The 144179-nt window shown below is 37.4% G+C and overlaps 6 protein-coding genes across 9 annotated transcripts; 5 read left to right on the top strand and 1 right to left on the bottom strand.

Annotated features, from left to right (window-relative positions):
- The first annotated feature begins 54205 nt into the window (after positions 1-54205).
- Positions 54206-55808, top strand: LOC145136101 (uncharacterized). Its single transcript, XM_079070293.1, has 3 exons — positions 54206-54364; positions 54976-55487; positions 55622-55808. Exons 1-3 carry the CDS (start codon positions 54300-54302, stop codon positions 55693-55695), a joined length of 651 nt encoding a protein of 216 aa, XP_078926419.1. The 5' UTR covers positions 54206-54299; the 3' UTR covers positions 55696-55808.
- Positions 55809-58316: 2508 nt separating this feature from the next.
- On the top strand, positions 58317-107428 carry LOC145136874 (protein AUXIN SIGNALING F-BOX 2-like). 4 transcript variants are annotated; one of them, XM_079070987.1, is made up of 3 exons: positions 58317-58876; positions 59023-60338; positions 107410-107428. In XM_079070987.1, the coding sequence occupies exons 1-2, from the start codon at positions 58425-58427 to the stop codon at positions 60317-60319; spliced, it is 1749 nt and encodes a 582-aa protein (XP_078927113.1). In that variant the 5' UTR covers positions 58317-58424; the 3' UTR covers positions 60320-60338; positions 107410-107428. The 4 variants fall into 4 exon arrangements, with proteins under 4 accessions (XP_078927113.1, XP_078927115.1, XP_078927114.1 ...); XM_079070989.1 differs by lacking the exon at positions 107410-107428 and adding an exon at positions 90924-90942; XM_079070988.1 differs by lacking the exon at positions 107410-107428 and adding an exon at positions 69265-69382.
- Positions 106748-109078, top strand: LOC145139559 (protein FAR1-RELATED SEQUENCE 5-like). Its single transcript, XM_079073344.1, has 6 exons — positions 106748-106901; positions 107410-108206; positions 108303-108315; positions 108377-108571; positions 108667-108701; positions 108755-109078. Exons 1-6 carry the CDS (start codon positions 106748-106750, stop codon positions 109076-109078), a joined length of 1518 nt encoding a protein of 505 aa, XP_078929470.1.
- Positions 109079-109514: 436 nt separating this feature from the next.
- Positions 109515-110093, top strand: LOC145139558 (uncharacterized). The gene has a single exon (XM_079073343.1). It carries the CDS (start codon positions 109515-109517, stop codon positions 110091-110093), a length of 579 nt encoding a protein of 192 aa, XP_078929469.1.
- Positions 110094-120791: 10698 nt separating this feature from the next.
- Positions 120792-124693, top strand: LOC145138570 (O-fucosyltransferase 19-like). Its single transcript, XM_079072635.1, has 8 exons — positions 120792-121555; positions 122343-122415; positions 122513-122583; positions 122680-122768; positions 122854-122986; positions 123074-123306; positions 123594-124070; positions 124281-124693. Exons 1-8 carry the CDS (start codon positions 121013-121015, stop codon positions 124534-124536), a joined length of 1875 nt encoding a protein of 624 aa, XP_078928761.1. The 5' UTR covers positions 120792-121012; the 3' UTR covers positions 124537-124693.
- A 5751-nt stretch (positions 124694-130444) lies between these two features.
- LOC145140824 (tubulin beta-1 chain-like) lies at positions 130445-132501 on the bottom strand. The gene is made up of 3 exons (XM_079074201.1): positions 132004-132501; positions 131417-131686; positions 130445-131330 (listed from the first exon to the last, which is right to left on the bottom strand). The coding sequence occupies exons 1-3, from the start codon at positions 132395-132397 to the stop codon at positions 130648-130650; spliced, it is 1347 nt and encodes a 448-aa protein (XP_078930327.1). The 5' UTR covers positions 132398-132501; the 3' UTR covers positions 130445-130647.
- Positions 132502-144179: the final 11678 nt, after the last annotated feature.

Here is a 144179-nt window from a genome sequence, read left to right as displayed (position 1 = left end):
TGGAGAAATCGATAATGAAGAAGGAAGAAGAACTGAAGTCTGAAGAGTGAAGAACAGCAGCGATATAACGACTCAACAGAAGAGTGGAAGAATGGATTGGAGAAGGCCTAGAATCGAGTCCGAGAATGGAGAAAAAGAAAGGAAGTTTAATCGCCGTACTCGTCACTTGAAGAATCGATCAACATGCGTGATTTTTTGGAAACTTAGGAGCTGGACTTGAAATTAAATGGGGCCCCTTACAATTGGGGGCCCTAAGCCCTGCCTTTACTCACTAAAGCATAAGGCCGGCCCTAATAGGGTCGGGGTTATTTGTGGTTGAAAGATGGGTTGGTGGTTCGTTGATGATGATGGCGTTTTTCGGCGCTTCCCCTCCTCCTGATTCATTGTTTTGTGAAGTTCGAAGAACAAGTAAAAAAACTGATAACCAGGTGTAATCAAAGGTGAAATTTGATCAATGACAATTAGTAAAAAATTGGGGATGGTGATTCGTGAAGGTTGTTGGTTCGGTGGTTATATTCAATAGATTATGGTGGGTTGACTCTTTCATCTCTCAAGTCTCGTCTTTCTCTGTGTATATGCTTATGTATGTTGAGAATAAATCCATTTGGTTCAAATTTTGGGTTCAATAATTTGATTTTGTTCCTGTGTCAAATGGATTTGTTCTCATATATGTCACTGTATTTTGTTCATGTGTATTTGTGTTCATTAACCTAAATTTAAAACCATTTCAAACAGAATTTCAAAGTTGGTTTATAGAAATGTTTGTGATTAGTGGTGGTGGTGGAGGGATAGGGTGAGGAGGGACCCTTTATTGAGAGATGGCGTGGGGTAGGGTGGTAAGTATTTGTTTTTTTTTTTTTTTTTTTTTTTTTTTTTTTCTTTCAATATCTGCAATAAGAAGAAAATAGAAAAAGAAAATAAAAATGCTAAATAAGTCTTTTTACATGGATTATAGACCAACCACAATAGAAATTAAAATCGTAATGAACTTTTATGAGACCGAAAAAAATTAACAATCAACCTTAATATTCCTGAAAACTACATGGGCATTTAAAGATTACTATTTGTATTACATTACAAACCTTTAAGATTTGCCATCCCAAACGCAATGGAATAAACTCATACATGAAACCAATTTCACAACCACTGTTTTTTAAGTAACGTCGCTGTGAAGTCCATTCAATTCTATAGACTTAGCATATGTTATGTTATGTTAATGTTAATAATTCTTGAAGATCTGGCCATATGTAACGAGTTATTAAAGATTTGTTCTATAGATTTAAGGCAAGTACACTTAATAGCATATACACAATGTAAGCCTATGATATTTATTAGTCTTGGTGGATTCGATTGGGGATTCCTATCTCAAAACAAAGAAAAATTAAATTTCACATACATTGAACATGTAGAAATAATTAATATTAAATGAAATATGTTAAAGTTAATATCATAACATATTCGCATGGATAAAAATAAACATGGTCACATCCACGATCCTTAAAAGACGAGCATGGAGGTTGAGCATGTTGCCCATGCTTATAAACGGATAACAATAACCGTGACATGTTCATGGCACAAACCTTACTTCACATATGGAGTCTCACTACAAGCCCACAAGGGTTTTAATTAAACATAATATTATTTTATTTGTATTACTTTAAAAAGCTTCTAACTTTTTAGGAGATTTTCATATTATATTTGATAAACGTTTAGGTATTTTGACAAAACTAAATGAAAGCCCATAGCTAGATGATGTAACAAAACTAAATGAAAGCCCGTAGCTAGATGATGTAATTTTTATTTATCTAGAAGTTCTTGAAAATATTAGTTGTAAAATTTTGAAATGTGTAAAAATATATAAATTTCAAACCTAAAATTTCGATTATCAGCTTTTTATTTAAATTAAAAGTTATAACCTCGTGTTGTCCACATAATTTTTTCTTTTAAGATTTTTCTTAAAAGCTAAAAGTCTAAAAAGATCATTGGGTAGAAGATATTACTAATATCAATTGTGGTTTGTCGGTTATATATATATATATATATATATATATATATATATATAAAAAGATCATTGTTAGAGATATTCTGGGTAGAAGATATTACTAATATCAATTGTGGTTTGTCGGTTATATATATATATATATATATATATATATATATATATATATATATATATATATATATATATATATATATATATATATATAGGAGTGGTATCAAATGAGAACACCTAAAAGGTTGAGAACTCGAGAACGGATCTGGACCATCTAAATATTCAGATGTGAGACTATTATCAAACGGGTCATTTATGTAAATTCTAGAAACAATTGGTATTAAAGTGTAACTTGTAAAGGTCATAAGGCTATAATGGTAAATTGCAATTTAACTCATTCCTATAATTTCTCAATCTCTCTCCTAATATCGTTCAAATTACTTCCCCCCTCTCCACCTCTCTCTCGTTCTCTCTCTACATACCTAGGGTTCAATCTATTAACCGCCTCATCGTCTGCATTCTACAATTTCTTCTTCTCACAGCCTCCCTCCATCACACCATCCCTCTCGCAGCCCCAATCAGACCATCTCAAGCCGCCAACTCAAGGCTTTATGGTTTAGTCGGCTTCTCTGGTCTTGCATTGATTCTGCTCTAGCCGCCGATTACATACCATGATCTTTTCCTCCCTCAGCCATCGTTTTTCGCAGTCCTATTCGGACCATCGCACCATGGTGGTGTGTGTATCACCCCAACCCATTTAATCACAGTGATAGAATGTTCCTTTCTCCCAACGACAAATCTGAAAAGAATTGAGGAACTAGGGTTCTTTGTGACTCGCCATTCGTCAAATTCTCCCTACACCCAAGGGCCGCTGACTATCATACCTATTCCGCCGTCTTTCCCGTCACCGGTATGCACACATCCTATTTTCTTCATTTTTAATTCTGTAAATTTGGAAGGCCCACCTGACTTTGTGTCATTGATTTTAGTTAACATCTATTTTTACAATATGAATATCATAGGATTGATTACTAAGTTAATCGATTGTGTATTTTGAATTGATGCATTTTGTTTTGGGTGTTGTGAATTAAGAAAAGCGGAATCAACATGTTTGTCTTTTGGTGCTTCTCTTGGTTCTCAGTTTTTTAAAATTAGGTAGATGTTCATAAAAAACCAAAAATCTCTTTTCTTATATTAACTTTATTTTGATACATTTCATTCAATTTTTCCACGATTGACCTCTTTTTTTGAAGTATTATTATTAAAATTTGGTTTTGGAATTATTGTTAGTGTTTGTTTTTCTTTTACTAATCTTAGATTTAGTACGATGACAGGGAATATGGTTATATAATCATAGATGATTAAAACATGGATTATAATTTGGAATAATGTATGGCAAGTGATTTATTTATAATCTTATTCACTAATGATTAAAATGACCGGAAATACATTAGGTTTGTGGTTTTGCAATTGTATTTTAGTATAATCATTTTTGTTTGGGTATTAATTTGTTGTTTTTTTTGACTTATTCACTATGTAACGGGACGAACGAAGTGCAACGAACGTGATGAATTTTCATGGTTTAGATGGGCACTTGGGATCTCTATTTTCATATTTCTTATTGCGATTTTTTTTCTCTTGAGTGTGTTTATAATTTGTGAAGATAATTGTTATATATATGAGTACGAAGTGTTTTAATCATTTATGAATATAATTGCTTTATATATAGTCATTTATGAAGAGTTTCATCATTTATGAATATAGCGTTAGTACTTTATTCATCACATTATTTGTTGTTCTCCAAATATAAATGAAGTGTTTTAATCTTTTACAGTTACAATTGTATTTGATTTTTTGATTTCCGTATTTTGTTTTATTCATTTATGATTACAATTGTATTCATAAGCAACAATATATTTTATTCATGTTTGAATATAATTGTATAAAAATATGATTAAAGAAAAATAATTCAATAAATTGGTAAATTTATATTGTCTACTATTCACTTCTAAATGAGATTTTGTATGAATCAATTGAAAAAAATTGTTTTTTTTTAAATAGTTAGATAAAAAATGTATGAATATTCAAAAGCCATTTTCAAAAAAACCGATAAAAAAAATTTATTAACGAAAAAAGAAAAAAAATGATTAATTCGCTTTTTAGGTAATTACTTTAATGATCGCTAGATTTAAGGAAATCATAATTTAAATTAATATGTTCAAATTTAATTTAAATGAAAAATGTCTAATTTACCCTTATAAAATGATTGGCACAGAAGTGTTCTCGCGTTCTCAACCTTTTAGGTGTTCTCATTTGATCCTTTCCCAATATATATATATATATATATATATATATATATATATATATATATATATATATATATATATATATGTGTGTGTGTGTGTGTGTGTGTGTGTGTGTGTGTGTGTGTGTGTGTGTGTGTGTGGCTAGGTTATAATGTGGATGAATAACTATTGTGCGGACGTGTGGATACTGGTATTGTATGAGAATTAATAAGAAAATAGATTGTTTAGTAATGTGAATACGTTCAACCTCACACAACTATTGTCATTTTCATGCATTCTAAATAATTCTTATTTAATTTTGTTCTCACGCATCGTTTTTCACTCATTTTCATTCTTATAGAATACGACTCAATAAACATTCCGACAAAATGAGATTAAAAAAAAGTGTATAATAACTTTATAGACGATTTAATTAGTGAGAATGTGTGATAATGACAATAGTTATGTAAAATTGAACGTATTCACATTATCAAATAACATATTTTTTTGTCATTCTCATAGAATAGCACCGTTCACACGTCCGCACAATAGATGTCAATCTATATTTCAACCTAGCTCTCTCTCTCTCTCTCTCTCTATATATATATATATATATATATATATATATATATATATATATATATATATATATATATATATATGGGTAAATAGTACAAAAGCCACTAAGTTCACACCAAAATTCTAATTTGACACAGTGTTTATTTTTATCTCAAATTTGACACCGTGTTTTTCAATTTTTTATAATTCTGACCACTTAACCGGTCAACCCGGTTGCATGTTAACGTGGCATGGTAATATGTCGGTTTTTTTATGACTTGGCATTTTGACATGACATTCTGACATGTCAAAACTGAATTTTTTTTCCACAAAAGACATTTAGTTTTCATTTTTTTTTAATTTTGACATTAAGTTTGAATTTTTCTTTCAATTTTGACACAATATATTTTGTTCCAAATGGAACATCATATTTTTCATTTTGTTCAATGTTAGGCCATTTTCATGCACACGATCGTCCGAGAGTCACTTTAATTACTAAGGGACGTTGGCTTTAACTAGTGATTGTATATTCGTCTAAATTATCTTCATGCATACTAAAAGCAAATTAATAAACAAATTACACCATATTGCCATAATATATAATTATTTACCAAGTTTATATATATATATATATATATATATATATATATAATCTATTTATTTTTTAAAACATTTGATTTGAAATTGACTTATCTAATTATCCGTTAATGTAATTAAAATTTTATAAGTTAATAAGATTAAGGTTTTGCATAATAGGATTTAGGCTATGTTAAGCATGGATAAACTAGTTTAGTTTTTACTTTATTGTAATTTGGAGTTTTGTAATACCACAAAAGTATATTTTCATAGCTCATAAACTAAATTTTTGATAATCTACTTAAGATAGTTTATTGATAAAGTAAACTATAAATTAAAAGCTATTTTTTTAGCTAGCGTTAAACACATCTTTATATTTATTTATAGATAACTGATAAATTAAGGTTAATATTTTAGAACTTGTATTTTTTTTATAGATAAAAATAAGGATTAAATGATTAATCATGCATAGATTAATATATGCTAATTTATACAAATATTAATTAATTTAATATAATCTATATTGATATGCATTGTTTAATTTAATAAAATATGCAATATTAATTGTAACCGGTTCCTTGTCACTAGTTAAAGCGAACGGTCCCGTGGTAATTAAAGCGCCCCCGAACCATTGTATTCTCGAAAATGGTCAACATTGAACAAATTGGAAAATATGATGTTCGATTTAAGAAAAAAATAGAGTGTCAAAATAAAAATAAATAAAAACTTAGTGTCAAAACTGAAAGAAAAAAAAAGATTAAAATTTAGTGTCATAATTGAAACAAATGAAAACTTAATGTCTTTTGTGGAAAAAAGTTCAATCTTAACACGTCAGCAGCATGCCATGTCAGAATGACACGTCATCAAAAATTGACATGTCATAATACCACATTAGCAGACAACCTATTTTACCAGTCAAATGACCAGAATTGAAAAACACGGTGTCAAATTTAAGACAAAAATAAATATAATGTCAAATTAGAATTTTGGTATAAACTTAGTGAGTTTTGTGATATATATATATATATATATATATATATATATATATATATATATATATATATATATATATATATATATAGGAGTAGGATCAAATGAAAACACAAAAAAGGTTGAGAACGCGAGAACAAAGTATATTCATTTGTGATTCCATGTATTCATTTGTGGAGGATTGATAAATTTTTATGCCTTTAATTTCAATTGAAGAGAAAAAACATATTCATGTTGATTGTGCGTAAAAATTTATCATTTCTCTACAAATGAATACATGGAATCACAAATGAATATACTTGTTCTCGCGTTCTCAACCTTTTAGGTGTTCTCATTTGATAATTTCCCTATATATATATATATATATATATATATATATATATATATATATATATATATATATATTCTATGGAAAATAAATAACTAGAGCATCAAGTTAGGAACCAACAACACATGTTCTTTCTTTATTCATACGTAATCTATTTTAGAAGTAATTTAAATTACAAAAGCCGTCCTTATAATTTTCTTAAATTTACGTATTTAGCCCTTTAAATCCTTAAATAAACTACCCCATATCCCAAACCCTACCCCCACCAAGATCCAACCTGTACCATGCTCCCTGTTATCCTCTGTCACATCAACATCATCGTCCTCATAAACCTCCCTCTGTGAACATCACTATTGCCGGAAGCCACTGAATACCGCCTAAAACCACCAGCAGACGGCACCAAAAACCAGCACGCGTTATAAATTATGAATTTAAAGCCGTAAATTTGCAACATCAACCATCAATCTATAATACAGATCGTCCTCAGACGCCTCCAAAAACCTCCAGAACCCATTGATCTAAGCTCCAGAGTCACCGACATTCGCAGTGGTTCAGACAAATTCAAGATTTCAGATTTCAGATATAGTAAAAGTGGTTATTCTTTGGGGGTTAATTTAAGTTGAGTAAGGACTCGTTCATCGTCAGGATTTAGGAGCCTTACAAAGGTTGGCTTCGGTTGCATTTTGGAAGGTTGTTGTATGCCCGGGGTTGCTTACTCAGTCTGCATCGGGGTTATGATTTATTTGCTCAAGCTGTCTGGCGTGCCTGGGATGGCAAGGAATGATTTTGAGGATGAAATCTAATTTAAGTGGGGGTAGAGTTGTAACACCTGATTCAAACTACTTTTTAGTTTAGACCCTGGGTGTGTTAATGTTTTGCTGATTTGGTCCCTAGGGGGCAGAATTGCCAACTTCAGGAAAGTTGGAGTACGTTGGGCATACTAGTGCATTTTGGATCGTGCATCTAGTCCACATATGTTAGGCGTACATAGAGTACGCATGGCATACGTGTGGATTATGAAACCCTAATTTCTAGGGTATTGCACCTTATTTAAGCCTTATGATAGCCTCATTTGGTCATGTTTAGATAGCCTCCACCTTCCCTTGTCTTGAAATTGAAACCCTAGTGAGTTCCTGAGAGTTTTGAGCCATAAGGAGTGTTTGTTGGTGCTTTGTGAAGGAGAGGAAAAAGTTGACCATTTGGAGTTGTGCTTAGAGCTTGAGGATCCGAGATTAGCTCATCATTTGCTAGACTTTTGAGGTAAAAAGCACACAACTTGCTAATTTATGATGCTAGATCTAATTATTTTGCTATTTTGTGCTTTTTGAGTCCTTGGAGTGATTGATGAGCTTCTTGATTCACTCTAGAAGTGATTGATGATAGATCTAGGTTTCTTTTAGTCCCTTGGTCCATAAAAATGCAAGCTTTGAGGTGTTTATGGACTCATGCATGTGTTAAGACCCTTTGTTAAGTTCTTTTGAGCTATAGAACCCCATGAAGCCATGCATGCAAGTAAAGTTATTAACTTTATGTGATAAGCCACCTTAAGGAAGACAGATTTGAGAGTTGGGTTGAAGTCTTAACCGAATAAGAGCTTAATGACGAAAGTTGGTCAACTTGGGTGTACGTTGGGAGTACAAGCTGGTACGTTGCACGTACAAGCCCCATAGCATGTACGCTAAGCGTACGAGCTGAGTTCGCCCTGCGTACTCAGCAGTGGGCTTCACAGTTTTGAGCTTTTTGGTTTTGGGCCCATGTTGGACCTTAGGAGTCTGGGGCTTTGTTGGGCCATCATAATTCTATTTTTGGGCTGATGCTATTTTACTAGACTTTTTTGGTTGAAGGCCCATGAAGGGATTTGGGCCCAATTTGGAAGATTGGGCCATATTTGGACTTTGGGTGATTATTTTGAAATTTGGGCCTTTTGGATAGTTGGCTTGGACCAAGTTAGGTAAAGGGTAAATAGGTCTTTTACCCTAGTTTTGGGCTGATGCTATTTTACTAGACTTTTTTGGTTGAAGGCCCATGAAGGGATTTGAGCCCAATTTGGAAGATTGGGCCATATTTGGACTTTGGGTGATTATTTTGAAATTTGGGCCTTTTGGATAGTTGGCTTGGACCAAGTTAGGTAAAGGGTAAATAGGTCTTTTACCCTAGTTTGGACTCTTAGTGTGAATCGCGATCCAGTTATTAATTAGATGTTATTTTTTGTTGATAACACAGAGATTTTAGCAGACCAACAACCAGAGATTTATCTGCGTGATTTAACAATCTGAGGTGAGTCTTGCTCACCATGGTTAGCAGGTCGAAGGCACCAATGCCGACCCATGGTTTATTATGATAGGGTGCTAGATATATGTGTGACACTTGCATGTGTATGTGTTTGTATGCTCAGTGGGCGGGGCCCGATGGTTATTCCATATGCTGCTACCTTTGTTATACTTATATGTTTGCATGCTGGGTGGGGCCCGTTATGTGAGTTAAGGCGAGGCCCGTTATACTTAGTGGGCGGGGCCCGTTATGAGAGTTAGGGTGAGGCCCGTTATACTCAGTGTGCGGGGCCCGTTACACTCATTTGGAGGGGCCCATTACATGTTTGATATGTATGGTATATGGTATTCTGAGGAATTCACTAAGATTTGTGCTTACAGTTTTCAGTTTATGTTTCAGGTACTTCTGTTGCTAAAAGGAAGAGTTTGTGGTGATTGCAGTGCACACACACGATATTGTTCCGTATTTTCTTGATTACTCTGATGTTCTATGATGTATTGACACAATTGTTCCACTTAAGATTTACGATGATGTTTTGGGATACTACTTTTATTAATTTAAAAATACAATTTTTTGGTCTTATTTTTGGGACGTCACATGTCTAAAAATCACATGAATTTCAAAATTGTAGATTTAATCTAAACATAAAAAAACTAAGATTTTCAACAAAAACTGGAGCAAAATAACAAAATCACATTTTTAAAGTCAATTATATATACAAAGTCCAACATTAAAATATATACATAATAATGCATATTTACTTAAATACCTCAAAATATAATAACCAAAAAACTTTCACACGGAAATTTATTGTTGTGAATCATTCTTCCATTAGACTCATATGTATAAAAATACAATTTATGATTTAATGGTGTACACTTTTAATCTATAAATAATCATTAGTTGGGGGTTGGAAAAGTTTAGAATTTGTAGTGAAAGTGGACATGATCACAACACTAAAATCACCACCATTTCTATAATATGTGATTTCGACCCTATAGTATAGGGTATCACAAAATTAGATTTGGTATAATCCATGAATGACAATTTAGAATTAACGGCACTTCTAAATTTGAAAATTGGAAAGTACCTTGCTGTTTTGTGTTTAACGAGATAGAGAATTGCTTATGATCAATTTCGTGTACATGAAAGTTCAACCTTTTTTCCTGGAACATTCACATTCAATTTATATAAGGAAGAAAAGTGGTTAAAATCGGTTACACCCAAAATCAGCACAAAAAAGGGTAGTAATTAGACATAATCGATGCCTACATCATCATGATGTCATCAGCAGGTTTTGGTGGGAAAATACATGGTCGGACTATTACCTGAGGGCGTTGCCCCATGGAACCCTGAACCCAGGGGAGCTACCCCCCCCCCCCCCCCTGAACCCCATATTCCCGAGTTTACATTTATCACTCCGAGTGTGCACCCCACACTTCTAGTCTTAGTGGGTAAATATAACTCAACTTATCTCAATATTAATAATAACTGCAATAACTATGTTGATAACACTAATGTCACCAACATTCCTCCCCATTATAGTGTAATCCTCAATTAACTAAAAGCAAACACAAAACCAAACTCATGCATAAATGAAAATATATTGAAGATTGAATTTTTATTTTAGTATAATACGCATTTCAAATACTCGAGAACTAGGATGTCCTAAGGATTGAACCCTTCAACTCATTTGAGTACCTAAAGATACTATACACATAAGTTGAACACAAAATCTAATGTTTCATACTTGACACTATTGTCTTATCCATTCACGAGTGCATAAAAGCTTAGCCCAAGCTTATCATGCACCTATTTATGCACTTTTTCAAAAGAACTATTAAGAACTTAATCAACCTACTTTAACTCTACATGTTATAAGCACATACCTTGGGATGTAAGTGATGGGTTTACTAGGCATCTATACACGAAATTTAGGCAACGAAAGCATTCAATATAAACCCTAAGTATACATGCACCCTAGATCTAGGTTTTACTATTATCACAATGTACTTTCAAAATTAGGAATATCACTTAAAGAGATGGATTGATTCACTAACCTTTCAAGTATAATTGTATATACACTTGTGTATCCTTTAAGTTCTTGAGTTCCTTTCTTGCTTATGGAAGATCTAGCACCCAAAGTAGGAATGCCTCTAATGGCTCACATCCAAAATACTAAATCCCTAGAAACTTATATATATATATATATATATATATATATATATATATATATATATATATATATATATATATATATATATATATATAGAGAGAGAGAGAGAGAGAGAGAGAGAAAGAGAGAGGAAAATCCAAAATTCTCAACCTTATGGGCGATAGGATCGGTTTTCTAAGGCATAGTGGGGTTTTTAAATAGTTATGGTATTCAACAGACAAACCTTATTTAAATCAATTAAATAATCAAATTTAATATTGATTCAATTATTTACCCTTACCAGCTATCTGAATGATTCTGGAAGCCCTCCAGAACAGTCCACTCGTGTGGACCATCTAGAATGTTCCTTTTTCTCAACTATTGAACAATTACCATTCAGACCATGTATTTTTAAATAAACCCAAATTAATTATAATTAATTTTAACTAGTTTCTAATTAATTTATTAACCTATAATAAAATAATAAACTATTTATCTCACTATCTTAATTTTGTTTCTTGTTATTTTAGCTCTTTTTTTGAAAATGAACTTCCTTAATGAGGATATCGAGCTAGTTTCCACGCACCGACTAATCCCCCACTGTAAACATGAGGCAATGTCTCATTCCCTAGAGTCACTTCAGATGAACCTCCATGGCCACAGGGGCTGAGTAGTGTCATGATTTGAACATGGGTCAATAGGTTATCCACTATATCTTCCACATGCTTTTTAACAAGTCACCACAACCCAATAAGGCCTTTGTTATTATTCCAAAAGTTATACCAATTAGTTATGACATTGAAAACTTATTTTCAACCTCCCATGATACGTTGTGATTTTTACCAGAATTTTTTTTCTTTTTAAAACATTTATTTAATAGAATACATTAGCGGAAGACTAGTTTTTAAATCAATACAGTTTCAAACCACAACGTTACTTCAAAAATTCAAACATAATTCCAAATAATTTAAAATGTAAACAAAAGTACTTTAAAGTAAATAATCAAAAACGTGTACAAGAGTGATATCGTTAATATAAATCTACTACCCATAAGAACCCCTCTCACCAAGGTCAATATTCTAAACTGCCTGCATTAATCATAAGGCACAAAAGAGAAAAGATACAAGTGTCATCCCTTGCTGAGTGAGTTCATAAAGTTGCACACAAAACATACAAACCCTAAATGGGTCAATCATTCATTTTATGATGAAGCATAAAAATGATAGACAAATAAAAGATAGCAAACAACCGCATAATATTGTTAACCAGTCATATATTCCACCGCATACATGCATAAATGTTCAACCGCAATTCTACCACATAAAATATATGATCAACCAAATACCATATAAATAACCGAATAGCATGTAAACAGTCACATTTCACATATAGGTAACCTTTACTTGTTCAACCTTTTATTAATAACCAACCTCTTGTTACATATTCAACCTTTTAATATACAACCAACATTTTGTTATGTATTTAACCTTTTAATATGCAACCAACATTTTGTTATTTATTCAACCTCTTATTATATGTATCCAACCGATTGATAGAAAATTGTCCCTTAGTGCTACCTAACCCAAGAGAAACATCTCGTTCACTACTTATGTGCACGGTCAGCCGAATTCTCTAAGTGACTCATGACTTCCACCCAAAACACCAACCCCGTCACTTGTTCAACCTTTTATTAATAACCAACCTCTTGTTACATATTCAACCTTTTAATATACAACCAACATTTTTGTTATGTATTCAACCTTTTAATATGCAACTAACCTTTTGTTATTTATTCAACCTCTTATTATATCTATCCAACCGGTTGATAGAAAAGTGTCATCTAGTGCTACCTAACCCAAGAGAAACACCCCATTCACTACTTGTGTACACGGCCAGCCGAATGCTCTAAGTGGCTCATGACTTCCACCCGAAACACCAACCCCCTGACTCCACTTTCGCTACTCCGACTTTGAAAAGTACAAGTACCCCACGGCGCCGTTCAGGAATCCGGTACAAACAGTGCCAATTCTACCGCAACACCTCCCGACTCCCACGTGATGTTTGCGCTGGCCGCGAACGAGGGACCAACATCACTACAGCCCACGAAAACCGAAGTGCCCGCAAACCACGTGTCACACAGTCATCTAGAAAGACTGTAACACCAGCAAAAATTAGGTCAAAAATAAATTGTTCAGTAACCATAATTGGGATGTACTAGATGGTAGATATTGTAACAAGGTTTTCAGAAATATAAAGAACACTAAAATCCGGGTTATAACGAAGAAGTTATGACCGATCGAAGATCCGCGACAATACCGGTAAAACACTGTTAAGCATAAAATACGAAATTTCAATAAAATACTTTTTAGCCTTAAGTATCTAAATGAAAGTCGTAGATATCATTAAACTGTAAACGTACATAAAAAGAACGCCCAAATCTGACTTCGTATGAGGAAGTTATGATTTTTCGAAGTTTCGGATATAGCGGTAGACAACTAAAAACTCGAAATAGAGATCGAACGATTTTTATCCAATACAACCTAAACGATAATCGAAGGTCTCTTCAATAGTAGTACAACGGTAAAAAGACAGACGAAAACGGACATCGGATGAAGAAGTTATGGATTTTTAACGGATTTTCTCGGTCCCGGCCCGTTAAAAATATACTATTAAAAATAAAATCAAAATTAGCCGATGAAGTCTAAACGAGAGCGGTAGAGTATATTCTCACATTCACGTGCATATAAAGAACGTCAAAAACGGAGCTCGTACGCGAAAGTTACGCATTTTACAAGATCGGGGCACAAAATCCGAGGCAGGTCTGAGGGAACGCCATGCGTTCCCCCAGGGAACGCCCCGCGTTCGGGGCCCAGAGCCAGTCCCATCCGTCTGTCAAGTCAGAAGTTCGTAAGCCGTGACGCACGTGGGAACACCCTGCGTTCCCATAGGGAACGCCCTGCGTTCGTGGTGCCTCCCTGCACTATAAAAGGGAGGCTAGGGTACCGGGTTTGGTTGATTTTCTCTCCACTCTTTCACCATCAAACACCTCTCTAAGCCCCTCTAAGCTACCTGGAAGCCCCGGTATTACCGCTAGCTCACGACGCAAGTCCCGACACCCCCGAGATTCCCGAGAAATCGACTTTTTCCAGTTGAAGTGCTACACGAACAAAGAATCGTTTTCACCAACTCACCACTTCTATCAGGTGAGTTCACACCCCTATAACTACGTTTTAAAATACCTTTTTAAATGCTTTCAAGGGGGGAATACAAGTAAACACACGACTAAAATTGTGTGAAACGTCAATCTTTGATATACTTTTCATACTGTTGTTTTAACTATCTTATGAAGTTATCATCATGCAAAATGTCTCACTACACAACTTTACACTCTTGGGAAAACAACATGCTTTATAAATGAAATATGTTTTGTTTATAAGTTTGCATATTATATCATATCAAGAGTAAACATTTCAACTATAACATTTTGTATTCACAAGAACATATCAATCTCTATTATGCCTTTGTTAATATCGTTGAAAAGGATAATCATTTCAGAAATAAACTCATTCATTTTAATACGGGACTTAATTGAGAATCCGTGAGACATTCATCTTCACTATACCTTTTAAAGGTATCGCTATAAGTCATGTTTATAACCAGAATCTCCCGTCCGGAGAACGTGACAAGTGTGTATAGATCTATACGGGACTAATGATCCCACATCCTGACTGTTAGCTACAGTCCTTTGGGTGACAAGTGTCATCTCATTTCGACGCCTGAAGAACGTCGCTACAGGCAAAATATGATAGTATGGTTATGAAAACTCACTGGATAGACAATTATTATGGTATTATGTTTTCACGGGAAAAGTAACTTTTACAGTTCTTTTCACATAAAAATACATTCTTCTTATAGTTTTGTTTTATAAATAAGACTATACATCATTCTTTTGAGCATGTCACAGTTGCTTACAGGTTACGGTCTTGGTCATTTGAGACTGCATTTCACATTTAGGAAAATAAGGGTTTTTCCTGTTTCAAATACATATGGTTTATACAACGATCTTTCATACTCATTTCATACATTTATAAGAAAATATCGGATTTTCTTGGGAAACATACACGAACTTTCGAATGGCATACATTTTCTCAAAACACTACTTATGAACTCACCAACTTAATTGTTGACACTTTTTCTTGAAATAACTTGTATTCTCAGGAAACCGCTAAGCCAGGTTTGCAACAACTTTTGGGGATTAACGCTCTGGCGTTAATGACATCTTTTGAAGCATGATTTGTATTTAACTTTTGAGCATGTAATAGTTACAATCATGTAAACTTTTTGAAATATATAATATGGTGGTGTGTACTTTCCTTACTATGCAATTGTTATGATACTGAATATGACGTCCTCCGCCCCCGAGTGTTTCCGCCGTTCAGGTTTGGGGGTGTGACCGAAAACTAACAACCTTTGTGGCTATAGCTCTTCCTATAGGTGCTCTTTCAACCTAGTAGGCACCCTTAATGACCTGAATAAGGTTTTAGGCAAAGATCATGAACTACCCAAACCCTTTATGCATAACCCCACAATGTCATTTATACATTAAGTAAAGCATGTAATTCATACAATATAAGTGTGTATTAAAACATGTGTTATATTCATAACCAAGACATCAAATAACTTTCATAAATCATTCTTTCAAGCAACTTAAACTAGCATGTCATATACATAAAGTTCATCAAAGTTTAAGCAACATAGTAATTAGGTCATAACATGGCATTAGCACAAAAAATATATTAGCATCACAAATATCATATCATCATCAAGTACAAGTATTGACATGAACATCCTAAAGTGAATCAAATCACCATCTACGGATTGCACGTTTCAATCATGCAACCGTAGTGAGTTTGAACTATGAACTCACCTTTAGCCTTGGTGAAATCCTCCTTCTATTCCAAGTCTTGAACTTACTTGAAGTTCTCAATGCTCCACCTAAACACCACACATAACATTCAATTAACAAATAAAGTATATGTTTCAAAAATACAACTTTATTCTAACTTTTATATTATTATTTTTTTTATAATTTCCCAGCCCGACCCCCGTTCAGTGTTTTAAGCATTAAACGGAATCTATAGCTCTAATTGGTATGACATCGGACTTTCTGGAAACTAGAATCGATTTCCTAGAACTTCATGAGATTGGAGCATCATCCAATTCTGCCTAGATTAGCAGCTATTTCTCTCGCAAGATGGGGAAAAGTTATTGTGCAGAATTCCAACATTCACCAAAAATCATCATATGCTTTAAGACTTTAGGTAAAGGATTATAGTCACTCAATTTTACACACAAAAGGATTGAATGATAGTATTAAGACATCAATTGTGTACTTTATGAAAATATCAAACAGATGACACAAAAATGTTGAGAGTAGAATGCCTAAACATATAGACGAACGTTTAGAACAAAGTTCCAGATTTTGACTAGTAACAGCCATCTGTTCAAAGCCAATTTAACACCACTTAACCTGTAAAATTTTTTACTTTATTCAATATTCAGTTAGTTTATACTGCACAGGTCCAACCGATTTTTCTACAATTTTCTAAGAATTTTACAAGAGAGCATGTCCGTGCAACTAATTTTCCGACCAGTCAGTGAAAAAGAAAATTTTCACCTTGGTTAGGGACAATATCAGGTCCTATGAAAAATCATGCACAAACAAGACTCAAAATGAAAACTTTGAGAGTTTACGAATCATCAATCTGACTTTTGATGATTTTTCTAGATTTTTTTCAAAACAGGAACAAATTGGTAATTATTCAAAATTTCCCAGCAATGCATTTTAAGGACTTTTTTTGACAACTTAACCTATTAAGTCACCACCCAAATCGACCACATGGCTGAAAAACAGATTTAAAACAGTAGCAATATAACATGGGAGTAAAAAGTTAGTTTCACCCTCCAACCATGGTCCAAAGTACATTGTCTTTAAAGGAAAGACGAAATACATTGTTGAGAAGAGAAATACCAACTTAGGTTTGGACTTCTCCTAACAATTAACCATATATGAAGACACTTGAAAAACTATTTTGAAACCCTTTTGGAGAGTTCAAAACATAGTCTCTCACCAAAAATACTCACTTGAATATAAGAGGAAATCAATGTGAGCTCTTGACTTCAACATGGAAATTATGACATCAATCTTTAAGCACTTCCTAAATATGATCAAGAACACTCTTGTGGGTGATTCCAATAAACTTTTGACATCAAGAATTGTCAAGAACACCCAAGATGATTGGACAACAAAACACTAGACTTGATAGAAGGAAGGATTTGGACATAACTTTTGCCCATTCTTAAAGATTGGAGGTTGAATCGAACAAGAAATTATAAAAAAAAACATACCAAGAGAGAAAATTGATCAATCCTTCTTCCTCAAGGTTGCTTCCCATGAAATTGCTCCTCCCTCCTTGATAACCCTTGCCTAAAATCGCCCCTTCCTCCAAGAATTAGGGTTTATGGCCGAATTCTCCTTCTTCTTTCTCTTTGGGTGCCAACGATCTCAACTTGACCGTTTTTTATTCCTTTTGTGAGACATAACTCAAACAACAAACGTTTTTTTTTTCTTCTTGCTAGTCGACAAAATCAGAAGCCCAAGTATCAAGTACTAGCTTCTTTTCATTCACACATATAGGACTAGCAAGAAACAGACGTGAAGAAAAAAGAAGCGTTCCATTGACATGTAGGTTACAATCTGAATTTTACTAATGGTCCCTCAATTTTCGGCTCTAAACCCCTTTCCATTCCAACCCTAGGTAAGTTAACATAAATAGTTTCCTTATATGACACTTCAGTCCCTCAACATCATATTTACCCATTAAGTGAATTATTTTTACCCTAATAATTCGATAAATCAATTTCATTAAGTTACACACCTTTTAATTTTGATTAATTTTTTTTAAATAACATCATTTTTATTTAATTTATTTCATTATGTAACCTTAAAATCGAATTAATCATATGAAAATAAATATTCGTCTAACGGAAGCTAACATCTTTAACGAAAACAAATTCGGGTCGTTACATCCCACTTGGAAAAGTCATCAAATACTATTGATCGAATAATCTTCGAATAACCTACAAAGCGTGTCGACCGCAGCAACTGCTGAATTTTGATCTTAAAAAAAGTCAACCCTTAGATAAGTGATCAATTATTCCTTTGTTTGTATAAGATATCATTGTGAACTAAGGCATGGATAATGAATCAAACTAACAATTCAACACTTAGTTTCTCAGTTTCGGATTTATAATGATCAAATCAGATTACTAATTAAACACATCAATTCAGTTCGGGCTATGCCTAACACTTTATTATCATTGTCAAATCACCGAGGGGCCCACGATATTGATTTTCCCATTGAGGGAAAAAATGAACAAATAAACTTCGACTACTTAGCTTTTGTCTACTCATTAAATCATGCGTAGAGTTATCCATTATGGCCACCAGTTATAGATAGCGTTAGAGTAAGACTAATACACAACCAAATTGTATCTAAAGAACTCAAATGTCTCTCTGTTTTAAGAATAAAAGATATTATTGTGTCAGAATCGTGATTGAATCCATGAAGTAATCTCTCTAAGTGTGGGTTTCTCGAATACTTAAATCTCTATTCAGCACTCATGAATATTAGTCACAATCTCCATGTTATGTCTAGTTTCTACAAGCAATCTACTAACACTTCACGGAAATCTTAATTCAATACTTACTCCCAAGAGTTTGATTAATTGTGCAGTTTAAGTAAATCAACATTCAAGAAGTGGCGTGACATCCCTATTTTCCAGAACCGAACAAACTTTTCTTTATGCTTTGAAAATCATAATATCTTTTGTTTGCGGAAACCAGCACAATAAAACATTTTGTAGAAACTGTTTCGTTTTATTAAAATATCTTGAGTAAAGATGTTTCAAAATACAAAACCCTAAGGATGTCATAATCAATATAGTACATAAGTTACAACATAACAACCTAACGGTCCTAAACTCTATAATAGGCTTATCTTTTAATCACTTTACATCCTGATCAAGTTTCATCAACTTAAACCATGTTACCTATGATGCATATAGTTTGAGTGGGTTAGGTTTTGGGGAAACCTAGTGAGATACATAGGGTTTTTAATCCCATAATGTTTTAATTAAGTCATATATCTCATAAACCTGCAAAACCAACTGTTATCAAACAACACAACCCAAATATCTATAAGACATTATAACCTTAGTTACCTATCTCATCGATCCTAACATACGGATTCTATAAAACTGACCTTATAAGATATATATTGATGGATCACTGTAAGCAACGAGTTGACTATGCAGCTTCGTGAAGTCCTTGGTAGTATGCGTTAGTCAATAAAGACAACCACATAGGGATAGAGTACATCGAATGAACACAAAGTGCATTAACACCTACAGACTATAAGTTTGCTAGCGTATTCCACAAGATTGGGTTTAGTCAGTGGTTGTCATCCTACTTCGGCAAATGACTGGTCATCTAGGCACCTAATGGTATCCTAATATAGACATATCATTTTTGATTGTCTAAAAAGGAGGGGGATACTAATATGTACTCTTGTACGTCACCTGTACCCCACCGGTCATCACTGTCATCGAACAGACTTCTATCCTCCATTTCAATCTCACACATACCCTTAATAAGATGCTACCCAATATCCAAACTTAATTGAACTAAGCATCCCCTTTAGGTTTTAGGGTATAATTAAACAAGAATACAATACTCGTAATCAATATAATATCCTGTCTATTTAATCTCTCTACACTATCGGGTACAACTAACATTCTTTTAACTTAACTCGAACTAAGCATCCTTTACAAGTCTTATTGCATCACTACTCAAAGACTATAATACTTTTAATCAACATCTAAAACCGTTTTCCTGTTTATGCCATACTATCGCCATACAATATAAAATTATACTATTATCCAACTTAATTGGATCTAAGCATCCATTATACATCTTAGTTTAGACACTAGACTAGACTACAATCCATGTAATCAACATCCAATACCAACTTTGTTTAGACAACACTATCCTATTTTAGTGTATATATTTAACACAGAGTACTAGGTATTTAACTTACATTAATCTTTTTAGTAATAATACATCTATTAAGATTATCATGTAATACTATCATATATACACCTTAACACATATATAACTATATCTGGTTCGCTTAGTGCATGTCATTAAATATACATTTAACACATATTCTAGATAATAAGCATTTAATTTACGTATAAGCTTGCAACATATATTTAAAACTTTAAATAAATACTTGTATTAAATCATGTTCTTGAAAGTCACTATGCACTCACATGACTGGGTGGAAGATCCACAGGAAAGCTAGCTTATTGGCTAATACTTCAGCTTATCCCTTATAAACAACCTCAGTATGAGTATAATGTATCAATATTCACATAGTGTATGTCATTAAATATACATTTAACACATATTCTAGATAATAAGAATTTAATTTACGTATAAACTTTCAACATATATTTAAAACATTTAATAAATACTTTTATTAAGTCATGTTCTTGAAAGTCATTATGCACTCACATGACTGGGGTGGAAGATCCACTAAGAAAGCTAGCTTATTGGCTAATACTTCAGCTTATCCCTTATAAACAACCTCAGCATGAGTATAACTATGTATCAGTATTCGTTCGTATTTGTAAGGCTATATTAACTATTTCCCGGATTTATCAATAATCCCAAAAGAATATTGACTTGTATCTGATAAGGAATAACCATGTAAAATCATATCAAAGGTAGGATCCATTTGGTATACAAAGTATACTGTTTGGAAAATCCACTTTAAACACCTTATAAGATATAGCCTAGACATCTGATGGGTTTTGAGCATTCTAACACTCCTATGGTGTACATGCAACCCTGGAAACCTTGGATCTATGTTTTCTCTAATATACATGCAAATTTGATTTTTCCAAGGTTTACTTCCTAACTAACATATCATGGGGTATATGTAATATAAAAACTAGTAGGAATACATACCTTTATTGTTGCTTGGATTCCTTGAAGACTTTGTGAGCCTAGCACCCCAAATGTGATGCCTCAAATGCTTCACACAACACCACAACACTTAGAATAACCTTGAGAGAACACACTCTTGCTATTTTCGGCTAGCCCTTTTTCTAATGCTTCTAGTGGCCTAAAATGCTCAATGAGGGGTTCCTTTTATAGTGTGTCATAAGTAGGGTTACACCATGTAAACCCTAATTGACATGGCTTTTCATTTCCCATGATCCATGGGTTTATTATGCCCATGGAGTATCCATGGAGCACCACATGGGTCATAGCCCAATTCCATAAACCATGGATCATTAGCCCACTATATAAAAATGGATAAACTACACAATCCACCCCATATATTTAATTAGTCTCATTTTGGTCACTAAATTAATTCCAAATTAATTCTAGACCAATACTAATTAAATAATAATATTAATATATTAGAACTTATAATATATTAATAACCTTTAAGTGTCCTTTCTCTCATTATGGTCTTCCTAAGTATTGCAATGCCATGCAACCCAAATGGACCATGCCGGGTCGGGTCAAGTACATACCAAATATTGTTATGGACTTAGACACTATATCCAACAGTCTCCAACTTGGATAAGTCTAGTAACTATATTTGCAAATATGACTTCAGAACCTGACTAGCAATCGTAGCTCTTTCAAAGTCTCTCGGAACTGAGATGATGATGATACGCCATTTAAGATAAGTGATCATATAATCCTCTGTTCTCAAGATATCAGCCGGACAAATACATGGAACATAGTCTTGCTTTTTGTCCAACATTTGTTTCTCGATTTGCGATTTGTTTCGACATAGAAATAAATTGAACACATCAATTAGGTTCTGACCGGGCCCGGTACATGGGTCAAAACCAAATCATCGAGGGGCCCAGATATCGCTTATAATCCTAAAAGGAACAGATAAACTTCGACTCATATGCTTGTACTAACTACTTGTTGAATTATGCACAAAAGCACGTTTTATAACATCGAGTTACTAATGCGTTTTCGTACAATCAATGTATAACCAACTCATACTCAACAACTCATATCTCTAGGTTTGAAGAGTTATATGATATTACTGTCTCACGATCACTCAAGATAAATTCCATGAAGTGATACAAGTGAGCGTGGGTTGATTCCAATACTCAGAACTTATGAGCACTCTTGAATGTTGCAGCAACCATTGCTATGTCTAATGAACCTTAGACAATCTACAAACCCAATTCATGACAGTCTTGATTCATATTTACTTCCAACATATGACCGACTGTGGAGAATTTGAATAATATATACACGCATATATATGATTATTCTGGAAGTCAAAACATGCAAAACTGAAACAATAGTAAACGATCAACATAAGATAGTAACACTTTACTCATAAATAAACAACAACTTCTATTTAATCATCAAATGTCAATTACATTTTACAAGTTTCAGAAAACTATCTAATTATTAAAACTAATATCATCCTTCAGCCCGATGCGTCTCGCATGCTGCAAATGCTTAAACCTAGTCAGTCCCTTCGTGAGGGGATCTGTTGGGTTCTCATCTGATGATACCCTCTTTGCCACGAGGAGTCCTTCTTCTATTCGATTTCTTATGAAATGGTATTTTCTGTCAATGTGTCTGGATCTACCGTGATCCCTTGGTTCCTTAGCTAAGGCAACCGCACTTTCGCTGTCATAGAAAATTTCCATCGGCTCCTTTATAGCTGGTACAACTCCAAGGTATCCAATGAAGTTCTTTAGCCATATAGCCTCCTTTGCTGCCTCGCTTGCTGCAATGTACTCTGATTCGCAAGTTGAATCAGCTAATGTCTCCTGCTTGGAACTTTTCCAAGTAATAGCTCCTCCATTTAGAGTAAAGACCCAGCCTGACTGAGAGCGGAAATTATCCCTATCAGTCTGAAAGCTAGCATCGCTATACCCTACCACTCTCAAGTCATCACTGCCACCAAGGGTAAGGACCCAGTCCTTAGTCCTCCGCAGATACTTGAGAATGTTCTTTACCGCAGTCTAGTGAGCCTTGCCAGGATTCTCTTGATATCTACTGACCATGCTCAAAGCAAAGGCCACATCAGGGCGAGTACAAGTCATAACATCCATGATCGAGCCCACAGCAGAAGCATATGGTACATGACTCATCTCTGCTATCTCAGCATCTGTACTCGGACTCTGAGTCTTACTCAGTTTGGCGTTACTCTGGATCGGTAAGTCCCCTTTCTTGGAATCTTGCATGCTAAACCTCTTCAGCACCTTATCCAAGTAAGTACTCTGACTAAGTCCAATTAGTATCTTACTCCTGTCTCTCAATATCCTTATCCCTAGGATATAGGTAGCTTCCCCAAGGTCCTTCATAGCGAAACACTTCCCAAGCCAGGACTTAATCTCCTGCAAGGTTGGGATGTCATTTCCTATGAGTAGTATGTCATCCACATACAACACCAAAAAGCTAACTATGCTCCCACTAGCCCTAACATATACACAGGACTCATCCTCACTCCTCGAAAAGCCAAACTCTTTGACTTTCTCATCGAAGCAAAGATTCCATCTGTGAGATGCTTGTTTCAATCCATAAATGGATTTCTCAATCTTACACACCCTATTAGGGTACTTTGCATTGACAAAACCCTCTGGCTGAGCCATGTAAACATCCTCAGCCAACTTTCCATTAAGGAAAGCGGTTTTGACATTTGCCAAATTTCATAATCATGAAATGCAGCAATGGCTAGCATAACCCTAATAGACTTAATCTTTGCCACTGGTGAGAAGGTCTCATCATAGTCAACTCCCGGAGTTTGAGTAAAGCCCTTCGCAACCAGTCGCGCCTTATAGGTGTGTACCTTTCCATCCTTGTCGGTCTTCTTTTTGAAGATCAATTTGCACCCAACTGTCTTACGACCTGGTACATTGTAAACCAATTTCCAAACTTAATTGTCATACATGGACTGAATCTCGCTGTCCATAGCCTCCTTCCATTTAGCAGACTCAGGGCCTGTCATGGCTTCCCTGTAATTGTTAGGTTCATCCAAATCTATCAGTGTAATATCACTGATAAATGTATCACCTTCAGTAGTGATGTGATAACCATAATAAAAATCAGGTGTGTTCCTCACTCTTGTGGAACGCCTCGGAGGTACAGACTCATCTATCGGCTCAACAGGAGTTTCCTCCTCAGGTTGGTTGATAGTGATTGAGGTTCCTTCACCACTTGACTCTTGAAGCTCTTCAAGGTCAATTTGCCTCCCACTGTTTCCTTGGCTTATAAACTCTCTCTCACGAAAGACTCCTCTTCTTGCTACAAAGACCACATTATCACTGGGTCTGTAGAAGAGGTAACCAAAGGATCTTTTTGGGTAGCCGATGAAAATACACCTCTCACTTTGAGGTTCAAGCTTGTCGTGAGTCTCACGCCTCACGAAAGCTTCACAACCCCAAATCTTGATGTGGTCTAAGTTGGGAACTTTCCCAGTCCACATCTCGTGAGGTGTTTTGGCAACCTTTTTAGTAGGGACTAGATTAAGGATATGGGCGGCTGTCTCTAAGGCATACCCCCAGAATGAGATAGGTAACGAAGCTCGACTCATCATGGAACGAACCATGTCTAACAAGGTTCGATTGCGCCTCTCAGCCACACCATTCAACTGTGGTGTCCTAGGAGGTGTCAATTGTGAGACAATCCCACATTCCTTAAGATAGTCAAGAAACTCTAAACTAAGATACTCTCCCCGATCGGACCGGAGCATCTTGATGTTTCTGCCCAGTTGATTCTCCACTTCCTGCTTAAACTCTTTGAACTTTTCAAAGGTTTCTGACTTATGCTTGATTAAGTAGATATATCCATATCTGCTATAATCATCAGTAAAAGTCACATAATAGCGATTAGCATCCCTTTTGGCAACTTTGAAGGGTCCACACACATCTGTGTGTATGAGGTCTAACAAACCCTCACCCCTTTCACAAGTACCAGTGAAGGGTGACTTTGTCATTTTTCCAAGTAAACAAGACTCGCAACTATCATCTGACTTTAGGTCAAATGATTCTAAAACTCCAGCCTTTTGGAGTTGGCCTATGCGCTTCTTGTTAACATGTCCAAGACGACAATGCCACAAGGATGCTTTATCCAAACTATTTGAAGAATCAATACACAACACATTATTTCCTAGATTATCTATAACATTCACAGCTTCATATACACCATCACAAGGTAGTGCTTTAAAGTAAAATACATCATTGTAATAAACATTAATAGCACCATTATTATTATCAAAATCAAAAGTAAATCCTTGTTTGTACAAGCCATGAAAGGAAATAATATTTCTCGCCATTTCAGACGAGTAACAACATTTATTCAAATCTAACATTAACCCATTATTAAGCAATAAAGAATAAACTCCTATCTTGGTGACAGGTGATGCTTTCCTGTTGCCCATGACTAAGTTTATCTTCCCGTGCTCCACTTGCTCACTTCTTCTTAGGCCCTGCAAATCAGTACAAATGTGAATACCACAACCTGTATCAAGCACCCAAGAGTTAGTTTTTAATGAGTTATTAGACAATATAGTGTAAATACCTGCATGGGTGGGTTTAACTTTCCCATCCTTTACATCCTGCAAGTATTTGGGGCAGCTTCGTTTCCAGTGCCCCTTTTCCTGGCAGTAGAAGCACATTGCTTCCTTTGGGTTTGAAGAAGGAGGAATGGAACCTTTCTTGGTTCCACTTGAAGAGGAGCCATCAAGGGGCTTACCCTTGGTACCCTTCGAAGGGGTCTTCCTCTTCCTCCCCTTCCCCTGCCCAATTGCCAGAACAGGGGCCGCAGTAGGAGTAGAAGTAACAACTGACTTAAGACCACTCTCAGCGGTCCTTAGAAGTCCTTGGAGCTTACTTAATGTGACTTCCTCCTTATTCATATGATAAGTCATACGAAATTGATCATAACTTGGAGGTAAGGAATGGAGAATGATGTCAATCGCCATGTCCTCAGGAAAATCCACATTAAGCTTCAATAACCGGTCCACGAACCTTTGCATTTTCTGCAAGTGACCGGTGAAGGACTCTCCCTCCTTCATCCGAGCTGTTATCATGGAGGATATGATTTCATATCTCTCTTGTTGTGCACTCTGATGGTACCTATCCATCAGGTCTTGGTGCATTTCAAAAGGATAGAAATGTTCATAGGATTTCTGGAGTTCTGCTGTCATAGTTGTCATCATGATACAAGACACCTTAGTGACATCTTTCTCATGGGTAGTGTACTCAGCAATCTCCTCAGGAGTAGCAGTCGACTCATCAATAACCTTAAGCTCCTTATCTAGGACATACTCTTTGCCCTCATAGCGAGTTATCATTCTAATGTTCCTAATCCATTCATTGAAATTAGAACCATCAAAAGTGACTTTCCCACATAAGTTCATTAGGGAAAAGGAGCCTGTAGGGTTTGAGCCAGTAGCATTGTTGGAAGACATCTGAAAGAAAAAGAACAAGTTTTATTAGATAAAGAGTCCTTAATAAGTCACCCAAATGAAATATTAAGGCTAGGACCCAACAACCTACTTATAACTGGAAGAGGGATGCCGTAATCCAGTTATAAAATAGTTGAAGGTAGGTAAATGACGATTTACCAATTTCCACCACCAAAACGAAATAAATTATTATTAGGTTTTATTTGGATTTGAAATTCCTAGATCTTTTGAGATACATTGAACTTTTCAATGGCACGTTTGAATGTCGAATGTGCCCTCTTCAAGTTTGTGACTGGGATGCCGAGGATCACAAACAAGGTGTGAATAACCATGCAAATTGACTTAATACCCTTAACTAAATTTTCTAATCGATGTGTCGGTTAACCACACACGCTACACCGATCTATAATAAAGTCAAGTTACCCTTTGCCACTCTTACTAGTCCTTGTTAGTGTGCCAGTTAACCACACACGCTCCACTAACGACTTGGTAAGGGTACAAAGTGTAATTTCATGGGTTAGCACCAATTTCACATTTTCCTAAAGTAACTAAGATTGGGAATTTTTAAGGTATAGTTACTTTATAATTTCATTATACTTTTAATGAGGATTAAGGTCCCATCCTACCTTTTCGGCTAACGACCCTCCACCAGTCAAGGAAGCGGTGGGTGAGAGTGGACACCCATTAAACTGCCATTTTATAGGCAGTAACCTTATACCCCCCTTATAGACCAGCTTCGTGAATGAGGCCTACTAATGGTAAGACTGACTTATTCTTATACATATATATAATAATTAAACTTTTAATATTATAAAAGTATAAGGGTTGAATTTTAAACTTTTAAAATTCTAAGGTTTAATTTGGAATTAAAGTGTTAAGGTGTAAGACTTTACGAATTCCAAAACTTGAGGGCAAGAATTGAAACTATTCAAGACTTTTCACTTTTGTAACTTATGAGTTTTAATGGTTCATAAAATGAAGACTCTTTATTTTTATGTAACCACTTTTCTTTAATAACATTTTAAAGAACTGACTTTTGGTTATCCATAACATGAGGACAAATTATGGACACCATCATTAGGCATTAAGATCATGAATTAATCAACCATGTAAGTTACAAATAATTTCCTATGATCTTCTAAAACTCATAAGAACAAGCATTCATATCAAACAATTTGTAGAACACATATTAAACTTGAAATTTGATAATAGCCATTGGAAATGGATTAACATAATCATTACAACATTAAAAAACAGATTTAACAAGTCCAAAACAGTTTGGGTAATGATTCCAGCCCATTTCCAGCAACAAAAGTCGAGAAAACTGCCCAGCCCGCTCCTACTCGTCGAGTGCATGATCCTACTCGACGAGTAGGATGAACTTTTCCTTGGACTCGTCGAGTCCCCCCATGGACTCGGCGAGTTCAGACGAACAGTGAGCAAATTTTCGATTTTTCAAGCAGTTTGCATCAACTATACAGAAAACAAGCCTAGGCTCTGATACCACTGATGAGTTTTGAGCATTCTAACACTCCTATGGTGTACATGCAACCCTAGAAACCTTGGATCTATGTTTTCTCTAATATACATGCAAATTTGATTTTTCCAAGGTTTACTTCCTAACTAACATATCATGGGGTATATGTAATATAAAAACTAGTAGGAATACATACCTTTATTGTTGCTTGGATTCCTTGAAGACTTTGTGAGCCTAGCACCCCAAATGTGATGCCTCAAATGCTTCATACAACACCACAACACTTAGAATAACCTTGAGAGAACACATTCTTGCTATTTTCGGCTAGCCCTCTTTCTAATGCTTCTAGTGGCCTAAAATGCTCAATGAGGGGTTCTTTTTATAGTGTGTTATAAGTAGGGTTACACCATGTAAACCCTAATTGACATGGCTTTTCATTTCCCATGATCCATGGGTTTATTATGCCCATGAAGTATCCATGGAGCACCACATGGGTCATAGCCCAATTCCATAAACCATGGATCATTAGCCCACTATATAAAAATGGATAAACTACACAATCCACCCCATATATTTAATTAGTCTCATTTTGGTCACTAAATTAATTCCAAATTAATTGTAGACCAATACTAATTAAATAATAATATTAATATATTAGAACTTATAATATATTAATAACCTTTAAGTGTCCTTTCTCTCATTATGGTCTACCTAGGTATTGCAATGCCATGCAACCCAAATGGACCATGCCGGGTCGGGTCAAGTACATACCAAATATAATTATGGACATAGACACTATACCCAACAACATCACCCTTATAAGTAGATCAATCAATATTTTGACTTAGAATCACTGATAAGTCTTATTTATAGGTTCATAATAATGACTATGTGTAACACCCGGTTTAAGTTACGTATTTAAATTCAAGAAAAACTTCACATTTTACACTGGGACTCGGCGAGTTGGAGGCCCAACTCGTCGAGTAGGATCGGCTGCGGATCGGGGGGGGGGGGGTTAAGTGACCTACTCGACGAGTCGGGAGACCGACTCGGCGAGTAGGAGTTGTTTGAGTGAAACCCTAATTTTGAAGGTTTGCACCCTATTTAAACACTTTATGAGGCCTCCACTCCAACCTCCATCACCTCCAAACCCTGTTCGCAAAACCCTAATCAACCTTTGAGTGTTCTTGAGCTATTTTGTGCCATTCTTTGTGATTTGAAGCTTGAAGAAGGAAGGAAAGACTTGGAGATTCAAGAGGAAGTCAGTAGATCCAGAGGTTTGGTTGCATTTCCATCTTATTTGAGGTAAAAAGCTCCTACCTTGGCTTCTTATTTGTTAGATCTACTTTAGGGCTTGAATCTTGACATCTTTGGGGCATTTCTAAGCCATTTTCGGGTCTTAGAGTGTAATATAGAGAAAGGGCTTCATATCTTGAACCTTGGAGGGTTCTCATGGCATAAAGGTGCCAACTCTATGGCCATGAGAGCCCCATGCATCTTGTAGACCTCATTTTTGGTTCTTTGGAGCTTAAAGACCCATGCATGGATGTAAAGTTTGCGACTTTACGTGTTATATCGACCCTAGGAGGTCAGATCTACCCTCTGGATAAGATGAGTTCAGCAGAAATCGAGTTTATAGACATGGACCTTGGGGGACTCGGCGAGTCGTCTAGGGGGCTCGGCGAGTCGTGTATTGGTTCCCCAACCTATTCTGTTCCTGAGGGATCTGGTTGAGTCTATTAGGGGACTCAACAAGATGGACATAATTATGGACCTGGAAATCATGGGACTCGGCGAGTCCAAGGCAATCTCCGAACTCATGAAGACGGACTCGACGAGTTGTTCATATAACTCGGCGAGTCATAGACTAGACACAATCATATGAGGAAGATGAACCCGCCGAGTTCAAGGATGAACTCGGCGAGTCGGTTGAAGGTGGTCCCGATTTTATGGTTGAATGAGAACTCGTCGAGTTCTTTCTAGACTCGACGAGTTAAGTCGGGGGTTGTATCATTTTGAAAGAATAGGGACTCGACGAGTTGGTGGACCAACTTGGCGAGTCAAGTCAACTGGGGGTTGACTTTGACCACACTTGACTTTGGCTTTGACTTTGACCCAGACTTGAGTTGACCCTTGTTAAGGTGGGTTGTGGGTATGATTTAGTAATCAAGGAGGGTTGTTGTGTAGGGATTGAGGAGTTGAGACGAGAGGATTTACGTACCGAGGATTGTGCAGACACTACGCAACGTCAAGGCGAGTTACCTTCCAGTAGCGGTGGGTCTACGACCACAATGCCGACCCACCAGTAGGAGTTGTATGTTAGATGATTGTCTTTGTGATATTCATCTAAGCTTGCTACTACCTGGTATGTTTATGTGCTAGCATGATATGTTATATGTGATTGCGTGGTAGTGGTAAGGGTGAAATAGTCCCCGGTAGCCGAGCGAAATAGACCGACGGGTAAGTCAAGCACCCCAAAATGGCTTGACCTGGGTAAGTCAAGCACCCCAGAATGGCTTGACCTGGGTAGGTCAGGCACCCGAGAATTGCCTGGCAGTATATGTGTGTTATATTATTGCGTGGTAGTGGTAGGGGTGAAATAGTCCTCAGTAGTCGGGTGAAATAGACCGACAGGTAAGTCAAGCACCCCAGAATGGCTTGACCTGGGTAAGTCAGGCACCCCAAAAATGTCTGACAGTATGTTGTTGTATGACGTGTGGTATGATGGGGGAACTCACTAAGCTTCGTGCTTAGTGTTTTTAGTTTTGTTTCAGGTACCTCTTCAGCAAGGGGGAAAGAGCCAGCGCGGTAGCTGCACATCACACGCACACCAAATTTCCTCATTTTGTGATTCATGGGGTTGTACTCTGATTTTATTACTACTTGATGATAGGATTTTGAGATGTGACTATTATGGTTTTATGGTTTGATGTGCTATCAACGATGTTTTGGGTTAATGTTTTTATAAGTACTTATTTTAAAACAAAAATTTTTGGCTTGAAATTTTGGGATGTTACAAGTTGGTATCAGAGCCCGGGTTTGAGGGATTCGGAGACACCTTCGGGGGTGTCTGGAATCAAACTGGGGATTTAAAAGGTTTTCCACAAGAAAACATTTTGAAAAATTAAAGTAAGAAGTTTTGAGAAAGAACAAGGTATGTGATGTGCGTGACCATCCGAGCTCAAGTAAGTTTTCCCCAAGATACCCATACATGTTATGTTTATTAGAACTGCATGCTAGATTAGGGCTAAGGATCTAGGAAGGATGCCTTTTTCTTGCTATGTGTATATGAGAACTGCATGCTAGAATAGTGCCAGGGATCTAGGAAGATACCTGATATGCCTTATGTATACGCTTACTGAGTTGCATGATAGCCTGGATTGGATAGGCTCGGTTTAGGTTACTTAATGCCCAAATACTGCTTGCTTTGTGCTAATAGGAGTTCTAGCTTTCTTCAGTTAACTAGCAGACAAATACATTACATTACATATTGCGAGGACTAAATAATTTTAGAAGGTTAGGTCTAGCCCTATTTCGCAGCTCTCGTTTGATTCTAACCGTTGTAGGGTAGGACCCCTCAATCGAATAATTATCTTGTCTTAGTAATATGTAATGGTATTCGCGAGTTAGTTAGGTGAAGGTAGCAGGAAATTCTTACGCGGCTGATGGCAGAGAGTAGGTTGGAGAGTTACCCTAGGGTAAGCCTAGGATGAGATTAGCAAGAGTGCAACAGTAGTAATGGGGACTTGGTGAAGTCAAGGCAATCCTTGAGGAAAGTATGGATAGATGTGGAAGGTATTATGGGCCCGTACTACTGAAAGCAGAGGATCCGTACTTGAGTCAAGTAGAACCAAGATAGAACCAGGAAACTTGTAGAGTGCATGAGACCTCCTGAGGTTTATGTATGATTTTGACGATTATGTGTTATGTTTCAGAATGGTGATGATCACACGTTATGGAGGGGAGGTTCAGGATCAGGATCCGGTTCACGATCGGGCTCGGGGGCAGGTTCCGAGCCAGTGGACGAGGGGCTACGCGAGTTCATCGCGTCTGAGATCACAAGAGGTATCCTTGAGTCGACCCCGGTGATTTTCGGGTCGATCAAGGAAGGGATCATTGAGCTGATGGAGGATCGCCTCAAAGCGTTCAGGAGCGACATGGCATCCAGCCAGTCAGGATCACGCACACTGTCCTTCAAGGACTTCAGGGGGAGTGGTGCGCCAGATTTCCATGGGGCTAAGGACCCCATCGTAGCCAGGAGATGGATTGCAGACATTGAGTCTGCACAGTTGACGAGCTTCTGCCCTGAGGGGTCGAAGGTGCGATATGTTGCAGGATGTTTGAGGGACAGGGCTAGAGATTGGTGGGAGTCGGTTGGTGACTCTCTGGGAGCCTCGACAATTGAGGCTATGACTTGGCCAGATTTCGTAGCCCGGTTCAGCGCTGAGTTCGCGCCAGCTGTGGAGCTTCAGCAGCTGGCTAGGGAGTTCCTCGATATGGGTCAGAAGACTGACACAGTGGCGGAGATTGCCGCTCAGTTTCGGGAGAGGGAATTGTTGGTGCCCTAGTATGCAGGAGATGAGGATATGAGGAGGACCCATTACCACGACATGTTGAGAGCTGATATCCGGGAGCATGTCAGTTTCTCAGCATGCCCGACCCTGGATTCTATGATTTCCTGGGCGAGGGAGAGGGAGATTGATTTGGAGCACACCCGGAAGAGGAAGGCAGAAGAAGGACAGACGACTGAGGCTTCGGGGAAGAAGCCCAAAGGAGCAGACACTAGGCTGAAGGGCCAGTCGGGACAGGGCCGTTGCAGAAAATGCGGCAGGGCACATGAGGGAGCTTGTAGATTGGGAGCGTCTAGCTGCTACAAGTGCGGCAGGACGGGGCACTTCAGCAGGGATTGTACCTCCCCTGCACCCACTTTCCAGACATCAGAGTTGCTGTGTTTCCACTGCAACCAGCGAGGCCATAAAAAGGCCAATTTCCCTCAGTTAACAGCAGCAGCAGCGCCAGTGAAGGCGCCAGCTCCAGCGACCCTGCGGATTACGGATGGTCGGCAGGGCAAGACAGAGGCTATAGTGACGAGGAGCCGAGCCTTCCAGTTGACTACTGAGGAGGCACGCGCCGCACCCGATGTGGTGACGGGTATGATTTCTTCTCCTTAGCGTTTACTTTATGTTGCTCATGATATTGATGTGCAATGTGATATGTATTGTTTAGGATCGTTCCATGTGAATGGCATCCCAGTTCAGGTGTTGTTTGATTCGGGTGCTACTCGATCATTTGTATCTCTTGCGCTTAGCAAGAGGTTCCCTCAGTCTTCGGGCATGTTGGATTGCCCCTAGAGGTCGAGATTGCGGACGATCCATCGGTGTGAGCATCAGAGGTTTTCAGGGATTGTGTTTTGAGGTTGTTCGAGGAACGTTATTTGGTAGACTTGGTTCCCATCCCGTTGCTTGGGAACAAGGTGATTATAGGCATGAATTGGTTGAGCCCCAACGGGGCAGTGATCGACTGCGCGCAGCAGTTGGTTCGGGTCAGGACCCCGAGTGGAGGAGAGTTGGTGATTTAGGGCGAGAGGCCACAATACGAACCAGCCATATGTTCAGCAGCGAGGGCTAGACGCTATCTACATCAGGGTTGCACTGGGTATGTCGCCTATGTCATGGATACCCGAGAGGCGGGTAAGGCGACGGTGAGCGATGTATTACCAGAGGAGCTGCCTGGGATACCTCCGGAGCGACAGGTGGAGTTCAGGATCGACCTTAGTCCCTGGTGCAGCTCTGATAGCCAAGGCACCATATCGATGGGGCTCCTCCCGAGATGCAGGAGTTGTCTATGCAGCTGCAGGAGCTGTTAGACAAGGGATTCATCAGGCCGAGTAGCTCGCCTTGGGGAGCCCCAATCCTGTTTGTCAAGAAGAAGGATGGGTCGCATCAGATGTGTATAGATTATCGAGAGCTGAACAGGGTAACAGTGAAGAACCGTTATCCACTCCCGAGGATTGATGATCTCTTTGACCAGCTTTAGGGGGCATCTTGGTTTTCCAAGATTGATTTACGTTCAGGCTACCACCAGATGAGGGTCAGAGAGGAGGATATACAGAAGACTGCTTTCCGGACTTGCTATGGCCACTACGAGTTCATGGTGATGCCCTTCGGGCTCACCAATGCTCCTGCCACGTTCATGGACCTCATGAACCGCGTGTGCAGACCGATGCTGGATCGTTATGTGATAGTTTTCATTGATGACATCTTGGTTTACTCCAAGACGCAGGAGCAGCATGAGGGGCATCTGCGAGAGGTTTTGGATACCCTGAGGAGGGAGAGCTTGTACACCAAGTTCTCCAAATGGGAGTTTTGGTTGTGCGAGGTGCAGTTTCTGGGGCACCTGGTCAACCAGAACGGGATATTGGTCAACCCGGCCAAAGTGGAGGCTGTGATGAGATGGGAAGTTCTGAAGTCTCCATCTGAGATTCGGAGTTTTCTGGGATTAGCCGGCTACTATCGGAGATTCATCCAGGATTTCTCCAATATAGTCGTACCCTTGACCCGGCTGACGAAGAAGGCCGTTGTAATTCGTTGGGGGCCTGAGCAGCATGCCGTATTTGAGATGCTGAGACAGAGATTGTACGAGGCGCCAATCTTAGCCCTGCCTGAGGGCGTAGATGATTTTGTGGTGTATTGCGATGCATCCATCTCGGTTTTAGGCGTGGTTTTGATGCAAAGAGGGCATGTTATCGCCTACGCTTCGAGGCAGCTGAAGCCCCACGAGGCGAATTATCCTATGCATGATTTAGAGTTGGGGGTGATCGTCTTCACCCTCAAGATTTGGCGACACTACCTCTATGGGGTCCGATGTACCATTTACACGGATCACAAGAGTTTGAGGTACCTCATGGATCAGCCGAATCTAAATATGAGGCAGCGTCGGTGGTTAGACGTGGTGAAGGATTACAATTGTGAGATCCTTTACCACCCAGGGAAGGCCAATGTTGTGGCCGATGCGCTTAGCCGCAAGGCAGCGCCGATCAGAGATATTTGCTTGCGAATGAATGTAGTGACTCCACTGTTGGAGCAGATCCGAGAGGCCCAGCAGGAGGCTATGAAGGAGGAACATCGGAAGATCGAGCGTATTGTGGGTCAGGTTTCCTCCTTCGACTACGACAACTGAGGTTTATTGACTCTACACCGCAGGGTGTGGGTTCCATACCACAGGGATGTACGCCAGATTCTGATGGAGGATGTCACACCCCCAAACCAGAATGGCGGAAACATTTGGGGGCGGAGGACTTTAGGTAAGTATCACAACACATGCAATATAGTAATCAAAGTACAAACAACCATTGCATTAATAAGTATAAGTTTTACATAAGTGTTTAAACATTACATATTCAAACACTAAAGTAGGTACAGTAGAAGACAAGAGTCGCGGTACGGTACTAGGTAGTCTTCTCAAAAGCTTCAGGAGTGTACCTGTCTACTGGATTCCTGAGAATACAAGTTATTTGGAAAGAGTAGATCAGCATTTAAGCTGGTGAATTCATAAGTATTTTAGTTCTGTTAAGTATACCCTAAGTTCTTTGAATAAGTTCACTGGTTTCTACAGGAAATCCTATATTTCCTGAGGTGCTAGATTGATAACCTCAATAGTTTCCCTCTGTAATTACTTAGTTTATACTGATTATACATAACACAATATCGAATGGACAGTCAATTGGGTGTATCTGCCCTAAGCCCACAACCAAACAAGGAACAGGAAGTAAGGCGGAAGTCACACATTTCACTGTCAATCGGATATTACTTATGTATAACTATGATGTAATAACTAAGGAATTATAGAATTAACCACTAAAGGTCTTTTATGTTATACTAGTTTACAGAGATTGAGTGACTAAGTTCCATCGGATAAGTAGTTTAATCCATAAACCGTTCTCTTTGTATTACTGTTTTGTATTTGTATTCCTTTATGAAAACTTGAAAATAAGAGTGTGCCTGGCTCCACCAGGTGTTAATGAAAACTGTATTTAACCATTGTATTTTGTATTCTATAAACTGGTACTTTGAAGGTGTACTTTCGTTTATTTGTTTATACACTAACGTATTGTTAATATCTTCTTAATGAGTAGTTATTATAACCATACTATGACGGATGGCCTGAAACAAACGCTTTGTGGGCGTTTAAACTGGTGATAACAATTGTCACTCATCGGCGTGTACGACGGACTGTAGCTAGCAGCCTGAGTGCGGGGTTGTCAATCCCGATATAGATCTACACACACTTGTTTCGATCCCCGGCTGGAGATTCTGGTTATAATGTCAGGACTTTTCCTATGTTGTCTAAAATGAATTAAACAACCTGAATATAGAGTCTCATAAAAATCATATTAAACGTTATATGTATATTAGTTTTGAAAACCCAATCATTCTGAAATAATGATTGACAGTATATTCTTAGTTTTCCAAACATGTATTTGACAAGTGTAAACCCTTGATTTGTTTTGAATCAAAACCCTGATTTCTTGTAAAACCGTGTATTTTAGTATACTTGAATCATGAATTATTACCTCGTGTTTGCTAACTCGGGTACTATGTATAGTACCTTTGCTAATGCAAACCCGGCACAATGTATTATTACCTCGTGTTTGCTAACTCGGGTACTCTGTATAGTACCTTTGCTAATGCAAACCCGGCAGGATGTATTATTACCTCGTGTTTGCTAACTCGGGCACTCTGTATAGTACCTTTGCTAATGCAAACTCGGCATTACCACATGTTTGCTAACCCTGGTACTCTGTATAGTACCTTTGTTAATGCAAACTAGGTATGATGTATCTTTAGTTCTTTAATATGTTGTTCGTATATTAAAGGTATTATACATATCTTGGTATAGTTGAATGAATTTTGGTAATTTCCTTGGGAAGTATACAGTCGTGAATCATACTTGTATATTTAGTTTTGAATCATAAATTATATCTATTATAATTTATATGTTCTATCTGATTAGCATGAATTCTTATGGAATATCACCTTTGCTCAGCCTGATACAAAGGTAATGATACTAAAAGGAGTAACCTTTTAGACTCATATATGTATAATATATATATAATTAAGAAGGAAACGACCTTCGGACAAATAACACAACCTTAATTCCACATCCAAACAAGGAAAAGGATATAAGATAATTCATTAGTCCTAAGCCCTTCAAGTCTTATTTATATATTTATACATATATAAACATGACTTTGGCATTTATATTTTGAAATAACTTATAAAACATTTTTCAAAAAATTTAACATGGCTTTACGTTATTTTGGAAGTATTTGGTAATTCTTAAAAGCATACAAAAACTTTCTGTGTGATTATTATCACACACAGTTATTAACACAATTTAATATTGTGTTAAACTTGTATCCCCCCCCCCCCTAAAAAGCATATAAAACCATTTAAAAAGGTATATTAAAGGGGTATGAACTCAATTTGATAAGCGGTGATTCGGGCAGCGTTTCGTTTCCCAGAAAAGAGTTTGTTTGATGAAAAACCGGCTCAAACCGGGCAGAGTTTCGACAGGAGAGAGGATGAATTCTCGAGAATTCCGGGGCTCCGGGGCTTGCTTCGGGCTTTAGACACGATACTGGGGCCTTGGGGGGTCGTGAGAAAGTCGAGGGGGTTAAAATGTGAATTTTGGGAAGTTTTGGGGTGAAAAAGTCCTCTTAGCCGAGGAGTCTCGCACCCTTTATATAGGGGTGCGAGGGTGCGATCCGTGATGGTGAGTCAGCAGCCACCTGGCGAGGACGAGGAGTCAGCAGGACACGCGTCGGACATACGGAGTGTACACGTGCGAGGCTCGGACCCGGTGGCGAGGCGGTGGCTTCAGTTCGGACAGCTGGAGGCTTCGGACTGGACCGGACTTCGGTCCAATGGGAGAAGGCCACGCATGCGAAGAGTCATCCGAGGAGTGTCTCATGCGAGTGCTGTCCGAAGCTTATTGGACCTCGGCTGCGGTCCACTCAGAAGGTGACACGTGAACTGCGGTCCAACCAGAAGATTACACGTGGAGGTTCACACGTGATGATGACGTGTCCGAAGAGTGACATGCGAAATTTCTCGGTTATCCACAATTTCTCGATTTTTGTGCCAAAAACTTGCGAAATTCATAACTTTCGCACACGAGCTCCGTTTTTGACGTTCTTTATATGCACGCGTAGGTAAAATCATACCCTACGACTTTCGTTTAGACTTTGTCGGCTGGTTTTGACTTTATTTTTAATATTATTATTTTAAACAGACCGGGACGAGAATCCCTTAAAAGTTCATAACTTCTTCATCCGACGTCCGTTTTCGTCTGTCTTTTTACCGTTGTGCTACTTTTGACGGGACCTTCGATTCTCGTTTAAGTTGCGTCGGCTAAATATCGATTGATTTATATTTCGAATTTTTAGCTGCCTACTGCTAAACCGAAACTTCGAAAAATCATAACTTCCTCTCACGAAGTCAGATTTTTACGTTCTTTTTATGAACGTTATCGGTTTAACATATTCTACAACTTTCATTTAGATTGTTAAGGCTAAAAAGCCTTTTATCGAAAATTCACTTTTTACACTGAACAGTGTTTTGCCGGTTTTATCGCGGATTTTCGATTGGTCATAACTTCTTCGTTATAACTCGGATTTCAGTGTTCTTTATGTTTTTGGAAACCTTGTTACAAACTCTACCACTTGGTTCATCCCAATTATGATTATTGATCAATTTATTTTTGACCAAAATTTGACTGGTGTCACAGAGGAGGCGCACAAATCCCGATTTTTCATTCATCTCGGGGCGACGAAGATGTACAGAGATCTTCGTCCTGACTATTGGTGGCCCTGTATGAAGCGGGATGTAGACTGGTATGTCGAGAGATGCCTGACCTGTAGGAAGGTCAAGGCCGAGCACCAGAGGCCTCACAGCAAGACGCAACCGTTGGATATCCCTTTGTGTAAATGGAAAGATATTACTATGGATTTCATCACAAAGCTTCCCAGGACCGCACGGGGAGTGGATTCGATTTGGGTCATCGTGGATCGGTTGACCAAGAGTGCCCATTTCATACCGATCCAGGAGAGCATCTCGGCCGAGAAGCTGGCAGATATCTACATCCGAGAGGTAGTAGCTCGACACGGGGTGCCAGTATCCGTGATTTCCGACAGAGATGTACGGTTCACTTCCAGATTTTGGAAGAAATTCCATGATGAGTTGGGCACTCGTCTGCACTTTAGCACCGCTTTTCACCCGCAGACAGATGGTCAGAGCGAGAGGACCATCCAAACTTTGGAGGATATGCTGCGGGCATGTGTTATAGACTTCGGTGGTAGCTGGGATACCTATCTTCCTTTAGCTGAGTTCTCCTACAACAACAGCTACCACGCGAGTATCGATCGTCCTCCCTTTGAGATGTTGTACGGGAGGAAGTGTAGAACCCCGATATGTTGGGGTGAAGTCGGATAGAGGTTCATGGGTAGCACCGAAGTGGTGCTCAAGAAGACAGAGATGATTCAGCAGGTTAGGAGCAGGCTTCAGACTGCTCAGAGTCGGCAGAAAAGTTATGCCGACAAGCGCCGTTCGGACCTAGAATTCCAGGTTGGGGATATGGTCCTCCTGAAGGTGTCGCTTTGGAAGGGCGTCATCCGATTCAGGAAGCGGGGCAAGTTGGGCCCCAAGTATATTGGACCTTTCAGGGTTGTCACTCGGGTAGGAAAGGTGGTGTATAGGCTGGACCTGCCAGCCGAACTCAGTCAAATTCATAGTACGTTTCACGTTTCCCAGTTACGGAAGTGCCTGGTGGACGACTCGGCAGTGGTACCCTTGGAGGATATTCAGGTAGATGATGAAGGGTTTTGAGCATTCTAACACTCATAATATGTACATGCAACCCTAAATACCTTGGATCTATGTTTTCTCTATTATACATGCAAATATGAACTTTCCAAGGTATTACCTATAACTAGCATACAATTGTCATATACAACACAAGAATCTAGTTAGGATAACATACCTTATCATGGAGCTTGTAGTCTTGGTGTATCTAGCCTTAAGAGCTTAGCCCCAATAGTGTGGAAGCCTCAAGTGGAATCACAACACATCATGAACAAAGGATGAACTTGAGAGAGAATCTTCATGCACCCAAAAACCACCATGAACTCCAAGAATCCTCAAGTAGCGATTTTGGGCAATGAAGTATGTATTTATATGTGGGATTTCTAGGGTCATGGATATAACTTAAATCCATACCCATGGGTCTTATGAACCATGTTTCATGTGGCCCAACTCTTTATGTATCCATACATAAACTTGGTCCAACATGGATCATAAGCCCAACACATATAAATATAACTAATTAACATAATTAGTCCCCATAGATTTATTTAGCCTCTTTTGATCACTAAATTAATTTCCAAATTAATTCTTGATCAATACTAATTAACTCATATGATTTCATATTAATATATTATAACTTATAATATATTAATAAATCATAACATCTTCTCTCAAAAGTCCATCCTAACAAATTGTCCTGATGATATGCAACCCAAATGGACCATGCTACTCTCGGGTCAAGTACATACCAATAATAGTTATGGGCTTAGACATCTAATACAACAGTCTCCCACTTTGATAAGTCTAAAACTATTATTACAAGTATGACTTCATAACCTGAATAGCAATCGTAGCTCTTAAAGCCGTTGTCGAACTCTAAACAAATCAAATGACGCGTCCATTAGATAAGTGATCATATATTCCTCCATTCTAGATATCATATGGACTGAGACATTGATTATAATCATTCTCTCTGTCCATTTTTTGTATCCCGATTTCCGATTTATGACGACCGACTAATTGAACAAATCAAATCAATCCAGGCTTGGCCATGCACTTAGGGGTGTCATCACTAAATCATCGAGGGGTCCACAGATATCGCTTTTATCCTTATGAGGTAAAAGGAATGGATAAACTTCGACTCATATGATTGTACTAACTACTTGTTGAATCATACACAAAGGCACGTTTTATAACAGCAAGTTCTGATGCGTTTTCGTACAATCAGTGTATAACCAACTCATAGTCAACAACTCATATCTCTAGGTTTGAAGAATATAAGATATTATCGTCTCATGATTCACTCGTGATAAAATCCATGAAGTGATTCAAATGAGCGTGGGTTTAATCCAATACTTGAATCTTATTCCAGAAGCACTCATGAACACTGCAGCTAAGTCTAGCCACCTAGAAAAACTACAGACCCATTCATGACAGTCTTGATTCATACCTACTTCCAACGTATGACCGACTGTGGATGTTTGAATACCCTAGTTATTCGGGAAGTCAAAACATGCAAAGTGAAACACAAGAATAATACTAATCCTATATGGCCCCAACACTTTGAGAGTAAATAAAAATACCTTTTATCTAAGCACCATATTGATTACTCATTATTCATGTAATGTTTCGATTTATCAACTTAATACTTGAATTAAAAACAATAGTCATGCCATGCTCCAAGCATGCATACTATGTTTGTTTAAACGATAGTTATGCCATGCACCAAGCATGCACACTATGTTTGTCTATGGTCTTACTTTGTGAAATAGATCAATTGAACATGATTCCAATGATGCTCATATCACAATCCCAATCCTTATTGTAAATGTAAGAATACCAAACTCTTGCCATTTACTGTAATCTGTTAGATTCTAAACTTATATGCAATGATCCTCTTGTAACGACTATGCACAAAAGTCACAAAGACTTGGCAACAGACATTACACAGTATTCCAATGGAGATCAATTCCATGGAAACGAAGTCTCAAATTCAAAGTACATTCCTTTGAACATCCTTCTTGCATTAAGTTTTCTAATCTTACATAGATTTAAAGAATAACTTCCACCTATGGAAATATTTGCATATTCCCATTTTGACTATCACTTCTGAACAAGAGTTACCTCTTTTCAGAATATGTCAATATGGTCCTAGCCCTATACTTCCAACTGTCCATGAGCAACCAATCTTCGGTAAACCTCAGATTGTCCTTGACAATTGCTTAATCATTTTAGTCATATCCAGCTCTATTCCTTTTTCCCTGTTAATGCCCTAGGCATTTGGAAAATTTAGAATGGATGAATATTATAGCACATGTAATCAAACCGATACCTGAAGCATATGGGACACGATTCATGATGTCTCACATAAAGACGTGATACTTGACCAGCCTTTTGCTAAAATATTTTTATTTGTCATATTCTCATAATTTGAACTATGAAGAGGGATGTCGTAATCATAATCAAATTTTAAGAATGCAACATATATAGAATTTCCTTATGTTGAACTATTCCAACATAACATTCATATATATCCTTGACCAAAGTTGATTAAAATCTCAATCTAAGCTTGTAGAATTGGAATGAAGTATAAAATCTTCTCCCTTAATTATAGCAAAACAACTTTTCAAAGCGAATTGAAACTTTTGTTTTCCATAATTAACATTGCTAACTTGCAACACTAAACATAATAATCATGCTCCCACTAGCATATGATTATTATCTTACTAGCATAACACTTATGCTCCCACCAACTTTGACATGTACCCAGAAATCAACTGGACTTCTAGAAATCAATACTTTATTGACTTTCTTACCAAAATTCAGATTTCTGATACGAGATGCTTTGATAAGACTTTATCAAAATCATACACCTTTCCTTAGATAACTCACATGTGAGTCTAAACAATTATGAAGAGGGATGTCGTAGTCATAATGTTTAGACCTTTTTCCATTCTCACAAGTCTATGTTAGTGTGCCGGTTAGCCACACACGCTCCACTAATGACTTTGAGAATGCAAATATCATAATTGATATCTACTTAAAATCTACTTAGTGAAAGCGTTTCCTCACCATCATTTTCATGAATCGGAGAGAAACCTTATGACACTTAGATTTTTATGGTGTATGTGTTCCTATCCATGTGAATTTGTCATAACCATAATCACAAGACAATGTTAGTGACAAATCCAAACTCATATGGACTGAACTTGTTCAATCTTAATTTCTTGCCACTTGGTAGCACAAAGGCCTACCATTGCTTCCAGGTTATTATGCAAACAATTGAGAACTCTTAGAATTCACATGCATAGTTAACCTAAACTGGAATGGACCAGAAACAAGAATGTGTCAACACGATAGGTTACAAACCTCAGTCGTGGGCTAGTGATTAATAATACTCTTGATTAGTTCTTGAAACTGTCTTAAGATCTTTTAAGACTCCCACTGTCCTCTTGACATATAGGATTCTCTTGTCAAGAACCATTCCTTGACAAAAGAAATATTCAAGAGTTAGTGCGGATTCTTAACAAGTTAAACACTTCTCACAATTGGTCTTAGTTGGTCTTTGTTTTATCCAAAACATCACAACTTACCAATTTTAAATGTACAAGAGTAGAAAACATTTTACTCTACATTTGATAAGTGTTTTTAAAACTTTCTTAAGATCATGTCACTCAAGGCTCAATCTTGGAGTATGACTCTAAGACTTGTTTTTGGAACGAAGTATGATTTATCTTTTCATTTGACCATTTCCACAATTCATGATTCCTCTCCTTACCCAAAACAAATGCACTAAGGTGTCCTTAGAGGACCAATTGTGATATGGTTTTATAATCACCAAGATAATCATAAAACAAGATACACAAGTACTCTCCCATCTCTTCAGATTGGAGAAACTTTTATCTTTCTGCCTTATTTGATTCTTCTCATCCGTTCTGCCATACATTGAAACTTTTCCAATGTTTCAGAATTACACTTAAACTTGTAACTATAACCATATTTACTAAACTTTAGCAAATCATAACAAATAATCTTATTAACCTTTGTGGTGGACCTGACCAACGCACAACCTAGTGTACCCCGATCCTTTAGTCCTTCTCTTGACTCACATGTGAACAAGGACTTAGTCTTAATTTCCCAAAGATGAAAATTCTCATTCATCACACAATACAAGTTGCATGATTCCAAGTTTCTATCCAACTGAAACTTGGGTGATGAGAATCTTTCCTTATTTGGTAAATTATGACACTAGCACAAATGAAAGAATCAAATCCATTTTCCAATATTGCTTATCAATGGAAACATATAAACAACAATTTTTCACAAATGCCATTGTAAGGATACTTAAAATAAATAAGTCAAAATTTTCTTTTATTTTTTAAACTTTGCGGAAAAATCTTATCCTTACAATGCAAATACATATGAAAAACATGTTGTTATCTATTCCTAAGCAATATATCATAACTCTTAAGCAACAGCTCGAAATTCTGATCATCGAACCATGCGATCGAAATCCATCTTCGTGATCAGAATCAGCACACTCTTTCTTTAAGTTTCTTTTGATTCTCCAATACATCAAAATGTAATTACATTACATCATGTATTAAGAATCCCCAAATAGAAACTTAATAGGGTTAGATAATGGACTTTACCTAAAGTAGAGTCAAACATATTTTTGACTTTACCATCCTTATGAACTTTTAGGTAAATTTGGGCAGCTTCGCAACCAATGCCCCTTCTTTTGGAAAAAGAAACATATTGACCCTTTGGAAATGGTACACTTGATTGTCTCAGACTTAGCCTTTCTCTTTACCATTGGTCAAATGACTTGACCATGACCAATCCCTTTCCATTGGGAAGAGAAAGCTTTTCTGGACTTCCAATGTCACCATTGTCAATGTCCAAATAGGTTTGGGAAGTAGATCTTCCAGTCTATATTTGCTTTTCCAGTGCTCCAAATCATTGCTGATTTAGCAGCATCAAGCAAATAGGTAAGATCATTAAGGGTCATGTCGTGGTCTGTCATCAGGGAGTGACTGAAGAACCAAGTCAACAGCCAGTTACCTCGAGACTTCGACACCCTACTCTCCCGGCTTGCCAATATGTGACTTAATCTCCACGATGTAAGTACATATAGACTTTGTTTGCCAATAAGGATTGAGTGACTTAGAACCTTTCAAGTCCTGAAACTTTGTGAGATAGGGAGAATTATTGGAGGAGGTGAAGGAAGTATGATTTCTAGTCCCATTAATGCACAACCAAGGGATTGATCTTTCACCTTGATTGCCATTTGGAATATCATCTTCACTAGGAAAGCTTGTTCCTAAAGATTTAGGAAGACCATAGTTGTCTAAACTAGACATTTACGAGGGAGAAACTCAAGTTTAGTTGATTTAATTCCTTAATATAACACCCAATATGAGATATTAAGGCTAGGACCCAACAAACTATTTTATAACTTGGAAGAGGGATGCCGTAATCCAAGCTACAAAATATTTGAAGGTAGGTAAATGACAATTTACCAATTTCCACCATGAAAAACGAAATTGAACATTAAGTTTTAATTGGATTGAAATTCCTAGATCTTTTGAGATACATTGAACTTTCAATGGCATGTTTGAATCTCGATTGTGCCCTCTCAAGTTTATGACTGAGATGCCGAGGATCATAAACAAGGTGTGAATAACCATGCAAATTGACTTGGTACCCTTAATTTTATCACCTAATCGATGTGCCGGTTAACCACACGCGCTCCACCGATCTATGATAAAACTTAATTCACCATTTGCCACACATTGTCAGTCTAATGTTAGTGTGCCGGTTAACCACACACACTCCACTAATGACTTAACAAAGGTACAAAGTGTAATTTCATGGGTTAGCATCATTTTTCATTTTCCTAAGTAACTAAGATTAAGAATTTATAAGTTTTTAGTTACTTAGTATTTATCATTATACTTTTAATGAAAGGAGAATTATAGTCCTTTCCTACCCGCTCGGCTAACGACCCTCCACCAGTCAAGGAAGCGGTGGGTGAGAGTGGACACCCATTAAACTGCCATTTTATAGGCAGTAACCTTATACCCCCCTTAGAGACTGGCTTCGTGAATGAGGCCTACTAATGGTAAGATTAACTTTATCTTATACATATGTATAATCATTAACTTTTAATATTATAATAGTATAAGGTTGAATTTTAAACTTTTAAAATTCTAAGGTTTAATTTGGAATTAAAGTATACATGGGGAGGTAACTTTGCGAATTCCAAAACTTGAGGGCAAGTTTTTGAAACTTTTCAAAACTCTTCAATTTCATAACATATGAGTTTAATATAGGTTTTAAAACTTTTAATGAAGAGACTCTTGAACATCCATAACTTCAGGACAAGTTATGGAGTTCATAAAACTACTTATGAGAAAATGACTCTTCAATTATGTAACCTATGACCTTAAATAAAATCTATAAATGAGACTTTTCATATAATTTGAGGACAAGTTACAAAAACACATATTATGAATAACTTTTCGATCAATTTGGATCAAAACAACTATCACAAACATATCTAGCAATATTCATAAACTTGATTAAACTCATATGAACAAGACAATTCAAATCAAACAATTTTCATGTAATTTAGCCTAACCATTAAACTAATACAAAACATGAAACTTTTGATAATTATCTTTTGAATTGGATTAGAATGATCATTACCACATCAAAAACAGGTTTATAGGTTCAAAAACAGCTTATGGTAATGTTCCTAGTCCAATTCCAGCCAAAAAACTCGAAGGAAAACTATCTGGGACTTCAACTCGTCGATTTCATGCTACAAACCATGAACTCGTCGAGTTTATGGCAAAAACTCGTCGAGTTTTCAGTCTGAACAGATTCGTGGCTTTGGAAAACAAGTTGCATCAAATATAATCAAAAACAGCCCTAGACTCTGATACCACTGAAGGGTTTTGAGCATTCTAACACTCCTAAGGTGTACATGCAACCCTAAATACCTTGGATCTATGTTTTCTCTATTATACATGCAAATATGAACTTTCCAAGGTATTACCTATAACTAGCATACAATTGTCATATACAACACAAGAATCTAGTTAGGATAACATACCTTATCATGGAGCTTGTAGTCTTGGTGTATCTAGCCTTATGAGCTTAGCCCCAATAGTGTGGAAGCCTCAAGTGGAATCACAACACATCATGAACAAAGGATGAACTTGAGAGAGAATCTTCATGCACCCAAAAACCACCATGAACTCCAAGAATCCTCAAGTAGCGATTTTGGGCAATGAAGTATGTATTTATATGTGGGATTTCCAGGGTCATGGATATAACTTAAATCCATACCCATGGGTCTTATGAACCATGGTTCATGTGGCCCAACTCTTTATGTATCCATACATAAACTTGGTCCAACATGGATCATAAGCCCAACACATATAAATATAACTAATTAACATAATTAGTCCCCATAGATTTAATTAGTCTCTTTTGATCACTAAATTAATTTCCAAATTAATTCTTGATCAATACTAATTAACTCATATGATTTCATATTAATATATTATAACTTATAATATATTAAAAAATCATAACATCTTCTCTCAAAAGACCATCCTAACAAATTGTCCTGATGATATGCAACCCAAATGGACCATGCTACTCTCGGGTCAAGTACATACCAATAATAGTTATGGGCTTAGACATCTAATCCAACAGATGACAGCCTAAACTACATCGAGCGGCCAGTGGCAATCCTCGACAGGAAGTCGAAGGATTTGAGGAACAAGAAGGTGGAGCTGGTGAAGGTGTAATGGCATCACCGCAAAGGGTCGGAATGGACTTGGGAGCCAGAGCAAGAGATGAGGGAGCACTACCTCGAGCTTTTTCAAGACTCAGCAGCAGACTTCGAGGACGAAGTCTGAAATAAGTTGGGGAGAGTTGTAACACCCAGTTTCAGGTACGTATTTAAATTCAAGCAAAACTTCACATTTTACACTGGGACTCGGCGAGTTGGAGGCCCAACTCGTCGAGTAGGATCGGCTGCGGATCGGGGGGTTAAGTGACCTACTCGACGAGTCGGGAGACCGACTCGGCGAGTAGGAGCTGTTTGAGTGAAACCCTAAATTTGAGGGTTTGCACCCTATTTAAACACTTTATGAGGCCTCCACCCCAGCCTCCATCACCTCTAAACCCTGTTCACGAAACCCTAATCAACCTTTGCGTGTTCTTGAGCTATTTTGTGCCATTCTTTGTGATTTGAAGCTTGAAGAAGGAAGAAAAGACTTGGAGATTCAAGAGTAAGTCAGTAGATCCAGAGGTTTGGTTGCATTTCCAGCTTGTTTGAGGTAAAAAGCTCCTACCTTGACTTCTTATTTGTTAGATCTCCTTTAGGGTTTGAATCTTGACATCTTTGGGGCATTTCTAAGCCATTTTCGGGTCTTAGAGTGTAATATATAGAAAGGGCTTCAGATCTTGATCCTTGGAGGGTTCTCATATCATAAAGGTGCCAAATCTATGGCCATGAGAGCCCCATGCATCTTGTAGACCTCATTTTTTGTTCTTTGGAGCTTAAAGACCCATGCATGGACGTAAAGTTCGCGACTTTACGTGTTATATCGACCCTAGGAGGTCAGATCTACCCTCTGGATGAGATGAGTTCAGCAGAAATCGAGTTTATAGACATGAACCTTGGGGGACTCGGCGAGTTGTCCATGGGGCTCGGCGAGTCGTGTATTGGTTCCCTTACCTCTTCTGTTCCTGAGGGATCCGGTTGAGTCTAGTAGGGGACTCAACAAGATGGACGTAATTATGGACCTGGAAATCATGGGACTCGGCGGGTGAATGAGCGAACTCGGTGAGTCCAAGGCAATCTCCGAACTCATGAAGACGGACTCGACGAGTTGTTCATATAACTCGGCGATTCATAGACTAGACACAATCATATGAGGAAGATGAACCCGCCGAGTTCATCCTTTGAAGGTGGTCCCGATATTATGGTTGAAGGAGAACTCGTCGAGTTCTTGCTAGACTCGATGAGTTGAGTCGGGGGTTGTATCATTTTGAAAGAATAGGGACTCGACGAGTTGGTGGACCAACTCGGCGAGTCAAGTCAACTGGGGGTTGACTTTGACCACAGTTGACTTTGGCTTTGACTTTGACCCAGACTTGAGTTGACCCTTGTTAAGGAGGGTTGTGGGTACAATTTAGTAATCAAGGAGGGTTGTTGTGTAGGGAATGAGGAGTTGAGACGAGAGGATTTCCGTACCGAGGATTGTGCAGACACTACGCGACGTCGAGGTGAGTAACCTTCCAGTAGCGGTGGGTCTACGGCCACAATGCCGGCCCACCAGTAGGAGTTGTATGTTAGATGATTGTCTTTGTGATATTCATCTAATCTTGCTACTACCTGGTATGTTTATGTGCTAGCATGATATGTTATATGTGATTGTGTGGTAGTGGTAGGGGTGAAATAGTCCCCGGTAGTCGGGTGAAATAGACCGACGGGTAAGTCAAGCACCCCAGAATGGCTTGAGCTGGGTAAGTCAAGCACTCCAGAATGGCTTGACCTGGGTAGGTCAGGCACCCCAGAATTTCCTGGCAGTATATGTGTGTTATATTATTGCGTGGTAGTGGTAGGAGGTGAAATAATCCCCGGTTGTCAGGTGAAATAGACCGACGGGTAAGTCAAGCACCCTAGAATGGCTTGACCTGGGTAAGTCATGCACCCCAAAATTGTCTGACAGTTTGTTGTTGTATGACGTGTGGTATGATGGGGGAACTCACTAAGCTTCGTGCTTAGTGTTTTCAGTTTTGTTTCAGGTACCTCTTCAGCAAGGGGGAAAGAGTCGGCGTGGTAGCTGCACATCACACGCACACCAAATTTCCGCATTTTGTGATTCATGGGGTTGTACTCTGATTTTATTACTACTTGATGACAAGATTTTGAGATGTGACTATTATGGTTTTATGGTTTGATGTGCTATCAACGATGTTTTGGGTAAATGATTTTATAAGTACTTATTTTTTTGGCTTGAAATTTTGGGATGTTACACTATGAATATAAATATAAGTTACCCTTAGAATCATTGGAGAATCGCAATGTTTTGTTTCAATCATTCCGGAATCCTTCAAAATGTCCAAACAATATTTCCTTTGAGACAAACAGATCCCTTTTCGAGTATGAGAGACTTCAATTCCCAAAAAATATTTTAAAGGACCTAGGTCCTTTGTTTGTAATAAAGATGCAAGAAAATCTTTCAGCTTCTTAATCCTAATCGTAGTAGGAAGATCGTCAACATTTGGACCTACATGTGAAGATGGTATCAGATCGGAAGCTAATATAGGTCGTCGTTGCCTACTATACATATGAATTACTGGCGGCCTTGCAGACTCAAATGGCTACTCAGAGTTGGATGACATGGGAGACTCTACAGTCGAGTCAGGAACATGTATAGTCTATACCAACAAATCATCATTATCTCTATCATCACGGGTGTTAGTCATCGAAGAGAAGGGTACTTTCTCTAGAAAACTAACATCTCGTGAAATGATGTAACGATCGAGTGTAGGAGAAAAACACTTATAACTTTCTGAAGGCGATAATATCCAAGGAAAACACACTTGAGGGACTTCGGATCTAGTTTGTTGATCCGAGTTCGAGAATCCAAAACAAAACAACTACAACCAAATATCTTTGGTTCAACAAGGAATAGATGTTTATTAGGAAACAAAACAGAAAATGGAATATCACCACCAAGAACTGCAGATGGAGTACGGTTGATGAGAAAACAGGAAGTAGAGACTACATCAGCCTAAAATGTTTTTGGAATGGTCATCTGAATAATAGTGCTCGAGCTACTTCAAGAAGGTGACGATTTTTTTCGTTCGACAATACCATTTTGGGCAGGTGTATCAACACAAGAAGATTCATGGATAATACCTTGTTAAAGCACGTATGATCGAAAGATTCTAGAGGTGTACTCTTTTGCATTATCACTACGTAAATTTTTCACAAAGACATTAAATTGTGTTTTAATCTCAGCAACAAATGAACAAAAATGGGTGAATACCTCGGAGTGAATTTTCATCAAATACAAGTAACATGGGAATAATCATCCACCAAAGTCAAAAAATACTTAAGCCCGCTTTTAGAAGTAATAGGACAAGGACCCCATACATTAGAGTGAACCAATTCAAATGGGGATACAACCCATTTACTAGTTCTAGGGCTCAAGTGAACACGCTGATGTTTTGCAAATTGACTGGACTCACAGTTTATGGATGATAAATGACTAAATTGGGGATATAATATCTTCAAACTTTGAAGAGATGGGTGACCTAAAGAAGAATGTAATTCAGATGGAGATAATGACATCAATCCTACTCCGGATTTCGGTACCTCGGGTTCAAATATATAAAGTCCACCGGATTCTCGTCCTTTAACAATTATTCGTTTTGTTGAAAGATCTTTAAAGACACAATAATCAGGGAAAAACATGAAACTAAAATTCAATCCACGAGTAACTTTACTGACTGATAGAAAATTAAATGAGAAATTAGGGAGGCTCAACACAGAAGATAATGAAATAGATGGGCCAAGATTAATTGTGACAGATCCTAGAACTTATGGGGTAGAACCATCAGCAATGGTAACGTGGGATCTCGATGTCCGAGTACGGAAATCAAACAGAAGATGATGATTACCTGTCATGTGATCTGAATTACTTGAATCAATGACCCATTTAGAGGCAAAAGATAACAAACATTTAAATTTAAGCATGTCGCATATTCACAAATGAACATGTTCATCTCTAAACATATGTATGTTTCTTTATGAACATACTAATGCTCAAACATTAATATATGTGGTTAGATCGTGTGTGTGTGTATATATATATATATATATATATATATATATATATGTATGTATGTATATATGTATGTATGTGTGCGTGCGAAAATGTGGGCCTAGCCCGCTTGATAGAATTTTTGCCTCTTAGATTGAAGATCTCACGCTTTAATCCAGATGTTGACGAATTGTATTAAATTGATAATACTAACTTCTAACCACTTACTAGTTCTTCAAATATATATATATATATATATATATATATATATATATATATATATATATATATATATATATATATATATATATATATAATTTGTAGGCTAGACCTTGGAATTATGAATTTTGTGGATTATAAATATGGTTTTCTTTGATTTTCTTTTTTATTTTGGATGGTCAAAAACTAAAATGTAAATGCATTTTCTGCTATGAAAATGGTTTTTGCTGATTTTTGCTATAAAAACTTTATTTTTGTATGTGTTTTCGCAAGTAAACCTATATTTTTGCAAATAAAACTTTTAATTCTTGAGAAATCTCCTTTTCTTTATAACAACATTATTTTTATGATTTTAGAGGTATTATGCCAATTTCACATGTGAGACTTGCAAAATTGATAGTTATTTTGAAAAACCCTTAATTTTTTCATAAATACTTTGATAGGTATATATAGGTGTTATCAAAATCTAGCTTATAAACTATAATAATTTATTTTGTGGTTTTACCAAATAGCATATTACAATAAACTTATTTATAAGTTAACTTATTTTTACAAACATAACCTTAACAAACATGGTACTTCGAACTTGGAACGAGCATGAAGAAATTAACGATACTTCTTTATCTTTTGAGTTGTTCTGCCGGATCGGAATAGAATGCGTGGAAGACTATATATTTACATTCTAAATTTAAAGTAGCACTATTTATTTTTCTATTTATAAAGTATGTAAAATAAATTTTAATCAAAGCATTTATTTTATTATATATTCTATAAATAAAAAATAGCAGCAAAAATAAAGTGGATCAAAAACACTCAAATAACTTTTTCCGCTAGTGTGTTAGCTTAACACTTTTTATAAAGGGAAATTGACGTATTATGGTAATTACCTTTTCGTTTTGTTTATATTTGGAAAACTTTCTTTATACACATCTAGATAACGAACTTGTTGGAAATATTTACATATGACCGCTTATAGCAAGTTACATCCGATCATAATAGTCATATGTGATTCAATAAGTTCGTTATCTAGATATGTAAAAAAAAAAGTTACCCAAATGTGAATAAAAATAAAAGATAATTATCTTGATAAGTCAATTTCATTTTTATTAAGGTGATCGATTATAATATTTACAATATTAATAGCTTCATTTAAATTTCTTTAAAACAATATTTATGAGCATTTAAATTGGGTACGACAGGAGTCGTTTTTTGTAGCATAATTATCAAATAACCCTATATATATGAAACAAGAACAATCTTATCGATGTGGATAAAAACTATTTTTATTTTCTGTATTTAAAATTCATATAATACATACAACAAACCTCATTGAAGATGATGTTCTTATTCATGTTATTGGTCTCCATCAGTGATACTTTTAGTCTCTATTACAGTTCTTTGGTTCCCGGCTTGTTTGTTTTTCTCTAACGAATTGAACATGCTTTAAAGTATGTAAATCCTAAGTGTTTCGGTTGACACCTGTTGGTGTAAACAACTAGTGTGACGTGGATGGTGATTGTCACATTTATTGTTGAGCTGGTATGCCAGCGTGTATCCTTAATTTTTGCACGTGTACATAGTATATTTTAAAATTTATATTTAATATCTTAAATAATAAAATTTTATAAAATGACAATGTGTTTTTTTACCGGTCAAATCTAAAGTTTTTTTATACCATTTAGGTTAAATTTTATACCAAATCAAAATTAGAAGGTAAAATAAAAAATAATAATAAGAACTTGCATTATCAAGGTAATTGTTTTTTCATTTTGTTTATATTTGGATAATTTTTTTTTACAAATCTAAATAGCGAACTTATTGGAAGTATTTACATAAGATCATTTTTATTGATTGTAACTTGCTACAACCGATTATAATGGTAATATATGAATAATCCAACAAATTTGTTATCTAAATATGATTTTTTTTATCCAAATATGAATAAACCAAAATTATCCTTATAATGCAATTTCCTTTTTTATAAACCAAATTATAAAGTAAGAAGTAAGAACCCGTGTAATAAACTATTTGAAATAATGCAAAATATCGGAAAGTGTCAGTTACTTGAACAAACATTAGCTTCTTCTTACCATACCACTATTCGAGGATCAATCGGGAGCTGTTCCCTCTATTTTCGGTTGATGGCTTTGCTGCATACCAACATTAAAATGGACGAATCAAACGAAGATCCTTCTGCAATTAACAGGTCAATTAACTTCTACATCTTTAATTCCACTGCATCTCTGATTTATCTTCGTTTTCCATTATAATCAAATTACATAAAAGACGATGCTTGAATGTGTCAACAGCTCTAAAAGTAGCTCATTTATAGATCTCATCTCATGGAGTTCCTCATCGTAACTTTTTGGTTTTTGGTATTTTCACTTCATGACAATCCAAATTTGAGTAATAAAAAAAATTAGGGGAAAACAGTAGCTCAACTGATACTTTGAATATTTTCATTTTCCATCAAGTTTCTCCATTGAATTACTTTGGAAATTTCCTTATTATCTTCTTATTTATCTTTTGAACTTCTCAAGAACTCAAATCGTAGAGTTTTCAACATCAATCTGTGGTCAGATCAAGAAAAATACCGATTTTCAGATCCAGTTTGGAATCTAGCGTTCAATCCGTTTACCGATGAACTGTTAATAACATTTGATGATGGTTTTCGTATGTTTGGAGGTTCACGAGTCAATTTGATGCGCTGGATTTAGTTGTATTCCAGTTGTTTCCTGCTCTTTGTTTTCCATTAACACCATTTTTCATGTCTCCTTCTACCGATAACAAAACTGATAAAACCCTAATTTACGCCAGGAACAAGAGAAAATCACAAAACGAAGATTTCAATCTTCCTGTATCAAAACACACATGTTTAGAGAAGAGCGTTTCTCCATCCAACTTCCAGTCTGACATTAGTCACTCAAGATTCAATCAAACAGAATCAGCAAAAGATAGCAACAATTTCTTTGAAGATGCAGACTCAGTCATGTCCGTATACAATGATTCTGAAAACGAGCTTCCATATCTCAAGATTTCTCCCTACGATCATCATTCTTCCTCTTCTGTTAATTGGAGTGGTAGAGTCTTTGATACTAGTGTCAATTCTGTAGACAGATCAGAGACAAAAAGCTTTGATGAAGCTTCTATGAATCCGGCTTCTTATGATTTTTACATGTCTCAAAATTTTGAGGAAGAAGAATTGGATTGTGGAGAAAATGAAACCAAGCAAATGGAAGATGAAGAAGCACTGGAAGATTTCTTTTGCTCCAATGATGTCATTCCAGATAATTTTGTACTTTCCTCAGGAAGATGGAATGTCAACCAAGGTATTGTTATTGTTCTTAATGTTGACTTTGATCTGTTGTAACTATTCAAACGAAGTATTATACATCTGTGTGTTGTTGTATTTTGTTATATTTTGTGCTATTTACTGATTTAATTTAATGCCCAATGAATGCAGATATTCAACAAGGCACCGAGAAACTGACCATTGACAAAGAGTTTGAGCAGTATTTTTCAATGCTTATGCTATAGCATAGTTCATAAAATAAGAACATGCAAAATGTACATTATTGTTGTATTTTTAAGTCGTTTGTAAAATATTGCGTTCGAAGGTCGGATTTTTGCTTGTGTCATCCTTCTAATTATTTCATAACTATTCCGAAACCAAAATATGTGAAAGGTTTTCGGTCCATTTATTTATCCAATGTGAGGGCATCAGATCACACTACGAAAGTTGGGATAGAAAGTTCGGCCCAAAAGGCCCAAATTTAGGCTCAAAACACTAATAATGGCCTAGTAGAGTTCGGCCCATTATTAAATATTAAGCCCATTCTAATTCTATGCAAAATGAACCTCGATCAATATTTCGGCACCTAGGTTTTGATCCCGTTTGAGGCCTCTTTGCAGTTTGCAGTTTGCACCACCAAACCACAGGGATAAGATAATCACTAAAATGAACATCTTGTAAAAGATTATATAAAATTAAAGAACAATATAAAAAGTTTTTATAACGAGACTTCATTCAAAATACCCACGCGTTTCCTTAATTAGCGGGGAAATGGTCAAATTACAAACATGTAGTAATACAAAATACATGAAAGATGCGAAAAAGAAAATCCTGAGGTAGCATTAAACTTTCTAAAATAGCATCCAAAAATAGGGTCAAACTTTGCACACGTGATAAAATTATGACCTATTTTACATCTATATATATATTTTTCTTGAAAACAAGTTGGTTTGGGACATTTTGCACAAGTATATTTTTTCTTAAAATTATGATCATTTGGGGATAATCTTTATTCTTTACAAATCAAAACCTTACAACTTTTTCAAAAAAATGACTGTTGACCCTTGTTGATTTGAGACCTTTTGGCGAGATTTATAGTTACTGTTTTCTTTTTTTACTTTCTTTTCAATACCTCAAGAACTTGTAGAGGATCAACAGATTCTCCATGACTATGGAGTCATGGAGATGCTGAACAAAAATTTTGAACATGGGTTTCTTGCTATATGTTGGGTTTAGATCGCAATCTACTCTAGTCTCGCTACCAACATTGACAATATACTTGATTTCTTATACACTTTTAGATTGTCCATCATCAAATTCAGTAACATTTGCATTTAAAGCACAATACATAAGAACTTGAAAAAAAAAAAACATGTGTACAGACAATACATCAACACTTGAAATCAACACCATTGTATAGTGACTTGTAGTATAAATGTATTAGAAATGCAAAACCAAAATTAAGCTTGTCATTTTGAGTCACGAAGGGCATATGGAAAGGGTGTTGTGAAATTTTTACAGGGGTATTATGGTCTATCCAGAAGGTCAAGGTATTATTGTTTTTTTTTTTTTCAATTTTATATTAATTAATAGAAACTATTTAAAAAACAGATTTGATCAAATTAGATATTTTAAAACATTAAAACATTAAAATATGATATTTAGAGCTTAGGTTAGATATAAACGATATTTAAACTTTTAATAAGGGTTTGATAAAGGTATATATAAAAAAAATTTGGTAATACTTTCAGAGAAATATGATCCATTTGTTTTGCAAATCAAACTCCAAGTATAGACAAACTTGTGATAAGGTAAGCATACAAAAATTTCTTTGGAAAAGTTTGAAATCTGAAATATATGGTCTTATCATTGACAATGACTTAGATATTATGTAAACAAAAATTTAAATCAAGACATAAATAATAAGTTTGTGATTGTTTAGGTTGAAAACTAAAATCGGTAAAAAAATTGTTATAAAATAAAACTTAAAAACATCATCGACTAAATACATTATTATTTTTCTATTTACATTTATTTTGTAACAAAATGATTTATACGAGAGTCTAAAGGTAAACAGTTAAACTGACTGAACTAATTTTTAAAAATAAAATTGGTTGGTATGATCTATGTTCGTTTTAGACCGATGGTCTCAATAAGGTATCATGAAAAACCGATCATGATTCTGTCTTAAATCGGTTTAAGCATGTCCCACACAGGTCGTTTCTTTAGAAACCAGTAATTTGTCTTATAAATACCTATGGTTCTCAAACTTTTTTTTTTCAACCACAATAATATTTTCTCTCTTATAGAATGTCATTATGTGATATCGTACTATTACGATAACGATTAAGTTTACATATTTTTTTGGTATTCACATTAAAAAAAAGAGAAATTAATTATCCTCGTATCTTTTTTTCCTATTTATCTTCTCTTCCTATCTATATGAAATAATGACAGGTATAACGTTTTAAGACATTTGTTATTATTTCACGTGTAGGAAGATAAATAGGAATAAAAGTAAGAGAATTTTGATTTCTCTTCAAAAATATTATATGATTCTAAAGTTTAATAGTTTTAAATAGTACGGTGATTGGAAAAACCACCAGACCAAGGCTCGATGTACACCTTAAACCAAACCAAGAAAACCAAACCGTTGGTTAGGGACTCATTTTTTAAAAATAAATTGAAAACACGTTATTTTGCCGATTTTTCTAAAAAACTGAAAAAATCTGATTTTTTTTAATAAAATCTCACTTCTAAAAAACTGAAAAAACCTAACCAGTTTTCCTATAAATGGTTTTTTTTTTTTTTTTTTTTTTTTTTTTTTTTTAACATGAACCGGTTTAAACCGGTGTTTGTGCACGATTCCCAATAGAACTGTTTTCATACGATTCCTATTGGAAGTTGCTAGGATTTCTCTCATCGCTGATCGCAAAATTAATCAACAACCGAATCGTAGTCAGTAGTCACAGAGATGACTCATCTGCCGGAAGAAGTAGTAGAAATCATCATCAATAGGCTTACCTCCAATCGCGATCGCAATTCCGCCTCCTTGATCAACAAATTATGGTACAAAGTCGATAGATACAGTCGACGCGTCGTGTATGTCGCCAATTGTTACGCTTTATCTCCTGAAAGAGTCGTCGCGAGGTTTCCAATGCTCCGATCGCTAACTCTGAGAGGCAAACCCAATATTTCCGACTCTAGATTGTTCCCTAGGGATTGGGGCGGCTCCGTCGATCCATGGATTGAAGCCATGTCGAAGAATTGCCGGTCCTTGGAGGAACTCCGGTTGAAAAGGATGGTGATATCTGATCGGAGCCTCGAACTGACCTCAGTTTCTTTTCCCTACTTCAAGTCTCTGATTTTGAGCTCCTGTTGTGGCTTCACCATCACTGGTCTTTCGGCCATCGCTTCCAATTGCTCGTAAGCTACCTTATTACCTTATTCTGGAATCTTCTTGCTTTTTAATTTTAGGTTTTACACCTTTCATGATCCGAAACAAAACAAATGAACTCTGTAGAGATTTGAATTGTGATGAATATGGTTATATACATATATATGTGTTGTAGGATGCTTGAGCAATTGGAAGTGGAAAAGAGTGATGTTACAGATAACAGCGGGGGAGAGTGGCTGAGCAACTTCCCTGAGAGTTTATCTTCCCTCGTGTCCTTGAATATCTCATGCATTAAAGGACTAGTGAATCCCACAGATCTCGTACAACTTGTAGCCAGATCTCCAAATCTCACAAATCTTACATTAAACAAAACAGTGACTGCTGACACCATCCGAAGAATCCTGTTAAAAGCTCCTCAACTGATGCACTTGGGTGTTGGTTCCAACATCCCACACTTGGAGATACAATCTTACATTCAACTATCATCATCATTTCACAAGTGTAAATCAATCCAAAGCCTCACATTCTTCTACCTTGTTCCTCCTATGCTTCTACGAGCTATTTCTCCAATCTGCCCCAATCTTGTTCATGTCAATATGAGATATGCCACAGGAATCCAGAGCTCGGAGCTCATCAATTTCATAAAGAAGTGCCCAAAGCTTCGTCGCCTATGGATTCTAGATTCTATTGGAGATGAAGGTCTTGAGGTTGTATCTTACACCTGTAAAAACCTTGAAGACTTGAGGATATTCCATGGAAGAGCAGAGATCGGTGTAACAGAAGTGGGTTTGACTGCCATATCCGCCGGTTGTCAGCAGCTCAAGTCTCTGACATACTTTTGCAAAAGAATGACAAACGCAACCCTTGTTTCTTTTTCCAAAAACTGCCCAAAAACCACTTGCTTCAGACTAATCATCTCAACCCCAAAACAGCCAGACCACACAACTCAGCAACCACTTGATGATGGTCTTGGGGCTATCGTACATTCATGCAAGAATCTGAGAAAGTTGAGCCTTTCAGGGCTTCTTCTAACAGACCAGGTATTCCTCTACATTGGAATGTATGCAGAAAGATTGGAGGCACTTTCTGTATCAGATGCAGGGGAGAGTGATGCGGGAATGCATTATGTGTTCAATGGATGCAAGAATCTAAGGAAGATGGAGATGATTAATTGCCCTTTTGGTTTTGATTTTGATGATGGTGATGGTGATGGTGTTTGCAGTGGTTTATTTGAGGAGTATGGATCATGTATGAGATCCGTATGGATGTCTTCATGTAGAACCACCCTGGGTGGATGTAAGATGATTGCACAGCGAAGAGAGTCTTTGAATGTTGAGGTTATTAACAAAGAAGGTGACATCGGAGAAGAAGAAGAATATCCAGATGATGATATGAAGGTTGATAAGTTGTATATGTATCAGGCATTGGATGGACCACGTGTTGATTCTCCATCCCACGTATGGACTCTCTGAGGCTAATGTCATAAATAAGGTAACAAACTATTTATTTATTTATTTATTTATTTATTACAAAACATCATTAATTATTATTAAGAAAAAGTTATGAAGGGTATTTTGTGAACAAAGTGTTCTAGGTTAATATCAAGAAGGGTGTGCAAAAGCCAAAAAACTAATTAAATTTGTGTTTTTTTTTATGTATAAATTAACAATAAAACTAGTTTTATCATCTTTTGGTAAATTATTTTAAAAAATAGTGTAGATCTGTAAAACCGTTGGTCAGTGTATAAAACTGGATTAATCAAGCACCTGCATGTTTTTCTGTTTGTCTACTTATTTCGTGATATCAATTCAAAAATGAAAAAATTGAAATGGAGGGTTAAAAAGCCCTTCATATTTGTGCCTTTATGAAGATCTTAGCCCAATTTTAAATAGGGGCTTGACATTATATGTATAGTTTTATGATCCAAAATAGCATATAAATTATATATAAAAAATCAGATCATTAGGGGCACGTGCCCCCCTCTCAATGCCTTGCATCCATCCCTATATACGATGCTAAATTTGTTGAGCTAAGGGGCATTAAAAAAACAAATGGGAGATATTTTTTTGGAACATTTTGACAAATATGATACAACAATAATCCAACTACACTCCTCTATCAACCAGATTGGATCTGAGAGGTAATCTTTCTAACATAAACCGCCACATAAACACATTCACTTCAATAGGAACATATTTATTCCATCTTGTAATAACACCTCCCATCGGAAGACAAACGACATCGGAATCAAGCTCCCAAGACCATCTATCTATATGAGAACCCAAAACAATAGGACTAAGCAAATCCATTAAGCTGTCAAATTGCAAAGTTTCAACCCCTCCCCTAATTGCTCGATGCCAAGTAGGATACCACCCATTCGGAGACCACCAACAAGAGCATTTTGCATTGCACAGTAGACAAAGCATAATGTCTAGGGAATTGGGTTTTAAAAATCAACCCACAACATCATGCATCCTCTCAAAACTTAGAAAGACACTCATCAACAATCACAATAGTCGTCGAATTTTTATCAACAATATTTCTCTCATGCAACTATTAATAGAGCCAATAATTTTGTGCCAAACTCCCCCACCAGTGTCAAGAACCACCCCAAATACGCCCATTCGGGATCATGCAAGTACTCAATGAGCCAATATTTCTATTTAAATGCAAATTGCATATGAAACCAACGTAATCTAAGTTAATTTCTAATGCAGGGACATACTTCAACAAGTATCCTTAAAAACAGAAAACAACTTATTTTTATATTTTTTGTTTATTCGAGTCTCAGGTCATAAAGTTTTTATATATTTTTCATGTTTTATCTTCTCTTTGCTTAAAACATACATCAAATACTTCAAATGTATATTATTTGTATAATAAATAGAAACGTTGATACAAAATAATACTCGATTAATAGCATCCAACTCTATTAAGTAAAACTTCCATAATCTCATCTTTTTGGAGTTTATGATCACATCATACAAATACTATCATGGAAGCAATCATTGATTATAGATAAAAAAAAAAAATAAGTATATATCGACGGAGTTGTACCTCCTCTTTGACAGCTTTCCTCAAGGTATATTTTGCATGCAGATAAGCATTTTCTCAAACTTCATTATAGAAAATGAAAAAAAAAAAAAAAAAAATTAGAAACCCAAAAATTAACATGATTAAGTGCAATCTGACTTCTTTCATTCAAATTTCAAAAGCAATCGAATTGCAAAATCCCCTGAAGGAGAGAAACAATTTGGTAGCATACCTTTGAATTTGAATATTTAGTTATTTTGAATATGTTTATTTGTGGGGAGTTGGGGGCCACACATTACAAGTGATCTTGATATTTCCTGCAAATACGATTTCTATCAAGCTTAAATCATGCAAATAAAGTTTAAAAGGTACATACATACATGATCAATTTCAATCGGACTCTGCTTTATTAATGGTTCTTACAAAGACCCAACAAACTTTGATATTTTTTCGGTCAAGGTCAATTTGAAAATTATCAAACACCAATGAAAACAATCACAATTTCACCACTTATCGTAACATGTAATGGTTAAGGGGTGATTGTTATTCTATGTTTCTTGTTTGGTTGTTTCTTTTAAGAAAGCATAGGTCTCTCGTACATGGTACTTTAACAAAAGTTAAGGAACATGACAATCTTTTTTTTTTCCAAAAACTAAAACCTCAAACCTAAAGCAACATACAACGATCATTGATGATGTACAAAACATTAGAACATTATTGCTCTTGGTTTGACCATTTTATCCCTCTAGCTAAGAAATCTAAAATCTTGAATATATTTCTTGCATTTGATAGAGAGGTTAAAGTCTCTCTGTCTCTCTCTCTCTCTCTCTCTCTCTCTCTCTCTATATATATATATATATATATATATATATATATATATATATATATATATATATATATATATATATATATATATATATATATACTATGAAAGGAAATCAAGATAACGCTACTTAGAAAGAACTATAACCCTATTCTACACATATAAATTCTAACACTCCATCTCAAGCTGGAGTATAGACATTGACATGCCCAGCTTGTTACAAAAATAATTAATTCTACTCTGGGGTAACTCTTTGGTGAACACATCAACTAGTTGACCTCTTGCCTTGACATGGGAAATTGTGATCGTTCCATCTTCTATCTTTTCTCGAGTGAAATGACAATCCATTTTTTGTGCATGGCTCTCTTATGAAATACTTGATTGTTGGTAATATGGAGTCATTGGTTTCAATTGAGGATACCCAGTCTCACAAACTAGATTACGCAACCACATGGGTGTGCAAGTTGTATGTGTCATAACTTTATACTCACTCTGCACTCGAAAAAAGAACTGCATTATGCTTCTTACTCTTCAAAGAAACAATATTTCTGAACCATCCCAAAACCACGGTCCAAATTTTTTTTTTTTAAAATCATTTAAGAAAACCACAATTCATCAACATCATAATAAAATCACAAGTCATGTATCCAAAACACCATATCAAAATACGGTATCAAAACCATGCGTCAAAATATCAGAGTCTAAAACATCTCAGGCTATAAACTGTGGTGTGTGTCATGCAGTCATCCTGAGCTCTTCCCCTTGCTAGTGGAAGTACCTGAAACCAAAACTGAAAATTGTAAGCACGAAGCTTAGTGAGTCTCCCAAACTACCACATACCAGACACATACAACATGCAACAAGGAGATACGGGCCCCGCCCACATTCATGGAGATACGGGCCCCATCCACACTCCGCTAACTAGGAGATACGGGCCCCACCCACACTCTGCTGGCTATGAGATATGGGCCCCGCCCACACTCAGCTACTATGAGATACGGGCCCCGCCCACACTCAGCTACTAAACATACATACAAGTATCACATAGACAACAAGTATAACTAAATCTATCAATCAGTCATATATCCATACTCAAACTAAGCTATGAGATATGGGCCCCGCCCACACTCGGTTAACTGGGAGATACGGGCCTCGCCCACACTCGGCTACTAAACATGCATATACGGGCCGACCTTGGTGCCTTAAACCCATCCTACTGGAGGAAAAATCACCTCGCAAAGCTGACTGTTGAAATCTCGAGTGAGGAATCTCTGACGGTTGCTCCCACTCGAGTCATATATCGCAAAGCTGACTGTTGGTGCCTTAGCCTCAGAGACTCCCCGACTATTATTATCACAATAACACTTAGTCAAAACATGATAATTCTCCTTAGGGTAAAATGACCATTTTAACCCTAGTCAAAGTCAACGCTTTGGTCAAAGTCAACCTTCTGGTTGACCCAACTCGTCGAGTCCTAGAACCTGAAACCGCGATCTAACTCGTCGAGTTCCCAGACTACTCGTAGTCGTGATCTGCCGAATCAACTCGTCGAGTCCCTTCACCGACTCGTCGAGTTCTACCTTAAGCTAAAACGGGACAAACCAACTCAACTCGTCGAGTCCCTCTATGGACTCGCCGAGTTACTCTGTCTGATTGATCCATCTCAATGGATTAAGCTCCTACCCTTCAGATCCAAACTCCATACTTCATCTACACACAGGGAATACACTTTTAAGGGTAAAGTTTCCAACTTTACCCACTATTAGTCCTTCTTAATGGGTTTAGCTCAAACCCTAACTCCCTAGAACGTAGATCTTTGTCCACAAGCCATAATACTCTAACCCACAACACACTATAATAGATCTAGGCCTTGGACATCAGTTAGACATGTAAAGTTCCTAGCTTTCCTTCCATGCATGGCCTTTTAGGGCTAAAAAGGCCATAATAACGTTTTTAAGCTTGCATGGGGCTTCCATGGTCATAAAGTTTGCACCTTGATGCCATGGAACCCCTTCTAGATCCCAGATCTGAAATGTAAGTCACTTGGGACGTCCAAATCCCAAAAACCAAGGTTCTTGAACCAAAACCCTCATAAAAATGGAAATAAGTAGATCTAATGAATGAATGATCAAGTTAGAGACTTAATTACCAGAAAGTGATGAGGATGGAAGGAAATCCCTGGATCTACTATCTTCTCCTTGAACCTTCTAGCTGCTTCTTCTTCTTCTAGCTTCAAGAACACACAAAATCAATCAAGAATGGCTCACACACTCACAAAATGCTCTAGGGTTTTGTGGATTAGGGTTTAGGACTTGGAGGCTGGAAATGAGGCCAAAAGGTGGGGATTAAGATGCTTAAATATGATGCAAAACCCCGAAATTAGGGTTTCACTCTGGCAGACCTACTCGCCGAGTCGAGGGCTCTCGACTCGTTGAGTAGATAGCTGAAAACCCGCGTCCAAGACTCGATTCTACTCGACGAGTCTGGGGCTTCCAACTCGTCGAGTAGCTCTATAAAAATGAATAATTTAGTAAATAAATGCGTACCAGAAACTGAGCGTTATAATTCTCCCCCACTTGTCTTAGACTTCGTCCTCGAAGTCTGCTGTGTCTGGAAACAACCCCGAGTAGTGCTCCCTCATCTCCTCCTCAGGCTCCCAAGTCCACTCAGAACCCTTGTGGTGCTGCCACTGCACCTTCACTAGCTGAACAACCTTGTTCCTCAAGGTTTTCGTCTTGTGATCCAAAATCGCCACCGACCTCTCAATGTAGTTCAGACTATCGTCAATCTGAATATCCTCTAAGGGCACAATCGCTGAATCATCCACTAAGCACTTCCGCAACTGGGAAACATGGAAAGTGCTGTGGATCTGGCTGAGCTCTGCTGGAAGATCTAATCGATACGCCACCTTGCCCACCCGAGCTATAACCCTAAAAGGACCAATGTATCTGGAGCCCAGCTTGCCCCGCTTCCGGAACCGGATGACACCTTTCCAAGGTGACACATTCAGGAGGACCATGTCGTCTACCTGAAACTCCAAAGTCTGAACGCCGCTTGTCGGTGTAGCTCTTCTGCCGACTTTGATCAGTTTGGAGCCTGTTCCGGACCTGCTGAATCCGCTCTGTAGTCTTGAGTACTACCTCAGTACTCCCCATGACTCTCTGGCCGACCTCGCCCCAACAGATTGGGGTCCTACACTTCCTCCCGTAGAGCATCTCAAAGGGAGGTCGGTCTATGTCGGCGTGGTAACTATTTTTATACGAAAACTCCGCTAACGGAAGATACGTATCCCAACTGCCACCGAAATCCAAAATACATGTGCGTAGCATATCCTCGAGAGTCTGTATCGTCCTCACGCTCTGTCCGTCCGTCTGAGGGTGGAAAGAGGTGCTGAAATGGAGACGAGTACCCATCTCGTCGTGAAACCGCTTCCAGAATATGGAAGTGAAATGGACATCCCGGTCTAACACCGCCGAGACAGGCACTCCATGTCGTGCCACTATCTCACGCACGTATATCTCGGCCAACTTCTCGGCCGATATGCTCTCCTGGATCGGGATAAAATGAGCACTCTTGGTCAACCGATCCACGATGACCCATATCGAATCTACTTCACGCACGGTCCTGGGAAGCTTAGTGATGAAATCCTTGGTGATATCCTCCCATTTCCACACGGGAATGTCTAGCGGCTGCATTTTTCGTGGGGCCGCTGGTGCTCGGCCTTGACCTTCCTGCATGCCAAGCACCTTTCTACATACCATGCCACATCCCGCTTCATGCAGGGCCACCAGCAATCAGGGCGAAAATCTTGATACATCTTCGTCGCCCCAGGATGGATGGAGAACCTCGACTTATGGGCCCCATCCATCAGAACCCGTCGTACTCCACCCCAATACGGAACCCAGACCCTCCCATGCAGGGTCAGTAACCCACGGCTGCCTTAATCAAATGAGGCCACCCGACCTACGATCCGCTCGCACTTCTGGCGCTCTTCCTTCAGGCCCTCTACCTGCGCCTCTCTGATCTGCTCGAACAATGGAGTAATCAATGTCATCCTCAGACAGATGTCTCGAATAGGGGCCGCTACCGCCTTGCGGCTCAGGGCGTCGGCCACCACATTGGCCTTGCCCAGGTGGTAAAGGATCTCACAATCGTAGTCCTTCACCACATCTAACCACCGACGCTGCCTCATGTTCAGATTCGGTTGATCTGTAACACCCTGAATCTCAGGTATAAACTATCAGTCGTATATTTCCAATTTTTAGGGAAAATACCGGCAATAGTAAAAAAATGGGGGGTATTTTCAAATTTTAGACATGAAAATGGACATTTCCGGGTATAGACATGCATTCCGCGGAGGTAGCTCCGCGGAATCTACTATAGCTCTGCGGAATGGAAAAATCGTAAATAAATTAGTGTATTAAAAACAACTCAAGATCCATTTCGCGGAGCTACCTCCGAGGAATGAACTCATTCCGCGGAGGTAGCTCCGAGGAATGGATCTTCAGTTTTTTTTTCACATCGATTTTTCGGGGTTTATATTAATTCCCAACTAATTATTTTCAAGAAAAGATTATGATAGTACGATAATCTTTTCTTGAAAATAATTAGTTGGGGAATGAATATAAACCCCGAAGAATCGATGTGAAAAAAAAAAACTGAAGATCCATTCCTCGGAGGTAGCTCCGCGGAATGGATCTTGAGTTTTTTTTTAATACACTGATTTATTTACGATTTTGCCATTCCACAGAGCTACAGTAGATTTCGCGGAGCTCCGCGAAGCTACCTCCGCGAAATCCATGTCTATATCCGGAAATCCAATTTTTTGTGTCTATATTTTGAAAATACCCCCTATTTTTTTACTATTGTCGGTATTTTCCCCAATTTTTAAGGTCGACTCGACGGGTTGGATGCCCTGACTCGTCGAGTAGGCACAGATTGGGCCATGTGTTTAAGTGACCAACTAGGCGAGTTGGAGGACCAACTCGACGAGTTGGAGCTGGAGGATGAAACCCTAAGTTACGGGGTTTTGCACCATATTTAAAGGGTCATTAGCCTCCCTTACAACACCCTTTGAGTCCAGAAACCCTAAATCGCGTTTCTCTCCATATTTGTGTGTTTTAAGCTTGGAAGGTGAATCTTGGTGAGAGGAGCTTGGAGATCAAGAAGCTTTGAGCAAGGAACAATTGAGGGATCTGAAATCTACTCCATTTTTGCATCACTTGAAGGTAACAAGTCGTTACCTTGACTTTCCTCCTTCTAGATCTCTTTATGTTTGAGATTAGCGCGTTTCTAGCTTATATGTGAACCATTTCGGGTATGGGCTAGGATTTGAAGTTGCAACTTCAGATCTGAACTTATCTTGGCCTCTATATCTATAAAGTTTCCAGCTTTAGCAAGTATGAACTATTCCCTTTAAGTTAAACCCCATTTTAAGCTTGGATTTGGTATTCTAAGCCTTTAGAGCCTTGCATGCACGTAAAGTTTGCAACTTTACGTGGTAAGCATGCCTTAGGAATCTAGATCTACCATTTGGAGCTTTGGAATGGCTTAAAATCATCTGGACAAGAAATGGACTTTATGAAATCGACGAATCGGATAAGGGACTCGACGAGTTAGGAAGGGTTTTCCCGTTGTTTGGTTTCTGCATGGACTCGGCGAGTCAGCAGAGGACTCGACGAGTCAGTTAGGGTTTTCCCCGACTTCTGGACACGCATAGACTCGACGAGTTGGTCGGAAACTTGGCGAGTCAATGAGGGTTTTTATGACCTTCTGAACTCTTAAGGAACTCGACGAGTTGCTAGCTGCAATCGACGAGTTGAGTCAACATGGACTGTTGACTTTGACTTGGACCAAGGGTTGACCAGTTTGACCTCTGGGGGTATTTTAGTAAATTGGAAATTTATGGGAGTGCTCTCATGCCAAATATAGGTGGTGGAGTTCGTGGCTGTGATTCGAGAGTTTGAGCTTATCACTTTAGTTCGACAGTTGTGAGGTGAGTTATCCTCACTATACTAAGGGGTCGAAGGCACCAATGTCGGCCCATAGGATCTGATATCCTAGTAGTAGGTGTTATGACTGAGTATGAATTCGTTATGCATGTTAGTTTGTTATGACAGTTGGTAGATCTGTAGGACTACCTTGTCACTACCTGATTATTTGTATGTGCACTAGTTATGTTATATGTCGATATATTATGTGGGACGGGTTGAGGTTGTACTGCTCCGTGCGGTATCCGACAAACCCTAGAGTATTCCAGATATGAGTTGTGGGCCGGGTAGGGCATGCCAGACTCATACTGAGGACTCAGGAGCATTCCAGATACGAGTTGAGGGTCGGGCAGGGCATGCCAGACTCGTATTGTGGGCTCAGTGGCAAGCCAGATGTGAGCTGTGGGCCCGGAAGGCAAGCCAGACTCACACTTTGGGCCCAGGGGTAATCCAGTCTGTAAAGATATGGACTCATTACATGCTATTATTTGTATATGTGCTATGTGCTGTGTATCGGTATTTTGGGGGAACTCACTAAGCTTTGGGCTTACAGTTTTAGTTTTGGTTTTAGGTACCTCAGATGATCGCGGGAAGGCAAAGGTGTGATCTTACAGCCCCTCACTTTTTATGATTTTGTTTCTGGGAGACTCTGATATAGAAATATTTTGAAAACAAATTTGTAACAACTGTTGGTTTCTAAATGTTTTAAAAAGTTTAAATTTTGGCATGATTTTTATGGATGTTATATGATCCATGAGGTACCTCAAACTCTTGTGGTCCGTGTAAATGGTACAACGGACCCCATAGAGGTAATGCCGCCAAATCTTGAGGGCGAACACCACAGCCCCCAACTCCAAATCATGTGTCGGGTAGTTAGCCTCGTGAGGCTTCAACTGCCTCGAAGCGTAAGCTATCACGTGACCCCGTTGCATCAATACCGTACCCATGCCCATGATCAAAGTGTCACAATAAACCACGAAGTCTCGAAGGCTGCCTCCTGCTTAGGCCTCCAGCGGAAGGTCACCGACTTCTTGGTCAGCTAGGTCAAAGGAACAGCGATCTTGGAGAAGTCCTGAATAAATCTCCGGTAATAACCCGCTAGACCAAGGAAACTCCGAATCTCATTTGGAGACCTCAGAATCTCCCACTGCATCACAACCTCTATATTGGCCGGATCGACCAGAATACCCTTCTGGTTGACAAGGTGCCCAAGAAACTGCACCTCGCGCAACCAGAACTCACACTTGGAGAACTTTGCAAAAAGTCTCTCCCTCCTCAGTGTTTCCAGCACCTCCCTCAGGTGCTCCTCATGCTGCTCCTGAGTCTTGGAATAAACCAAGATGTCATCAATGAAAACTATCACAGACCGGTCCAACATCAGTCTGCACACATGGTTCATGAGGTCCAAGAACGCGGTTGGAGCATTGGTGAGCCCAAACGGCATCACCACAAACTCATAGTGACAATAGCGAGTCCTAAAAGTTGTCTTCTGCACATCCTCGTCCCTGAATCACATCTGGTGATAACACGATCGCAGATCAATCTTGGAGAACCAAGATGCACCTTGTAGCTGGTCAAACAAATCATCAATCCTCGGAAGGGGGTAATGGTTCTTCGCCATTACCTTATTCAGCTCCCAGTAGTCTATACACATGCGATGTGACCTGACCTTCTTTTTCACAAACAGGATCGGGGCTCCCCATGGCGAACTACTCAGCCTGATAAATCTCTTGTCTAGCAGCTCTTGCAGCTGCGTAGACAACTCCTGCATCTCGGGAGGAGCCAGCCGATATGGTGCCTTGGCTATCGGAGCCTCACTAGGGACCAGGTCAATCCCGAACTCAACCTGTCTCTCCGGAGGTATCCCAGGTAAATTCTTCGGAAATACTTCCGGGTACTCTCGCACTACCTGTACGTCATCGACTGTCGCCTTACGCTTATCCCAGGTATCCATGACATAGGCGACATAACCCGCGCAACCCTGCTGAAGGTTGCGCCTCACTCTCGCTTATGAGCATAAAGTCAATCCACCATGCAGCCTCTCGCCCTAAATCATTACCCCTCCCCCACTAGGAGTCCAGATCCTCACTAGCTGCTACTCGCAGTCAATCACTGCCCCATTGGGGCTCAACCAATCTATACCCACTATAACCTTATTCCCTCGTAAGGGAATAGGAACCAGATCCACTGAAAACTGCTCATCGAATAACTGTAGTGTACAACCTCTGTGAACCCTTGGAACCCTAACGGTTCTGTCATCTGCTATCTCCACATCAAGTGGGCAATCCAGCTCCCCCGGAACTCCTACGAATCACTTGCTGAGCGCGAGCGACATAAAAGATCGGGTTGCCCCCGAATCAAATAATACAAGGGCAGATATACCGTTCACTAAGAACGATCCTATAACAAACACATAAACATAAGCAATAATCAATACAAATAAAGAGATAAGGAGAAGATACATACCCGTAACGACATCAGGAGTTGCACGTGCCTCATCTGCTGTCAACTGGAAGGCTCTGCTCTTCGCCACTGGCACCTCTACTCGGCCCTGACGGCCGTCTATAATCCTCAATGTAGCAGGGGCGGGTGTCGTCACCTTCCCTGCTGCTGCCAAACTTGGACACTGGGACCTCTTGTGGGCCCTCTGATTGCACTGAAAGCAAATCGGGCCAGATACTGCGGTGGTAGTGGTGGTAGAAGCAACAATACAATCCCTGCTCACATGTCCAGTTCGGCCGCACTTAAAGCAGCCTGAACTACCCGCCTTGCACGTCCCCTCGTGCGACCTACCGCATTTACCGCAACGGCCTCAGCCCTGCTGGCCCTTCCCTCGAGAATATGTCTTGGGCTTCTTGCCCGAGCCCTCCATACCAAATGCCGCATCTGGTTTCCTCTTCCTCTCCATCTCTAAATCGATATCTCTCTCTCTCTCTCTCTCTCTCTCTCTCTCTAGCCCTAGCAATCATGTCCTCCAGTGTCTTGCAGCTAGAGCGGCTCAGAAACTTGCGGATATCACTCCGCAACATCTCGTGATATCGGGCCTTTTTCATCTCCTCGTCCGCCACGTACTGTGTAATGAGAAGGGCCCTCTCCCTGAACTTGGCGGTGATCTCTGCCACAGTCTTTGTCGTCTGCTCAAGATCCTGGAGCTCTCTAGCTAGCTGTTGCACCTCAATCACAGGTGCAAACTCGGCTCTGAACCTGGCCGAAAAATCAACCCAGGTCATCGCATCTAAAACCGCATCATCCCCAATGGCTCGTCCGACCTCCTCCCACCAATCACGTGCCCTGTCCTTCAGAAGACAGGATGCAAATCAGAACTTGTCCCCCTCGGGACATCTGCTGGTGCGGAATGCGTTGGTGACATCCACCAACCATCTGGTACTCGCAATGGGGTCCCTAGCCCCATGGTAATTAGGAGCTCCACAAGCCCTGAACTCCCTGAATGTTAGTGAGTGTGCCCCTAGCATGGCCACCATCTCGGTGCGGAATGCACCCAACCTCTCATCAAGTATCTCCAAGATGCCCTCCTTGACCGATCCAAAGATCACATGAGTCTGTTCTAGAATGATGTGTGTGATCTCAGACGAGATGAACTCCCTCGTCTGCTCATCCAGTTGCCCGGCCCAGAGCCCGAGCATGATCCCTCACTGGCGCCTGAACTGCCACCTGGCCTAGTGTGTAGTGTCACCATACTGAAAATACACCATAACAAACATCAGTATACTCATCATAACTCGAGGGATCTCACGTATTACAAGTTTCCTGGATTCATCTCAGCCTTCATTGATTCGAGTACGGATCCTCTGCTTTCAGTAGTACGAGCCCATACTACCTTCCACATCTATCCGTATTTTCCTCAAGAACTGTCTCGACTCCACCAAGTCCCTTCTACTACTACTGCTGATCTCATGCTAATATCATCCTAGGCTTACCCTAGGGCAACCACCAACCCACTCTCCGCCATCAGTTGCATAAGAAGTCCATGCTATCTCCCCCTAACTATCTCGTGAATACCATTATATATCACTAAGACTAGATAATTCTTCGAATGAGAAGTTCTACCCTACAACGGTTGGACTCAGACAAGAGCTGCGAAATAGAGCTAAACCTAACCTTCTAAAATTATTTAGTCCTCGCAATATGTAACTTAACATATTCGTTTACTAGTTAGTAAAAGATAACTAGAACTCCTAAAAGCACAAAGCAAGCAACATTCGAGAATTGAGTACACATAATCAAGCATATCCTAATCAGACCATCACTGACTAATCTGTACTAACATGCAGTTCATAAAGCTGATACACATATAACAGGAACATAAGGCATCCTTCCTAGATCCTTAGTCCTAATCTAGCATGCAGTTCTCATAAACATATCGTAACATAACTTGTATGGGTAATTTGGGAGTACTTACTTGAGCTCGGCTGATTGCATGCACCACACCCTTTTCTCTTTTCAAAGTTCTTTTTATAAAAATGATTTTCTTTAGAAAATTTTCATACCAATTCCTTAATTTGAGTTCAGACACACCCCGAGAGCGTGTACGAATCCCTCAAACCAAGGCTCTGATACCAACTTGAAACATCCCAAAATCATGGTCCAAAAATTTCTTTTTAAAATCATTTAAGAAAACCATAATTCATCAACATCATAATAAAATCACAAGTAATGTATCCAAAACATCATATCAAAATATGGTATCAAAACCATGCGTCAAAATATCAGAGTCTAAAACATCTCAGTCTATAAACTGTGGTGTGTGTCATGCAGTCATCCCGAGCTCTTCCCCTTGCTAGTGGAAGTACCTGAAACCAAAACTGAAAACTGTAAGCACGAAGCTTAGTGAGTCTCCCCAAAATACCACATAACATACACATAGAACATGCAACAAGGAGATACGGGCTCCGCCCACACTCATGGAGATACGGGGCCTGCCCACACTCCACTGGCTATGAGATACGTGCCCCGCCCACACTGATGTGTGTGAAATGCACTAGTTTTATTCCTACTATTTTAAACACAAATTAAACACACGAAAGGCAGTGTACCTATCGATTAGCAATATAGTTCAAGTAAGCAGGGTATCGAACACAGGGAACGATAACAATTAAACTAACTACTAGAATCATCTTAAATAAAAGCAAGTAATAAAAAGAGGGGTTTTCTCTAGTTTTGCAAGACTAGAAACTTAAGTAATTAACTAACACTCAAATTAAGACAATTAACAACTAAAGCAAATAGGAAGTAACTAGATTCAATAATAAAAGAGACTTCTGTTCAGGTTCGACTCACTTGCTCCTATGGTTGATTTTATGGCAAGTGCAATGGATTAATTTATCATTGGCTACCGATTAATGTGACTAGATTCATGTTCACTATTAATAATCCTTATTAAACAAATTAATTCAAACAATGGCCAATTGGTTAAACTAATAAGTTTCCTAGTATTTTGATTCGGATCAAGTAAGACTTGTAATGTTGGTTAACTAATTTTGGTTAAATTAATCAACTCATGTATGGTTGTTCATCATACATGCTTACACATTGATGTAATTATTTTCTAGTTAATCCTAGGTTCATGCTCACTAATACTAGGCATACAATATTGTGTTCACAAAATCATATGATTCAAGTAATTAAGAAGATGTTCATGCAATCTCAACAACTTGATTTTTAACAGAAAACAATTATTATCAACACATATGGGTCTTTAACAAGCTTAGCAAGGCAATTCACCAAATCAAAATTAATCCCAAACATAAAATCAAACCATAATCACAAGTTAATCTACCCTAAACAGAAGTGATGAGTTTTTAGCTCATATCTATAGCAACTAACATCTCAAAAACGAAATCCAATAATAGAAACATAATTGTATGCAAAAGATTACGAAAAGAGAATGTGTTTTGCCTTTGATCTCTTCCAAATTGATCTCTAGGGTTGATCTTCGAATTCCAGAGCTCCAGAAATCCTTTTATTCGCCAATAAGTCGCCAAAAAGATCCAAAAAAAACTTAGGGTCTCGGACAATAATGCCCTTTATATAGTTTTCTGAAAACAGGGGCAACTCGTCGAGTCCATAGACCGACTCGACGAGTCTGTCACTTAAACCCCGTGCACGGTAAGACACCTGATGGTTCGCGAATCTTCTTATCAACTCGTCGATTTGAGGACCAACTCGCCGAGTTCTTCATCTTTTTAGCTTAAATTCTTCTAACTTTAATTCCCGAACTTCCGATTACTAGTCCCGCTTCCCTTTTCACTTGAGCATGTCTTTTAGGCTGAAAATAAAATTTTAACACAATTAAGTACCTTTTATTCAATATTTGAGACAAAATAGCCAAAAAGTATTAAGATATTAGAAAAAATATATGACTAAATATGCACATATCACACACTCAGCTACTATGAGATACGGGCCCCACCCACACTCAGCTACTATGAGATACGAGCCCCGCCCACACTCAGCTACTATGAGATACGGGCCCCGCCCAGACTCAGCTATTAAACATACATACAAGTATCACACAGACAACAAGTATAACTAAATCTATCAATCATTCATATATCCATACTCAAACTAAGCTATGAGATACGGGCCCCGCACACTATAATAGATCTAGGCCTTGGACATCAGTTGGACACGTAAAGTTCCTAGCTTTCCTTCCATTCATGGCCTTTTTGGGCTAAAAAGGCCATAATAAGGTTTTTAAGCTTGCATGGGGCTTCCATGGTCATAAAGTGCAACTTTATGCCATGGAACCCCTTCTAGATCCCAAATCTGAAATGTAAGTCACTCGGGACGTCCAAATCCCAAAGACCAAGGTTCTTGAACCAAAACCCTCATAAAAATGGAAGTAAGTAGATCTAATGAATGAATGATCAAGTTAGAGACTTAATTACCAGAAAGTGATGAGGATGGAAGGAAATCCCTGGATCTACTATCTTCTCCTTGAACCTTCTAGCTCATTCTTCTTCTTCTTGCTTCAAGAACACACAAAATCACTCAAGAATGTCTCACACACTCACTGTAGGTGCCCATTTTGTCGATTGGATCGGTGCGGAAGATATTACCAAGAATATAATCGTGTATGAACATGATGAACATGATATGTGAGTAAAATTGTAGTAGATAAATAGAGAGATATAAAATATTAGAAGAACACTCATGGGTTGGGAGAGATAACTCTCCCATGGTGGGAGAGATCCCACCACACTCTCTCTAATCTACAAAGTCTAAATAGTGCACACTTACCAAAATAAAATGACTATCACCTCTACTTTATATACTAGTGGAGGGAATATGCTTTTCATACAAGGGAATATTCTAACCTAATAAACACTCAACATTATAGAGCATTTTCATGCTCCAACAATCTCTGCTAAATGCTCGGAAATTGTGAGGGTAAAGCAGTGATAAAAGGCAGAACATCCGACAGGCAGGTCCGGTAGGTATGGTGCTGAAGTGTCTCGGAAGAGCTGAAGTTGTCGTGATCTCGGAATCTGGCAATGGAATCTCTAGCATCAACGAACAAACAGAGAAACCCCAATCTCTAAATAAAAGTATGAAATCCCAATCTTCGAATGTGATCAGTCCCCAAAAACCAATCATGTTCACAGTCTCCCCCTCGACTGTAGAACCGAAGAGCACAATCTCGAATCACACAACATCTTCAACATTCCGAAATCGAATGATAATGCACCAAATGATCTCTGAAGAATAACCTGCTAAAAATGTGAAGCATCCAAAAATAAAGTCCGAATGATAAATAATGTGAGTCCGAAGACATGGTCTAGCAATGCCAAAAATTTGATCGGGAGATCAAAAATAAGTGCCACGCCGCATCGCTAAAATAGTCATCGTCTTCAAAATATCGCAAATCCAAACTCGAGCAATCATAATATCTGAACCGGATGCAAACACAAATGAGACATCCCAAAGTGTAGAGTCTGAAGATAAATAATCATAATCCGAAGAACATCTAGTAATGCCAAAAATTCGATCTGTGAAGACCAAAAATCAGTGCCACATCACACTACTAAATGAATCTCCGTCGTCAAATGTCTCTAACGTCAAAACTCCAATAATAAACCATAATGGATGCTCATGATTCTCCCCCTATTTTTGATCGACCATGCAATAAGATCAAAAATAATCATGAAACCGGGAAAGAAAATATGTCGGATATGATGGAGCATCGCATGCTCCCCCTTGATGTGAGCATCTACCCGTAAAAACTAGGATATTATTTTTTGGTCAGTAAAAATCTTTCCATTCTAACTTTCCAGTGATCATATTCTTCCACAACTAGTAATGGGGCACGAGTAGGGCCACCCACACTATTTGCGATTTGCATTGAAATCATTTGCTGAGGATTAGAAGCAGCCATTGAAGTTAAGATATCTTTAAGCTAAAGTGGTATATAGAAGAACTTTTATCCTTGACACAGAAATGATTGAACTACCAAGGTAATTTCAAACCAACTATAATCTGATCTTTATGGATTCAAAGGACAACCACTCAAGCTCTGATACCAATTGTGAGAACAAGATCAATGCACAAGGACAAGGTTTAAGAAATTAAACCTTGAATGAATGCTTAAGATCAATGTCTGCTTACTAATAGATGTTCTAGTCAAGTCTGGAAAGACCAGACAAGTCTAAGTTAATGTATTCAACAAATGATCAAGACATAAATGATGATTGAGAATAAATGATCAAGGTAAAGTTAATGAATGAAGAACAAGAATATTTTGAATGAACTTAGTATGAATGCCAAAAGTGAGTAAAAAGATCCGTAGTTGACTTGTATTGAATGCTCCTATAAATAGGAGTGAATGTTACAGCGAATTAACCCAAGTGTTTACATTGGACCGGACAAAAGACATAAGTATGACATTCTGATTGTCCAAATACAACTGTAGACTAAGTCCTATGAAACGTTACATCAAATACAAGACAAAAGTAATAAATGCACAAAAGACAAAATGACTTCATTCCGGACAAGTATTATTCCGGACATGAAGGTTGGTTCCGGATCAGCATGCATTCCGGACATGAGGATCAGCTCCGGAATGCCTTCATTCTTCTTTCCTTCTTACTTGGTCCAGACAGGTTCCAGACAACTCTTCATTTTGGAATTCACACACTTCAGAATAAGGAGTTAGGATTGCTAGAGGTTCACTTTCAGTCAAAGATAAAGGTGAAGAAATCTTGAGATCCGTCAAAGAAGGTCCACATGTTCCTGTAGGAACAGTTGTAAGAGATGCTGCTGCTCAGCTCATGCGAGAAGATGAAACTCGCCCAGCTCCTCTAACTGCAGATGCTATCGAGAAGCTACATGCTGATCAAGTTGCTTTCTCAGAAATGGTGTTTGGAGTTCCTCCCTCACTCTTCGAGCACATCAAGTTGTGCAAATCAGCCAAAGAGATTTAGGATACTCTTCAGGATCTAATTGAAGGTTCGGAAAATATGAAAGACAAGCGCCTCACCTCTGTTGTCAACGACTTCTACACCTTCACTACCACTCCTAATGAATCAATGGCCTCAACCTCCAACTGTTACCGAATCATTGTCAACAACATGACTGCTCATGGGATTGTCCGAACTCCTTTGGAGTAGAATCTCAAATTCATAAACAGTCTAGGCAAAGGATGAGGAAACGTAAAATCTTGTCTCCAAAGCAATGGCTCATTAAAAAAGTTGAAGCTCTATCAACTGTTTGATGAACTTCAAGGACATGAATCAAATGTTGCTCAAACCATAAGGGAACTGTCCGGAGGTCCTCTTGCTCTCATCAGTTCTTTTGAGTCAACTGTTCCAAACTCATCTACTCCGGATTCCTTCAAACCCATTGTTCCATCCTTTCAAACGTCCGCACCCATTTTGCCCACACAAATCTATCCCACTGATAATTCTGAAGCCATGGACTCTGAACTCCGCTTCCAACAGGAGTTCGCCCTACTCTCAATGAAATACAAACGCCCTTTCAATCCTTCTTACAAACCATATCAAAATCGATTCAATGCTCCTCACCATAACAATTCCCAATCATACTCAGCTCCGGAACCTAAACCAACTTTCGAAAACCCTCCCGCATACAAACCAAACATCACTAAACCAAACTCTACTCCGGAATCCTCTCAGAGTTCCAAATTAGACAAACCAAAAATTGTGTGTCATAAGTGTGGACATGCAAATCATTTTGCCAAAGATTGCATGGCTGATGTTCCGCAGAAACCAAAAATCAAGGATTCTGCCTACTATGTCCGAAGAGCACAGGAGATGGCTGAAAGTGAAAAAGCCTTTGTAACAACGGTTTCAAGAGATGTTGAAGGGTATTGGTCATCCGGGGATGATGATGACATGGTAACTGGAAGAAACATGTGTTTGATGGCAAGACAAACGGTTGAATGTGATGAAGGATATTGGTCTTTCGGTTCAGAAGATGAAGATGATGTTGCTGAACCTCACTACTGCTACATGGCCACCAATGATCCACCCGGTCGAAGCATCGTTCAGCAGGTAAAATCTATGATCTTTGATAATGATTTTGATTTATCTCTTTGTAAACCTTACCTGACCCAAATCCAAACAGATATGAACACCATTTATAAAGCCTATGAGTCTGCCATAGAAGCCAGTGAGAAGAAGGATTGTGAACTAAATCGTCTTAGGTTACGTTTTGAAGATAAAAAATGAAAATCGAGTCTTTAGAGCATGAACTTGTAATGTCAAACGATGAATGTATCATTTTGAAAGATAAATGTGAAATCACATATTCTGAACGAAATGTTTTAATTACTGATAACAAACGTCTCAATGCAAAAATAGATGCTTTGCACAATTCAGTAGACATGCTTGAAGCATATATTCAGATGACTCATAACTTTCGTCATCCTTGGTCTAAAGCACCTGGTCTCAGAAGCGAGTTTCCGAAACTAGTTGTTAGTCCCTTGAAGGAATTGCAGAATTTGACATTCGTGGGAGAGGTTCCGAATATCAAACATTCGGACACCCCTGTTTCTCCTCTGTCTCCACTTCCTGAGACTCCAGACCATTTTGAGTCCCTAATTCCTGAGTTCAAACCAATAGTTGTCAAGTGTCGTGATTCCACGCCTCTTCCGCCTCTGATAAACCTGGACCTGAATCGGACCACGGATTTTCATCACAGTCTTACCAATTGTGTAGACTATGTTCCTAAAAGTAATCACGTGAACAATTGTGTGATTGAAGAAATTAATCTGGTGACAACTGAAACTACCTCTGAGGCTGTATGGGCATCCTTAGATGATAAAGTTGAAGTCTCAATCTGTGTGTCCTCTGATTCTTGCGAATCGGATTCCTTAGTTGTTTCAAAAACTAAATTGGTTCCCATTACTCCTGAGTTTAAGAACCCATCCGTAGGACAAACCTCTAAATCCGCATCTCATTCTAGAAGAAAACATATGCTGAATAGGAAGGATATTGTCGATCCTAAAGTAGAAGCTCGAAATGCACATAAAAAGGAAGTTAAGACTAGACAAAATTCCAGGTTTCTTGCTAATTCCAAACCAAGTTCATCCCGCTAAGATCCTCAACAGACCTTCCAAACCTCTTAGTCATGTTGAACCTAAGAAAGTCATCAGATCCACTCAGCCTCAATCTCATATAACTGCCAAAACCATTCGAAACACTTCATCAGATCCTCAGACAGTTTCATATGTTTTTGTTGCAAAATCTGATGGTACAATTTTCAAACCAAATCTTTCAAAAGCCAATGTGCCATCAAGAAAATCCACAAATGCAAAGAAAACATCTTTTTCAAAATCCTCAAAGAAAAATCTTGTGTGGAAAGTCAATACTCCCACTGATGACACAACACTTCCGGAGATTACGAATGTAATCACCACTCTGGAAGTCAAGGGTCCGAAGCAAACAATTCCGAAACTCCAAGTCATTGAATATGACTACTGGATAAATGAAAAAAAACTAGCATTCTGTCTGTTTCCAAAGAATTCCAAGAATATCACCCAGAAACACAAAGTTGTTTCTAAGTCACAATCAAAGTCCAAAGCCCGTGCATATGTCCCAAAGTCTAATCCGGAGCCTAAAAACTCCATTATTCACTAATTTTGTAGGCACTTTGTGCTTCGGAGCAAGAAACAATATGGTATATTGATAGTGCTTGCTCCATGCACATGACGGGGCAGAAAGATTTTCTGCGAGATTTAAAACTTTCTTCAAATGCTGGTTACGTGACTTATGGCAACAATTCAAACTCACAAATTCGTGGTTATGGAACTCTCACCAATGGAAACTTTTCTATTTCACATGTGGCTTATGTATCTGATCTAAAACATAATTTGATAAGTGTTGCTCAGCTCACTGATTCAAATCGACGTGTGGAATTTTGCAAAAAGTACAACTATGTAATGATTGAAGATCGCAAAGAATGTTTAATCAAGTCGCTTCGCAACAAGAACATGTATCCGCTCGACATCAACATGATTATTGGCAAACCACAACTCTGCATTCTCTCCAAATATGTTCCTGACGTCAGATGGTTATGGCACCGAAGGCTCGCTCACTTAAACTTTCGGTACATGAATGATCTCGTATCCGACGAAATGGTGAGAGGTTTACCTCTTCTCAAATTTGAAAATGATCATTTTTGTGCTGCTTGTGAGTGTGGTAAGCAATCAAAGAAGGGTCATCCTGTCATCATCGAAAAGTCCATTTCGGAACCATTGGAGCTTCTACACATTGATCTTTGTGGACCATCCACTGTAGAAAGTCTTCATCATAAGAAATATATTCTTGTGATTGTTGATGATTTTACAAGGTTCACTTGGGTTTTCTTCCTAAGGCTGAAATCTGAAACAGCCTCAGAGCTCATAAATTTTATCAAAGGAATAGAAGTTCTTATCAAACTCCCAGTCAGGAAAATCCGAAGTGATAATGGATCGGAATTCACAAATTCCACCATTGAAAAATTCCTCACTGAAAAAGGAATCGACCACAACTTCTCAGCTCCCTATACTCCACAACAAAACGGTGTAGTCGAAAGACGCAACAGAACTCTCGTTGAAGCTGCTCGATCCATGCCGAACTTCGCAAATCTACCACTTTATCTTTGGGCTGAAGCCGTATCCACTGCGTGCTTCACTCAGAATCGAAGTATCCTCAATCGACGCCTCAACATGACACCGTATGAAGCAATGAATGGTCGGAAGCCAACAATCTCGTTTCTTCATGTCTTCCGATGCAGATGCTTCATCAAGAACAATCGTGATCAGCTTACCAAGTTCCAACCTAAAGCTGATGAAGCCATTTTCCTTGGATACTCCTCAAAATCGAAAGCTTACAGAGTTCTTAACCGAAGAACTCGTGTTCTGGAAGAAAGCTTCGATATTACCTTTGATGACAACTTCGTCCGGAATTCTGGCCCTACTCACATTACAACTCACATTATGGAGTCCGATGCTCCTCCGCCAGGATGTCTGAACCCTCAAAAAATTCTTGAAGTTGACTTTGAAACTCTCTTTGGCCCTTCCGAAACCGCTCTTGATTCGGAATCTTGATCAAGACCATCTCTCATTCCAATCCCTTATTCGGAAGCCCCAGTCTCACAAAACGTTTCCGGTCCGATCCCAAGCCTTCCTCCATTTGATTCCGAACCATTTCAACCTTCTCAGGTTGAGGGGGAGAATGATGCTAATCCCTCTCTTGAATCAAATGTGGATGGCTTCCAAGATGCAGCTGCTGATTTCGATGATTCCAATCCGCTCAACAATGATGAAAATGAAAACTTCTTTGAGTTCCCTTTTAATGATGATGTCAACCTCTCTGGTTCAGAAGTTCAGGGGGAGCATCATCCCAACATTCAAACCATTCAGGGGGGGCAACTCAATTCCACTATCGATATCGGTTCGACGGCTGCACAAGAACTCCCACGATTACATGTTTGGACGAAGGATCATCCTTCGAACCAAGTAATCGGTAACCCCGATGCTGGTGTACAGACTCGGTCTGCTACAAAAATTCAAAACGAATGTCATTTCTCAGCATTCATATCCATGGTTGAACCCAAATCCATCAAGGAAGCATTGGAGCATGCTGATTGGATTACAGCCATGCAAGACGAACTGGCAGAATTTGACCGAAATGAAGTTTGGACTCTCGTGCCACCTCCTCAGAATCATCCCATTGTCGGTACGAGATGGGTGTTTCGCAACAAACTAGATGATGCAGGAGTGATCATTAGAAATAAAGCAAGGCTGGTGGCTAAAGGATCCACTCAGATCGAAGGGCTTGACTACGATGAGACCTTTGCTCCCGTGGCACGTCTTGAAGCCATTAGAATCTTTCTTGCTTATGCAGCTCATAAAGGCTTCAAAGTTTACCAAATGGATGTTAAGAGTGCGTTTCTTAACGGTGAACTTGACATTGAAGTGTACCTTCAACAGCCCCCCAGATTCATTAACCTTTCCTTTCCGAATTACTGTTATAAACTCCGGAAGGCTGTCTACGGTCTCAAGCAAGCTCCTCGGGCATGGTACGAGACTCTCACTGATTTTCTCAAACGCTCCGGTTTTCAAAGAGGAATACTAGACCCCACTCTATTCCGAAGATCAAATGGAAAGCACCTCATGCTGGTACAAATTTATGTGGACGACATCATTTTTGGATCTACGGATTCATTCATGGTTGCTGATTTTGCTAAACTTATGGTCAATCGAATTCAAATGAGCATGAATCGAGAGTTAAGCTTCTTTCTTGGCCTCCAAGTCAAACAGACTAACAGAGGAATCTTCATTTACCAAGAAAAGTACATTTCAGAACTCCTCAAGAAATACTCCATGGACATCTGTGCATCTGCCAAGGTTCCAATGGGCTTCGGACACAAGATCTTTGCCGACCCCTTAGGTGTTTCAGTTGATGAAAAGAAGTAGCGTGGAATGATTGGATCTCTGCTCTATCTCACAGCAAGTCGTCCTGACATAATGTTCTCCACTTGCTTATGTGCCCGATTTCAAGTTAACCCAAAGATGTCTCATCTTCTGGCTGTGAAACAAATTTTCCGATACCTCAAAGGTACTAAAAGTCTCGGAATCTGGTATCCGGCAAATGAGAGCTTCCTTCTTCAAGCCTACTCAGATTCAAACTATGGTGGTCTTCAACTCGACAGAAAAAGCACTTCAGGTGGTTGTCAATTCTTAGGTGGTCGTTTGGTCAGTTGGTCATCCAAGAAACAGAACTGCATTGCACTCTCTACAGCCGAAGCTGAATACATTGTTGCTGCCAGCTGTACATCTCAAGTTCTGTGGATGAAATCTCAACTCTTGGATTATGGTTACTGCTTTCAACGCATTCCGATCTATTGTGACTCTCAAAGTGCTATTGCGATTTCTCATAATACAATTCAGCACTCCATGACTAAGCACATGGATGTAAGGTACCATTTCATAAAAGATCATGTACTTAATGGCAACATTGAACTCATTTTTGTTCCATCTGACGATGAGATTGCTGATGTCTTTACCAAGGCATTAGAAGAAACCAAATTCAATGGTTTTCTCAACAAAATGGGTATGATGATACCAGATCCTCAGTTCTTTCAAGAGACTTGTTCTCTTTGATAGACGTATTTTGAAAGAAAATTAGTTCTGATCCTCTTTTTCGGAACTACTTTCTCTCTGAATACATACGATCATTTACTTGTCTTTATCTCTGACCTTCACTTGAGTTTGTTAAACTGTACAGTTCACCTTGTTTACTTGCTATTTATAATCTACCTTGTCTTGATGATCGGAATATACTTCATAATCGAACTCCTGAATTCCTCCCCCGGAAAATGTGTCCCATTATGCGCTCTGGACTTCCAACACTTGCTTCGGAATTTTTTCAAATTTGCTCCGAATTTTTCAAAAGTGCTCCGAAATTTTCAAAAGTGCTCCGGAATTTCAAAAAACAAATGCTCCGGAATTCTCAAAAGTGCTCCGGAATTTTCAAAAGTGCTCCGGAATTTCAAAAAAAAATGCTCCGGAATTCTCAAAAATTGCTCCGGAATTTCAAAAGTGCTCCGGATTTTTCAAAAATGCTCCGGAATTCTCAAAAATTGCTCCGGAATTTCAAAATTGCTACGGAATCTTAAAACTTGTTCCGGAACCTTTTTTTTAAACAAGTATGCTCCGGATCATGACTCTTACCCTCCGGATCATGCACTGTCCGGAACAACTCATCCGGAATACCAAAAGGTAATAAGGTGAAATGGTTTTCTCAACGATTACTTTTCAGGAAGATTCTTATCCGATCCTCCTCGATTTGTGTGACACAATTGCACGCCCCATAAAATAGACATCGAATCGACGGTTGAATTCTCTATTTTTAGCCCCAAATTACTTTACCCTTTCACCTCACCGGTCAAATCACGTTCCCAAACATTAAATGAGACCCATTTGTTCTCGGATCCTAATCATTTTCTTTTTTTTTACCCGACCCATTTACCTTACCTATAAATACCCTTTCAAAACCCCTTTTACCTCTTTACGCTCTCAAAACCCTTAAATCTCCTAAATTCTCTCACTGTTCTTCGTGTTCTTCAAGAACTCATAACCTGCAACAATGGCGTCCTCTCCAGAACACACTCAAACGGCCCCTACTCCAAAGAAGTCCATTGCCAGAAAGAAATCCTCCAAGGGCTCTAAAGGTTCCTCTTCCTCCGCCGATCCAGAACCATTCTTGAGAGACACTACACAACTTTTTTCTCTCAACCCACTGGACTACGATGAATCGATAAGTGTTATGATCGAGTTTATTGCTAACCACCCCATCTCTATTCCTCTCACTAAAATCCCTGAACCGCCACTTCCCATTCATCACCTTCATCGTGCCTTCACCAGCATTCAACTCGACGATGGCGCTCTAATGATCCCAATCCTCGGTGACAGAACAGTTCCAATCTACAAATCGACCTTTCTGAAGGCGATTGGTGTTAAAGCTAACCCAAGGGGTTTCAAAATTGTTGAACCAACGTCTGAAGAGTTTCAGACGTTTCTGAACTACATTGGATATTCTCAAGACTACAAAGCGAAAGATTTCAAGAAAACTGTAGTGTCCGAACTATGGACTGTATTGATGCATTTCATCCTCAGAGGTCTGTCCGGAAAGCATGGAGGAACGGACACCTTAAGAAAGGACTGGCTCAATGTCGTATTCAGCATCTACTCCGGACGCGAGAATGCTGTTGATCTTCCGGAAGTCTTGTGGCAAGACTTCTGCAAGTTTGCTACCAAGCGGAAGCCGAATGAAATTTCAAGCCCTAGGTTCTGGGCTCTGACGATCGAACAAGTCTTCAAGGAGCTTTCGGAATCGCTTCCGGTTAACACCAACCCTCCGGAGGTATGTGTCACGTTTAAACTTGTTAAATCTTATCGGATTCCAGACCAATCTTCTTTTGGTCCGGTCAGACGACTTCCGGACCACATGTTGGCCCTAATTCCTTCCGAGTCCCCTTATTTGAAACATCATTTAGAGACTTCGGTTGTGTTTGACCCAACACAACCTGCCCCTGTCTCTGTTGAGCCCATCTTGGAAGAGGCCAATCCAACTACGTCCGGACCCAAAATCAAGAAACCAGCCAAACGAAAGGCTTCTCCTACCAAGCCTAAGACCAAAAAGAAAGCCAAATTCAGTGCCCCCTCTCAACAGGAGGGCACCCATGACATTCTGGCTGATTCTGGCCATCCGCTCACCCCTCCTACCCACTCATTCGAGGCACCCCTCGATGTTTCAAAATCACAAACACACACTCACGGGGAGTCACCACATAATCCATCCTCACCCTCCCAAAAGGGTGATATCGGCGTTGAACATAGTTCCTTGCAGCCCCCTGGAACACACCCACGGGTCACCTTTGATGATCCCATTATCTCTTCTACACGCACACACTCCGGAACCACTGTTCCGGACCACAAGCTGTCCGGAGCTGGAGTTGTCCCTCCTCCGTCGGAAGCCTCAACTGGTCTGATACCCGGAAGGCGTACAGGACGACCAGGTGTTAACGATCCCCTATGGGAAAATTTTGTGAACAGGGCCGCATCCAAACGTCCGGATCTCACCAGAGCTCAAGTGGATTCCACGCTTATTTCCATGAGGAATAGGGCCATCCAAAGCAACTTGCCCTATGTTCCTCCCACTGACGCTGATGTTATCAATGAGCTCACCTCGGAACTGCCCCCAATCACCACTCATCAAAGTATTTTCCATACCGATCCGGAAGAAGAGATCTCTGAAGAAATCATGCTGGAAGAAGAGGAAAAAACCATTCCGGATGCACATCTCAATACTTCAGTTCACTACCAATCCAAGGCATCTGTATCCAAGTCTGCTTATGACTTGATCCTCCTCCTCTACCACTCCGGACGGTGGCTCCAACTCAAAACATCATGAAGATGATGATGCAACCAAACCGGGTCCCTCTTCAAATCAGAACGTACACCAACCTCCTCCGCAACACTCTGATTCTGATTCAGAATCCTCAGCTGGTGACTACGTTGACCCCTTCACTCTTCTCGAGATCCGAACAAGTGTCTCTGACACCATGCAAAAAAGTGGCATCCGTGGAGACATCCGTAACAGAGCTGAACTCTAAATTGGATCAAAAAGTCTCCGGACTTGATTCCAAACTTGATGCCATTCTTCAGTCACTCTCCCAGCAGTCCGGACCATCAGTTGCCGAAAGAGAAGCCCACCTTGATCAGCTGATATCCATCCGACTCAAGCGCACAATTGAGGAAGTTGACTCCAAGTACGACGCTTTGGTGGATAATTATCTCAACACCATCACCTCCATGCTCAAGGTCCATGATGATCTGGTGTCTGCTACCAACGATCTAATCAAGCAGACCCATGTTCGTCATGAGAAACAAATTCAACGGTTGGAGAAGGAGATCCGAAAGAAAGATGAAATGAACCTCATTATCCAACAAGTCCTCATCAAACTTCTCCGCTCAACTTGGAACATTGTTGATGTTCCGAACAAGAAGTTTGATGAGATGATTGCCATCCTTAGCAGCACATTCAAACATCTTTCTGATCAGCCCCCCACTACTGACGCTTACGATGCTCTCACTCTTCAACTCACCTCCGGCCTTCAGAAAGTCTTCTCCAAATTTGACGATCTGAAAGAGGTTTTACAGCTTGCACCGGTTCCAAGGTTCACCAATGCAAGAGGGGGAGAAGGCCCAAGCAGAAGATGGAAACCAGCCACAGAATTCACACTCCAGGATGAGGACCTGGATTCCGAAGATGAAGACGTTCAAATCGTCTCCGGAATCCTAGGGATCACTGAAGGAGAAGGAAGCGAAAATGAAGACATATATGTTCTGGATGAAGCTCCCAAAGGAGTTCTTGGTCTTCAAGCTCCAAAGTTGTCCATTCCGAAGGAAATGACTGAAGAACAAAAGAGAATTTGGTATGCAGTCTCATGGCCATCCTCTCTTCCGGACGCTTTTCAAATGGCTATTAAAATGGCTAAGGCAAAATCAGACTTGACCGCTCAAGCCTTCCGAGCCACTCCTTCAGTTCAGCTTTCCATTCCGGAACCAATAATCGCTCCAATCGACGAGGGCTCTCCCCTCCGGATACCTGATGAAATTCCGGAAGAACCACTTCCAACTCCCACTCTGAAATTCATCATTGATGAAAACATGAAGCTGGTCATTGATGCGCTTCAAAAAGACAAAGGGAAGAAACCAATGACTTCCGAACAACAAGCCTTCAACTCCGGACCTCCTCCCAAGCAAAAATATGGATGGTCTCAGGAGGAAATTCATAAGGCATTAGAGGACAGCATCCGGATTCAAGCTTTAAAAGACAATCCCGATCTGATGCGTGGCATCTCTCCTCTTTGTCGTGAAGGCATTCTTCAAGCACAGGAAATCATCCCAACCCTCTACTACGATCTTCCCACCAATGACACTGATCAGCTGGATCTTCCTCTTTCTCCTTACAGCAAATTCTACACTAAGTTTGCTCCGCTTCACCCAAACGATAATCCGGAAGTGATCATCCGGACAGAGCGATAAAGGCTCAAAACCTTCTATGAAAAGAATGCTCAACCCTTCAAGGAAGTGTGGACAAGGAAGAGGATCACCAAAGTTGAAGGCTTCGGAAGAAAAATTTTAGTAAAATTTGAGCTGAACTGTCCCCTATTCCGTTTCCACCTCCTCCGAAACAAGCCAACTCCCCGGACCGTTACTGATGCGGATTTTCCTTCAATGAATCCGAACGACATCCTCACCCTAGCTGCTTACTTCAGAGAAAATCAGAAGTATGACATCAGTATGGGTTCTTACAACGCAATTCTCAGCTTTCTTAAAGACTACGTTACTGAGTTATGCCGATGTGACTACGAGCTTGCAAACCTCTACGGAACCAAAAAATTCGTTGCCAAGATCGACTTTGTTCTTCCGGAAGCTGAAATTCTTGTAGATGGTCCGATTGAAGAACCGGTTCTAGGGTTTGTCTACACTACCAGAAGAACAAACAAGAAGGACTTCTTCTGAGTCCTTGATAAACACCTAGTTCCGACCAAAGCTCTGAAGAAGTTCATATCCCGGGCGTCCAAATCTGATGCTTCTGAACAGGTCAAGGCAAAGTTTGTAAGTCAACTGGCATGGTACATTGCGGTGCGAGAATGGTTGTTCAGAGCCTACACCTTCATCAAGGAAGAAATGAACTAAGCCTGCTGGATTGCTAAGTTTACTTAGGGGGAGATTGTTGGAACCTGAAAGTGAACCTCTAGCAATCCTAACTCCTTATTCCGAAGTGTGTGAATTCCGAAATGAAGAGTTGTCCGGAACCTGTCCAGACCAAGTAAGAAGGAAAGAAGAATGAAGGCATTCCGGAGCTGATCCTCATGTCCGGAATGCATGCTGATCCGGAACCAACCTTCATGTCCGGAATAATACTTGTCCGGAATGAAGTCATTTTGTCTTTTGTGCATTTATTACTTTTCTCTTGTATTTGATGTAACGTTTTATAGGACTTAGTCTAAAGTTGTATTTGGACAATCAGAATGTCAGACTTACGTCTTTTGCCCGGTCCTATGTAAACACTTGAGATAATTCGCTGTAACATTCACTCCTATTTATAGGAGCATTCAATACAAGTCAACTACAGATCTTTTTACTCACTTTTGGCATTCATACTAAGTTCATACAAAATATTCTTGTTCTTCATTCATTAACTTTACCTTGATCATTTATTCTCAATCATCATTTATGTCTTGATCATTTGTTGAATACATTAACTTAGACTTATCTGGTCTTTCCAGACTTGACTAGAACATCTATTAGTAAGCAGACATTGATCTTAAGCATTCATTCAAGGTTTGAGTTCTTAAACCTTGTCCCTGCGCATTGATCTTGTTGTCACACTCACAAAATGCTCTAGGGTTTTGTGGATTAGGGTTTAGGACTTGGAGGCTGGAAATGATGCCAAAAGATGGGGATTAAGATGCTTAAATAGGGTGCAAAACCCCGAAATTAGGGTTTCACTCTGGCAGACCTACTCGCCGAGTCGAGGGCTCTCGACTCGTCGAGTAGATAGCTGAAAACCCGCGTTTGAGACTCAATTCTACTCGACGAGTCTGGGGCTTCCAACTCGTCGAGTAGCTCTATAAAAATGAATAATTTAGTAAATAAATGCGTACCAGAAACCGGGCGTTACAATTTCCTTCGATAAAGACACAATACCCGTTAGTTGACCGCCTACTTGTGGGGTCACCATTGTAGCCAACATCTATAACCCTTCTACCACATGGTGACCATGAATCTGATACAAAGTACCACTACATGGAGTACCTTTTAGATACTTTAAGATGTGAATGACAACATCCTAGTGTAACTCTTGGTGATGATATAAATTGACTCACAACACTTAGAAAAAGGAAATATTGATGATATAATAGCGGGAACAAACACAATTGATGTTATAATACCGTGTTGAAACATGAATTCTTCAAGACAAGGGAAATACATCAATATTGATGTTATAATAACGAGAACAAACACAATCGATGTTATAATACCATGTTGAACCACCAACCCTAATTGTTATAATTTTAACATTTAATATTCCCATGTTTTATATTACCTAATAATAAGATTAATATTTGTTATTTAAAATATTTTAATTTGTTTATTAATTATTTTTAATCTATTTATCATGGTTCTAAAAGGCGTGTCATAGAACGTGCTAAGGCGTGCCATGACGCGATGCGTGGTGTAGTCGTCTCGAAAACATTCAAGGTGAGTTTGTTAAGTGTGTTGTCCAAATAATGTGTCAAGGCGCACCTTATAGAGTTATGGCGTGAGTTTTTTTTCTTCAGACATGAAACAGTTGAGTTTCTTGTTAGTTTTTTCATGTTAAGTGTTGATATAACACTTCTAAAAACTTGATATATTTGATATAATTCTATAATTATGTGATTTATCTTTTTAATATATATAAAATTGTCACACCTTCTAAAACGTCATGACTCGCTAAGGTTCGCCATGACTTGAGGCTTGATCTTGCCTTCACGCCATGTCACGCTTCACGTCATTTAGAACATTCCTATTTATCAATTACCAAGTTAATTTAAATTGAAAAAATATAGCCCCAAATTTAGGAGGTTACAGACACGACCTAAATGACAATGTCTTTATGTCAGAGACAGCCTAAATGTCAATGTCTTTATGTCAAAAACAATAAATACGAAGAAAATTAAATTTGCATAAAGTAAAGCTTTTAAAAGTTCAATAGTATAAAACCGAATCCAATTCCTAACAAGCTCTAACAATTTTCTTTTACCAACTAATTTAACCAAAACAAGTACTTTGAGTTAAACCTAACTTTTTACTAATTTACTCAAGCAAGCTCTTATTAAATTAGAAAAGCAATATTAAGATCTATGTTAAATTACTAGTAAAGTTAAATACTTCTCATAAGCTCGAAATCATAAAAACTTGTTAAAATCAGTTTAATCACAACATGGAACCAACTTGATATTTATTACTTATTAACAGTTAACTAAAACAATTACAAATTTCAAAAACTGTTTAAGTTGAATCATTAAACCCTATTTTAGGTGATCCGTCAGAAAAGAATTGTAAAACCTCATTTATGAAGTACAAAACTGATAAAACTAGACAAAATCACAAGTTAAAAACAATTAAATTTTTATACACATAACTATCCGTTTGTTAGAAATTGCCAGAACCAATTCGAACAACATTCTTCAAATCTTTAAAAATCATCGAAAAAGTTTAGAAATTGCCAGAAAAAAGTCTGCATTTTCTTAGGTTTCGTCTGAGGTATCAAGGGGTATTTATAGGGTAGTGAAAAAACTATGAGCAAATAATTTCCCAACTTGAACAGCTCCATTCACTATCAAACCAGTTCATTATACATGAACTTTTACAATGGAAAACTCACTACAAATACCTATTCTACTCTCACAGATTTATACTCACAAGACTAAAGAACAAACCCTAAAATCTATATTGTTACAGAGAAAAACGAGAGAGAAAGTGTTTATGTGTGTGATAAATCTTCAACTAAATGAACAGAACCTGCACCAACAACCCTTAAGTACAACGAGTAAGGAGGATCCTAAGACCCACACATAAACTCAGAACAACTTACCTTTTAGCCCCTTCACTTAAGCACAATAACACCGACATATAAAAGAATTCGAAATAATACAAAAACCACACAAAACCGGATATATTAACAAAATGTTAGTTTGACAAAATACAACTACATATTTTAATAGCCCCAGTCAAACTAACCATTTTGTTATTAGAAAATTATTTTGTAGAAAAAAGATCAAATAAACACAATTTTTCACTAAGAACCTAATGTTTGGAAGACACAAGAGACTTGATTAGAAGAACTAATCTTGACCAACTTAATAACACCCTTTGAAATCTTTTCCCTTATAAAATGAACATCAATTTCGAAGTGTTTTGTTTTATCATGAAATACTGGATTTAAAGCTAACTTAATGGCTGACTCATTGTCACAAAAAAACATTTATAGGAACAATATTTTTAAAAGCCAAATCATATAATACTTTTAATACCTAAATTAATTCACATGAAAAAGATCCAAGTGCCCTATATTTTGAATCTGTAGAAGAATGAGATATAGTGGATTGTTTCTTACTTTTCCAAGAAACATGAGAACTACCAAAGTAAACAAGATATCCACTAACATGAGAACTACCTTAACAACCTTAATTCAATTTGTAAATTAGATTTCTTAGGCTTATGAATATATTGGCTCAGAACTTGAACTGAATATGATATATCAGGTCTAGTAATGGTAAGATAAATCAATTTGCCAACAAGTTTCTGAAACTCTGTTATGTTTTAAAGAAAAACATCTTCGCTACTATCAACATTAATAACAAGATTGGTTTCAAGTGGAGTTTTAACTGGCTTACAACCCAACATCCATAATTCATGAAGTAATTCTAAACAATATTTTCTTTGAGAAAGACAAACTCCATTTGGAACTTCAACAACCTCAATTCCCAAAAAAATATTTTAGTTTTCATTAATCGTTTATAAGAAAATGAGACTTAAGATATTCTTTTACCTTACCGATTTCAAACTCACAATTACATGTTAATATTATATCATCTACATACACTAACAAGATTAAAATAAAATTTCCAACACTTTTAACAGACAATGAATAGTCATTAAGACTTTTTTTGAACCCAAAACTAATTAAAAAGGAACTCAACTTTTCATTCCACTTACGTGAAGCCTGTTTCAGACCATACAAAGACTATAAAAACTTACAAACTCTATTATCATTTTTACTATGATAACCAGGAGGTAATACAATATAAAAATCTTCCTCAAGAGAACCATATAAAAATTAATAATACGGATTGTAACCACTTTGGCTACAGGAGAAAATTCTCCTCAGAATCAATCCCTTCCCTTTGATTGTAGCCTTTTGCTACAAGACGAGCTTTATACATCTCTATTTCCCAATTTGCCTTATATTTTATTTTATAAATCCAGCAACAACCAATAGGTTTTCTATGTTTAGGTAACTCAATTATTGCCCACGTGTTATTCCTATAAAGGGATTTCATTTCTTGATTAATTGCTTTAACCCACTCAGTGTTAAGATAAGCTTCATAATACGACTGAGGTTCTACTGTTTTATCCAAGTTAGTGACAAAGCAATGACTTTCAGCAAACAAGGAGAATAGTTAAGAGTTTTTTCAATCGCATATTTATATTTACCTTCAATAATGTAATAACTGAACCTAAAGGGAAGACGTGACTCTCTCCTAGTACATGTGTGGCCTATCGGTAGAGAATCTAGGGATTCATAATTAGATCGACTAGTTTCCTCAGCCACCACAGGAGAATTAGGACCAGACTCAACAGAAGGAGGCACAGAGGACTCCCCAAAACCAAAGGTAGTATTTGAACTATCTTGAGTAGCATCTATTCTATTTAGTTTGGGATGAGAACTGTTACCATCTAACTGATGGTCCAGACTCTGGCTATTATTAAGAAAACTATCATCAATAGATGATTCAGATTGAGCAGGCTCATCATAGGAAAACAGATCAACTTCACAAGAGTTTTCATTAGTCTTACCAAAAACATATTGCGTTTTGAAAGGAGAAACTGATTCATAAAAGTTGACATCCTTAATAATAAAACTAAAATTTGAGTCAAGACTTAAAAGTTTATATCCTTTCTTTTCCAAATAATATCCCAAAAAAACACATTTCTCAGCTCTAGCAGAAAAATTATCATTGTTATTCAAATTTGTAGAAAAACACAAACATCTAAACACACGAAGATTATCAAAGTTGGGACACTTATTATAAACCAATTCAAATGGAGATAAACCTTTTAAAACAGACAAATGAGTCCCATTAATTAGGAAAAATGAAGTTAAAATGGCATCACCCCAGTAGTTTAAAGGAACTTCTGACTGAAAAACGAGACACCTTGTAACATTGAGAATGTGTCTATTTTTTCTCTCCACAACACCATTTTGTTGTGGAGTGTAAACACAATAAGTCTAATATAAAACTGCGTTACTTTCATTAAAAGTTTTTACTCTAACATTTGAAAACTTAGTTCCATTATCTGATCTTATAGTTTTAATGTTAACTTGAAACTGATTTTTTTAACATTTTAAAGAAGGTGACATAACTTTGATAAAATTCTTCTTTGGACTTAAGAAGAAAGACCCCAGGTAGCTCTAGTGAAGTCATCAACTATAGTCAAGAATTATATATAGCCACCTACACACTCAACACGATATCCCCCTACATGTATAAGTGAATAAGTTCCCCTATAATTTGGTAACATGTTGACTAACATGAAAATAGTCTCTAGTTTGTTTGGATATATAACAAACTTCATAGGGAGGTAAAGAGACATTACTGAAATTTAGTTTATTTTTTAGCACATTCAAGGCTTGATCAGTTGGGTATCCAAGCCTATTGTGTCATGTAAACTTAGAGACACAACAAGAATTATTTGTAATTGAGGACTTACTACCTGAAAAGGTGGGATCAAGATAATAAAGTCCTCCAAATTTATTACCAGTCTCCACCATCCCATTGGAATGTGAATGCTGAATGTAGCAATTATGTTCATTAAAAACAACTTCATATTTACTATCTTTACACAGTTTATGAACAAACAATAGGTTTATATTAAAATCTGGAACTGTAGATACATCAAATAAAGTGAGGGAATTTGACAATTTCAAGTTCCTAATTTATTAATTTGAGCAGATGAACCATTTAGGTGACTGACACTCATGTTCAATCTGGACACATCAACAGGATCATGAAGAAGAGACTAATAAGCTATCATATGTTGACTAGCTCTTGAGTCAATAAACCATTTATGACAGCTTGAACTAAGAAAATAATTGCATGAAATACCTTCCATATTGGCACTGGAAGATGACTCGTCCAGTCCATGCTTATTGTTACCAATGAGTTTAAGAAACTTAGCATACTGTTCATTAGTAAGATAACGACAATCAAATATATTATCATTATAACTAGATACAACAGACTTTGAGTTATAAACAGAAGTTGAATTACCATAAAAAGGTTTTATTCTGATTGTTAGAATTAGATCTTGGTTTATAATCCTTAGGATATCCAATTATTTTAAAACACTTTTCTATAGAGTGACCTTTGAGGCCATAACTCTTGCATTGAGGAACTTGACCCTTAGACTTAAATTTCTTTTGATCAATAAATTTTGACACAAATGTGGAAGACGAAGTTTTATTATTAGAAATATTCAAGCTTGTCCCATACTTTTTATTTGACTCTTCACAAGACACTAGAGAGAAAGCAATCTCAATAGATGGAAGAGGTTCCATTAGAAAAATATGACTCTTAACATGATTGTATGACTCATCTAACCCACCTAAGAATTACATTGACTTTGAATGATTATTAAAACTGGTAGCAACTTCATAGGTATAATCAATGAGATTAGTTAAGCCATCAAATTCTTTCCAATAAGAATCAAGTTTATTAAAGTAATTAGATAAGGATAAACTACCCAGAGTAAGCGAGTTAATTTTCTGATGCACATTAAAAATAACAGACCCATCGACCTTATGATAGGTTTCAAAAAGTTCAGCCCATATTTCTTAAGCACTTTCAGAACAAACATGATTAGCATATATATTTTTCATAGATAGACCCAAGAATCCAGGAACAAGTAACAACATTTGCACATTCCCTTTTTGACTCTTTAGTGGGATCATTACTAGTTTTATAAAGAGTTCCATCAGTAAAGCCAAGCTTATTATGAGATTTTAAGGCCCTAATTAGGGAACTGGGCCAAACTCTATAGTTTTCAGTTCCTAAAAGTTCGAAATTAATCACACTAGTAACAACATTATCCGAAGGATGAACATATAAAGGTTCATCAAAATCAATAGTGTATTTTTTGGATTACTACTAGACTCAACACTCCCAATCATAATGAGAAAAAAAAAGAACATGAAAAAATCAACACAAAGATTTAACAGATGACAGACACTTAAAGACAAAGACCAAGATAGCTTCAAGGTATGTTGGAAGCCTAAGGTCCGACATCAAAGAAAGAAATATAATCAATATACCCAGATAGCAAACTACAACAAATCTATAACTAAGAGAAAAGAGAATAGACCAAGCTTACAACGATGAACGAAAACGCTTTAATGGCTTAGTCAAAGCTTTTAGCCGCAAAGACCAAGGTTAGTTTCAAATCAGTTTCTAGGTTCCTTTCCCCGTAAGAATTAATCAGAATAGATCCTTTCTCTTGCAGAGTAAGTCCAGAACCTAGTTGAGAATAGATCGTCTGAGTTAAGCCCTTTGAAGATCAGTCGTTATTACAGGATCGCTTACAATCTGCACACAAAAAAATCTCGCAGTAACTGGGAACAAAAAACAGCAGCTAATGCAAAAAATATGAAGATCGAGGGGGAGAAAAACCCTAGATCAAGAATGAAACCCTAGATCTAGGATGAAACCCAATATTTTCTAGTGTTTTGTCACGTGAACCAAGATCGATAAGAATGAGTCAAACGAAAGAAGATCGAGACAATAGGGAATATAAACAGATCTTGTAGACAAAACCCTAGTTTCTTCGTCACGGCTTCAATCTTTGTAAAAGATACTGGTAACGTCAACGAAGATCGCCAAAGTAATCGGAGTAACCATGCGCTCTGATACCATGAAAAACCTATGAACATATAATTTCCCAACTTGAACAGCTCGATTCACTATCAAACCAGTTTGTTATACATGAACTTTTACAATGGAAAACTCACTACAAATATCTATTCTACTCTCACAGATTTATAATCACAAGATTGAAGAACAAACCCTAAAATATATATTGTTACAGAGAAAAAGAGAAAGTGTTTATGTATATGTGAAATATCTTCGACTCAATGAAAATAATCTGCACCAACAACCCTTAAGTACAACGGGTAAGGAGGATCCGAAGACTCGCACATAAACCTGTAACAACTTACCTTTTAGAACATTGACTTAAGCACAATAACACCTGCATATAAAAGAACATGAAATAATACAAAAACCACACAAAACCGAATATATTAACAAAATGTTAGTTTGACAAAATACAACTACGTATTTTAATTGGTAGTCTGAGCATCAGATAAGGAAACATCACGAAACATGGCCCGTGTTTAGGAAAGGACTATGTTTCATGAAAAAATAATACGAGAAAGTTTAATGAAGTACAATGTCATTTTGAGACATTTTCGAAACACAACACATGTTTGGTGGACACAACCCGTGTTTTTCATATGCGATGAATAATGTTCAGATAAATCAAGAAAAGAAACATCAGGATTGAAACCTGACCCTTGTTTGTGAAACACGGCCCGTGTTTACACTTCACGGTCTTCAATCTTCGTGAAAGTAACAAATTCTTCACGGACACTGTTCGTAGATAGCACATAGCCCGTGTCAATGAAAGAAGGTATGTTTTTGTCTTTTCAACGTTTTGATCTTTAGAACTTCATTCCAAGTTTCCTCCTTTGATTCTCCAGCTTCATCATGTGTTTTTAGCTCTGGTTAAGATCTCATTATGATCAAGTTGCATCCATATGCATCTGAGATCTGCTCCACTTGAAATTACCTGAAATAGACATCAGATCATGGGCAATATGCATATTCTGGTGTAAAACATGAATTGTCTAACTATTATATTAAAATAGACACAAATGCAAAAAACATGATGCATAATGGTACTAAAAACATAACATAAAGGATGCATAAAAAGACTGAAAGATCTAGTATGCTCAAGAATCATATTAAAGAGATATTGCTAATTAACATATGATACTAAAGGGTCACACTAACAACAACTTGATATAATTTATTATTTATTAGAAATTGATTTTAATAAATATTCAGTAAATTCTTATAATTAAATTGGAAATTATTTATTTCTAGGAAATAATAATTTTCATGAGCAAGTAACATTATATATAATTCATATTGTATAAATTAATAAGTCATGCACAACATTTTGGACTAGATAAATTCTTTTGTCTTTTACTAAAAAGTTAAAGTTTATATTTTATAAACTTGGTTTATAAAATATAAAAGGAATTTGTCTTCTTTTTCCTTTATAATAATAAAAATTTGGCTAGACAAAAGAGAGTATGGGATTTTCATTTGTTTAATGAAAAGAACACTCATCTAAAAAGACAAGCATGGACAATATGATTAAGATAAGGAGTTATGGTATTTTGATTAATTTATTCAAAAGAAAGGCATGGCTTGAAGCATGGGAACACATAGGCTTTAGGGGAATGGGTTCTTAAAGTGTTAAGAACTTATGGACCAACGATTTTCTATATAAAGTGAGGCTTTCATTCTCTTGTCAAAACCCATGAAAAAAATTTGATTTTTTTCTCTTCATGTCACTTTCTCTAGTTTTGTTAAGAACACATGAAGATTACTTGCTTCCTGATGCTCTCTTTATGTTCTTATTTTGATAAGAACATAAAGCTTAAGAGTCTTAAGAGTTTTATACAAAATAACTAGCATTATACATCAAGTTGATTCATTGTGGGTCTCTAAATTTCATCATTCTTCATCAACTTCCAAGCCTCCCAAGAGGATCCAAAGAACTACAAAGGTTGTTATTTGTTCTTCTTCTTCTTTGGTTGTGTTTGTTTTCTTTCCAAACATTGCAAGATGATCCTTGGTAGATTTACTTTATTATGTTATTCAAAATATTATAAGTCTTCCATTGCTAAAAATCATGTTTTTGAAACTAGTTTTTGAATAAAAACCCAACAAAGACATCTAACAGTCATGTGATTTATTTCTTACAAGAGCAAGGTGAAGATATATGGGCTAAGACTTGAACCATAGTGGATCCTGGTTTTTATAAGAACTACTTTATATCACCAACTTGGGTTTGGAAACATGTCATATACTAACAATACTTATCTTAAATAACCACACTATATCTCTCAATGACCCATCTAGTTTCCTAGTTCATCTAAATTGCATGTTGGGGTACGTAATCATATGTATTCTCCAGTTCAATGAACACCATGTGGAGATCCCTATTATATATATATATATATATATATATATATATATATATATATATATAGTTTGTTGTTTCTACTCTACACCAACGTTTCAAACTCATAGGTGAGTTCACGACCCCATTTTCAACTCTTTTCGGGTGGGGGGGATACATGTCTAAATTACAACTTTGCGTAGTTATCACTAATTACAGTTAGGTAATTATGCCCATAGCATTAGGATAATATTAGGCCAGTAGTTACTTTGCCCAAACTCTTTAGCTAATATTATGCCTAGCTGTTAGGTTGAACCACTATGATAAATAAGATCATACCTAGTTATCACGTTGGCCAGTTGCCAGGAGACACTGAAAATCGTTGTTATAGCCACCTTTGGATAAGCTTAGTACCTAGTGTTACTCTGCCCAAATTCTCGGCTACGCTAAACACAAACTACATATATATATATATATATATATATATATATATATATATATATATATATATATATATATATAATAAGTATACCGTATAAAACACAACGCGAATAACAACACGACCGAACAGGGGAGGCCCCCACGACAAGAGTTAGATGAGACACGATTCATCAACACGCTGATTGATATTCAGCTAGCGCCCGACCTATAATCGTTAATTATTAAATGGGCGAGAGAGATTTGTATATATCTATAAGGGATTGACACTCCCACCTGTGGTTGCTAGCTACAAGCTGACGGCAAATCGAAGCGGGCATAACTTTCTTACCACAGTGACGGTCGATGAAGCTTCGTGTTATTTCTTTCGGGATCAACAGTCATAGCTCCATTATAAGAACTCATCGTAACTTTGTCAAACTAAAACCAGCTATCATAGACTATTATTAGGTTTAATCCAACTAAGTAGTGATAGTACTCACAAACTCAAGGAAGCAAGTTTAGATCAACCAACACTCAACTATCTTAGACTCCCACTAGGTACCTACCTATGGAAGTAGTGATAGTACTCACCAACTCAAGGAAGTGAGTTTAGGATAAACAAAACAACTAAAATACCCACACATGTTTTATAACAATAAAACCTGTGGACTCACCAACATTATGTTGACCTCTCAAACCACATGTATTCTTAGGAGAACGGACTCGTCCAAAGAAAGAGATAACTCCGGTCATGCAGTCTGGAACCTATGTGATTTGCTTTTGTACTTTGCTTTCGTAAACTACATGTACCTCGCACATCTTCATTACTCAATACGATCTTAGTAACTTCCATGTTCATTACCAAATATTTCATTCCCTTAATAAGCTTTATGATACTTTTAATAATCTATTCATAAGCACTTATATCTCTTATTATACCTTGGAATTCCCATTTCCATTAGTTTCATGTGTTGGAATATGATTCTTGAGTTTACGAACTCTAAATCCCATTTAACTTCTAAAATCATATTTTGATAAATCAATCATTAATAATCCAACAAACATATGATCTAGTGTTTCACTTAATGATAGATTAGGGATGAGCGTGGGACGGAACCGGTACCGACCCGTACCGTTCTCGATTTCTCAAAAACCGAATTTGGTTAAAAGTCAATCCCGAGTATTGAACCGAATTAACATCACCGGTACCGCGAATGGTACCGGTTTTCGGTACTAGTACCGGTAGCGGTGGTATCGATTCCTGAATTTCATGTATTTGGAGTACCAAGTATCGTCCCATATTGTTAAATTCAGTACGGCTCGGTACCGGTTCCGGTACGGTACCGATATGGGGTCGGGATTTGGGACAAACTTCTCATCCCTATGATAGATTACATTCCTTTAACAAACCAAAATGAAGTTATGCATTCAAAATCTCATGAATAGCTATTGGAAACCTTGATCATGCTTGAACACATATGTTACATCCATTTCCTGGTATTTATTTGTGTTTACCTTAATCTGTTTAGTTTATTGAAAACTACAACTTGTGATTTCAACCTAAAAGCGTGAGACACTTTTCTGAAGTGTGCGTGTGGTGCTTTCCAGCCCAGCCCAATTATGGTTTTTATTAGGGTTTAATGAGTACTTAAGCACACTTATAGCCTAGGGTTTAATCATTCTTAACCTCTTTCACTCATAAATAAACCCTAGTGAAACCTTGGCTCACACACACACACTCTCTCTATCTCTCCATCTCTCTCTCATTTGGAGCTTAAAATCTCTCTTGGAAGCTTACTTTTCATATTTTGGTGTGAGGCTTGAATATCAATGTGGTTGGGTGAAGAGTTCAAGTGTAGATCTAGCAAGGTTACCCTATTTCTGGACCATTGTGAGTATAAAGCTCCAATCTTGATCTTTAGTTTGTTAGATCTTGGCTTATGCCCTTTTATGGCTTATTTTTCCTTTTATGTGGGTTCTTAGTGTTGGATGGACTCCAACACCTTTCATGCATTATATGATGCTTCTAGGACCTTATGAGTTGATAAAGTTTGGACCTTTACCCTTCTCTTCAAGCCATGCAAGCCTTGGTGATGCTTTAGGAATTTTGTGTGCAAAAATCTTGGATATTGGAAGTTGTGGCCTTATAAAGGATAAAGTTGGAAACTTTATCCATTTACACATCATATTTATTCAGATCTAAAAGTTGAAGACTTAGACTTGCTAGTTTGAGACTTGAATAATGCATTTTTGGACTTTATGAGACTTTAAGTTAAGATCTTGTTTGTTATGGAAAGGCTTAGTGGATAAAGTTGAAACTTTATCCATTTAGACCTTATGGGAGTTCAGATCTGGATTTTGGGGTACTGACTTACTGGATTAAATCACTTTACCCTTTGAATTAGGTCAAAGTGTGGTGTGCTTTTCCAGAGCATGACGTGTTTTTGTCTCAATGTTGACTTTGTGAACCTTTTGGATTGGTTGACCTGGGTTCGACCTTTAGGGTTGAGTCCCTGACTGAGAGTAAACTTTTTGTTATGAACCAGGTGGTTTGTAGTACCGGCCTTCTCGTTACAGTAGTTGAGGTGATTGTCTAATCGACTGTGAGGTGAGTATTCTTATTATACTATGTAGGATGTTAGTTGTCTTTGTGACTCTTGCATAGAAGACCAGGGTTTGTCCCCTAGCATTTGTATAGAAGACCGGGGTTTGGCCCCTGGCATTGCAAAAAAGACCAGGGTTTGGCCCTTGACAGTTGTGTGGAAGACCAGGATTTGGCTCCTAACACTTGTACAAGTAAAGACCATGATTTGGCCCATGGCAGAAAGTGAAGGTAAGACTATGATTTGGCTCATAGCATTCAGTTGGGGTTGAAATAGACTTGTATTGTTATGTATGGTATGTGGTATTTTGGGGTACTCACTAAGTTTTGTGCTTACGATTTCATTTTTAAAATGTTTCACGTACTTCTGGTTTGAAAGGGAAGAGTCCGGCTTGATAGCACAACATCCCCCAAAGATTTATTCCTCACTACCTATTTGATACACTCTAATGTTTTGAGAATTTTACATATATTGATTGGTTTTGAACATAAGGTTATATGGTTTTGATGGTTTAAAATTTTAAAACTTTTACTTAGTATTTTTAGGACGTTACAACATATAATTAGTCCAATTGAAGAATCTCTTGATGCTTGATGACTTATAACATGAGATTTATTTCACACAACTCCCCCCCCCCCCCCCCCCTCTTTCAGTTTATCATATTTCTAGCAATTGGGTAAAATATGTTTCATTTCTAGCTCTTAAGTGTGGATTTGACCATTTTTACGTCGTTTTACATGTGCTTTTACAATTCATTATTACAACTTCATTTTTACATGTTTTGTTTCAGAGTCCGTTTTAACAATTTCATTTTTTGCTTCGTTTTTCTATATTTTTCATAATTCATTTTTACAAATTCATTTTTTTCTTTTTTTAATGTTTGTTCAAAAGCCGTTTGAAAAAAAAGAATTGTAAGAAAACATATAAAAACAATATATACAGAATGAAGTTTTAAAATGAATTGTGAAAAAAAAAATGTAAATATGAAGTTGTAAAAACGAATTGTGAAAAATATGTAAAAATAAAGTTACAAAAAAGAGTTCGTGGAAAAACATCTATAAACAAAATTTAAAAAATAAAAATTTAAAAAACAAATTGTAACATACAAAAACACAGTAAATCAATGAAATTGTAAAAAGGAACCGTAAAAAAACAATAAGAGACCAAATTGACCTAGATAGCAAAAAAAATGAAAAAAATGCATTTTATTTTAAAGTTAATGTCAAAATTATTGTATTTTTATTCAATTAGTAAATTTTGATTAAGCTTTAATATATATATATATATATATATATATATATATATATATATATATATATATATATATATATATATATATTAAAGCTTAATCAAAATTTACTAATTGAATAAAAATACAATAATGTAGTGTCTAATTTTGACATTAACTTTAAAATAAAATGCATAAAATTTCAGTATTTTCATAGAATACAAGAAAATAATACAAACTAATTGTGAGACCCATGCATTACATTGTTAATTTTAAAAAAAAAAGTTAAATATAAATGTCAAAATATTTGAAAACTTTTGAATTTATAAGAAAATAAGAAAAATAATGAATTGTTATAATGAAAATGTTTTTTATCTTTTAAATTTAAACAAATAATTTAAATAAAAAAAACTAATGAGCTTTAATTTTGAGAATGTTGAAATTAAAATGTAAGTTTATTAATGAAATTAATATCAATTTATTGCAATTATTATATTAAAATATTATGTGGAATTTAATAAAATAAAAAAACTCATAAAATGATATGTGGAAAAAAAAAATCAAAATAACTACAAAATGACATTTGACAAATTAAATAAGAGAATGACAAGTGGAAAAAAAAGCTTTTATTTATTAGAGAAGAAGAAGAAGATTAGGATTATTAGAGAGGATTTCATTTATTAGAGAGAAGGACTATAACATTACTCAAGTTTGTTGAGTCAAAATTTAACGTGCCGGTACAAGTTTGATTGACTACGCTTTTATTAATAAAGTTTCCTTTAATGAATACAATTATTTAAAACCCGAAATTCAATCCAACAATAAGAAATTGGAATAATAAACCATAAAAAGAAAATATAAATGCGAGAAGAAATGCCCAAAAGCATAATGCATGTCATGTTGTTTGTATTAAAGATTCATCCTGAAGATGATGTGTACAAATGTTGTTTACTCAATCAACCCTTAACGTCGTGAACTTCACTAATGTTTATCACATTTTGAACTTTTATTAGTTTAATGAACTTTTCATTAATAATTCCCACCTTGAGTTTATGGGTAACCTTCATTTGTAGAACTTTTAAGTGTAATACAAGGTATTATATGTTATTGTGATATTACATTACGTGTAATATTAGGTATTATATATTATTGTAATATCACGTATTGCGTAAAATATAATTATATATTTAATATGAGGTGTGAAACTCATGTATTATACAAGTTTAATAAAAATAAAAGTTTAATATCAAAGTGTAACCATTAAATATTTTTTTTTTTTTTGGAAAAGATTACAATACATGAGGATTTGTGTATGTGATCTGTATGATTGAACCATGAACACAAACCGGAACCATGAACAGAAACCGCATGATTGATACCATGGTAAATTAAAATCCATGCATGTAAGAAATTGGCTTTGATTTATTTTGGAAATGATTATGTTGCTATTGAAATGTCAGAATCAAAAAGATAATATAAGTAACTGTGTCTTAAGTCTAGGATATTATAAAGAGTATGAAATAAACGAATCCAAAAAGGTTTATTTACATATTAAATAGAATTAATATTTTAAATATATAACAAACGTATTAATTAGTGGAATTGATTAATTAATAAAAAATGGAATTTAAGTAATTCTAAAATACCATATAATGAAATGTGATAGAAGTCTTGAGGAAGTAAATGTGTTAAAAATGATTTTGATTTATTAATATAGATAGTTGTAATTATACATTATTAAAAAGAATTGTATTTTTTTATTTAATTTAAAATTAGGGTTTGGACCGTCCGTGCGGTGCTGCGGAAACCTAGTATGTTGAAAAACTCGTTTGCAATTAATAAAAACAAACACTACAAAAAATCATGTAAGAGCCAAAATGTAGTTTGATGCTCCATGTAACTCCTTTGTAATTCGTATATATAATGTGATTTACAAATGTCAAGAGTCCACGTAAAACACGACAATGATTAAACCATATCAAGTAGATCATAAAAGTATCAAAATAAAGTTTCAATCTAAACAGTTAAGTATGGAGGACGCAGAAAAAAAAAATGAAGCTTGAAATTATATCTTAAGAAAAATAATAAAAAAGAAATTTATAAAAAGAAATTATATAAGAAACGAAAACATAACTTTAATTTGTGAGGTAACTCCGTTGCAATTCGTATATAGAATGTGTAGGTAAAAATGTCGACAATCCACATATATTACAGTAACGATTATATCATATCAGGTGGACCACAAAAATATTAAAATAATTTTTTTGATCAAAAATTATATATATATATATATATATATATATATATATATATATATATATATATATATATATATATATATATATATATATATATATATATAGGAGTATGATCAAATGAAAACACATAAAATGTTGAGAACGCAAGAACACTTATCAACCAATCGTTTAATTAGGGCATATAAGTAATTTTGTATTTAATATAATTAATAATTCATATATTATCCATTATTCTGTACCTACAATTAAGGGATATTCCATAAATATTGTTGATTTGAGGATATGGTTTCTATCTAATTGAAGATTCTTAGTCCATCGACATTTGCATCAGTAACATCGATTATCATGCAAAATAAGAATTGATACGTTTGTTAATCCAAATCAAAATCGATAAGAACTGATATGTTTGTTAATCCAAATCAAAATCGAGGATGGAATGGTTTGATTATAGTAGCGGCAATAGCGACGATGATGATCAATATGGCAATCAATCAATCGGCAATAATCAATATTATGAAGACGATAATTATCAATCGGACGATCAATCTAGCGAAATAAATCAATACTATGATAATGCGAGTGAATGTAACATTATCAATATCATTTACATACAAATCATGTTGTGGGAGCCCTCCTGTTTTTTTTATCAAATAAAAATCACATTTCATTAATATTGTTATTTTGTTTGCAATTCATGTATTATAATCACCATTGAAGTATATGATTCATTAATATTCTTTATTTTTATTAGATTCATGTATTATAATCAGCAATGACTTATGTGATTCATTTGTTATACACATGAATAAGTAATGAAACTGAATGTATATCATAATCACATGATGAATTCTTTACGTTAATGTAACATTGTTTTTTCTGTTATTTTATTGCAATGCGTGTATTATAATCATATATGAAGTAAATTATGCATTGTTGTACATCTGTTACTTATTTTCAAATGATTAAATACTTCAATTTTGATTATTGTTAAACACATGTTGATTATGATCAAATTATGGTTTAGTTCATGAATATTGAATGAATCTAAATGTATATTATGTCTCATTATTGGTTTTGTTGTCTAAAAAAATAGGTATAAATGGATCTGATTCTGAAGAAGAATCATTCAATAGTAATGTTGTTGACTCGCCTGGTGGAAAAACCAAGTTGTGGAAACCTATTGTTCCTAAAGAATTTATGTCAGATGTAGATGTTACTTATCAATCATTAGAGGAGGCAGTTGAAATGTATAAATTATATGCAGATAAAGCATGTTTTGGTGTCAAGTTAAATACAATAACGAGGTTTGGTGACAAAACCATTAAAATAAGGTATGTAGTGTGCAACAAAATGGGTAAAATACCTAACAGATCACCTGACACTTTGGATCCTGAGGGAAGTGGTAGGAATAAACGAAACTCAAACTTCAGAATCACAGACTGCAAGGCATTGATAAAGTTTGAACGACCACATATTGGAACTAATGCTTGTAAAATATATGAGTTCGAAGAGAAGCACAACCACCCCCTAGATACTAAAGAAGAAAGACGGTATTCCAAACGTGCACGACGACTTAGTTATAAAGACAAGGAGTTTATAGTGTGTTCCGCAACATCTAACATTGGTGCAACAAAGGCACATAAGTTACAAGCTAGTTTGCAAGGAGGTTATGAAAATGTTGGCCCTGAAGTCATTGATTATAAAAATTTTAGAAGGAAGATGGGAAACATTATAGGTGACAAGGATGCACAACTGGTTGTTGACAAAATGAACATGAGGAAAGATGAGTTACCTAATTACACATTTGAGTATAAATGTGTTGATAGTGTGTTAAACACAATGTTTTGGGCAGATGAAACCGATAAGTTATATTACAAGGAGTTTGGGGACGTGATCTCATTTGATGCTACATTCTGAACAAATAAGTATGATCTTATAGTTTTATATTTTTTTTACTTTAATTATGAATATTGTTATTTTATTTAGTTTTTAATAACCGGTGAATTTGTTTTTAATTAATTTTTAATACAGGTTTGGAATGATTTTTGTTCCCTTTACAGCCATTGATAACCACAAACGTTCAATAAACATTGGAGCAGGTTTGTTAAGCAACGAGTCAATAGAATCTTATTATTGGTTGCTTGAAGCTTTTTTGAAAGCACATGGAAAACACCCTCAATTAGTATTAACAGACCAAGATCCAGTTGTTATACAGGCGGTTGAAGCAATATTTCCTAATTCTAATCACAGATTATGTATGTAGCACATTATGAAAAAAATACAAGCTAAGGTATGTATATTTAATTCATGTTAACACACAACCTGTTTTATTCAATAATGATTACAACAGCTTATGTTTTTGCACAAACGATTAGCACAGAACATGTTTATTCATAGATCATCTTATCAACGTGTAATGTTTTTTTTTTAGGTTTCAGCGGATTTTTTTGAAAACCACTGATTTTCGAAAGCGTTTTACTAAGCTTGTTTGGAATGTCTATATAGAGCCTAAAGTCTTTGAATCAAGGTGGAAAGTTCTTATGAGAAAATTTAAATTACAAGACAAAAGATGGTTCAAAGACATGTACAAGGATCGAAAGCTTTGGATTCCAGCTTATTTTAAAGACATGCCACCACATGGTCTGATGAAAACTACTTCAAGGTCTGAAAGTGTAAACTCATTTTTTAATAAATACTCTAACTCTGGTAATTTGCTTATTTATTTCATGATGAACTACGACACCGCAATTGGAAAGCAATGAAATGGTCAACAGAAACTAGAACATGATACAAAAAATGCAAACCATGAACTGACGCTTCCAACTGGCTTAGTAGAACATGCAGCTGTGGTTTACACTAAAACCGGTTTTCTATGAGGTCAAAAAGGAAATATTTAAAGCAGCTTGGTACTGTTCTATTGACAGTGTTGAAATGATAGATGGATGGCAAGTTGTTATGATTACACAAATGGATAAGAGCAAAACAATTGAAGATAAAATGCAAGGTATTATTCATATTTGACATCATATTCATTGATGATTACACAAGTATATATTATCATTATTTATAAATAAATAGTACTTGTTTAAATATTATGTAATAACCACCGACTAATATGTTAATTCAACCACTTACTGACATATCATATTTTTCATCTACAATGTAGGTTGAACTAAAATTGCCTGAAAAAGAAGTTAAATGTTCATGCAATCATTTTATACGTACAAGCATTTTGTGTCGACATATTTTGTTGTCTTGAAGAACAACCATATTGAAGAGATTCCAGAGCAGTATATTCTCATAAGATGGAGAAGGGATGCAACTTCCAGCCATTTGCTTGCCATGAAACATGTTGCTATGGAAACAGAAGATGACACCTTTAAACTTCTAACAGAGGCTTACAGTAATATTGAATACTGCTTGGATCATTTCAAAAGACGTAAGGAGAAATTGTTGGCTTTTGTTGAGAACACGCGTATCTTGAAGCAGGCAGCAATGGAATTTGGTTGGTCAAACCAATCATCATCTGATAATGAAGAAGAAGAAATCATTCGAATGCTAGGAATATGCAGCATTCCTGAAAAAATAAATATCCATCCACCTTCAGCAATACGTACCAAAGAGAGTGGAACTAAGAAAACAATGGTTAGTGCCACTGAGAAAGTTGTTGCAGTTGCAAAGAAAAATACTAAAATTTGCACGGGTTGCAATCAATATGTTAACCATAATTGGAGGACATGCAAAATCATACTTGCACAAGAGTCAAAACAACCTTAAAATGGCCCATTAATTTGCGCAATTGATTTTCTTTTTTCTATTAGATTTATGAATAAGCAGATGGTTCCATGAGTCATTACGTTATTTTATCTTAAAACACTTTTATATCATTTATGGATTTATTTTACATGTTTGTTTGTTGATATAGTATTTCATGTTTGTTTTTTGATATAGTTTAGTCATTACTTTAACAACATTCATTTTTCACCCTTTGTTATATTCAATAATGAATACTATTTAAAAAACATCAATGAATCATACTTTAAATTATAATTTACTTAAACAAACCAAATCATAACAAAATAATGTTGTCAAAAATGTTAAATACTCCGTTCGTATGTCAAATCAGTTTTGGTTTACAATAACTATATTTATCCATTTGGAAAATATAATTTTAACATCAATCATTGTTATTGTCATTCCAATTAAAAAAACATTTTATTATATTGATTTAATAGTATATTATATTAATAAATGTTTGTTTGTAATAATCAGAACTGAATGAATATAGAAATTAATCACAAATGAATAATAATATGCAAAATACTTACAAACAACACAACATAAAGTAACAATAATGTGAATACGATATCAATCATGTTAATCATAAATGTTTGACACAATATATTTTTTATTTAATTATTCAAAAATTAATGTAAAATTAACCATAAATATAAAGATGAAAATATTACTTATCATTCCATTATAAAGTAGCAAACCAAAAGAAACCTTTGTACGTTCTACAAACAAACTTAATATTCTTCACATACAAAACCATTGTTTTAAAGATACCAAAAGAAACCATTAAAGTCATAACTAAAGGCATATTCTGAACATAATTAACTAAAATCATCCAATCTTGTGTGAATTTGTTCCTTTGCAATAATACTCACCAGTTCAGAGCGTTGTCTTGAAGGAATCTTGTGGAATTGATCAACCTTTTGAAGCACAGAATCCTTATGCACATTATATTCATGAGTGATGATTTTGTATAAATATTTTGTCCTCAACTTAGCAAGTTGATCATCTTGTGCAGGAAACTCGTTCTTGAATCCAACTTTAAACTCATTCATACTTCCACTCATATATGTTTCCATGTAACGCATTGTGAACACACCACAATCAATGTGGTTGTTTATTGTACTCCAAGGCATTTCTAGTCTATGTGGCATCACATGTGAAAACATCTTAGTTTTTGGATGATTCTGAGATCTTAAGTAATCAAGTATGTACGTTTTCTGAAAATGTTAAAAAAAGTTGTTAACATATATGAAATGTTATTTAATAATTAATGTAACTTTTATTGATCACTTACGATGATCTGGAGCAATTGACCATATCTGACATCAATAGGATCATCAAATTTGATGTTGTTAGTGATTACAAACTCTGGGTGTTGTAGATTGATCACAAAAAGGAAAATGTGGAAGGAACGGACAACCGGTAGGAAAAGCTGTAAAATGGAGTAATTTAAATGTATTCATTTTATTTTATATTTATATATGATTATTAATAAATTAACACAAAAAAGTAATAATATGTTCAGATATGTATCTTACCAATCCAACATAACGTAGGGTTGAGTCCATATCTTCAATAGAAAGCAAAAGATTCTCTAGGAATTTAGCTTTGCGTTTACTTTCTGATAACTTACCTTCAAGATACAAATTCTATAATGTAGTTTTTAAAAAGTCATTAGTTTTTTTTTAAGAATTTATATTTAACATATAGTTTAATCAACAATGAATATTAATGAAGTATACCGTCAACTTTGTCTTGCAATAAACTCTCAGAGGAGATTCTGGTGCATGCTTACTTTCATCAAGATTCAACACTTGACTCCAACAATCAATAACATGACCAAATAGTTCACATGTAGCAAAAAACTTTCCATGTGAAACCTCTGAGCAGAAAAACCATCCAGACTGTGGAAAACTATAAGGTCTAAACGGATAAAGTTTCAACTTTATCCATTAAGCCTTTCCATAACAAACAAGATCTTAACTTAAAGTCTCATAAAGTCCAAAAATGCATTATTCAAGTCTCAAACTAGCAAGTCTAAGTCTTTAACTTTTAGATCTGAATAAATATGATGTCTAAATGGATAAAGTTTCCAACTTTATCCTTTATAAGGCCACAACTTCCAATATCCAAGGTTTTTGCACACAAAATAGCCTAAAGCATCACCAAGGCTTGCATGGCTTGAAGAGAAGGGTAAAGGTCCAAACTTTATCAACTCATAAGGTCCTAGAAGCATCATATAATGCATGAAAGGTGTTGGAGTCCATCCAACACCAAGATCCCACACAAAAGGCAAAATAAGCCATAAAAGGGCATCATCCAAGATCTAACAAACTAAATATCAAGATTTGAGCTTTATACTCACAATGGTCCAGAAATAGGGTAACCTTGCTAGATCTACACTTGAACTCTTCACCCAACCACATTGATATTCAAGCTTCACACCAAAATATGAAAAGTAAGCTTCCAATAGAGATTTTGAGCTCCAAATGAGAGAGAGAGAGAGAGAGAGAGAGAGAGAGTGTGTGTGTGTGTGTGTGTGTGTGAGCCAAGGTTTAGCTAGGGTTTATTTATAAGTGAAAGAGGTTGAGAATGATCAAACCCTAGGCCATAAGTGTGCTTCAGTACTCATTAAACCCTAATAAAAACCATAATTGGGCTGGGCTGGAAAGCGCCCCGCGCACACTTCAGAAAAGTGCCTCACGCTTTTAGGTTGAAATCACAAGTTGCAGTTTTCAATAAACTAAACAGATTAAGGCAAACACAAATAAATACCAGAAAATGGATGTTACATATGTGTTCAAGCACGATCAAGGTTTCCAATAGCTATTCATGAGATTTGGAATGCATAACTTCATTTTGGTTTGTTAAAGGAATGTAATCTATCATAGGGATGAGAAGTTTGTCCCAAATCCCGATCCCGTACCGGTACCGTACCGGAACCGGTACCGAGCCGTACCGAATTTAACAATATAGGACGGTACTTGGTAATCCAAATACATGAAATTCGGGAATCGGTACCACCGGTACCAGTACTAGTACCGAAAACCGGTACCATTCCCGGTACCGGTGATGTTAATTCGGTTCGGTACTCGGGATTGACTTTTGACCAAATTCGGTTTTCAAAAAATTAGGAACGGTTGTAACACCCATAAAAATCATGCCAATTTAAAACTTTTTAAAACATATAAAGACCAATCATTATTACAAATTTGTTTTCAAAATAGTTTCATGTCAGAGTATCCCAGAATCAAATCATAAAAATATAGGAGGTGCACGATCACGCCTTCGCCTTCCCGCGATCATCAGAAGTACCTCAAACATAATCAACAACTGTAAGCATGAAGGTTAATGAGTTCCCCCAAAATACCAACGCCATACAGATATAACCATATCCTATAAACAAACAGCATGCATAATGAGCCATCAGCCTGACTGGACCGCCTCGCAGGGCCATTAGTCTATCTGGACCGCTCTCCGAGCCATCGGCATGTCAGGACCGCCTCTCAGGGACTTCAGCCTATCCGGACGGCTCGTCGGGCCTTTGGCCTGACTAGTATGCCCTCCCGGGTCGGCAGTCTATCTGGACCGCCCTGGGTATGTTGGCCTACAACACAAAGCAGGACCTATCTCAACCCAACCCCCAATCAAACAATTATGTGCACATAAATATCATACGCTAGCATACATAACAGTCAAACCGATCTAACATATCACTAATCATAGCAACATCCTATATACCAGGATACCGACCTAACCGGTCACTAACATAACATTATCCTATATACCAGGATACCAAACTACCAGGTCACTAAGCATATCACCATCCTAACTACCATGATGCAAATCAACAAGCATATCATGCAATAAACCCGGATACAAATCTGAAAAGGGTCGGCATTGATGCCTTAGACCCTGTTGATATAGTGAGAAGAACTCACTGCTGAAGTCCTGCGGATAAACTCTAGCTGTTGGATGACAGATTCCCGAACTGTCAACATCAAAACGACACCCAATTAATAATTGGGTTCCAACACATAATCATAAGTCCATGCTTGGGGTAAAGGACTACTTTACCCCTAACCTAGCTTGATTCAAGCCCAAGGCCCAAGCTCACACTCCAAAGGCCCAAAAAGTCAAACAATAGACCAAAGCCCAACATATGGCCCAATTTTCCAAATTGGGCCCAAACCCCTCACATGGTCTTACCTTAAGGTCCAACCATTTATTCTGGTCCAAACACTTGGCATTCGAATGGTCCAATATCTCATAATCATAAAGGCCCAATTATGGCCCACCTATGGCCTAATTTTCCAAAATGGGCCCAAGCCTTTCCAATGGGCTTTATCCTAAAGCCCAATCCAAATATTCTAGTACATATACTTGTTCTTGGATGGCCCATCAATAGCCCAATCACCAAAGCCCAATAGAAGGGCCCAACTCAAGGCCCAAGCAAAATTAGGGTTTTCACATAAAATGATGATTAGGGTTAAGTGTTTCTTACTTAACCCATGAAGGACTTAATCCATTAAGTCCATCACTCTACTAGATAAATCATACGGTGTGATTGGGTATAACTCATAATTCAATTCCAATGGCCCAAAACGCGGGTCCCGATAAGCCCAAACCAACAAATCCAAAATCAGAGTTTTCTAAACTCTAATTAGGGTTTCCAACCCAATCGCGAGCCCATTAGTCAAATGGTTAGGTTTTTAGGTCAATTAGGGCTTCATTAGGTCAATTTGGGTTAAATAAGTCAGGCACCACCCACTACCACCTCGGGTAGTGGCGGTCAACGGCGGCTCACGGCGGCGGCCACCACCTCGTGGTGGTGCTTATGAATTTAGGCCAAATATGTCCAAGCATCTAAACTAACAATCCAAACACACAATGCACACCGCCACCCAACACGGCGGCTGCTGGCGGCAGAGGCGGCAGCCACCACCTCACGGAGGTGGTTATGGGTTTTTCCTTGATTATTTGGGCCACAATACAATGATACAACATCCATATAATGAATATCCAAAATAAACACACATAATAAAATACACACACAGCCGCCCTTGTGGCGGTAGGCGGTGGTCGAAGGTGCTAGCCACCACCTCACGGTGGTGGTGGTGGCTCTGTCACACCCCCGGACGAGACGGCGGAAACGTCCGGAGGCGGGTGACTTCATTGTGTAGTATCATAACAATTGAATATAAATGAAACAGAGCAATCCAAACATCATACATTGAGATAACAAACTTACATTGTTTACATATTGTATTTGTTCTTCGAGTTATATAAAAGAGACATAAGTAGAAATTCCAAACTACAGCTAAATAGTCCTGCATCCGCGTCCCTTGTTACCTGCTTACTAGATACCTGAGAATACAAGTTGTTTTGAAAAGCGTCAACTAAAAAGTTGGTGAGTTCATAAGCAGTTTTGTGTATAAAATCGTTTACACTTGTTTAGAATCGTTCTTATCGTACTTTCAGAAAATCCGATATTTTCTATGAAATCGTTTGAAGTCTTGCCTTGAAAATCATGAATATGTGTGTGCATGTCATTACTTTTATTCATCCTTATAAGGAGTGATTTTGAAAAGTAGTGTGATTTGTAAAAGCGAGCTGTGTACGAGAATAGTTCTTTTGAATAGTAATAGTCAACCGTTTCCAGAAAAATCCCTTATTTTCAAAAAGTGAATATAGTTGAAAATTCTTGTTTCTCTTATCGAGTAAAATTGAGTGTGCGTTCTAGTTTATCGTTATCGAAATCGTAGAAAATCGTTATCTCCAGAAAAATCCTATATTTTCTGCTATAAAATAATCGTAAGTTCTAGTTTATCGTTATCGAAATCATAGAAAATCGTTTTCCATAGAGTCCTACGCTTTTTAATTTGTGAAAATAGCAGTATTACGACTCTATACTTGTTAGGAGAAAGAATCAACATGGCAATTGTGGACATTCTACGCGATGAAAAAGGACAGTCAACGCAACAAATGTGGACCATCACTTATCATGTATAGGACAGCGAAGGTGCGGGGTGTCAACCCCGTATAGATCTATACACAAATTTCCGCTCTCCCTCCAGGAGACTCTGACTATAACTCTTTACAGGACTTAGACGCACACTAATATTTTTATATTTAGGTACTTTTGAGATTTGTCTGACTAGAATATTAACAACCTTTTGAGCAATCGTTAGAGATCCATTATTTGTTAGATAAATAATGAAACTCGTACTTATTGAATAGAAATATCGTTCTCGTTCCATATCATTGATTGTGCTCGTTAACTAGGTGCTCGTGTTCGTTCCTTTTCGTTTATTGAAAAATAAGTCATTTTAGTCAAGAGAAAAAGTGTCAAGTTATAATTTCTATAAATTTATAACTGCCGGTTATGACACACATTTTCTGTTTTATGACACATAGAACATTACTTATGTTCTTGGGGGTTTTATGACAGCAGTTTATGACATGCGAATATTTCTGTCATAAAGGCTCTATTTGTGTATTTTCTTGACGCAAACTTTTATATTGAATATTTATAAAATACTCCCTGATAGTTTGCAAAATAGTCACAAAGTTTCCATTTTCGAAAATTTACTAGAAATGGTGTCCACTTATCAAGATCCCTATTTTAACTTTTATCTTTAGACATGAAAGCATAGATAAAGGGGTTAGGTTGGACACACCCAATAGTTGGGAGGCTCTTTTGTACAAAGTATCCTCTGTTCGTTATGAAATTGAGAATTTCTACGTTCATGAGTATATTACTAAAATATTAATTTAATAATATTTCACACACACATACAAACATACGTATATATGCAATCATTTAAGAATTTAGGCAAGATTTGACTTGTACTCTCCCCCAAAAACATTAAAACATTGAAAAGGTGGGGTATGAAGCTCACATACTTGGAGAGATTTGGGAGAGATTCACATACTTGGAGAGATTTGGGAGAGATTTCACATACTTGGAGAGATTTGGGAGAGATTCACTATACTTGGAGAGATTTCACATATTTAGAGAGATTTGGGAGAGATTTCACATACTTGGAGAGATTTGCATTCTAACACTTTATGGCTCCTTAGGAACTCATATTGAACACTTAGGAGTGTTAGCACAAATCTCACAATAGTCCTTACTTACCCGAGGACGGAATTTTCTAGCCAAAAGTGCTAGTTGTGACAGGCTCTCTTGTGATTTCCGGCCAACTAACCACACATACACGCTCTTTTGTTCGTAAATGAGTCCAGCCACCCACCTGGTGGCGTACGGCTGTGGTAGTGACACAAGAAGACGGGCAGCAGCGGCGGTCGGTCGGCAATGCAGCGTCATCGGCGGCAGCCACCATGGCCGGCTGCTATGGTGGTTCTTCATGGATTCTACTCGACGGAAGGCCCACCCCCACGCGTATCCACATCGCAAGACACGAAATATGGACGCTACCACCCACCTGGTGGCGTACAACGAACGACAACAACAACCCCGATAGCAACCGGCGGTAGCGGCGGCGGACGGACATCGGCCAACCGAGACAGCACAGAAGAACGGAGGAGAAGCGAGTGAAGCTGTCACGATCTCGTCGGAGTAGTCCTGCAGCGGCATCAACAGAACTGCGGTCTTCAATGGCTCTTCTCGGTGGTCCTCGTCGTCGCCAGCAACAGGAGCTCAACGGTGGTTTTCGACTTCGTCAGCAGGGGGTAGCGGTGTTTGTCGGTTGTCTTGCCGACCGGAGAACGAGAGTGAAGGGGTGGTGTGGCGGCTGGAGGGAGGTGAGGTGAGGGTGGCGGCTGGACAGTGTCTAGGGTTAGGGTTACGGAGGGGTTGACGTTATATACCCGACTCACATAATCTACATCCCATAATGACGCAAATGGTCCCTCCTTCTCTTTTTTTCTTTCAATTTAAGTCCAAATGTTACCAAATGGCCCCTCCTCTACGAAACCTTTTCAACTTAGGTCCATAACTTACTCTTTAACCCCTGCTTCCATAAATCCTTTCATATTAAGTCCAAATGATACCAAACACCCCCTAACTACTGAAAATCTTTACAAAAGAACTCCCGAAATTACACTTTAATCCCCGAAACTCCAAATCATGTCATTTGACTCCTCGAAACCAACACCCCGATAAATATTATGGATTTTAGGGCTACTGATCATTTATTAATCTTTATCAATTTATTTATTAATAAACAGGATGTTACAACGGTACGGGTCGGTACCGGTTTCGTCCCACGCTCATCCCTAATTTATCATTAAGTGAAACACTAGATCATATGTTTGTTGGATTATTAATGATTGATTTATCAAAATATGATTTTACAAGTTAAATGGGATTTATAGTTCGTAAACTCAAGAATCATATTCCAACACATGAAACTGATGGAATTGGGAATTCCGAGGTATAATAAGAGATCTAAGTGTTTATTAATTGATTATTAAAAGTATCATAAAGCTTATTAAGGGAATGGAATGTTTGGTAATGAACATGGAAGTTACTAAGATCGTATTGAGTAATGAAGATGTTAGATATCTAAATAAGCTTTCCTTTAGTTTTTATGATGTACAAATGACTTAATCATTAATACATAGGCAAGATGTGTCACACCCCTAGCCGGCAGCGGAAGCGTCAGGCTGTGCGACGTTAGGATGTTGGGATCTCATGCCAAGATACACATTGAATAATACACATGATGTACTAAACAACATAGCTATTTATTCATTGAATAAAATATATTACATAATTGTTCGAGGTACATGTAGTTTACGAAAGCAAAGTACAAAACCAAATCACATAGGTTCCAGACTGCATCACCGGAGTTATCTCTTTCTTTGGACGAGTTCATTCTCCTGAGAATACATGTGGTTTGAGAGGTCAACATAATGTTGGTGAGTCCATAGGTTTTATTGTTATAAAACATGTGTGGGTATTTTAGTTGTTTTCTTTATCCTAAACTCACTTCCTTGAGTTTGTGAGTACTATCACTACTTCCATAGATAGGTACCTAGTGGGAGTCTAAGATAGTTGAGTGTTGGTTGATCTAAACTCGCTTCCTCGAGTTTGTGAGTACTATCACTACTTAGTTGGATTAAACCTAATAGTAGTCTATGATAGCTAGTTTTAGTTTGACAAAGTTACGATGGGTTCTTATAATCGAGCTATGACTGTTGATCCCGAAAGAACTAACGCGAAGTTAGCGCTTCGAATTAGTTGACTTATATTAATATAAATAAATAACGATTTTGTCATGTTTTTTGACTTATATTAATATAAATAAATCCAACGTTGGTGTAGGGTAGAAACAACAAGTTATCCAATGAACTCACCTATGAGTTTGAAAACGTTGGTGTATGGCAGAAACAACAAGTTAGCGCTTCGAATTAGTTGACTTATATTAATATAAATAAATAACTATGTTGTCATGTTTTTTTACTTATATTAATATAAATAATCCAACGTTGGTGTAAGGTAGAAACAATCCAATGAATTAGTTGACTTATATTAATATAAATAAATAACTATCATACTGTAATATTTTTTTTCCTTTGTTGGTAATGTAAAATGATCAAATTACGCTTTTTGACCAACTATCTCTTATTAAATTTTCTTGTATTTTTCTCACTTGTTTACTTCTTTCTTACTTTCTAAACATCCAAATCCAAGTTTTTGGTTGTTACAAGGAAATTTTAGACGGTTGTGGAGGGGATGAACGAGTTGTGCCATAATTTAATAAGCCTAATGAAATAGCATTCTCGTAATATCTATGTAAGCTTTTTAAGAGGGTGTTTGGCAAAACTTATTTGAAAAGACTTATGACTTTTTGACTTATAACTTATTTGGTGAAATAATAAGTTTTTAATAAGTAATTGGTAGGTTACTTATCATTTTTTGATTTATTAGAGGTTACCAACAGCTATAAGTTGTTTTTTACCCAAACAATTTTTTTGACTTATACCGGTATCAAACCGGTAATAAGTCAAAAACTCCTTTTTTTTTAAGCTTTGTCAAACAACCCCTAAAATGAGGTGTAATATCCATGTATTAAGCTTTTAACCATTTTACTTCAAATCATCACTATAACTTGTTATACCTACAATAAACAGTTATATTGATATATATTCTTTAAACATATTAAAAGAATTTAATGATAAATCACGCAAAAAAATACTTTCAGTGACTAAAAGGTAAATATCATTACCTTATAAGTTATTAACGGTAATCCGATAGTCTTTATAATATGTACATATAAGATAAAATTATGCATTTATACTTATTCAAATCAGTTTCAAATTTACCGCAATTCATATAAAAAACATATGATGTGTTACACAATTTCCACTTTTCACCCAAACAAACATATATATCTTATAACATTACTAATGATAACTAAATATACACTAAAGATAGAATGTTTTTATAAAACGTTCCCATAATAAAATATAACAACCTTAACACAAGGCCAGATAAAATTTTCTTCCCTTATATAATGATGATCAGGGACACGTAGGGCATTACTTTAACAACTTTTTTATTATAAAAAATAATTTTACAAGGTACAAATATTAAAGTATAATACAAACAACCTTTTTATTATAAAAAATAAAAATATTGGAGAGAATTGGTCTGATATTCTGTTTTGTTAGACACAGAGGAGACTATAAATACACCCAAACGACATCATATTTGGCAGCCACATGGACTAAAATGGCAGCCTTGTATTCCGCCCTCTTCAACTTTTATTCCACACGCTGAGGAAAAAAAATAAACCCTAAATGATTTTATAAATATCACAAATCATAACAGCCCAAATCACCGGTTTTTAATCCGAAACATTGCGGTTTGTTTCGATATTTCCTTAAATTTCTTCTTTTTTCTTCTTCTGTGTGATCGTTATTTTTGGATGTCAACCGGTGGCGCCACTACGAACCCCATCGCCGGCAGTCCCAGAATCGGCATACAGTCAACCCATCGCCGCCGTATACCGGAACTAATGCCTGACTCGGTTGTTCCGACGATAGAGTCGCCGCCTACCGAAACCCCAAATGGGTATCAGTGTAATGGTTATTTAGATTATGTTTCAGAAACGACGGTTAACTGTTTAGGGTGTTGTACCGCCACTTGCCACCACCACCACCACCACCATAACAACTACTTCTTTCTACGAAAAGGGTCGCCGGAAAAACGGATTTTGAAGTCTTTGAGACAAGGAAAAAATCTAGGGCGTACCCTGTTTGGGTTTCTGATTGTGTTGGTGGTTTTTACGGTTTTTCTGAAGACTGCATATATGGCGGGGAGTCACGTGGCGGAGGCGGAAGGTGGTTATAACGCCGGAATGTTCATCTTGAGGGACTATAAACGCGATTCCGTTAAGGCGCAGAGAGTTTTATCAGACATTGATTCTTCCATGCCCATGAGAGCATTTGAAAAATACTCGAAGCATTCTGTAAGCATACATCTTTTTCTCATTTCCTTTTTTCCATTTCGAAATATCCTTAAATCGAAAAATTTTGATTTATAGAAATACAAAATCATGATCTAAGATTAAATCTTCTGGGTTTTGTGGTTTAGATTTTAATTAATGATTCGAGTTTATTTAAATTGAAAAATCGAGTCTTTAAATTTCATATTTTGTGGGTTTCTACTCAAACCCAATATTGAAAAATCATAATTACCGAGATTGATTTTTAGTTCAATTTTTTATTGGGTTATAATCATAAATCATCGGATATTTTAATGGAATTATATTTATATATTTTTTATTTGATTTGGTCAAGAACAAGGAGTGGGCATCAACAATGAAATATAGTCTTTATAGAATTTTGACGTTTGGCAATTGACCATAAAGTCAAGCTCAGGTGAAAATTGAAATTGGGTTTCTACCCATTATCTTTTATGGCCTTTCCACTACTAGATCCTGAAATTACCTTTTTACCCTCGTTAGAATGGAAAGTTCTTATTATCGTGGGTAGATAAGTAGATTTCTTTGAGGTCATAAAATGCCAAAAAAAATTATTAATTTAATCTTTAAAAGCGCATTTTTTTTAAATAATAAAAAAATGGAACATAGGAGGCTATTTTTTTTTATTAGATTTCTTTCAGGATTCTCATAAACTTCCAAAACAGATGATTAATTTAATTGTAAAAATTAAAAAACGCAATTTTATTTTGACACATGGAGCAATATAGAAGGGTGATTTAACCTGTGTAATTTCTTTGTTTTTATCCCACAGGTTGAAGAAATCTGGATGAAACCAAACAGCAATGACTATCATCAATGCATTGTTAGACCCAAAAACCGTATAAGTTAGTAGTCGAAATTATTCTTGTTTTTATCACATAATTCACCATCAATATCGAATATTAATGTCATTTTCTAAACTATTTATTCGTTATCTTATAGAAACAAACTCTGCGACAAATGGGTATCTTCTTGTTCATGCCAACGGTGGATTAAATCAAATGAGAACCGGGGTGAGTTGTCGATCAAAAATCATATGTATTTTCATATTAGTGTAACGAAATAAAACTTTCTATTTTTGGAAAATCTCTAACTTATTATCATGATAGATATGTGACATGGTTGCTATTGCCAAGATTATGAATGCCACCCTGGTCCTTCCTTCACTTGATCATCAATCTTTTTGGACCGATCCAAGGTACGAAATAAAATGATTAATTCTTTTACAAATACATTTTAAACATCATATATCCACACATCTTAATAATGTTCTTCGTATGAAGTGATTTTAAGGACATTTTCGATTGGAGGCATTTCATGGAAGTTCTAAGAGACGATATTGAGATCATAGAATCTTTACCACCTGAATTCGCAACAAAAAAACCACATTTCAAGGCTCCTATTTCATGGTCAAAGGTGTGTATGTATATAATCATCTAATTCAAACCCAAAACCAACTTTTTTTTCTTGTTCTTTTGACTTAAATCAATATACTGAATGTAGGCAAGTTACTATAGAGGGGAGATGTCTTTTTTGTTAAAAAAACACAAAGTAATTCAGTTTACACATACCGATTCAAGACTAGTCAACAATGGACTCGCGTCATCTTTTCAAAAGCTTAGATGTCGAGCCAATTATGAGGCCCTTCGTTATTCTGAGGAGATTGAAGAGCTCGGAAAAAAGTTGGTTTCAAGACTAAGAAGCAATGGCGAACCCTTTATCGCTCTACATTTGAGGTAATATCTTTTCAAATCATGATAGTTTTGTTGGGTTTGACTTTCAAAGTCAAACTTATTACTTTCCAATTGCATCGGTACATGATATTCGATATCATTTTTGAAGATGGAATGTGTCCCTTTTGACTCTGAAACTCGCGATTGGAGTCAAACATAGCACTTTTTTAAAACCAGTTCTTTCTATCGCATATCTTTATGAGTGCCATAAATTCGACCTTTAATTTTGCATATGAAATGTGGTTCCTTCGACTCTAAAAGTCAAAACTGATTCTTGATTTACTTTGCAGATATGAAAAAGATATGCTTGCGTTCACAGGCTGCAGCCACAACTTAACAACAGATGAAGCACAAGAGCTAAGAGCAATGAGATACGGTGTAAAACATTGGAAAGAAAAGGAAATAAACAGTAAAGAAAAGAGACAACAAGGGGGATGCCCCATGTCACCTAGAGAGGCTGCTTTGTTCCTTAAAGCCATGGGGTACCCTCCAAACACAAGTATTTACATAGTCGCGGGAGAAATATACGGTAGTAAAAGCATGGATGCCTTTCGAAATGAGTACAAAAACGTCTTTTCACATAGCACACTTATGACTCAAGAAGAGTTGGATACATTTAAGAACTATCAAAACCGTCTTGCGGCGGTTGATTACGTTGTTGCCCTTGAGAGCGATGTGTTTGTATATACGTATGATGGAAATATGGCGAAAGTGGTACAAGGGCATCGGAAGTTTGAAGGGTTCCGTAAAACGATTAGCCCTAACAGGTATTTTTGCAGTGTCAACAGTCTCAACAGTCACAGTGTAGAAACTACGGTTCCAATGTGGATTGGCTACTTGTGGGCACTAGCTATATACATAATTTACATATGACATGACGCTTTTGGACAGTACCTGTCCAACCAGGGTTTTCTGGAAGAATAACTGTTTTGCAGAAACATACGTTGTAACTTAATGATGGTTTCTTTGATTTTCAGGCAACAATTTGTAAAGATGATAGATCGATTGGACAATGGATTGATATCATGGGACGCATTTAGTTCTCGAGTCAAGAATATTCATAAAGACCGACTAGGTGCACCATCCGAGAGGAAAGTAGGAGAGTCTCCAAGGGTAGAAGAGAACTTTTACGCGAATCCGTTTCCAGGATGCATTTGTAACAGTTCGAATGACAGATTTAACAGCACACTGATTGATCAGACCCCACGAGATTCGTTGTCATCACAGAAATAGGCATTTTTGCACTATTGTATAGTACACATACGTAGTCTTGCTTGACCGAGACAAAACACGGAGGTTTTATTTTAAATTTATATTTTTGGGCGTAAAAGTTATAGATTTTAGAAAATGGGGCATATATATATTGAAATGATACAAATGTTATTTGCCATACTTTTTCACATCTTATACATATACAAATGAATGTAGGCAATTATATTTCACGTGATAAGAAAGATGATGTTTTCATGTTGGGTGTTTGTCACGTGCCCATCATGTGCATTTAAATCATGTACATTTTTGTGTTTTAAGGAAGAATTATATTTTTATTTTTGATACTTTTGATAAATTTATTAAAGAATAATTAAATTTTATAGCTGTTGTATCTTGATCGGTTAAATTCTTTTGAAGAGATTTAAACATTAAAGATTTAAATTTTACTTTTGTGATTTTTTAAAATTTAACTGAAAACAGTTAATTTCAGATATAATCTAGAACTCACTAAACAGTAGTCTACTTTTACCACTATACCATATAGATTACACAAAAGTTACATGAAATTATATAATTATTAGAAAACTAACATATGTATACCCCATACATACCAACATTCATTGGGTGAGTTTGTTTGAACAGATTATTTTGATACAAGTTAACATGGTTTGGTAGTTTTTGGTTTCTTTTCTCCTTCAAATCATATGAACATTTGTTTAGAAGTTGATGTGTCGATTTGTAAGAAGGGTGTGTATGTGTTGTGCTAAATTTGGCCTTTTAGTTTGACACATAACATGATGAAAAAAGGGGGATTAGTCGGTGGAAATACGTTGTTTCAATTGAGTCATTGTTTGCAATAATTAAATTTTAAATTTGTCAACAAGAATATTAAAATAAAAATAAAAGAAACATAAGGAATTTATAATGTGTATAACATGTTTACGGGAATAAAAATATGTTATACAAATAATGAAGTCGGTTACACCTTGAACTCATTTGAAACCAATATCAGATTTTAAAAGTTGTCACTAAATTTATCACGCAAGCGTTTTCAAAATGTCAAAAGCACGACAATAGCAAATTTCAATAAGACAAATTCTAAAACACGTAATTTTTCTTAATACAGTGATAACATATATATAATCTAGATAAGGCCTTGAGGTATATAATTTAGATAAGGCCTAAGTGCTGAGAATTTATACCTTCGAAAATAAATACCTTGTGAATATTTTAATTTGGTTTATTATTTTTTAGAACTTTTTATTTATTTATAGTAACATTAAGGGGTGTTTGGCTGTTGTATCAAGATGATTGTTTGATTTTGTTGTTTGTGCTTAGATAAAGTAATTAAGATTATACTTATATGATTATTTGTGAGACAGATAACTAGTTTTGGATAATCAGTTTCATACTAACTATAATAAAGTGAATTATATAAGGAATGACAAAAATTATTATTTTACTCTTTTTATCCTATTTGAAAATATTTTACCCATATGGTCGTTGTTGATAATACCATAAATTCATAATAGAAAAAGGGTAATCGTTGGAATTATATATGATAATGAGTTGTAAAAACTTGTACGAAAAGTATGTTTATAGTCAATAGAAAAGAAAACAGTTCAACTTTAAAATACTTCAATAATATATAAAAAGTATCACTTTTATCATTCTATTTATTATTTGTATAATAATCGTAATATATACGTACAACTAATAAATATATATAATTACAACCTCCAACAACAAATGTATATATGAACGTTATTCCACCATACCCCATGGCCTAATGAACCTTGGTCGAGGACCTTACTGATTGAATCTTGGTCTCTAAGTGCATCTTGGGGAGTTGCAATTGATACTTTAAGAAAATATAAAGCTTTTGCACACCATAAAATTCGGCTGATAGAAATAAACAACCATAACTTGATTTTTTTTAAATAACAAAAAAAAAAAAAAAAACAATCTCATTCTTATGAAATAAAGGTAAAAGTTAAGGAATAGAGAAACAAAAGTGAACATGGTGGTTTGAATTAATTCACCTAAAACTTTGATAAATCCACCTTTTCAAAATCACGTCAATATATGGTCGACTAAAAGTACTTTTTATGGTAGAGCGAAAATCATTGTACAAGATCACTTAGGCACTATCCATAAAAATCATTGGTAGAGGTGGGGGTCACTCATTCAAAGCCCAAAACAACATTGAATTAGTCATAACTATTTGTGTAGAGAAATTCTGATAATCAAGAGGTATACTATGGTTCAAGAAAAGTATGGTTTATGGTTTTGAATTAGTCATAACCATTATGAACATGCAGCAAAAACCAAAACAACATTGAAGCTTATAGTGGCCAATATTTCATCAATTGCACAATACTAGCTATAGATTAACACAAGGGATTTGAAGTAACAAACATACAATGGTGTGTAATCATGTTATTGTAGGTCTGAAATCTATGAAAATCAAGAGACCAAACTAGAGCTTGAGATCGAATATCCTCACAATAGTTCTTTGAGTACATCACAAAGAACCATAAAATCCCTCTTATAATTTGCACAAATATTCCACGTATCAATGAGGCAACATTATCCCTAAAATACCATTGATTAGCGCTTCCCCGCTTGTAGCTTTACGATTAGACATTCTCTGACCACAATGTGAAAAATGAACATTTGGGTTTTACTATTAAAATGGATGTAAATAAATAAACAAATGTGTTGATTCATGATGGAAACTTCTCTATGATGAAAATTAGGGAATGTTGGCAATTAAAAGTACATTATTATTTTGGTACTTAACCTTAATTACTATAAATGGGGAAAGTCGGTAATTTATGATAACCATATTGATTCTTTTGCGAAGTGATGGATTGACTTTTAAGCTTTAGGGAATTACTAAGATTAATTTAAGTATGTGGCTTATAGAGTGTTTAGGATTTCATCTAAAAATGATTTATTAATTTATTGACTTCTTGAAAAGTTAATAAATTAAAAAAATGTGTTTGGGTATATAAGAGAACTTTTAAAACAACTTCTTGTTAATTCTTTGAAAATAAGATTTTTAGAAGTCATGATTTCTAACTTCTTAAAACAACTTATAACTTATTAGTTTGAAAAAAAAAGATTTTAAGAAGTCAGGATTCATTTTTAGTCATTTTACATGTATAGGTTAAGCCAAATACTTTTTTAAAAATAACTTATTGAATTATTGACTTTTGTCACTATAAAAGTTAATCAAAACACATTTTTAAAAACTCATTTCCCACATTCATAAGTCAATAAGTCTTTTTGTCTAAAAAGTTCTTTTGGGATTCAAAATGAAATCCCAAACACCCTGTTAATGTGAAATTTTGGTTGATAATAGTTGGGGATAAAACCTTTTTGGGTTTTAGGGCTCTAAATTATTTACAGAAAAAAAAGGGAAGAGAGAAAGATAAATTTCTTGAGGGATCGAACTGAATCAATGGAAGAACAAAACAAATTTGGATTTGAGAGTTAATGGTGATAAGCAGTTTGTTTTTCGAACATCTCAAGGTGTTGACTCCATACTTTAATTTGGGATGCTTAAATTAGGTTTACATTAGTTTTAGAACATTTAACACCCACAACTTGGTTAGAAGTTTTAAGGTACTTTCGCATATTTTCATCGTCCACTTTTGGGACCTTAACATTAAGATAACGAAACTTTAGGGTTCAAAGGGTAAAGTAGAGACCTTAAATGGAAATTGTCCATCTTGGGTTAGATTACGAGAAAACCTAAGTTAAGGCACCAATTATGGATAAGGGGATACTTGCAAGGTCTTAAACCCTTGAAAGGGGCATTGGATTATAGCATTGTTTTTTATGAAATGAATTTAGATTTTGAAGAATTTGGATTTCGAATAATTTAGAATCTAACTTGTGTTTGGTTAGTAGTAGTATTTAAAAATCGTCTAAATCCTTTTTTATGAAATTTATTTTGGCTCATAAAAAATTTAAATTAAAGGAATAAACTACCCTTTTTTACATTTTGTTAATTTGGCCTCCGGATTCTAGAAAACGTCCAAGCCATTAGTTACCTTTCTTCCCCTACTTTCTTTTGTTCTTATAGATCTCAAGAAACCACCATTGAAAAGTCAAAAGACATGTGAGCTACATGATATTTACCCTATAAAAAGTTCTAAACATGCTTTCAAAATCACATTTGAAACACTCTAGCAACTTTAAAAAACTCAAGAAAGTCATCAACATAAACCTCGTAGGTATTTGTTTCCCATGTACTCTATACCCCAAAAAAAGAAATCATGCAAATAACTTGCGTACTCAAGGAATCTATGCCCATAGACGGTAAACTATTGGCTCATGTATGACAATAGGAGAACAAATCACCTCATTACCCCGAGGGGAATCTATACCCCTTGTCATTACTTTGCGACGGGATGTATCATCCCAGTAGTGTTACCTTGTCCCATTACGGGGACCTGTCTAGACCTTATCACCAAAACTATGAATGCATTCATATACCAAGCAACTATCAATTCCTTTTTAAAATCATTCAAAAAAACATGGCATGCTAACATTTCAAAACATACTATTATAATATTCTTTTTTGTCAAATCAATAAACACTCGGAGACTCGAGCATTAAAACATTTTCACATAAAAGTCATGCTTACTATCATACATTCACATAAAAAACTCACTCTATTATGTACCCACAAACTCCACATATTCACCTGGTCAGTTAGTGAAAATTAACTTCTTCTTTGACTTTTAGCTATGCACTGCCTATCAACTTATCACTTCGCCAAAACCTATACAGACAACATACCAAATTTCTCAGAACTTGTCTTAGTTCAATAGGAGCTTTATTATCAGGTCTAACCATATTGAGCATTCGCTTGACCGCTATTAAAGTAAGTAACCATTTGTTACCAAAAGAATTAAGCTCTCCAATACAATTGCTAAACGAATTAACTCTGTAATTGTTAGCTCAATCTCACATATGTGACAATTTCATAAACTAGGGTTTATAACCCTCATTAACCATATAAAGAATTCCATTGTGGTATTCATCCATTACGCTTACCATCGACTGTGTAATAGCACCATATCACAAACTCTAATAACTAACTACATCGAGCTCTAACAACCCATTCGGTAGTCATACCCTATACTGTCACTAAGATCACCACACTCACCTATCGATCGTTTCTAATTTTTCCATCCCAAAAGACCTCATCGAAGAAAACTGGTTGGGTGGAGTACCTCTTAGTACACAGTTTCCTAGAATTTTTAATGGGAAGGGTTTTCCCTTGACTCTTCTTGTCCAGAAAGATGGTATTGGTCGTTATCTTGATGAAAAGTTGCTTTAGAATTCGAACACAAGGTGGGTTCATTTGTTTTTTTGTTTATTATGTTGTCTTTCTAATGCAGAGTCAGTTTCTCATTTGTTTTCTCGTTTTTCTTTTGCTACTTTTGGTTTGGTAGCTTAGTTACCCAAATTTGTCAAGATTTATTTGTTTTGAAGGGTTTTTTACTAAACCAAGAGCGGTGATCTTGGTTTAAGTCTAAGAAATTTCATGAATGCTCCACTGTTTGGAGTTACTAAACCTAGATAGAGCAATGGTGATCTTGGTTAAGTCTAAGAAATATACTAAATTGGGCGGGAAGTCTTCAAAATCCACAAATTGCTATTATGTAACAATGTTTGTTCCCCTACCGGCCTAGTTACTTAGTCCGGTTTTAATAAATGTTTTGTCATTCCAAAAAATATATATGGGACGTATAACCACTAGTCGTTTGAAATCCTCATTAAATCAATCTTAGTTAAGATTTTGTCCTAAAACCATCAAATTCCATCCGTCATTTAGGTGATGACACGTTGGGGTGCCAAATTCCAATTGAACCACCACGATTATTTAGATTTTTTACTAAAACCAACAACAAAGAGTAACCCATCACCAATATATATCAAAAACTACTCCATAGCACGATAGTAGAACGAACATATAAAGTTTTAAGAAATCCTAACACAAAAACATAACACCACCCACTCTTCCCTTTGCCAAAGATCGACAAACTGGGACTCCGTGGATTGTTGATTCTTAATATTCTTCTACTAATAAGTAATAACTAATAACAAAACCCATCACATCTCCTGCCCTTCTTCTTCCTCTTCATCTTCATAATACTCCCCCTCCTCATCAGCAGTCGCATCTTGATACTGCTGATACTCAGACACCAAATCATTCATATTACTTTCAGCCTCAGTAAACTCCATCTCATCCATACCTTCACCTGTGTACCAATGCAAGAAAGCCTTCCTTCTAAACATAGCAGTAAACTGTTCACTCACACGCCTAAACATCTCCTGAATTGAAGTCGAATTCCCAATGAATGTTGACGCCATTTTCAGACCTGTTGGCGGGATGTCACAAACAGTTGACTTCACGTTGTTGGGAATCCATTCCACAAAGTATGATGAGTTCTTGTTCTGGACATTGATCATCTGTTCATCAACTTCTTTGGTGCTCATTTTGCCTCTGAACATGGCTGATGCTGTTAGGTATCTCCCGTGTCTGGGGTCCGCTGCACACATCATGTTCTTCGCGTCCCACATTTGTTGGGTGAGTTCTGGGACTGTTAGGGCTCGGTATTGTTGGGACCCACGGGAGGTTAATGGAGCGAAGCCTACCATGAAGAAATGAAGACGGGGAAATGGGACGAGATTAACTGCTAGTTTTCTCAGATCGGAGTTTAGTTGACCAGGGAATCGGAGACAGCATGTTACACCGGACATTGTTGCTGAGATCAAGTGGTTTAGATCTCCGACTGTTGGATAAAAGACAAAATCAATCAGTTAGTCAATGAATTTGAGAGAGTTTTGATTTGAGATGAGTTTGGAGTGAAGATCTTACAGCTAGGAGTGGTGAGTTTGAGAGTCCTGAAGCAGATATCGTAGAGAGCTTCGTTATCAAGAACCATACACTCGTCGGCGTTTTCAACAAGTTGATGAACTGACAGCGTGGCGTTGTAAGGTTCGACAACCGTATCGGAAACTTTAGGTGATGGGAAAACGGAGAATGTCAACATGGTGCGATCTGGGTATTCTTCTCGGATCTTTGAAATCAGGAGGGTTCCCATACCGGATCCTGTTCCACCCCCTAATGAATGGCAAACCTGGAACCCTGCATTTGGAGAATGTAAATCGAAAACCAGAAACCCCTGATTTACAAATGTTCTTGTCAAAAAACGCTAATTTGGGAAGCATAGATCTAGATCTATAAGTTGAATCGGATACAGACACAAATACACAGTTCATGTAACCAAACTCTCATGAGCAACAGGTGTTTGAGAAAATGTCTAAAAGAAAAAAATACTGATCTACTAGAAAAATCATGTAAGATGTTCATTAACAGCCTGGTGAAAAAACGGTTTTGAAAAAAATAATAATAACAAAACCGAATGATGACAAGGTGTTTGAGAAAATGTTGAAGAGAAATACCTTGAAGGCAATCGCAGTTTTCGGCTTCCTTCCTGACAACATCAAGAACCGAATCAATCAACTCAGCACCTTCAGTATAGTGACCCTTAGCCCAATTGTTTCCAGCACCCGATTGACCAAAAACAAAGTTATCAGGACGGAAGATCTGACCATATGGACCAGATCTGAGACTATCCATGGTACCAGGCTCAAGATCCATGAGCACAGCCCTAGGAACAAATCTCCCACAACTAGCTTCGTTGTAGTAAACATTGATCCTCTCTAGTTGCATATCTGAATCGCCTTGGTAACGACCGGTGGAATCAATGCCGTGTTCGGCGCAAACTACCTCCCAGAACTTGGCACCGATCTGGTTGCCGCATTGGCCTCCTTGGATGTGAAGAATCTCACGCATTTTCGGTTGCAAAAAGAAAAAGTAGAATCAAGAGAGAAATTGATCGAATTAGGGTTTGTTTGAGAGTGTATTTGAAGAGTGAGAAAAGTTAGTGGTGGGGCGGAAGAGTGTTGATATGGATTTATACAGGTGGGGAAGGGGTTTAACGGTAATTATTGGAGTTTTAGGAAATTTAATTTTGAGTTTTTGAAAAATACGAAGCGGGATTTTGAAATGTGAGTGTTAGTGAGTTGTAACGGTCCGGTTTCTCGAAGTGCGTGGGCCGTTTTTGAATTTTAAAAATATGTGGAGAACAGCCGTCTTATGAAAGAATTTAACATATATTTTGGTTTTTAGACAAAATTGCAAAAATGGTCCCTGTGGTATGCATTTTTTTGGGGTTTTAGTCCAAACCACGAGTTTTTTGGTTTCGTGGTCCTTTTGGACTGGTTTCGTTGCGTTTTTGGTCCCTCTGAATAGTGAAATGACTGTACCCTTGGGATATTTATTTTCCATTTTTCTTTCATTTCTTTTTAAATCAAATACCAATTTATTTATTTTAATAATTAAAAAAATAACAAGGAGCCCACATTCTCTCTCTCTCTCTCTCTCTCTCTCTCTCTCTCCCCGATAATACGATCATACAAACCCAGATCTTGAGATGAACCGTATGAAGATCTGGGTTCAGATTCAACAAACATATACACTAAAACCCATCTCAAACATGATTTTCTTTTAATAACATTTGAAGATACAATAGCAACAAGAAAAACATATCAGATTTTCTAGGTTTCTTGAAATCACATACACTCATCAGATTTTCTAGACTTCTTCAAAATACACATACACTTAAAACCTATATCCATCTTCCAGATCAAATTTGAAAAAGGAGTAATTGAAATACAAATACATCGGCGATTTGGGTGTGTTCCCTAGGAGAAGATGAGCAGGTGAGCGAAGAAGAGGAGATGAATGGTGGGGATGAAGGTTTGTTTGGACATTGGTATGAGGACGAACATGATTTTGAGGATGCAACAATAAATGGTCTGTTCTTGATTTCACGAGAGAGAGAGAGAGAGAGATATCTGGGCCCAAATTAATTATTTATTTTCTTTTTCATTTAAATTAAATAGAAAAAAGCATAAAAAATATATCAGAAGGGCATTATAGTCATTTCAATTTTACGAGGGACCAAATTTACGTACAAACATGGCCAAAAGGGCCACGAATCCAAAAAAGTCGGGGTTTGGACTAAAACCCCAAAAAAATGCATACCACAGGGACCATTTTTGCAATTTTGTCGTTTTTTTATTAGAGTAAATTACATAAATGGTCCTTATGGTTAAGATAAATTGTGATTGGTCTTTAATTTTTTTTTAACTTTTATAGTCTCTTGATTTTTATTTTGTTACATGTTTTATAACTTGGTCGATATAAAATGAAATTTTTGCCTTTATATTTCTTTTTAATTATATATTGGCCAAAAATTGGGCCTTCAGTTGAATATCAAGAAAACCGGGCTCTTTTGGCCCTCGTGTCATTGTAGGAAGCTGCATGAGGGGCTATTCTCGGTTGGCATCGGAAGGTCGCCATTATGGTCAAACTTCTCGGGGGAGTTGTTAGTAAAGATGTTACTTTCATTAGCAACTTAGCCATAAAGAGAGTTGAAAACGCTGTGAATTTGATGCGCCTTCTTCCACAATTGTCTGGCCCGCAAAGTGAGCTCCTTCTACTTCGGTCTTGTATGGATATTGCTAACTTTTCTTTGGACTGAGGACATGACAACCTGTTCACATGTAGGAGGCGGCATTGTTCTTCGATAATGGGTTGCGCGAGGCGATTGAGGACATTGTGGTTTGTGGTGGCTCTTTCTTTGGCGACATACAGTGGTGACTTGCTTCCCTACCCATTCGGTCTGGTGGTTTGGGTTTATACTCGGCAGTAGAGGCTACCTTATATGATTTTGTTGCCTCAAGAGCCCAATCAGGGGCGTTCCAAACATATTTTTGGGCCCAGGACTAGAAAAAAATGGACCCTTTATAATCACTCGATAATTGAAAGAAAATTACTTGTACTATCTTCTAAATATAACAATTTCCATCAAAAAAATTGGGTCCTTTAAAATATGGGCTCTGGTCTCCCCTATCGCCCACCCTCTGGGACGGGTTTGGGCCCAATCTTGGATATTGCAAGACCACATCTTACGGGATAGCGACATTTATGGTATGAATTTTTATTATGCTTGTGCCTTAGTTTCTCTTCGTAATAAGCTTCAATACATTAACCTTAGCAGTTTTACTACTATGGACACCCCCCCCCCCCCATAAATCCCAGAATACACTGGCGAGTGCCATTTTTAGTAAAATTGTCCAAGATATGGAAGTGCATTTCAACATGACGGCTCGGCCGAAAGCAGTTTTCCAGTGTTTACGTGCACCACATGCTCAAGATTTTCTTATAGTTATCCCTATAGACGGGCTTGGCCAACATATGTCTCCTATGGAGTATCATACCATCCTCAAATATTGAATCATGATTCCAATATTCCTAACTGACAAGATATGATCGGTGTGTCGCAAGACATGTTTGGACTCTTTTGGAGAGTATGTAGTTCATTACAAAGAACTCACGGGGTTCAAATACAGGCATGATATGGTTAGGGATGTTTTGGTCGACATATTTAAGTGTTTCATGGTTTCCGCCAAGAAAGAGGCTCTTGTGAATTTCCTGACTGAACCGACAGAAGGAAGGTGAACCCTTAGACCGGATGATATTTTGATTTTTGGATGGGTTGGAGGGAAACACGCATGTGTGAACCTTACAGTGGTATCCCCTCTCGTAGGCTTGAGGGTCGGGGGTTTCACGACGTGACATGTTGCATTAAAAGCTGCTACATGCAAGGTTACCAAACATGAGAAATCGTGCATGGAAAATCAACACGCGTTCATATCTTTTGCATTTGATACGTTTGGTTTTCTTGCGTCGGATGCGGCGAAGCTTCTTAGTAGAGTACAACGGATCATGCATAACAATGTTATATCCCCTAGATTTATGGATGTAGTCTTCAAAAGAATTTGTTATACCATACAAAAAGGCTTAGTGACGCAACTTGTTGCCCGTTTACCTTCTCATTCGTTGTACGATGATAACCAAGATGTATTAATTAAAAAATTCTTTATATATATATATATATATATATATATATATATATATTAATTCTACACTATCTATGAAAAAAATAGCTCATTCTCCATCCATAATCCCCTTTCTCTCCCGCAACCATCTATTCCGTAGGTAGGTTTATTTAAATTTTGGTTTAGTGATGGCGGGTGGCGCAGATCCAGTTGAATCAGATTTCAATTGGATGTTTATAGGTTTTACAAGTTTGTAAATTTGGGTTGTATGTGGGGAATCAGAAATCGAAAAGGCAACTTTGTGTTTGAATCGGAAATTAAAGAGGTAAAAAATGTTGTCGAATCGGAATTGTAAATTTGGTTGTGTGTATAGGGGAAAGATCTTGGTGGTTTGATAATCTGAAGAAAAAAAAACAAAAACAATCTTAAACGAACTTTAAGGTTTGAACAATCTTGAGAAGGTGAGGTTGAATAGGTTGAACTAACTTGAAGGTTGCTACCACCAAATTGGCAGGTTTGAATGCTTTTACTTTTGTTGAACACTACAAACGATTTTGAAGGTTATTACCATGATGAAACTTCATTAGGTTTAAAGGTCACAAGTAACCATCACAATGTGTTGATTTTCAAATCGAGTATGGAATCATTCAAAACAAAAATCATTCTTTTGATCGATTTACAATAAATTGCACTTTGGATTCTTGTCGATTTCTCATAGGTGTCATCGGATATCTTGCATTAGGTTTGATTTTGGAATTTTTTTTGTTTCATTTTATTACTTGTAACACCCATAAAATTCGAGCCAATTTAAAACTTTTTAAATCATTTGAAACCATTCAATTATTACAATTTGTTTTCAAAATGGTTTATACATCAGAGTTCCCAGAAATCATAATCGTAAATCGAGGAAGTGTACGGTCACTAACATAACATCATCCTATATACCAGGATACCGACCTACCAGGTCACTAAACACAATACCGTCCTAACTACCAGGACGCAGATCTAACAGATTAATAAACATATCATGCAATATACCTGGATACAAATCAGATAAAGGGCCGGTCTTGGTGTCGTAGACCCTGTTGATATAGTGAGGATAACTCACCTCACAATGCCGGACTGAACCACGAAATCATGCTCCCAAAACACTGCCCCAAACTCCAACACCTATAACCAGCAATGATCCAATTCATAAATACTCGCTTACCAATTATCCTCAAAAGTCAAAACGGTCAACCCTTGGTCAAAGTCAAAGTCAACTATCAAGGTCAACAGTCCATGTTGACCTCAACTCGTCGAGTACCCTCAGCTACTCGCCGAGTTCCTTGCATAACTTGCCAACTCGCCGAGTCACAATGCCATTCGCCGAGTCCAAGTCAATCTTCATTGGACTCGCCGAGTTGTTCATCCAACCCGTCGAGTTCATGACCATCTTCATATGACTCGCCGAGTCTACCATGCGACTCGCCGAGTCCCTTCAGTCCTTCATCCATATAGATGCTTTTTAAGCCATGCTAAGACTCCATACTGCAGATCCAACTTCCCAAGGCATGCTTATCACGTAAAGTTGCAAACTTTACGTGCATGCAAGGCTCTAATGACTCATAATGCCAAATCCAAGCTTGAAATGGGGTTTTACACTTAAGGAGGGGTTCATACTTGCCAAAGCTGATAGCTTTATGGACTTACAAATCAAAGAGAGTTCATATCTGAAGTTACAACTTCTGATCTGAGCTCATACCCAAAAATAGCTTCATAACCAAACCAAGAAGCCCTAATTTCATCCAAGGAGACCTAGAAAGGAATGAGGCCAGGATCATGAATTGATACCTCAAATGAAGCTAACTGAGATAGATTTTGCAGATCCACACGAGTCCCTTGCTGCTAGCTACTTGACCTTCAAGCTCCCTTCACAAGTTCCACCTTCCAAAGCTCAAAAACACACTCAAATGAGCTCTTCCACGAAATAGGGTTTTCTGGACTCTCTAGAGGCTGTAAGGGACTAAGGGAGGCTAATGGTTCCTTAAATAGGGTGCAATACCCCGGAATTTAGGGTTTCATCTGCCAGTTCCTACTTGTCGAGTCCCTCCTTGGACTCGGCAAGTTGGTCACTTAAACACGCGGATCAGCCCGCTGCTACTCGGCGAGTTAGGCAACCGACTCGTCGAGTAGACCTTGAAATCATGAGAAATTATCACCACAAATTGAGACACTGGAATCGGGGGGTTACAATTCTCCCCCACTTGAACTAGACTTCGTCCTCGAAGTCCGCTGTGGTGAACATCCTCGGATAGTGCTCCCGCAACTCTGCCTCCGGCTCCCATGCCCACTCGGACCCTCTTTGGTGCTCCCCAATGTACCCTTACCAAAGGTACCTCCTTGTCCCGCAGAACCTTCACCTCTCTCTCCAGAATGGCCACAGGCCTTTCCACATAATCCAGGCGCTCACCGACCCGAATGTCATCCAACAATACTACCTCCTCCTGATCCATGATGCACTTTCGCCATTGCGAAACGTGAAAGGTGATGCGAATCCCAACTGAACCTTTTAAAAGGTCTATCCTGCATTCCACCTTTCTAACTTGACAAAATCCTTATGATCCAACGTATCAGAAACCCAACTTTCCCGTTCCTGAAGCCAACCCTTTTTGCTGACATGATAATGCATCCTTCAGCTCTCAGAATATCATACATAATCAATCCACTAATGAATACGAACACTCATGCCTGGCCCAATCAGCCTCGGGCTGGAATACCAGGCGAGCCTACGACGGCTCCAATCATCCCTAGGATGGAATACCCTCGTATCCCTCACATGTTTGGCCCAATCAACCCTCGGGTTGGAATACCAACATATCAAATCCACTCAATCATAGGGTCCGGTCATCCTCAGGATGGAATACCCTAGATTGGAATACCTCCATGAACATAACTCGGGTCTACTCATATCTTGAGATCCAAGGATCTATCCTTGCGTCTCATCCACCATCCTCAGATTCGTCACAACCGAGTGCAACTCCCCCGAATCTTCAACAATACATCCAATCCGAACGCGCTCCTACAACATACATAACCAACACAATCTCTATGCCCACAGCCTATGACTGGAATACCCTTACGTGGTCCTCAGCATAGGTCTGGATTGCCTCTGAGCCCACATCATGAGTCTGGTATGCCATCCCCGGCCCTCAGCTCATGACTGGAATGCTCCCGATGACCGATCGACACTACTGTCGTCACTTCAGTTGCCCAACACTCCGACCCTGCAGATATCCACTTTCCTCCGCCACTCGAAGGACCTAATCGACGCTCCTCTCATCAACGAACAACATAACGATACAAAAACTACTACCACACATGAATCCCAAGACACATCACAATAACTCAAACCATCATCAACATACCTACCACTACCGGCCAACCAGTACGACACTCATATCTAACCCATATCACCCCCTTCGGGTTAGAATACCAACATGTCTAATCAATTCAACTATTAAGTTGAAATTCTCAGGGTTTGTTGGCCTACCGCCTCAACCCTACTGCTCCCTTCGAGCCTCCGTGCCTACGACTTACAGTCGGCCCGCACCGGGTATCTTGGCCTACTGCATAGAGTAGGACCGCCTCAACCCTATCCAAATGCCATAGACGATCATGAGAAAGATCTAACCAGGTTCCCAAAACCTGAATGACAGGATATTCTAATCCCAAACCTTCCCAAAATTGACGAACACCCATTCGGATCCACTCTCAGTCCCCAACTGGAGTATTACCCGATCCAAGAAGATGAAACCTCGGAGACACTCCGAACTGATGAGATCACCAAGATCCTTTGAACTCCGTCCGACCACTAATAACAACTTCCGATCAACCAAAATACACCGGAGTCCTCAGCCTACTCCAGCACCATGTTCAATACTTGGAACAAACCTATTGATTGTTATAGCATAGCAGCCTACTCAATACCCGAACATAGATCTACAAACATATACAGAGTCTTCAGCATGACTGGACCGCCCTACCAGGCCTTCAGTCTATCTGGACCACTCTCAGAACCTTCAGCATGTCTGGACCGCCTCTCTAGGCCTTCAGCCTGCTGGACCGTTCTCCGAGCCTTCGGTCTGACTGGTACGCCCTACTGACCTTCAGTCTATCCGGACCGCTCTAAACTGTTGAGCATCTCCCTAGACCACCCCTCTTGATGCTCTCTCCCATGCATCCTGTTCTCACCCACTTGGGGCTTCGAACTCCTGATCTACTCTGTGGACTACATCCCCAGCCTAACCCTAGGCCTCATGTCGATCGTCCACCCTCTCGGAAATCTGAGGTCTGTTCCCTGATCTGCGTGTCTACCACACACACTAAATAACCCGCACTCCCGTGCTGAATGCACTGCTGAGCCCTGGCAGCTAACAAAACCCTCAATTTATCAATCCAAAAACCCTCAGAGTTGAGCACGCACTCGACCAAATACTCGAACTGAACTCGATTCTTGACTAGAAATCCAACCTGGTTCCCCAACTTATGCTATCAAGCACCCATAAGACGTGTTCTTATGCTGGGGAGTTTTGCCGAACCCCCAATCAACACAACCCTCAAACCAAGCAGCCATTAGGGCCTCCATTCTCCCTGTCGGGTTGTGAAACTTATCCCCGTTTCAAAACCTCTCCTACTTCCGCATCTCGGGGTAACACTCCCCCACTTAGATTCGACTAAGCCTTCATAATACATGAAAATTGGAGGATTCTCAATCCTTCTCACTTCCCAACGATCGATCTGATGACCACCAACTCTTTCCCACTAGCGTTCCATTACTAGTTAGTCCCAATTGATCACACACTTTTAAGAACCAGATGAACACTTCCTGAATCCCAGTGAAACCGACAGCCACTAATGCTTGAATGACCCCACACTCACGTCCTGAAGACCACAAGATAGATGCTCCAACTAATACCACGACAACGAGTTACTTCTCTTGGCTCTCTAGCCCATCAATCACTAACGGTTTCTAACCACTGAATCCTGACAAAGCTGAATAACCCTTCTGTGGGACCCTATCCGCAGGCCTCCCACATAATACCCCTTTTCCAAAGGTGTTCCAAACAAGCTTCCCGCTCTCGGGCTCTAAAAATCACTCTCTTCAGGGTTCGCACCCTGACTCACTTACCAGCTCAAACGCCCACATCTGAACTGCAGCAGCTGAAACAACCTCTGCCCTAAACCGGGCTACAAACTACTCCCAAGACATAGTCTACAATCCCAAAAGTGCAATAGATCGCACAATCAATCCTTTCCGTCTGATACAAGAGATCCAAGGCAAACCGGACCTCACAAATACTTATGTCACGTCGACCGTCCTGCGCTCACCGGAACTGAAATAATGTTGCCTAATCATGCAACCATATGACCCCGAGCTGGAATACAACCTGATCCTGGGGTCACAAGTCTGCTCACTCCTTCGAGCTCGAAAAACTGAGAGGGCACAATCCTTGCTCTACAAAACGACAATCCAATCCCTCAATAAACCATTCCCCTTCCAGCTGCAAAACCCCAGCTGAACATAATCATCACTCCCTTCCGGAGTTCCCGCGACTCACATTCCGGCCTCGAGCAAACCCCCGAGCCTCAAATCTAGAAACCCACGTGCTAACCTCTCCTGCTCTACCCGCGGAAATATAATGAGTACAGATCATCTTCCCGATCCCAAATAACTGCAGTCCTCTGCTCATCAAAATATGTCCCAGAACTAGGAAGCTCGACCAACTCCTCCCTTTGCCGTCGTTACAGCTGTTAAAGCTGCCGCGGAAACCGTCTCGGCAATGGCTGCATAGCGCTCGACGAAATACTCAACCATGGCGGTCTTAATAGACCTGACATCTCCGGAAACTGCCCCCCGGACAATCTTGATCACCTACTCTCGGATGATCTCACTAACACGATCCCCTGAAAATGTTGGCCTATCTTGGCTGCCCACTCCCGATCCTAACCTGGATCTGGTCTCAAGACGTCTCGAATATTCCATACCATAACTGGGAACCGACTCCCAACCCAACCCTAGGGGTTCTGACTTCCTTGATACGTGTATAGGTCCTGTGCTTTCAGTAGTACGGGCCCATACTACCTTCCACACCTACCCATATTTGTCTCAAGTATCACCACAACACCCTACAATATACATATACATAGCGAGCGATAAATCCTCACTCCTAGAGGAATGCTAAATATCTCATAACTGGCCTCCTGGCCTCTCACTACCCACCCATCCATGAAACTTCCACCAACCCCTGCAGCACTAGTGTATGCTAGACATACATAACGCTGGACCCTATAGACTTTCGAATATCCAATCCTACCCTAAGCCCTAATCAATAAGAACATAACATAAGGCTAGGTCAAACATTCTCAGGCTATAAGATCTTAATTATATACAGTTGTGATGCATACACAAGTAACTACATTAATGATGTCAATCTCATATAAGGAAAACCCTAGGCTAACAGGCATCATGTAATCAGACAATTTTATCATGTAATTCCTGAAGATCCCTAGCCTAGTACTAGCATGCCGTTCAAACATATCACAATATAAAATAACCGTATGGTATTTTGGGGTCTACTTACTGGCTCCGGCTGATCGTACACTTCGCATCCTCTTTTACTTATTTTGAAAACCATTTAAAATCATTTTGAAAATCTTTCCTTGATTTGAGACTGCATTCACACGAGTGTTCCTCCAATTCACTCAAACCAAGGCTCTGATACCAACTTGTAACACCCATAAAATTCGAGCCAATTTAAAACTTTTTAAATCATTTGAAACCATTCAATTATTACAATTTGTTTTTAAAATGGTTTATACATCAGAGTTCCCAGAAATCATAATCGTAAATCGAGGAAGTGTACGGTCACTAACATAGCATCATCCTATATACCAGGATACCGACCTACCAGGTCACTAAACACAATACCGTCCTAACTACCAGGACGCAGATCTAACAGATAAATAAATATATCATGCAATATACCCGAATACAAATCCGATAAAGGGTCGGCCTTGGTGCCGTAGACCCTGTTGATATAGTGAGGATAACTCACCTCCTAATGCCGGACTAAACCACGAAATCATGCTCCCAAAACACTGCCCCAAACTCCAACACCTATAACCATCAATGATCCAATTCATAAATACTCGCTTACCAATTATCCTCAAAAGTCAAAACGGTCAACCCTTGGTCAAAGTCAAAGTCAACTATCAAGGTCAACAGTCCATATTGACCTCAACTCGTCGAGTACCCTCAGCTACTCGCCGAGTTCCTTGCATAACTTGTCAACTCGCCGAGTCACCATGCCACTCGCCGAGTCCAAGGCAATCTTCATTGGACTCGCCGAGTTGTTCATCCAACTCGTCGAGTTCATGACCATCTTCATATGACTCGCCGAGTCTACCATGCGACTCGCCGAGTCCCTTCAGTCCTTCATCCATACATATGCTTTTTAAGCCATGCTAAGACTCCATACTGCAGATCTAACTTCCCAAGGCATGCTTATCACGTAAAGTTGCAAACTTTACGTGCATGTAAAGCTCTAATGACTCATAATGCCAAATCCAAGCTTGAAAAAGGGTTTTACACTTAAGGAGGGGTTCATACTTGCCAAAGCTGATAGCTTTATGGACTTACAAATCAAAGAGAGTTCAGATATGAAGTTACAACTTCAGATCTGAGCTCATACCCAAAAATAGCTTCATAACCAAACCAAGAAGCCCTAATTTCATCCAAGGAGACCTAGAAAGGAATGAGGTCAGGATCATGAATTGATACCTCAAATGAAGCTAACTGAGATAGATTTTGCAGATCCACACGAGTCCCTTGCTGCTAGCTACTTGACCTCAAGCTCCCTTCATAAGTTCCACCTTCCAAAGCTCAAAAACACACACAAATGAGCTCTCCCACGAAATAGGGTTTTCTGGACTCTCTAGAGGCTGTAAGGGACTAAGGGAGGCTAATGGTTCCTTAAATAGGGTGCAAAACCCCAGAATTTGGGGTTTCATCTGTCAGTTCCTACTCGTCGAGTCCCTCCTTGGACTCGGCGAGTTGGTCACTTAAACACGTGGATCAGCCCGCTGCTACTCGGCGAGTCAGGCAACCGACTCGTCGAGTAGACCTTGAAATCATGAGAAATTATCACCACAAATTGAGACACGGGAATCGGGGCGTTACATTACTTGTCGTAGAAGACAAAGTAGGTGGCGAGGGGATGGCGACTGTTAGTTAGAGAGACGACAAAATGATGGAAAAAGGAAGAGATCAAGTGTTGTGATAATGTGTTTGTACATTTGCTTTGGTTGACTGTATTTTAGTGAACTATATATATATATATATATATATATATATATATATATATATATATTAGATTAATGAATAATAAAAATACATAAAAATAATAATAAGGGTAATATGGTTATTATATATCTTTTAGGGACCAAATACGAAAACTGAACCAAACCATATGGACTATTTATGTAATTTACTCTTTTATTATTTCAAAATAATTATTGCTATGCCTCTTTCAATTGAGTCAAGCTCATTTATTCTTGCATATATATTAACAAAAATGTTGAATTTAGTTTTTGAGAAAGAAAGTAGTTATTTTTGTAAAAGTGTTTTT

Source organism: Lactuca virosa, chromosome 9 (genome assembly GCF_052849685.1).
Source record: "Lactuca virosa cultivar CGN04683 chromosome 9, Lactuca_virosa_CGN04683_v6, whole genome shotgun sequence".
Lineage (NCBI taxonomy): Eukaryota > Viridiplantae > Streptophyta > Magnoliopsida > Asterales > Asteraceae > Lactuca > Lactuca virosa.
Note: the sequence above shows the minus strand (reverse complement) of the source record. Positions and strands in the feature narration are given on the sequence as shown.

What these genes read in the sequence shown, in the direction of transcription:
- LOC145136101 (XM_079070293.1), top strand. Translation starts at nt 54,300, where the DNA reads ATGGCTTTGCTGCATACCAACATTAAAATGGACGAATCAAACGAAGAT. An exon ending in GATCCTTCTGCAATTAACAG is followed by an intron (nt 54,365 to 54,975) that starts GTCAATTAACTT and finishes AATTTACGCCAG; the next exon opens with GAACAAGAGAAAATCACAAA. An exon ending in AAGATGGAATGTCAACCAAG is followed by an intron (nt 55,488 to 55,621) that starts GTATTGTTATTG and finishes CAATGAATGCAG; the next exon opens with ATATTCAACAAGGCACCGAG.
- LOC145136874 (XM_079070987.1), top strand. Translation starts at nt 58,425, where the DNA reads ATGACTCATCTGCCGGAAGAAGTAGTAGAAATCATCATCAATAGGCTT. An exon ending in GCCATCGCTTCCAATTGCTC is followed by an intron (nt 58,877 to 59,022) that starts GTAAGCTACCTT and finishes TATGTGTTGTAG; the next exon opens with GATGCTTGAGCAATTGGAAG.
- LOC145139559 (XM_079073344.1), top strand. Translation starts at nt 106,748, where the DNA reads ATGGAATGGTTTGATTATAGTAGCGGCAATAGCGACGATGATGATCAA. An exon ending in CTATGATAATGCGAGTGAAT is followed by an intron (nt 106,902 to 107,409) that starts GTAACATTATCA and finishes CTAAAAAAATAG; the next exon opens with GTATAAATGGATCTGATTCT. An exon ending in AAACGATTAGCACAGAACAT is followed by an intron (nt 108,702 to 108,754) that starts GTTTATTCATAG and finishes TTTAGGTTTCAG; the next exon opens with CGGATTTTTTTGAAAACCAC.
- LOC145139558 (XM_079073343.1), top strand. Translation starts at nt 109,515, where the DNA reads ATGTTCATGCAATCATTTTATACGTACAAGCATTTTGTGTCGACATAT.
- LOC145138570 (XM_079072635.1), top strand. Translation starts at nt 121,013, where the DNA reads ATGTCAACCGGTGGCGCCACTACGAACCCCATCGCCGGCAGTCCCAGA. An exon ending in AAAAATACTCGAAGCATTCT is followed by an intron (nt 121,556 to 122,342) that starts GTAAGCATACAT and finishes TTTATCCCACAG; the next exon opens with GTTGAAGAAATCTGGATGAA. An exon ending in TAAATCAAATGAGAACCGGG is followed by an intron (nt 122,584 to 122,679) that starts GTGAGTTGTCGA and finishes TTATCATGATAG; the next exon opens with ATATGTGACATGGTTGCTAT.
- LOC145140824 (XM_079074201.1), bottom strand. Translation starts at nt 132,397, where the DNA reads ATGCGTGAGATTCTTCACATCCAAGGAGGCCAATGCGGCAACCAGATC. An exon ending in AAACTGCGATTGCCTTCAAG is followed by an intron (nt 131,687 to 132,003) that starts GTATTTCTCTTC and finishes CTCCAAATGCAG; the next exon opens with GGTTCCAGGTTTGCCATTCA. An exon ending in CAAACTCACCACTCCTAGCT is followed by an intron (nt 131,331 to 131,416) that starts GTAAGATCTTCA and finishes TTTATCCAACAG; the next exon opens with TCGGAGATCTAAACCACTTG.